The sequence below is a fragment of the Cricetulus griseus genome, chromosome 3 (assembly GCF_003668045.3).
Source record: "Cricetulus griseus strain 17A/GY chromosome 3, alternate assembly CriGri-PICRH-1.0, whole genome shotgun sequence".
Classification (NCBI taxonomy): Eukaryota; Metazoa; Chordata; class Mammalia; order Rodentia; family Cricetidae; genus Cricetulus; species Cricetulus griseus.
The window spans coordinates 24,402,574-24,546,752 of record NC_048596.1 but is presented as its reverse complement, the minus strand read 5'-3'; the positions used below and the strand labels follow the sequence as shown (position 1 = coordinate 24,546,752).

Here is a 144,179-nt window from a genome sequence, read left to right as displayed (position 1 = left end):
TTGCATCATCAGAAACCAAGGCAGGCTGTGTTTGGGTAGGGATTGCTGAGAGCTGGGATGGCAGACTCCTGAGCTGGCTGAAGAGTTTAGACCAGAACTAGGAGAAATCCCAGGGTGAAAACAAGAAACCACTCTAGTAGCAGGCAGGTCTAGCCAGTCTTGGTCCTGTCAGAGTTTTCAATACTCTGTACAAATTCCACTTATAGGAGGAAAATGCAATAGCCAAGTGCCTGAGAAAGGAAACTCAGCCTGGCAGCCCTGGACGTGTTAGAGTTGCTGAACCTTGAGCCCCACCCTGGACTTACTGAGTTGAGAACTGTGCACATTATCATCTCAAAACACATGGGCACCACACCCCTGGCCATCTTCCCCATGGGGAGAAGCTAACGATCCATACATGTGGTTTTCACAGAGGAAGCAAATGGACTCTGAGGGCACAGGCCAGTCTTTGCTAGGCTTCCTCCCATATTCACCCTTATTCCTGCAGGCTCTGGAGTAACCCCACCCCCACTCCCAGTCTGCTGGATTTTTTTTCCCAGGGGCTGCTGACATCTGAAAGCCCTGGGAGAAGCTTTGCTGTAAAATCCTTGATCCTTTTTAACTGCTAAAGGAAAAAAACACTTTTTTTTTTTTTTTTTTTGCTCTCTTATGTAACGTTTTGGACAATGGTGGCATGTTAGATCCAGCAGCTGCTTTTTGTCCTTTTTCTCAGTGTGCCTCTCTCACAGGGACAAGCTATAGATTTCTTGCTATATTAAAGGGATGATAAAGATGAAAGTTTTGTATCTTGAATCCAGGTGCCTGGTATGAAGGAAGAACCTGGCTTTGACAGTATAATGGCTCTAAAATGGAAAGCCACACAAACTCAGGAGGGACCAAGACTGGCAACTCCTCCTTTGTCACCTGCTCTTGCTTTTACCAGGGCCTTGCACAGGAAGGCCTATTGGGGAAATTCCCTGACCCTCTGCCACACAGACTAGCAGAGGATGTTTCCTGGTGAGGCTGGCAGGTTGCTATCCTTGGTCCTGAACCATCTCTATTCGTTCATTTTCTCACTGAAAATGGTAAGCCCCACAGAGGCATGATAAAAGTACTCATTGAAAAACTTGGCCCCCAGACAGTCTGCCTTGGGGAGTCACTGAATTTCTTAACATGCAAGAGCCCAAGCCTGAGGGTTTGGGTCAGTTGATAAAGGGTTTCTGGGCAAGTACAAGGACCTGAGTTTGGATCCGAAGAATCCATGTGGAAATCAAGGCATAGAGGTGTATGCCCTTGTAATTCCAGTGCTGGAGATATGGTGACAAGAGAGTCCCTAGAGATGGGTGGCCAGACAGTCTAGCCAAATCTGTGAGCTTCAATTTCAATCTCAAAAAAAGAAGTCACTGACATCAACCTCTGGCCTCCAGATACATGATACACACACCTGTGTACATACACAAACACATGCATGCAGACACCACACACAGACACACACACAACAATTCTCAGAAGAAAAAGAAGGAAGAGGAGGAGGAGAAAAAAGAAGAACAAGAACAAGAAGCAGCTGGGTGGTGGTGGCACACACCTTTAATCCCAGCATTCGGAAGGCAGAGGCAGGTGGATCTCTGAGTTCAAGGCCAGCCTGGTCTGCTGAGTGAGTTTCAGGATAGCCAGGGCAACACAGAGAAGCCTTCTCAAGTAAAGTAAAATTAAAAATTCATTAATTAACTTGAGAAACAAAAAGCAAGAGCTCAGAGGTGTCTGACCACCAGCCCATGGCTCAGCCTGGCCATGGCAAGCTTTCTGTTTGTAGCTCCATGCAGTGGACATCTGCTGCTCTCCTTTCATTGATCTGTTTTTTGCTCCTGTTAGCATTCATCTCATTGTTGTGGAACATTATTTTAACTATGTAAAGATGTGTTACATTTGTTTATGCTCTGGAATATATTACTTTATGTAAAGATAGCCGGGCATTGGTGGCACATCCTTTAATCCCAACACTCAGGAGGCAGAGGCAGTGCACAGATCTCTGTGAGTTCGAGGCCAGCCTGGTCTACAGAGCAAGTTCCAGGACAGGCTCCAAGGCTACACAGAGAAACCCTGTCTCAAAGAAAAAAAAAAACAAAAACAAACAAAAAACCCAAAACTATGTGAAGATGTGTTGCATGTGTTTCTGCTGCTTTTGTTTAACTATGTAAAGATGTGTTGCATCTGTTTCGCCTTGCCTGCCTAGGGCACCCGATTAGTCTAATCAAAAGCTGAATGGCCAATAGCTAAGCAGGGGAGGGTTAGGCAGGGCTGGTGGGCAGAGAGAATATATAGGAGGATAAATCTAGGCTGGAGAAGAAAGAGAAGAAGGAGAGGAGAATGAGGGAGGAAGAGAACACTCTTGGGGCCAGCAACCAAGCAGTCACCAGCCAGATACTGGAGGAAGCAGAAGAGTAAGGCATACATGAAGAAAGGTAAAAGCCCTGAGACAAAAGGTAGACGAAGAGAAATAGGATAATTTAAGTAAAAAGAGCTAGCCAGAAAGAAACATAAGCTAGGCTGAGCATTCATAACTATTAAGTCTCTGTGTCACTATTGGGAGCTGATTGGTGGCCCAAGAGAAAAGGCCTGGTACATTCCATGACCATCTAAAATGCCCTCTGGTTCTTAGGGAAGTTGCCCCTTTATACTCTCAGATTCAAGCAAGAAGTTAGCAGGGAGAAAAAAGTCATTGTATGTGGGTAGGGAGGTATATGCCAATAATCCAAGCACTAGGTCAGCTGAGACAGGAGGATCTCAAGTTCAGGTTAGCCTGGGATACATTGTGAGGCCCTGTTTCAAACAATAACAATGTAGAGTAATTCTAATTGGGGTTATTTTCAAGTGATCTGTTGCCAAGGATAAAACTTAACCAACCTTGGCCTAAAACCCACTGAAGGCAAATAGCAGTTTGACTGGGCCTAGGATGGCAAGCATGGACAGGGTCAGCACCCCGCATACAGAGGTGCCCAAGATTGTCACTGAACTGTTCTCAGATTTGCCTCATTTTGTTTACCAGTGAAAATGTTGCACTGTGCTCCCAAATGCTTTCATTTCTACAATGGGTTCGATCTTACTGAAGCTTTGTTTTAGGTATTCACAGTGTCTGTGCTCTCTGAGGAGTTGGGGTACTTCCACCTCTGCACCAATCAGTGCACTGAGCTCAAAGCGGCACACTTCTGTGGCCAGAGTCCCTACATATATGATACCGGCATTCCCAGGAGTATTGGAGCCATGACCACAACAGTGAAGGATCAGTTTTTAGGACTGAAGGGAATAGCTCCTGTAATGTAATTCCAGACCATCTCTGAGCAGGAGGTACCACTGGGAGTAGGGAAGCATAAGAAATACTTGCAGCCCCATCCATTTGCTTTGGAGAGAATATTTCAATGTGGTAGGGGAAAAGTTATTAGTGGGCATTGAATTGGGTCAATGGTGGCACTAAAAGGAGAAGTATATGGCAGAGGTTTCAGAACAGAATTAATTAGACAGAAAAGCTGGAGCTCTAGTGAGAGACCACTGGGAGATTTGAAAAGCCAGGAGAAAACATGAGAGGAAGCTATTTTTAAAGATGTAAGATTGGATTGCCATGCAAGATCTAGGTATCTGAAAATGGTCATCCGTGTGAAGTAGTGTACACCTGTAATCCCAGCTCCCCTGAGGCAGGAAGACGGTTTTGCATTTGAGGCCAGCCTGGACTACAAAGCAAGTTCCAGACCTGCAGGGCTGACAAGACACTGCCAAACAAACAAATCACCCATGAAACAAACGAAGAAGAAGGGAAGAAAAGGAAAGAATGTGCCTGAAAGAGAAAATGTATTAGGCAGAAGCATAATGTGATGTGCAATTTGGCCATATGTGGTGACATACACCTGTAATCTCAGTACTTTGGAGGTACAGGAGATAGTCCCTGACCTACATGCAAGCCCTTGGAAGGGATCTCTCAACCACACCTACCCCAAGATAGTGTCTCCCTAACTTACTCAAGGCTGTCCAAAGAATGATATTTCTGTGTCCCGAATAGTGGAAGTACAGGTCCTCACCTCTATTCATGGCAGATCTGCATCTTATTAGACTACGATCACTATCAAATGTGGTAAGGCCATTAGTCCATGAGCATCCCATTCTAATCATATCCTAAAACATCCTAGCTGAGAGTCGGGGGTGGGGGGGAGTGGTCTCTGTATCAATGGGATGATCTTTTGTTTGTTTTTGGAGTCAGGGTTTCTGTGTCTGTGTGTGTAGCCCTGGCTGTCCTGGGACTCGATATGTAGACCAGGCTGGCCTCCATCTGAGAAATTCACCTGCCTCAGCCTGCCTCGCACTGGGATTAAAGGTGTGCACCACTACCACCCGGCTATGGTTTGATGCTTATCCTGAAAAAAACGACCACAAGAGAGCTTACCTTGAGTCATTTGTTAAACTACACATTGATACCATTTGGAATCTTCAATATATTTCACAGGGAATTTGTGCTTAAAACAACAACAACAACAACAACAACAACAAAACAGCCAAATGGCAACACAAGGATGTGCGTTAGACTTCCCAGAGTGACTAGAGATGGTTTGGCAGGCATTGGCTCATTTAATACTGTAAATCTGTTGCAAGGATGGGAAGCAAGTTTAAGCTTTGGAAGTCCGATCTGGGATCTGCAATTTACTAATTTGTCTCTTAGAGAAACTCCTTCCCTCTTTGACCTCAACTTTTATCATCAACGAAGTGGGTGTCAATAATGCTGTTGGAGAATGTTACAATCTAGTCACAACCTTCCTGGGATGACTGATTCATTGGCCAACCTCAACCCAAGACGGGGGAGATGTTCACCATCAGAACCTTTTCTCTTGGTGTGGAAGGTAGGAAATGGCTGGGAGTGTCTGGGGCTCCTGGCTTCCTGGGGGATTATTGTTGTTTGTGGGGTGGGGGTTGCTTTGTACTGCCGTGGGGGGCGTGGGGTGTAGAATGGTTATGCCTTTGTACTTTATGCTGTTGCTTAATCCAGGGAGGAAGTTGGGATGGATCACTTGGTGCTCATGACATGCCCTGGGGAGGAGGACCAGCATGGGGTTGGGGGCTTGTCAGTCTAGGGATCCACTTGGTTTAGGACGTGCACATGTCCCTCCAATAATGCATTTGGCAGCTTGAGATTGTCACCACATGTACCCGGCACATTCTTAGGATAATGCATATAGCAACCTGTTCACAGCCTGAGACCACCCCCACACCCCTACCACCTGCATCAGGCTCCACATTCATTGCTTTAAACAATGGAAATGGTTACTTCCCTTAACTATCCCCCCAATAATGGCTTGTTTCTACTCAAGCACATCCTGAAACACATTGAGGATCTGTGGGACTCATCCAGCCTACACTCACTTTAGGCACATGTACTGTGAGGAAAAAATAACCTGCGCTATGACCCATACAAACCAGGCTCCTGTTGAACCACATGAAAGGAAGTCCCAAACAATAATTGGAGCAGCACATCTTTACACAGGCAAACAAATATTCTGCAACATAAACAAGTGCAACACATCTTTACATAGTTAAGCAAATATTCTATTCCGCAACACTTGAGCACTTTCCCACTGTGTTTCCTGTTATGTTGACTGGGCATTTCTTGCTGATCTGTACTGAGGTTTCACTTGTGAATAAGGTTTCCTCGTCACTTTTGCAAATCAGTGTAATCCTTTATTTTAATTCCTTGGATGAGAAGCAAGAATCTGGAAACACCTGGCCCAGACCCTAATGTCCAGTAACACTTGGTCAGTGGCTCAACTTCTGTTACACCAGCATCAGGGCTAGCAGGCAGCACCAAGTCCCTTTAGCTCAACACTTTGATACTCTGTAGGCAAAAAGCTTTGGTGTTTCTAGCCAACAGGGTATTTACATGGACTTAAAGTACCTTCACAAGATACTTATTAGTTGCACAGTGGTGGTGTACACCTTTAATCCCAGCCCTTGGGAGGCAGAGGCAGGCAGATCTCTGTGAGTTCGAGACCAGCCTGGTCTACAAGAGCTAGTTCCAGGACAGCCTCCAAAGCCACAGAGAAACCCTGTCTCAGAAAAAAAAAAAAAAGATTTCTTTATGTTTATATGTATGTGTATGCATGTATGTGTGTTGGGGGGTTATCCAAGAAAGACAGAAGAGGGCGTAGGATCCCTAGAACTGGAGTTACAGGTGGTTGTGAGCTGTTAAGATGTCAGTACTGGGAACCAAATTCAGGTCCTCTAAAATACTTTCAATCGCAGAGCCATCTCTCCAACTTCCTGTGGCTTTTTTGGTAAATGTACAACCTGAATTTAACCATGAGGGAATGTCACACAAAACCAAACTGAGAGACACTCTGTAAATTACAGGGTAGTATTCATTAAAAGTGTCAAGGTCAAAATGACCAAGGGGAAAAAACAAACCCAAAGAACTCTCCTAGACCATAGAACATTAAGGGGGCATAAAAACTAAATGCAGCCTATGGTATGATGTTGGATTTGATCTTGAGCCAAAAGAACAGCCTTAGTGAGTTAATCGGAAGCATTTAAGCAAGATCAATAGATCACTTAATAGCATTGTGTCAACACTACCTTCCTGTTTGTGGTATTCTGTGGCTCTGTCTTGTTAGCATGTGAGGAAGCTACAAAAAGGGCACACAGGAGTCATTGGTGCTATTTGTATAGTGTGTTATTTGGTTGGTTGGTTGGTCGGTTGGTTTTGGTTTTTCGAGACAGGGTTTCTCTATGCAGCTCTGGCTGTCCTGGAACTGGCTCTGTAGACCAGGCTGGCCTTGAACTCATAGAGATCTGCCTGCTTCTGCCTCCCGAGTGCTGGGATTAAGGGAGTGCTCCATCACTGCCCAATTGTATACGGTTATTTTTAAGCCTGATATTATTTCAAAATTCAAACTTACCAAGCTTAAAAGTAAAACAAAATTTATGGGTACTAAATGACCTAATTCCTGGAGGTGGTGGTGCATGCCTTTAATCCCTGCACTGTTGTGGAATATTTGTTTACACTATAAAGATGTATCTCTGCCTAAGGCAACTTCTGATTGGTTTAACAAATGGCCAATAGCTAGGCAGGAGAGAATAGGCGGAACTTCCAGGCAGAGAGAGAGACAGAGAGAGAGACAGAGAGAGAGAGAAACTGGTAGAAGGAACCTAGGCACACCATTTTGTCAGCAGACTCAGAGCAATTTGGATGTGCCATACTGAAGAAAGGTAAAAGCCATATAACAAAATGTAGATTAATAGAAGCAAGTTAGTTTGAGTTATGAGTATAAGCTAAAGGCCAAGCTTTTCATAATTAATAATAAGACTCCATGCATTATCTGGGGGCTGGCAATCCAAAGATAGTCCAACAAGAAAGATTGCCACACTGCACCTTGGAGACAAAGGCAGTGGGATCTCTGGGTTCGAGGCCAGCCTGATCCACCCAGTGACACAGTCCCAGGACAGCCAGGACTACACAGAGAAACCCTGTCTCAAAACTTAAATAACAACAACAAAAATTTCTAGAATGATATAATACAATATTTGAATAAGACAATGGAAAAGTTACACGTACTATATTACCTTTTGTGTAAGGTGGTACACAGTCAAACTCTGGACTTGAATTTACATAGGATACATTTTTGAAGACATGCAAGTAATTGAAGTGATTATGTTGGGAACAGGCAAAAAAAAAAATCACCTTAAGTCTTCATTTTACCTGTAGAATAAAACAAAGTTGGGTTCCCAGGCCCTAGGAGAGCTGGGAATCTTCCAGCAGCTGACCTGCCTTCTCCTAAATCACAGAAATAGTTGTTAAGGATCTTTAGTTCTTTAGAAACATGGCTGTCCCTCACCTCAGAAGGAAAAAATGGATCTGATTGGTTGGACTGAAAGGCTTGCATTGTATATTGGTTGACAATGATGAAACATTCAAGGAAGCCTCTAATCTCTAAATCCTGGTTGGTGAAAATTATAACTATAACTTGGCAACAAATATTTATGAATTTTATGATTAAATACTTGCTTCAACTGACATTCAGGGGTGGCAGTTCAGCTCCCAAGTCTGTTCTGGGGCCCTTACAGATCAGCCCCCTCCCCTTCTCTGGTCTTTTGTGCTGCCCTGTGTTAAATCTTGCCTTGCAACAACCTCTCTTGTCTGCTTGGGTTTATTTGGAGCCTTGAACCATGATAATTATACCAGGAAAAGGCACTGACAACTAAACAGTTGGGATAGTTACACAACAACCAACCAACCAAACCCCATATAAATGAAAAGCAAACAATATAAATATCGCAATCAATAAGCTACTCAAATCTGTCTTTTAAAATCTGGCTCCATCCACCAGAGCTCCCAAAAACCACAGGGGCCCATACCAAGCCACCCTCTCCTCAACCTCAGAATACCAGCCTCTGTGGTTAGATTTCTTCCCAAAGACTTATTTCCATGGGAAATGAAGAACAAGAGACAGAGAAAGAGGGATGAGCAGTTCGGTGGTTAAAAGTGCTTGTCTCCTCAAGTCTGACAACCTGAATTCAAACCCTAAAACCCATGGCAGGAAGAGGGACTCTATTCCTGACGGTGGTCCTCTGACTGCCACTCATACAGCCTTCATATGCAAATGCACAATAATGACAATAATAAATAAATTTGAACATTTTTTAAAAAGAAAGACTACCAAAGAGAAGTACAAAGGCCAAAATATTGACTGATGATTAATTTGATTTTTTTTTTTAAAAAGGACTCTACTCCTCATACTGGGTCACCTTGTCCAGCCTTAATACAAGAGGAGGTGCTTAGACTTACTGCAACTTGATATGGCATGTTTTATTGATACTCACAGGAGACCTGCCCTTTCCTGACTGGAGACAGAAGAAGAGGGAGATTGGGGGTGTGAGAGATGGAATGGGGGAGAGGAACTCGGAGAAGAGGATGGTGGGATATTGCGGCCAGGATGTAAAATAAAAAGTTGAATTAAAAAAAAGATTTAAAAAAAATTATGGGGCTGGAGAGATGGCTCAGTGGTTAAGAGAACTGGCTGCTCTCCCAGAGGTCCTGAGTTCAATTCCCAGCAACCACATGGTGGCTCACAACCATCCGTAGTGAGATCTGGTGCCCTCTTCTGGTGTGCAGCCATGCATGCAGGCAGAATGCTATATACATAATAAATAAATAAATTAATGTGTGTGTGTGTTTTGACTGAATGTTATGTCTATGTACCATGTGTGTGCAATGCCCATGGAGACCAGTAGGAGACATCAGATTCCCCTGGAATTGGAGTTATAGATGGGTTCTGGGAACCAAACCTGGTTCCTCTGGAAGAGCAACCTGTGCCCTTAACTGTTGAGCCATCACTCCAGCCTCTAATTCAATTCTTTAAGTCACTGCCTGATTTCTACATAAATTCCATAAATACTTTGAAAAAAATACAATGAAAAAGGTATTTGTTTATTAAGACTGAGTCTGGCTATGTAGCCCTGGCTGGCCTGGAACTGGGTATGTCATGTAGACCAGGTTGTCCTGGGACTCCCTGCAATCTACCTACCTTTGTCATGCGCCACCACACCTGGTACTATTTTTTATTTTTAGAGTAGGTCCTCTCTAGTTGCTGGGCAATGCGCCAGGTGGGTGACACTTTGTTTCCTTTCAGTTCCTGCATCTACCTGGCCAATCCTTAGCCTATCACACTCTCCTCACTCAACAGGATCTTACTCTGTACCCCAGGCTGGCCTGGAGCTTACTGTGTGCCCCAGGCTGGTCTTAAATTCACAGCAATCTTCTTGCATCAGGCCTCGAGGGCTGGGAGAATATGACTTCTGCTCCCTGACCTATGGGTTTGCTCTCCTGTGATTATGCCACTTTTCTTTATCATGTGGATCTGGCCCCATGCTGTCTCCTGCTCAGCTGAGTCCACTGAAAATGCTTTCCACTTTGACTTTCTTCTTCTCTTTTTCAAATTCTCACTTTTTGGGTTTTCGAGACAGGGTTTCTCTCTGTGTAGCTTTGGAGCCTAGTCAGTGCTCTTAACCTCTGAGCCATCTCTCCAGCCCTTTTTTTTGTTTGTTTGTTTTCCTTTGAGACAGGGTTTCTCTGTATTCCTTTGGAGGCTGTCCTGGAATTTGCTGTCGATCAGGCTGGCCTGGAACTCACAGATATCTGCCTGCCTCTGCCTCTGCCTCTGCCTCTGCCTCTGCCTCTGCCTCTGCCTCTGCCTCTGCCTCTGCCTCTGCCTCTGCCTCTGCTGGGATTAAAGGCGTGCACTGCCAACACCTGTCGTCACATTCTCACTTTCTTGTGGAATTTCTCTCCCATGTTATGAGTGAAAGAATATATACTAAATGGGAAAAACAAAGAATCTCATCTAAAATATGTGTACATGTATATATTTTATGTAGATGTGTTGCATGGTTTTTACTTGTTTTTGTTTTGTTTTTAGACAGGGTTTCTCTGTGTAGTCCTGGCTGTCCTGGAACTCGCTCTGTAGAACAGGCTGACTTCGAACTCACAGAGATCCATCTGGCTCTGCCTCCAGAGTGCTGGGATTAAAGGTGTGTGCCACCACCACCTGGTTGCATTTCAAACGTTTGTGTGTGTGCTCAGGTGTGAGCATGATACAGGGTTCTGTGGTGTGGAGGTCAGAGATCAGCAGGGGTGGGAATGTGTCAGTCCTCACCTTCCACCTTGTTTGAGGCAGAGTCTCTCTGGTGTTGCTAGTGCTGCTGTTGCATACACCAGGCTAGCTAGCTGAAAGTATCTGTTTTGGCCTGCCATCTCCCTGTAAGGGTACTGGGGCTACTTATAGAACATGAGTAACTCAAAAATATCTGCATCCCACACAAAAAAAAAAAATCCACCACATCATGGGTGACAACCTACACAGGCCTCTGTCCTAGGGTCTCACCTTCAATTAGCTTTGCACATCCCACATAGCCCAGAACCTCCCAAGACCAGCACAGCTGGGAGATATGATTTGAGAGAGTCTTGCAATGTAACCTAGGCAGGCCTGGAACTGGCAACAATCCTCCTACCTCAGTCTATTGAGTGCTGGGATTACAAGTGTGCAGTACCATGCCTGACTTATTTTAAAGCTTAACCTGACTTCCTAAGGGACACAATTGTGTCTTCTTAGCCTAGTGGTTTACCATTGATTTGGGCAGGGCTTGTGTTCAAACATGACTTCACCCACTGCTGGCTGGATAGGGTAGGCATGGTTCTCACATAAAGTTCAGGAAGCTTCAGAGTCAGCCTTGGCTTTTACCTTCTCCTGAGCCAGCCCCAGCCTCCTGCACCAGCATTTCACTTCCTATTCACCCAGAAACACATGCAAAGATGATCTAGACGTCTTATTCTAGCGCTGCCTCTGCTTTCCTGTTTCGTCTCTAGCTAAATAGTCCCCTTCTCACTGGAGCTACAGCCTGGGGACAGCACAGCTGTGCGTTTCTACCTTTGTTTCCTATTTAGCTTGCTGCTTTCACAGGCTGCTAACAACCCCAGACTTCCCACTCTCCATTCCAAATCACATGCTCCCTCTTGCCACTAAGCTGGCTTTTGCATCGTGCCCCAGTAGAAGGATGACACACTGTCAGGCTGAATAAAGTAGACATCTGCTCTTCTCACTCAAACCGTCAGCTCTTCCCTTTGAATAAACACCACTTACTTTGTGATTTATCTTTGGTTCATCTTCAGAGCCTTTAACTGGTTGTTTTTTTGTTTTTGTTTTTGTTTTAAGATTTTATTATGTATACAACATTATTCTGTTTCCATGTATATCTCCACACCCTAAGAGGGCACCAGATCTCATTACGGATGGTTGCGAGCCACCATGTGGTTGCTGGGAATTGAACTCAGGACCTCTGGAAGAACAACTGGTGCTCTTAACCTCTGAGCCATCTCTCCAGCCCCCTAACTGGTTGTTTTTGATACTCTAAATGAATCAGAATTTAAGAACTGAGTGGAGAACCAGGCGGTGATGGCGCAGGCCTTTAATCCCAGCACTTGGGGGGCAGAGGCAGGCGGATCCGTGAGTTCGAGGCCAGCCTGGTCTACAGAGCAAGTTCCAGGACAGCCAGGGCCACACAGGAAAACCCTGTCTCAAAAAAAAAACAAACAAAAAAAGAGTTCCAGGACAGATTCCAAAGCTATACAAAGAAACCCTGTTCTCAGAAAAGAAAAAAACAAAAACAAAAACAAACAAAAAACCCAAGTGGAGGAGGCTGAAGGAAGAGTCAGCTCAGTGGTTAAGAGTGTTTGCTGCTCACTCGTGAGGACTGGAGATGGAATTCCAGCACCCATGGTAGCAGCTCACAAATACCCTGTAGCTTCAGCTCCAAGGAACCTGTTTCCTCTTGCTGACCTACAAGAGCACCTGTGCATACACAAGTGCATACATTCACAGACGTACATGCAAACACGCACGCACACACACACACACACACACACACACACACACTCGAAATAAAATTAATGAAAATGAAATAAAGAATTCTGGTCCCACGTATAATGAGTTTGGAAATCATCCTAACCTCGTGTAAAAACTGGGCAAATGAGAATATCAAAGACTTATGACAACAGATACAAGTAACCCTAGCACTTGGGAAGTGGTGGCTGAAAGATCAGGAGTTTGACCTTAAACTACATCCTTGGGTATACAGCAAATCTGAGACCAACCTAGGCTACATGAGACCCTTCTTAAAAGAGAGAGAGAGAGAGAGGAGAAAAAGAAACAACTTATCACAGACCTGTGCAGAGAAATGAAGCCATAGTGTAGACCATTGTGTACAGAATTGGAGATAGAGAAGCATGATTTAGGGACGTAATGGAGCTTCAGGAACCAGTGCCGGGTCACCACGATCCTTCACATCTCCCAAATTCTTGTTGTTGTTGATACAGGATCTTTCTACATAGCCCTGACTGTACTGGAACTCACCACAGAGACCAGGTTGGCCTCAAACTCACAGATCTGCCTGCCTCAGCCTCCCAAGTGCTGGAATTAAAGGTGTGAGCCATCATTGCCCGGCTTCCAAATTCTTAAGTGGAAACCCTAACTCTCAATGGGATGGGTGCCCTTGATGGAGATGCTGGCTGTGCTGTCTGACAAGGACACATGAACAGAAGACAGCTGCAAAGAGGAAGTGGGTCCCTCATCAAATGCTGGATCTCTGCATCTCTTGAACCCCTTCACTTCCAGAACTGAAAGTAAGGGTTTGTCAGTCAATCCACAAATTCTGTGATATTTTTGTTACCACAAACTCAATAGACTAAAATATCTACAGAAGGTCAGGTCTGAGTAGGTGAGAAAAATCCCACAACACAATTCTTTTTCTCCTGGACTCTCTAAAAAATTGACTTATCACACACACACACACACACACACACACACACACACACACAGAGAGAGAGAGAGAGAGAGAGAGAGAGAGAGAGAGAGAGAGAGAGAGCCACCTGAGGGGTTCAGGAGCTCTGCATTCCATAGAAACTCATTTATTTTTTTCCCCCAAAAATGCTAAATGTGACAGAAAAGAATGAAATCTCACATTTAATTTCATGTTCCAATTTGCAATTCATAATATTATTCCATTAGGGGTCATCATTCAAAATGTCTCCAGTCTAAGAATGAATTATTTAACTACATGCTCAAGCTATACTTCAGAAGGTCTCATTCATAATGTATCACAATATTCGCAGAATGAGAATGTGGGTCATCACGGTGTTCCTTGGTCTTGCTTTTTGCTGTAGCTCTCACAGCCGGTATACTAAGAGTGGGCACTAAGCGTTCCTAGACAGGAAAGAATCACGAGCCTACCTACCCCAGGCACATTTATAGTGTTGGAACACAGAGCTCTTTCCTCCCATAGCCTTGATTTCCAGATGAAGAGATGGCCGTGACAGCAAGACATCGTGGCACACACCCTTAAACTTAGCACCTGGAAGGCCTAGGCAGGTTGATCTCCAGGAGTTTGAAGTCAGCCTGGTCTACATCATGAGACCCTGCTTCAAGTGAAACAAAACAAAGCTACTGTTACTTTTGTGCTTGGAAAAGGTGGTGGGTTGAAAGAAAATGGCCCCTAAAAGGAATGGCACTATTAAGAGGTGAGGCCTTGTTGGAGTGGGTGTGGCCTTGTTGAAGGAAGTGTGTCACTCTTGGGGTGGACTTTGAGCTCTATGCTCAAACTACTCCTAGTGTCCCAGGCCTCTCTCTCTCTGTTGCCTTCATAAAGATGTAGCCAGCACCATGTCTGCTTACACTACACGCTGCCATGCTCCTCTCCATGTTGATAATGGACTGAACCTCAGAAACTGTAAGCCGCCACCCCAATTCAGTGTTTTCCTTGTAAGAGTTGCCGTGGTCATAGTGACTCTTCATAGCAACAGGAGCCCTAAGAAGGTATTCATCCCTCCTGCCAGCACCATCAGTTGAAGCCCTGATCCTGGGAGAGGAAAAAAAGAAGTTGAGGTAATGTTATGGTCACTCTACCATTGGCTTGCCACAGGAATTATTTAGCCATATCAGCATCCTTCCACTGAGGCAGCAATTGTGACTTTCTGGCAAAGCCCTCCTATCCTCACGTTGAGTGTGGGGCCCTTCTTTGTCTCTCATTCCAATTCTCTGTAAATGAGTACTCTATGGCTCTGCCTGGTCCTGGACAGTAAGTGCCATGAAGTGTGTTCCTTGTGTAGATTCCAGTTTTACTTGGGTGGCTGGGCTCAGTCATTTCTAATGTAGGGAGTGAAGGGACCAGCTCCCATTTCGGCAGCCGTAACAGCTGAACACGTGTTTGTCTGACCTTGTCTTAGTCACTAAGAGGTCAGACGCCTGCCTCGTGGAAAGGAACCAATCAGAAGTTAGCTGGTGGCGCTATGCTTTACGGCTCTGGGTGTGCTTTATGGATAAGTGCACAGCAATGACGCGCAGAACATAGCAACCACCCTGGCCATAACAACCAGTTGGCCAATCAACACAGGGCAAGCCCTCCAAGCCTGGAGGCACACCAATCTGCCTGGTGATTGGGATGACCTCGGTCCTGGGCTGAGACCCTGGAGGCCTAAGTTTTCCAGGGGTCTAACAGGAGTGGCCATCATCTCCTGCCTCACAATCATGTTGTGGTTAACAATAAGCTCCAACAGCATGTATTCCTGGGTACCATGACGTCAGAACCCTGCTTAATGACTTGCATAGAAAATCCACCGTGTAACAGCAGCCCCTTCAAATGCCTCTACATTGACAGTTTCTCAACACCATTGTGCCACCGCAGCTGAATTTCCATGTATCTAATAAGTCCCCTTTCTGCCCTTTTTCTGTCTTGGTGAGTTCTTTTACTGCTAGCATTACCAGCTACTCACCATGGCTCCTGATAACACCTAAGTCTAAAATGACTCAGTGGTCATATGATGCCATAGTTTCTGTTCTGGTCCCTCTACAATAGTTGGTGCATTTATAGCTACAACTTAGCACACAAAAGGCTAGCTCAATGTGTCCATTCATGTCAGAAACCATCTGTAGCATCCAGAGGCTGCTGGCGTCAGCCTGACTTGCCAGCTGTGGGCACATTCTTAAGAAATCTGTCCCAGAGCATCCTCTGTCCTATCTGAAGACAGAACAGTTTTTTGATTGTTCGTGGGGTTTGTGTGTGTGTGTGTGTGTGTGTGGATTTTGTTTGTTGTGAGAGACAGGGTTTCTCTGTGTAGCCAAGACTATCCTGGAACCCACCCTGCAGACCAGGCTGGCCTTGAACTCAGATTCACCTGCCTCTGCTTCCCAAGTGCTGAGATTAAAGGCGTGCGCCACTACTGCCCAGCCTCAGAACAGCATTTGTTATCATCTTGTACCTCATAGGCATCTCCAGTCAATATAGGTGTAGATTCCTATGCCTTCTGATGCATGACATCAGGTAGGGGAAGCGGTTCCCAGTCAGATAGTTACAACTAGTACCGGGAAGTAGACACCATCACTCCTGTCAATCTTCTTCAAACCACTACTTTTCATTCAAAATTTTGCCTTTGTCTATCAACCCTATATATCTATATTCTCCCAGGCTAAGTGCATCTCTTCTTAGGGCTTTGAATGCAGAAGCACAGTGCTGGGAAAGTTATATAGCAAGGAATCCCAGAAATGCATTTGGGGCCATTCTACCAGTATGAATATTTCAGGCCAAAAGATGCAGGTCCTCTTTCCATTCTTTTTTCTTTTAAATTTTTTAATTTAAATTAGAAACAAGATTGATTTACATGTCAATCCCTGTTCCTTCTCCCTCCCCTCCTCCCCTGACCCCACTAACACCCTACCTATCCAATACCATTTCTGCTCCCCAGGGAGGTCTTCCATGGGGGGGGGGGATCATCAGAGTCTGTCGTATCCTTTGGATAGGGCCTAGGCCCTCCCTCCATGTATCTAGGCTAAGGGGGTATCCCTCTGCATGGAATGGGATCCCAAAGTCCATTACTACATTAGGGATAAGTACTGATCTACTACAAGAGGCCCCATAGATTTCCGAGGTCTCCTCAATGACACCCACATTCATGGGGTCTGGATCAGTTCCATGCTGGTTTCCCAGTGATCAATCTGGGGGCCAAGAGCTCCCCCTTGTTCAAGTCAGCTGTTTCTGTGGGTTTCACTGGCAAGGTTTTTTTTTTTTTTTTTTGAGACAGGGTTTCTCTATGAAACAGTCCTACATGTTCTGGAACTCACCGAGATCTGCCTGCCTCTGCCTCCCGAGTGCTGGGATTAAAGCTGTGTACCACATTCTTTTATATTAATGTTTATGTGTTTGTGTGTGTGTGTGTGTGCATCTGTGTGTGAAAGTCAGAAAACTTGTGAGAGTTTTCTCCTGTTGTGTGGGTCTGAGACCATCAGATTTGGCAGCAGTGCCTTAACCCAGATGAGCCACCCTGACAGTCCTGTTTTGTTTCATTTGGTTTTATATGACAGTCTCTTCCTATGTAGCCCAGGCAGGACTGGAGCTTGTGGCAATCCTCCTGTTTCGGTCTGCCGAGTGCTGGATTACAGGTGCATGCCACCATGGCCAGCAGTTACCATTCTTCATCTGGAGGAGGCAAAGGCCTGTCACCTCTGGTGACAGTGATCAGTGATGGTCTCCAACTGAGGGTGCTGTTAGGAAGGCTTAGGTGGTGTGGCATTGCTGGAGGAAGTGTGTCACTGGAGGCCAACTTTGAGAGTTTAAAAATTCCCGCTGTTTCAGATTCAATCTCTGCTTTCAGGGGCTGTTCCAGCCACCACACCTGCCTACTGCCATGCTTCCCCTATGCCAATGGTGCTGGCTTCTTTACCCCTCTGGAACCACAAGCCCAAATAAGCCCTTCTTTCTACAAGTTGCCCTAGTAATGGTGTTTTATCACAGCAATAGAAAAGTAACCAATATCCCATCCTTATCTTTTTTTTGTTTTTTGTTTTTTGTTTTTGTTTTTTGAGACAGGGTTTCTCTGTGGCTTTGGAGCCTGTCCTGGCACTTGCTCTTGTAGACCAGGCTGGTCTTAGAGATCACCTGCCTCTGCCTCCCGAGTGCTGGGATTAAAGGCGTGTGGCACCACCACCCAGCCACCATCCTGATCTTACATTTCCCAATGTCTTCCAAACTGGGTGAAAAGGTAAATTGTTTTAGAGTCTTTGCTAGGGTCTCCTATCAATTCACCCAGCTTCTTAGAGTGCTACATTAAGGGTTTTATCTTCACTGATTTCCATTCTAGCTCATATTTTTTGTCTTTTTAAACAAGTTTTATTTATTTTTCTGCCACTGAGCTACCTCTCCAGTTCTGGACTACCTCACTTCTGACCAAATTACAAATATAAAGGGGTTTCTAAAAACACCTTCGGAGGCCATAACTCACTAAAAGCAATCACAGGGCTCTTTGAAAGCTGTTACGTGCAATAATGTTTTATTTCAAGCCGAGTGTACAGATCAAAATTAGCCAAAGCAAGAGCAATGAGACTGTGCAAGGGTCCAGGCTTTTACTGTGTAAAGCTTTTACTGTCCTCAGAGCAACATGTCTTCCCAATACAGATGACAACAGTGTGCTTGGAGCAATTGTCAACCAGAGAATGTCAACTGAGCATCACCTTTCAGTTTCTTTTTTAGAGTAGGGACAGATTCAAACTCAGGTCCTCATGCTTGCACAGCAAGCACTTCACCACTGTGCTCTCTCTCTCTCTCTGAGACAGGGTTTCTCTGTATCTTTGGGGGTTGTTCTGGAACTCTCTCTGTAGACCAGGCTGACCTCAAACCCACAGAGATCCACCTGCCTCTGCCTCCCGAGTGCTGGGATTAAAGGCGTGAACCACCAATGCCCAGCCCTTTCAGAGTTTCCTGTTGGAGTTTCAAGACTTAGTCTTTGAATGATAGGCTGAGCCCATGTCATTCTTCAGCCCCAACCCCACCCCTTGAAAGATGGTTGATGTCACCAGGCTTACAAGCCTACAATAAATCACTATCAGCATAAACGCCAGGGCTGAGGAAATAAAGAACAAAGCCATGAAGGCTGGATGAGGTAGAACGTGCCTATAATCCCAGCATTTGAGAGAGGCAGAGGCAGGAAGATTGGGGATTTAAGAACAGTTTTTAAAGTGAGTTTTTAAAGCTGTCCTCGGCTATATGAGAGGGGCAGAAGAGAAGGAAAAGGAGGAGACGCAGAAGACCCACCACTATCAAAAAAAGGAAGGAAAATCCAAGGTCCAAATTCTTTACTACATACCTCTTATCTGCTGATGCCTTATAAAGACAGTTAAAATAGTGGCTGGACTGAGAGTGTAGGGAGGGAGTAAAACATACACATATTCTAATTCTTAAAATAACCATGCAAAGTTGAATATGTCTTGGTACAAGTTACATTTTTTTTTTTTTTTTTTTTTTTTTTAGAAAAAAAACGATGGGAGTGAGGCATGTTGACACACACACCTACAATTTATTGGGGCAGAAGGGTCAGGACATCAGGGCTAGCATGTGCTACATGAGACCCTGTCTCAAAATAAAGTGATAGAGCTGGGCATGGTGGCTCCTGCCTAGGATTCTAGGACTCAAGAAGTCGAAGGAGGGTGACGCAAGTTTGAGACCAGCCTTAGTTACAGAGTAAGATCCTGTCTCCAAAAGATAAAAGAACTGATGGACAGGGATGGTAGATAAGATATGCCAGGAGCTCCTTGAGGACATATGATCTGGGAGCTAAGACCTGTGAGATAGGGGGGAGAACTATGTGGATATCTGAGAAGGTCTGTCCCCGCCAGTAACAGGAGCCAGTATAGAATTCAAGATGGGAAAGTGCCTGTCATCTTCAAGTGGCAAGAAGTCCACTATATGGGAAGGGATGATTTGTGGGAACTAGCAGGCAGCAGCAGATTAACAGCAGACTGCAGAGAAGAGAGGAAATGCATGCAGGGCCATATCCAACAAAGAATTCACAGCCAACAGATTCAGGGTAAGGTGGGGGACACAGGGAAGAAACGGAGTCCCTCACCCCCGTTTGCTGGGACTCTCACAAACAAGAGTGGGACCACGACCCCAGTCCAACAGCACCCTACTTCCTTGTCACCTATGTGTACTATGTATAGTAAGGGTTCTTTGGATGCTTTTGTTGGCACAGAGCTTCATGTAGACAAGGGTAGCTCTCACTTGATACGCAGCTGAGGATGACCTTGAACTCCGCATCCCCCTGCCTCTGCCTGAGACTACAGGTATGAGTGCTGCCATGCCCAACTTGACCTGTGGTTGATCAGCCTGTAAACCTGCATAGTGCACTGTGAAGTAATTTTCCCAGAAAAAAACAAAACAAAACAAAAAAAAAAACAAAAAAAAAACAAAGCTCATTGTAAACCTAATTTCTAAAAGAAAACTCTTTATCAGTGGTTTTCAACCTTCCTAATGCTGAGACCCTTTAATACAGTTCCTCATGTGGTGATGACCCCCAGCCAGAAAATGATTCTTGCCAGGACTTTATAACTATAATTTTGCTACTGTTAAGAATTGCAATGTGAACATTTTGGGGGAGATATTGGTTTGCCAGAGGGATTGTGACCCACACAAGAACCACTGGCTTAGATGAAAGTATATGAACACATTCCCACCTAATCTTTAAAACTCTTTGGCCAATGAAACTTAGGCCACCAAGGTGACACACACACACACACACACACACACACACACACACACTAGTTACACATGACTTTTTAAAAGTCCGAACCCACTCCAGGGCATGTTCTACTGTCCTTTTCTTCTATGTTTCTTCTTCCCTCTCTCTCTTACTGTCCATACTGACATCTATATTAAAACGCTTCAGCTTGGGTTCATATTAGCTTATCCTGAAGCTCGTTTCTGGGGTGTAAGTCAACAACCTGGCTTTTGTCTCACAGGAATGGTGGCCTCCGCTGCTTGGGAGGCTGAGATAGGGGACGTGCAAACTCAAGGCCTGCCTGGACTGTAAAGAATTCTCATTCCACCTGAGTAGAATGTGGCTAAAGCATACTAAACACTCCTTGGCTCGTCTGAAGAAGCCGGGAGGTAGCCTTGTGTCTCCTGATCATGATATAACATATACAAAGGATGAAGTAGAAGTCAACATGAAAAATGAAAGCCACTTGGCTGAGAAATGAGTGCCAGGTATGAACTGGTGCTTCTCAAAAGAGGGGATGGCCAACAGGCCCCTGAAAAGCTGTTCTTCATGAACACTAGGCAACAGAGAAATGCAAGCCACAAGGCTAAGCGCTGCTGCGGCACTGCAGAAAGGTGAAGGCTTTAAACACCATCAGAGCTTTAAAAACCATCACAGAGGCCCCAGGACGCAGATGGTTGTGCCACTTAGCACAAACCACTTTCATTTGTACTGAGACTAAAGTGTCCATACCTCATACCTCATACCTCTTCCTAAATTTGCATATTCAGCAGGACAGGTTTGCCCCCCCAAATTTGCATAAGAATGTTTAGAGCTATGTTTAACATTTACAAACTGAGAATGATTCAAGTGGCCAACAAACAGACTTATGGTCACACAATTGGTGTTTAGAATAATAAACAATATGTAGACCTCACCAAATACTGAACAAATGAGCACACAAGATTCAATTTGTGAGCCTATGTGCCTACTGATGAAAGCGGGCTAACCTAACCAATGCTGTGGGAAGAGAGAACCCACTGCAGAGAGAGTGACTGGAAAAAGAGATCTTGGAACACCATATTGTAGTGTCACACTTGACCCAGATGCTAGTTAAATAGGTGAGTCCAATTTAGGAGTAGTCACCAAACTCTGTACTGACAGTTGGCACTTCCCTGTATCAGTATTATACTACGATAAAAAATGTCTGTGAAGGTAACCAAGGGATCCCTGGGGATGGGACCAGTGCTTGGATGCTCTGTTCCACACTGAGCTGAGTGAGAGACACTTGGAACAAAACACACTGTGGAGTCGAAGAAAGACTATTTCTATTCACGGATGCTGCTTCTACTGACTGTTAGACACAGGGTCTTACCATGTTGCAGAGACCAGTCGAGAGCTCTGGGGCCCAAGAGATCCTCCTGCTTCAGCGTCTGAGTAGCTGGGGCAACAGGCCTACTCCTTTGTACCTAGCTTCATTTCAAGATGCTGAGACTAACCCAGGGGGTTCTAAAGCTCTCGGGAAGGAATCTACTCCAAAGAAAACTGGGATTGCTACTGTGTCACTTTGTTGCAACACTAGTTAAGTTGTGGCATCACTTTGAAACCCATCCTTTTAAGTGCAGCTGCTCTGAAGTTCAGGAAAAGCCAAGCACCCTGACACCGCTGCAAGCTTGGAATGAGGACATTGACGAGTCCTACAGGTTGTCACGTCTAATAAGATAAACATAGGTAATCAGAACCCACATAAATACAGAAGCTCTTTCAGACTATAGATACTTTTCTTGAGAGAAAAATGGCTATTTGAGAACTCTACTACTGATCGGTGTCACTTTTCCTGTGACCTTGAAAGAAGCCATCATTTTATAATCCCAAGTACCTGTGAATCCCTGGCTGGGACTAGTTTATTGGTCCACTTAGCTCTTTCTAGTTTTCTTCTTTTTAATTTTTCTTTTAATCACTTTTTCCTTTGAAAACTATTCTTTACTTTTCATCCAGCACTGTGCTTTATTTCCACTCTAAAGATAAATCATCAGGAAAAAACTTAAGGTTTTTTCCAGGGGTGACTTGAAACAGGTGCATACTTTTCTCAAATCTAAGCTGGCTCTAGGGTGCCTTGGCCCTGAGGCCCAGCAGGAAGTCTGACAAGCTGCAGAGCCCATGGGTCATATCTGCTGAAGAGAGACCACATGGGCAGCTATGCTTCTGAAGATCCTCAGCGAAGACAACCCGACTGAGGTAAAGTCAACACTGTGAGTACATCTATCCTCCAGGCCAGGAACACCTCACCGTTCCGAGAACACCCGGTGAAGTAAGGATGCATGAAGACTCCAATAATCCCAACAGAGTGGAATATCTGAAGTGACAGACATTGGAAAAACAGCCTAGTTATGAAACCTGCTAGCGGAATGGAAGTATTTGGATACCTGGTGCCTCATAGCAGTGGGAGAGAAAACAGAGGCCTGAAGCAAATTCCAACAAAATAGTGTCTCGTGCGCATGCTGCCACCAGAAGTGCATTGTCCTTACAGACTTAAAGGGAGACAAACCCCCTGATGCTGGCATGAACATCAAGATTGCAAACTGTGGCTTCAGCAGCCAATCTGTCTTTTTACAACAAGCTGGGTGCTTTCTGGGGCAGTTTGGCATTCTCCTAAAGCAGCTGCACTGAGCCGGGGACCTCCATGCTCTGGTAGGTGTGCTCCTGCCTTGTGACCTACAGAGGTTCAGGGAACTGCCAGAGAGGTGCAGAACAGGAGATATTCATCCTATGTGGCTACGGTGAGAAGAATACATTCAAAGACCAACTCATTCATTCTCAGCCCCAGGGAGGAGAACACTGTGATGGACCCATTGATAAATGTGAGCCACCAAGATGAGGAACTTAAGCAGTATGTGGGGGGCTCGTCCTGTCTTCAAGGTTATGGACAGGACTTCTTAATGGGCTGGAAATTCAACAAGACAATGGCCTCCTATGTCTTCTCCTGTGCTCTTTTTAACTCTGAGCTCCACAGCTACCTTGGCACCTGAAGACGTGGCCCTCGGGTGATATGACCAACAACAGCACACCTCCCCCAAGCCAGCCAGGTACAACTTCAGCTGCCGGCTAACCTCAAGGGGTGTGGTTCCAGCAGCCTGCCATCCATCTTTCATCGTTCCTCTTAGAATCCTCGGGGGAGCAGCACAGGTCCCGAGGACAAGGAGATGGAATGGAGGACCACAGTGCAACGCTGTGCTCACCAGCTCCAAGCCAGCCTGACAGAAAGAAGACATCCCTCCCCTTCATCGTCTCCCACCATCTCCCCTATGAACATGTTATAACAGGAATCCCCTTCTTGTGGGACAGCCAGGCTTGATGAAACATCCATTCAGGTTAGCAGGGCCTGGATTGCTCCACGGAGCATAGCTGTGGGGTCTCCCTGCCCGGCACAGCTACAGCCAGCCATCCCTGTGGTCTCTCCCTCCACCCATATGGTAGCCCAAGTGTCAGAGCTCCAGACAAACTAGCTTCAAGATATGTCCAAAAGGAAATCCATCCCCATCGGGCAGCACACACCTGTGCTGGCTAGTGGATCTGCCCAAGGACCCGGCTCCAGCCTTATCTCTAAGAACCGGCCAAGACCACCAGGGGCCCAATCTTATCTTCTTTAGGCAGTTCAGGTTCAACTGCATAGGAAGAAATCGTTGCTTCAAGGTTTCCAAGAGAAATCTTAATGACTTTGAAGACCAACACGAAGTGAAGATTGGCTTGCTTGGAGAAGTCAGGTGCCCCTTGTAGCTTGGGTAGAGAGGACACCGAGCTCCAGTGTCCAGCGAGGTTCTTTGTTTTGGCGCCTGCAGCTGGCTGGTGCTGAGAGCCCCTGCATTGAAAGCGCCAAGCGGTCTAACCTATGGGTCTCTGGAATCTTTCAGTCTGAATCTCCATGGCCTGGAGGAGTGAACATCTCCTGGCCATGCACCCTGCCACGTTGGAGCCTTCCCTCCCCTGCTGGGCTCAGGTTTCCATCGGCCTCTGTGGGAAAGAGAGGAGATGCTGTAAAATCAGAAAACCATCAGGAGAGAGCAAGACAGGAGCAAACAGCAAGATGGGGGTTTGGGTCTTGCCAGGAGCTGCAGTACCAGTTGCCTGGCAGGGACCGAGGTGGGCAAGAAGCAGGAAGGTCTGCTGGAGGGCCCTTCTGGGTGCTCTGAGCAGCTGAAGGCCGATGCCACCTTTCTTCTCATGTGCTCTTTGGGGAGTGGAGACAGTATGTGCAGCCTCTCTTGGGCCAGGGTTGCTCAGCTTTTTGAATTCAAGGACAGCCAGGGTTGGAAGCACTTGCTGCCCATTTACTTTTCCATTAGCCATGCACCAGCAAGTCCTGGGAATGTCTTGCCCCCCCCCCCCGCTCCCCCACCCCCCATATCTCTGTATTCTTTGCCTTCTCTTCCTGATACTGTCAAGCCTCCTGCATGCAGATTTTTTTAGGGACCAAATGCATAATATTTGGGAGGCCAGCAAACACATGGATTTCCCCCTTTGAAATTGGGATCAGAAGCCATGTGATGGTGGTTCATGCCTTTAATCCCAGCACTTGGGAGGCAGAGGCAGGTGGATCTCTGTGAGTTCAAAACCAACCTGGTCTACAAGAGCTAGTTTCAGGAAATCTCCAAAGCCACAGAGAAACCCTGTCTTGAAAAACCAAAAGAAAAAAAAAAAGAAAGAAAGAAAGAAAGAAAGAAAAAGAAAAGAAATTGGGATCAGTGAATGACTTATGATTATAAACTATCAGATATTTACTTCTGTAGCTCTCATTAACACTATTAGACTTTCCAGGAAAAAAAGATCTACCTTCCTGAAAGAATTACCTTAAATAACATTCATTTGGAGTTTTGGTTAAATATTATTGTCAACTAATAATATTTTCTTGTGCTGTTTTTTTTTTTTTGTTTTTTGTTTTTTGTTTTTTTTTTTTTTGAAACAGGGTCTTGTAGTATATATATACCCCTGGCTGTCCCAGAACTAACTGTGCAGATCACGCTGGTTTCAAGTTCTTGGAAATCTACTGGCCTCTGCCTCCGAGTGCTGGGATTAACCGGTGTGACCCAGCCAAATAATTTATTTTTTGAGACAAGGGTCTTATGTAACCCAGTCTGGGCCGAAGCTCACTATGTAGCTGAAGCTAGTTTTGAATTCCTGTCCCTCCTCCCTTTACTTCTCAAGTGCTGGAATTATAGGTGTGCACTGGCTATAATTTTTATGAGTCAATGTTTGAGGTATGAGGAGGTAGGTATGGGAGGGGTATGAAGAGGAGAAGAACACTCAGATCATAACAGCACACTCAGATAACCTTCTTGGTCTAGCAGAGAAACCCTGTCTCAAAAAAACAAAAGAAAATAAAACAAAAAATTTAAAAAAATTAATTGAAAAAAAAAAGAGACTAAAGCTGGCACTTACAGAGGCAAGAGACATGACATGAAGGGCTGTCTTTATGGCTATGTTCTTACTAAGGAGTCATAGGCCAGCCTGGGCTACATAGCAAGACCTTGTCTCAGAAACAAACAAAATCCAAGGCTGGGAATGAGGAGAGCTGGGGATGGCTCAGCCAGTAAAACGCTTGTTTCAGTGGCATGAGGGCCTGAGTTTGGATCCCTGACAACCAAGAAAGAAGCCAAGTGTGTCTGTGAACGCTGAGGCAGGAGGATCCCAGACTAGCCAGATTGCTCCAGTGAGATGGTCCAATCTTCAAAGGTAAGGTGGAAAGCAGTTACAGAAGATACCATATATGGACCTCTGACCTTCACATATATGTGCACATGTTCACGTGAACAAATAAATGCAACAGGATACTGGGGCTGGACACCGGCCTTAACTTTTATTGACTGTGCTTGTTTGGGCTGGAAATGTAAGTTATATGAGAAAGATATGTGAAACAAGAGTAGAAAAGGAAGGGCCCAGGACCAGCACAGGAAGACTTGGTGGACTTTGCAGAGCCCCCGTTGAGGGACCTACCCTGCCTGGGGAGTGGTGGGTGGATGGGGTGGGGGGGGCTGGGGGTGGGGGAGGAGGGATGAGAGTGAGGAGAGGGAGAGGGAGAAGGGACTTACATGTGAAATAAGCTTGTTCCCTAACTAGAACTAATAAATAAATTTAAAAAAGAAAAAGAAAAAAAATGAAGGGAAATACAAGCAAATAAAAACAAACTTTCCTTTCTCTAAAAAAACAAACAAAAAAGAGTAGAAAAGGCTATATGTAGATTCATTTTCATAAGCCTTCATTTGTGAGTGCGCCAATGAATTATATATTCTTCATGCTTTCTTTCTTAGCTTTTAAGGTTTGGTTTTCCCTAATGTGTGTAAAACACAAATGTATTTAACGAAAATATAAGAGAGAGTTAAGATCTCACTGTATTTGACACAGATTTAATGCCACTGTGTGAAAGACACTGTGCTTTGCGATTTATAAAGTGTGTGAGAGAGGTTGGATTTGTGATAGACATAGTAACATCGTAAAATGAAGGGCCACCTGAATGTGGGAGCCCAGTGCTGACGCCCTCTTACCTTCAGTTCACAAGTGACAAAACTCAGCATTGGCTTAAGGGCACCAGGACAGCAGATTAAACAGTGAATCAGATGTGCCTAAGAGCTTTGAGATGTTTCCCTGTGTCATCAGAAAAACGAATGTGGCCATGTACCTCCACTCCCCAGCTAAGTCTCACTAACAACAGTACGGAGATTAATTTTAAAGGTCAAGCTCAAAATCAATAGGCCCTGCAAGAAGAAATGGCAGTGCAGTATTGGAAGCAAGAACCTGATGTGCATTGACTTTCCAGAAAACATGCGGAAACCCAAAGCAGTGAGCAGCCTTGGTGCCTCATCCTGTAATCCTACCATGGTGGAGCCCGGGGCAAGACACTGCAGAGAAGGGCAGTGACATGGCTCAGGCTTAAGGAAGTTTGTTGCTTTTCTGGACCAGAGTTTGACTCCTAGCACCCACATTGAGAAGCTCATAACTGCCTGTAACTATAGCTCAAGGGAATCTTGAGCTATACACACACACACACACACACACACACACACACACACACACACACACACTCACACTCATACACACACTCATAAACACATACTCACATACATACACATTCATACACACATACATACTCTCATACACACTCATACACACATACACACTTACTCATGCAATTATTTATGAACTTGAAAGATAGAGACAGAACGACTAAGCAAGATGTAAGGGCATCTTGTTCACTTGCTGAGTTCTTAAAAGCTCTGAACAGCAGGAAAGAGTTCAGTCAGCAAATTGAGGACTTGAGTTTGACGCCCAGAATGTACATAAAAAGTCAGGCCTGGTAACACACGCTTGTAACCGCCAGTGCTGGAGAGGCAGAGGCAGGACAATCCCCAGAGTTTGGTGGCCTGTCTGTCTATCCTTATTGGTGATTTCCAGGCCCCTATGGGAGACTGCCTCAACAAGATAGATAACTCCCAAGAAACAACGCTCAAGGATGACCTCTGGCCCCCACACACATGCAGGCATACACACGAGTCCCGGGGTGAACATGTCAGGGGAAGAACAAGGACTTACTGCAGGTGTGTTTCACACTGCTCCTGGCCGACCGTTGGAGGTTTATTCTCCGAAGTGGCGACTCAGCAAAGCTCTGGACTTAGGGTCTCAGTCACCCCTGCAGGCAGCGAGGCCGTCCTGAAAATAAGGGAATCAGAGAGTGTCTAGGTGGGAGGAGCCAGCTCCCCCCTGACCGATGTCGACTTGGCATCCTGGATTGTAAACCGGTAATTTGGGTGTGGCTTTTAGGCCACTTTACCTTGTTCTGATTTCTGGGAGAAGTTCAAATTGCAGTTCCTGTCTGGGTGGCGGTTTGGTAACGAATCAGAATCCTTAACCGTGGTGGTTGGGGCGCGAGGATCCCGGCTTCGTGGCTGCCCCGGGGTTCTCTGAAGTCAGCTCTAGCTCCAGGGGTACTCTGGGTCGACCCAGAGTTTGCCGGAGCTGCAGGAGATGTTAGATCAGAGGAAATGTTTGTGCAAAGACAAAGTCTATTGAAAATAGAAAAAAGATATTAGATGCTACAGCCAAGGTGCAAGTGCTGTTGCCGAGTATGAAGACTTTAATGGAACAGCAAACGACGGTTTTGCGAGGTTCATGACTAAACTGTGAAGAAGAGCAAAAGTGATGGAAGACATTATTTCAGATTGGATACACGACCCTTCGTGGCTAGTCCCTGGCTGCTGTTCTGTGGACCCAGAACCTCATGTCCGGCATCCTCGGCCGAAGATAGCCATCTGCCTCCCAGAGAATGGGAGACTTGAGGGCTTAAATGGAGCAAGATCCCAGTTTCCTGCTGCAGAGCCCACTGGTGCAACGAAAACAATCAGGGGCCAAGAGGAGCAAAACAACTGTAGTCTATTCTCCAAAAAGACCTAACAGTCATTAATACGATCAAGCTGAACAGCAGAGAGTCAAAATATCTGAGAGAACAGAAATCCATTTAACAGAAACACAAAAAGGATGAGTCCATTAGAGTTGCATACTCTAGCCCCTGCCTAACAGCGATTGACGATCAAACAGAAAATGCAGGAGGCCAAGAGCAGCCCAGTCAGCAGCCTCAGTCATCTCCAACTGTTGACATTTGCAGAGCACCCATCTGACAAACGAGGGGGAACATTATTCTCAAACTCAGGCAAAACCTTCACTGAAGTCACACTCTAGATGGAAAAACACCCTTTAACAAGCTTAAAAAGAAAAGTTCTACAAAATAGGCCTCAGCTGCTGGCATGGTGGCATATGCCTCTCATCCCAGCACTCAAGAGGCAGAAACACCAGGATGGTGAGCTGGAAGCCAGCTTGGGCTATTAGAAAGACTCTATCTGAAAGCCAACAAACACACTCTCAGACTGCAGTGAAATGAAACCAGGAATAACACAAACCTAACTGGGAATCCTCCAAATAGTTGACAGTTGCACACTACACTTCTAAGCCTCTAGACCCAGCTACTTGCAAGCAGAGGCAAGAGGATGTTTTTGAGTCCATCCTAGGTTCACCATCTCAAAATTGCAAACACACACACACACACAAAACAAAAAACAAAAAACAAGAATAAAAAGCCCAATATATTAATTACTAAATAGCACATTGATCAAAGAAGTCTCAAAAGAAACCTTTTAATATTTTAAACTGAATGAAAATATTGTTTATTATAAAACAAAACGGGGGGGTGGAAAAGATCTGCCATGCTGAATAGCACATGTAAGAAAACGACGGTACCAGGGCCTGCAGTCCTAGCATGTTCTTGGGAAGGAAAGGAGGTAGGAGAGTATGGAGGGGGCGGGTGGAGGGGTACAGGAGAGACTGCTGCTGATGTAATCCTTGCTAAGTATGCACAGAGCCACCAGGGGTTTCATCCCCACTATGAGACAAACTGGACATGCTGGCACAGTTTATCTCAGCACTTGGGAGACAAAATTCATAACTCATCTGCATAGCATGTTAGACAGCAGCCCAGGCTACATAAATCCTTTCTACAAAGAACAACAAAACCAACCAACCAGAATATAAGCCCAAAGCAAGCAAAAGAAAACACACACACACACACACACACACACACACACACACACACACACACACACACACAGAGTAAAATGCAGTGACACTGAAAACGGGAAAGTGATGGAGAAATTTGGGTCCTCTGAAAAGATAGAGCAACCCTCTCTCCTGGTTAACCAAGAAAATGAGAAAAGATGCAAGCTTCTGTTACCAGAAACGGAAGAGAGTCCATCAGTCCTAACCACAGGATGTTTTCCTTAGCATGCATGGCGTTGTCTGTGTGTGTCTATGTCTGTGTGTGGTACATGTGTACCATGGTTGCACATGCAGGTCAGAGGGCAACATGTAGGAATCAGTTCTTTCCTTCTATCATGTGGTTCTGAGGATCAAACTCAGGTCACCAGGCCCTGATAAATATACGAGGAGTATCACAAACAGTTCTGCACTTTCAACCTCAGTGTAGAGGAAATGGGCTTTGGCCAGGAGTGGTACCTCACATCAGTTATCTCGAGAGAGTGAGGAAGGATTAGAGTGAGCTTAGAGTCAGCCTGGGACACATGAGTTCTAGGCCAGCCTAGGCTATAGAGTAGGATCCTATCACAGACAAAGGAAGAGCAAAAGGAGAGAATGGAGGGAGCAACCAGTTCCTTGAAAGATAGCATCTACCAAACGTCACTGAAAGAGAAATCAATGGGTAGTCACATGATTATTTTGAAAATCACACAACCAATAGCCTTCCAAAAAGGAAGGCATCAAGTCCAAGTAGTTTTATGGGTAAAGTCTAACAGATAAGCGAGGAAGAAATAGTCCCACTTGTCAGAAGTTGGAATAGACTTATTCTGTGAGCTGGCATTGTTGGTGAGCTCTGACTTTGGGGTGTTTGTGTTAATCCCCAATCCTCACACGATTGCAGAGTTGATTAGGATGTAAGGATCCTACCTTTTGTCTGGAATTAGATCTTTAAAAATAGGCTGGGAATGTGGCTGTGTTGGTAGAGTGCTTGCCTAGCATGCATGAAGCCACGGATTCAATCCCCAGCTCTACATAAATCAGACAAGATAGCAAGTACCAGAAACTCCACCGGGAAGGTCAGAAGTTCAAGGTCATCCTTGGCTATAAAGTGAGCTCTAGGTCAGCTACCCTGCATGAGACCCTACCTCAAAAAAGGGATTTCACAGCACTATGAAAATCAATGGAGGTATAACTGGAATTCTAATTGGTCTTAATAATAAAAACCCAGAGTCAGATATAGGGGTAAATGCTGAAAGATCAGAGAGACCAAGGAGCAAGCTACAGTCACTTCTTAACTAGCCAACTCCTCAGCCTGAAAAGGGGGTGAGTTTCTGTCTCACCTGCCTTATATTCCTCTCTCCACCCAGCCACATTACTTCCTGTTCCCTCCTCCCTACTGCTGGGATCAAAGGCATGAGATCCCAAGTATTGGGATTAAAGGTGTAATCCCTGTTTGGCCTCTATGGTTAACTAGTAGCTAGCTCCACACTCTGATCTCCAGGCAATCTTTATTTGTTAGAGCACAAACCAAACAAAATATTACCACATGAAGGTTTTTCAAAAAAACTAAACAGATTAGTGTATAAGAAAAATTTGGTAGGTATGCACAAGGGATTTTTACTTAATTATAAAGAAAAATTAAGCTATAAAATTTGCAGGGAAATAGATGGAGCTAGAAAATATTAATTTACTCGTTTTGGGAGGTGCACATGTGGAGGTCAGAGGACAACTTTTGGGAGTCAGTTCTCTCCTTCCACCATGTGGGTCTTGGACATCAGGCTCATGGGGATCAAACTTTGTTGTCAGGCTTGTCAGCCAAGCGTTTTTACCCACTGACAGACAAATACTGCATGTTTCATTCATATGTGTATCCTTTTTATTTTGTTTTTTTTTAGAGACAGGGTTTCTACATGGCCCTGACTGTTCTGGAACTCCTCTGTAGACCTGGAGATCTGCCTGCCGCTGCCTCCCAAGTGCTGAGACTGAAGGTGTGCGCCACCACTCACTGCCTGGCTCATGTGTGTGTCCTGACTTCTAATTTGTGTGTTTGTGTATTTATATGGAAGTGAGTGTGAGTGCAACTTGGAAAAGGGCCCATGAGAGGAGAAAAGCAGGGAGGGAGGAGGGTAATAGATCTGTGATGGGAAAGTGGGAGCTGGGATACTAGGCATGGGAGGAGGAAAATGCCAGTACTGGAGGTGAGCTGGGGAACGTAGCTCAGTGGGAGAGCAAGTGCTTACCACACGAGTCCCTGTGCTCAAGACCAAGCACCAAGTGAATAATAGAGGGACCACACTGATACAACGGGGCTTCTCTCCTTTCCAATGGAGGGGAGTGGAGAAATTTGGAGTTCTCCTTTCTGCTCAGTTTTGCTGCAAACCTAAAACTGTCCTCTCCAAATGTGATTCATTAGTTAAAAAAATGGGATTGGGAATGGAGAGATGGCTCAACGGTTAGGAGCACTTACAGCTCCTAACGGGGGACCTGGGTTTGGTTTCCAGCATCTACATGGTGTCTCAGGACCATCTGTAATCCAGTCCCAGAGATCTGCCACCATGCATGTGGTGCACATATATACGGCAGGCAAACGCTCATACACATGTAATACATCTTTAAAAGGTGTTAATTAGGGTTGACTCATTAACGTAAAACGAGAAACTCCTACACAATCTATAGGCAAAAAAAAAAAAAAAAAACCCGCCCTATTTGTGAGTTAGGCATGGTATCACAGCATGTGAGAGGTAGATGCAGGAGGATCAGTAGTTCAAGGCTAGTCTCAGTCATGTGGTGGATTCCAGGAAAGCTTCAGCTAGATGAGACAATGGGGGTTGGAGGAGCCACGGGGTCAGCTAGCTGGAGGTTTTAGATAATGTCTGGTGGCAGCATGGAGAGTCAGGGGAGGTGTGCCGATGTTGGCATCAAAGAGTAATGCTGGGCTCGATCGGAAGATGCTGACAGCCAGGAGGAGAGAGGGGGGAAGTTGAAACACCCTTAGGATACCAAGTAGGGGAGATGGGAAAGGGATTGGAAGCAGTGGCCTGAGGATTCTCAGTTTTCTAGTTAGTGTCTGGGAGGACACTGCTGGGGGTGACACCTTCGTCACTACACACATGTAGTGTATCACAACACACATACAGACCACAATACACTGCTCTCGGCTGTTTGTCTCTGTCTGCTGTCTGTGCATTTGCTCACAGAAATGGTCTGTGAGACTTGATCTGGTTCCTACCCAGAAGAAGTCACAGGCTGTGACAGGTATAATAAGGTAGAATAAGGGAACAGCCTAGGGTTTGTTTTTGTTTTTAAATTTTATTTATTTTGAATAGTTCTGCTTAAAAAGAAATTCACTCACTAATCAATGGGATACATCAAACTATGCTTCTGTCCCTGGAATCTACACAGTGGAAAGAGAACCTGTTGCTGGAGTTTCTTGCCCTGGCAGGTCCTGTTGTCCTTCAGCCCCAAATAAACACACAGATGCTATATTAATTACTAAACTGTTGGCCAATGGCTAGGGCTTCTTATTGGCTAGCTTGGTCTTAATTATTAACCCATTTCTATTAATTATTTCCACATGGTCTTGGCTTACTGGAGAATGCTCTACGTGTCCTCTCTTCCTGGGCTCTTATCTTAGCAGAGAAGGGTCTGAACCCGTTACTCTTTCCTCGGCTGCACGGTGTCTCTCTCTGCCTCTCCCCAGCCGCCTTCTCATCTACTAGCCCCACCTCTTTTCCCACCTCCATTGGCCAAACAGTGCTTTATTCATCAACCAATAAGAGAAACAGATATCCAGAAGGTCATCCCATACCATCTCCTCTTTTCCGTCTAAATAAAAAGGGTTTTAATTTTAACATAGTAAAATTTTATATAACGAATCAGTGATCAAGTAAGAACTATAGTTAACAATATTTAGTTCATTAACATTTGGCAAAATTTATAGAAAATACCCTGTCTTTGTGAGTCTACAGTTTTATGTGTAACTTATCTGTTATCATAACTAAGGAAAACCATAACCATAACTGTCTTCAACTTCATCAAAGACCTCAGAAGGATAATATATTAACTCTAGAATTGACAGAGACATCTCACTGCCTGGACAGTCACCCAAAGTTTCTCTGTAATGTTGGGGAATCCATCTTCAGTGTACAGGCCTATTGTGGCAGACTTCTCAGTGAAGCAGGAAATTTGAAACTGTCCACCTGCATTGGCAGTTAGTCATTTTTCTCTGTGTCCTGCAGAATGTCTGGCAAACTTTTCCATGAAGCAGGAACCCCGAAGGACTGTCTCATTTTGTTTTGGAAAATTTAGCAGTCACTTTCCTGTGTGTTCTGTATGTCCAGTTTGGACAGCATACATTCAAACAGTCCAGGCAAGAGCAGTTTCTTGTTTAAACTGCTAGTCTCGCCATATTGAAATCAACTCCAGATCGAGTTTCTTCAATGTCTATCCTCCTTTTTGATGTAATTGGTGTTGCCAGGAGCAGTTGTGTCTCATTGTCATGAAAAACCCTAAACCATTTTAAATGCCATATTCTGTAGGTCTTTAAAAGGTTTGAAGACTATACATCTCAGATATATATCTGTATATCTAGAAAACCTAACTTACGTAAGTTTTTACTATTATGGGTGACAGTAATCTGTATTTAATTATACATTATTACATTTTTAAATGAGCTGTACAAGTACAATACCTAAACAAGAAGAGAAATATACATATAACAAAATGGATCTTAAATTTGTATCAATAAATCAAAATCCATACCAATGAAAAATATTCATTTCTATATCATATTCCCTTTTTTTACTTTAGAGATTGACTGTGATCATTAACCATTTATAACCAATTCAATTTAAATGAAAAAGTTATAATATTTGGGAATTTGGGCATCATTCTCTCCAAACTTCTTCCTGCTGTTTGGGGGCACTGTCAATACCATGGTGATCCTTAGAAAACCCAGAAACCTGGTCAAATACTGACTGTAGTAGTCTGCAAGGCTGCATTGTCCCAGCTGTTTGGATGTGGATCACCTGGGCTACTGCTTCAGGGGGTCTTGCTTGATCAAACCATATTTTAAAACATATTGTAAACCCTTTAGAGGTTTTTTCTTCATCTGAATCTGTCTTTACTGTATATCACTATCTTTTTCTGGCCATGAATCTTTTATTTGCTAAACAGCATGGCTAATTTTTTTTTTTTGGTCTATGGAGGCTTTTTATTTATGTTTTACATCTCTAGAAAAAGAATCCCAGGATTTTCCCTCCTGTTTTCATCTTGCTTCTTCATGGTCCATGATGGCCAGCTGAGGTTGTCAGTACAATGAAGCCAAACTGACAAGACAGGAGCAGATTGTTCTGCCATTTTTCTAGGTCTCTGAGCTGCACATCAAATCTAGGGCTGGTCACTCCACACTTGTTCAACCTGCCTGTGAGGTTCACGACAATTTTCCCAGCTCTGTGGTCATCGATGATTTCAAATTCACCAATGTAACCGTGCTTCATCATCACAGTTAGGAACCAAAGGATGACTTTGGAGCAGGGCCTGATGAGGACATGGCGTTTGCCTCCTTCTCAGCATTGTTGATGCTCTTCAGAGCATCGGCCAGAATATTCATGAGCACCATGGTGACTGCGCAGAAAGATGGCGGAAAGTCAGCACAGCTAAATTTTTATTTATTCTAGTTAGGGAACAGGCTTGTTTCACATGTAAGTCCCTTCTCTCTCTCCCTCTCCCTCCCCTCACCCCCATCCCTCCTCCCCCACACCCAACCTACCCCTCACCCCATCCACCCACCACTCCCCAGGCAGGGTAGGGCCCTCAACAGGGGCTCTGCAAAGTCCACCAAATCTTCCTGTACTGGTCCTGGGCCCTTCTCCATGTGTCTAGGGCCAGAGTGTATCCCTTCACGTGGGATGGGCTCTCAAAGTCCCTTCTTGCACCAGGGAAAAATACTAATCCACCACCAGAGGCTCCCTGGAGTGCAGAGGCCTCCTTATTGACATCCATGTTCAGGGGTCTGGATCAGTCTTGTACTGGCCTCCCCGACAGCATCTGGGGTCAATGTGCTCCCCTTGTTCAGGCCAACTGTTCCTGTGGGTTTCTCCAACCTGGTACAGACCCCTTCACTCTTCATTTCTCCCTCTCTTCAACTAAATTCCCGATTTCAGCTCAGTGTATATCTGTGGATGTCTGTCTCTGCTTCCATCAGCCACTGGATGAGGGCTCTAGGATGGCATAAACAGAAATCATCAATCTCATTTTAGGGGAAGGGCTTTTAGGTTATCCTCTCCACCTTTGCCTGGATTGTCAGATTGTGTCATCCTTGTAGGTCTCTGGAGATCTCCCTGGTTCCAGATCTCTTCTTGGACCTATAGTGGCTCCCTCTGATATGGTATCTCTCATCCTGCTCTCCTCTATTCTTCCCCCAACTCAATATTTCTGCTCCTCCATTTCCTCTCCTCTACTCTTCTTCTCTTGCTCTTATTGTAGCAGCTCCCTCCCCCCTACCCTCATGCTCCCAATTAGCTCAGGAGTTCATGCCACTTCCCATTCCTGGGGACCATTTATCCCTTAGAGTCCTTCATGTTTCCTAGTTTCTTTGGTGAAGAGGATTATAGGCTGGTAATCCTTTGCTCTATGTCTAAAATTCATATATGAGTGAGTACATACCATGTTTGTCTTTTTGTGACTGGGTTACCTCACTCAGGATGGTTTCTTCTAGTTCCATCCATTTGCCTGCGAATTTCAAGATTCCATTGCTTTTTTCTGCTGAGTAGTACTCCATTGTATAAATGTACCACATTTTCTCAATCCATTCTTCAGTTGAGGGGCATCTAGGTTGCTTCCAGGTTCTGGCTATTACAAACAATGCTGCTATGAACATGGTTGAACATATGTCCTTGTTGTATGAACATGCACTATTTGGGTATATACCCAAGAGAGGAATGGCTGGATCTTGAGGTAGACTGATTCCCATTTTTCTGAGCAACCGCCATACTGATTTCCAGAGTGGTCTTACAAGTTCGAACTCCCACCAGCAATGGAGGAGTGTTCCTTTTTCTCCACATCCTCTCCAGCATAGATTGTCATTGGTATTTTTGATTTTAGCCATTCTGACAGGTGTGAGGTGGTATCTCAGAGTTGTTTTGAGTTGCATTTCTCTGATGGCCAAGGATTTTGAGCACTTTCTTAAGTGTCTTTCAGCCATTTCAGATTCCTCTGTTGAGAATTCTCTATTTAGTTCTGCACCCCACTTTTTAATTTCATTGTTTGGTGTTTTGGTGGCTAGCTTCTTGAGCTCCTTATATATTTTGGAAATCAGTCCTGTGTCAGATGTGGGATTGATGAAGATCTTTTCCCATTCTGTGGGTGGTCGTTTTGTCCTACTGACTGTTTCCTTTGCCTTGTAGAAGCTTCTCAGTTTCAGGCGGTCCCATTTATTAATTGCAGACCTCAATGTCTGTGCTACTGGTGTAATGTTCAGGAATCGGTCTCCTGTGCCAATTTGTTTAAGGGCAATTCCCACTTTCTCTTCTATAAGATTCAGTGTGGCTGGATTTATGCTGAGATCTTTGATCCATTTGCACTTAAGTTTTGTGCATGGTGACAACAGGTATGGATCTATCTGCAATTTTCTGCATGTCTGAATCCAATTGTACCAGCACCATTTGTTGAAGATGCTATCTTTTTTCCAATGTATAGATTTAGCACCTTTGTCAAAAATAAGGTATTCATAGGTGCGTGGGTCAATATCAGGGTTTTCAATTCGATTCCATCGGTCTGTCTATTTTTGTGCCAATACCAAGCTGTTTTCAGAACTATGGCTCTATCGTAGAGCTTGAAGTCGGGGATGGTGATGCCTCCAGAAGATCCTTTATTGTAAAGAGTTGTTTTGGCTATCCTGGGTTTTTTATTTTTCCATATAAAGTTGAGTATTGTTCTTTCAATGTCTGTGAAAAACTGTGTTGGGATTTTGATGGGGATTGCATTGAATCTGTAGATTGCTTTTGGCAGGATTGCCATTTTTACTATGTTAATTCTACCTATCCAAGAGCATGGGAGATCTTTCCATTTTCTGGTATCTTTAATTTCTTTCTTTAAAGTCTCAAAGTTCTTATTGTACAGGTCTTTCACTTTTTTGGTTAGTGTTACCCCAAGATATTTTATGTTGCTTGTGGATATTGTGAAAGGTGATGTTTCCTTTATTTCTTTCTCATTAGATTTATCATCTGTATATAGTAGGGCTACTGATTTTTTTTTTATTTAATTTTGTATCCTGCCACTTTGCTGAAGGTGTTTATCAGCCGTAGGAGTTCCCTGGTAGAGTTTTTCAGGTCACTAATGTAGACTATCATGTCATCTGCAAATAGTGAAAGTTTGACTTCTTCCTTTCCAATTTGTATCCTTTTGGTCCCCTTTTCTTGTCTTATTGCTCTAGCCAGAACTTCAAGTACAATATTGAAGAGATATGGAGAGAGTGGACAGCCTTGTCTTGTTCCTGATTTTAGAGGAAACGCTTCAGCATGGCTAAATTTAAAGCAGATGTTTTAGCTGCTGGCTTTCCAACATGGTGGGGTATGTTTACCACAAGCACCTGGGAGGCAAAGGCAGGAAGATTGCTGTGTGTTCAAGGCCAGCCTGGTCTATATACAGAGTTCCAGGTCAGCCAGGGCTGCACAATGAGACCCTGTCTCAAAATAAATGGATATTCTTGCACTTACCCAACACAAATTTCTATCCTAAAGCTAACCCACCAGTTGTAATGTTAATATTTGACAATATACTTAATTGGAAATCAAGATCCAAAGGTCAGAAACTCAACTCCCACTCCCCGCACAAAAAAAAAAAAAACAAAAAAAAAACAGAATAAAAGAAGCCACCTGAGGTTGGCAGCAAATTTTAATTAAGTAAACACATAGGAGGAGGAGGCAGGGAGGTGCCGGAGGAGCAGAGGTACCGGACACTTGCTGGTAGAGGTCTACACAGTGTGATGGGCTTCAGGAAAACCTACGCATGTGTCTGGAGACACCAGAACTCGGGGGCAAACAGCAGCACAGAGCCAGTGAGAAGGCCATCTGTCATTCCAGGTTTAGAAGTTTCATGTGGTTCATGATTGGGTGATACTAGGTGGTTGTATATGTGTGTGCGTGTATGTTTGTGTGCGCACGTGTGTGTGTGTGTGTGTGTGTGTGAGTGTGCGTGTGTGTGTGTGGTGTGTATAATGTGTGGTGTATATTTGTGTGGTGTATATTTGCATGTGTGTGTGTCTGTCCCACCCTCTGGGCCATTCTTCCCCAGTCCTGGACACCTCCTGGTTGGCCTACCATTAACTTAGAAGGTTTGGATTCCCGGGATGGGCGTGGGGTGGGGTGCAATGTACCATGCAGGCCCAGCTGCGTCTGAAAGGCACGCCCCTCTCTTGGACCTGTGCTGTGAGGCATGCACAGCTCAGACCCTTGATGGCTCTGCCTCTTGCTTCCCTGGTCCCAGATCGGCACTCCACAACATACTCCCCACTCTGCATGCATGCTCTACACGGAAGCCCAACCCAACATACATCATGATGGATCAAGTAATAATTTTATCCTCAAACTGTAGCCTGTCCAACAGTGGCTCTCATGCCTCAAAACCAAGTTCATACCTCCATAATCCCCACAGACAGTCACTGCTCAGAGTGGTCACCAAGAAGGGACCCCTGAGCCTCTCTGCCATCCTCAGTGGCGGCCTTTGTCCTCACACTTGTCATCTCAGGGACAGTGATGGCTCCTGCACCTCAGGAGGATGGGGTAAATAGAGGGCAGGAGGGGGCGGTATGGGAACAAAAGTTCTTGAGGCTTTGGAGTGGCTTCACCTACATCTCTTTGGCCATCTCCACTTATCTAACAAGGGGACAAAGGGTCAGAAAGGGATTGGTACCTTAATAAGGCATGTAGGTAAAATGGGAGCATGAGCTCAGCCTACAACATGAGCAAGACCCTGGGTTCAGGAGGGAAGGGGGGAGGGGACGAGAGGTGACACACAGGATCCCAATTTTTTAAAAAAATATTTATTACATATATAGTGTTTTGCAAAAAGAAGACACTAGATCTCATTACAGATGGTTTGTGAACCACCATATGGTTGCTGGAAACTGAACTCAGGACCTCTAGAAGAGCAGTCAGTGTTCTTAACCACTGAGCCATTTCTCCAGAGCCAGGGTCAGTTTTTTGACAGCTGAACATTGGAGCAGGTTTTGCTATGTAGTTCCAGCTAGACTAAAACTTGCAATCCTCCTGCCTCAACCTCCTAAATTCTGGGATTATGGGTATGCATGCCCGGTTATTGCTACATTTTTGACCTGATTGGTATAACATAAATTGGAATAGGCATTGAAATCAGGTTTTGTGTGGAGCACTTTTCACGGAAGTGTTTTGTCTCCATCTGGTGGACAGTGCTGGTTTTGCGCTGCCAGCCCCACTCTTCCCCAGACAAGTTCAATCAGAAAGGCTATATAATGGGATCCAAGATCAACATCTAAAAAACAACACATAAAGAGGGAAGCATGGTGGTACAAACCTTTAATCCCAGCACTTGGGAGGCAGAGGCAGGCAAATCTCTGTGAGTTCGAGACCAGCTTAGGATAAAAAGTGAAACCTCAAAGAAATAAATAAGTAAAAAATAATAAAAGTCTTGCTGTTGTCCAAGGACCTGTGATCATTCCCTGGGACTCACATAACCACTCTTGGGTTATGTCTGACCTCCACATTGGTGGTGTAGCCCCTCACACACACAATAAAAAATATTTTTTTTAAAAAAAGGTAGGTATGATGGGGCTTGCTGGTCAGACAGCATGACTTAACCTGGGAGTCCCAAGACAAAAGATATTTTTAAAAACAAGGTGGACAGCACCTGAGGAATGACACCAGACCTCTGAGACACACACACTCACACAATTACGTTAAAATATTAAAAAGTTAAAAATAATTAACACTTCATAACTGATCACAGAGTCCCGAGAGATGAACAAGAACTGATGGATTCACTATTGGTGAAGACAAGGAAGTCTCTCTCTCCCCAGCCTCCGTGAAGCAGTGTGTTATGTATCCGTATGCACTCACTTGTGCCACAAAACTTCAGAGTAGATTCCTTGTGTTTTCGTTTGCTTTAAAAACATTTTTAATTTAGTTTATGTCCATTGGTGTTTTGCCTGCATGAATATCTGTGTGAGGATGTTGGGTTCCCTAGAAGGGGAATTACAGTTTTAAGTCACCATGTGGGTACTGGAAATTAAACCCAGGTCCTTTGGAAGAGCAGTCAGTGCCCTTAACTGCTGAGCCATCTCTCCAGCCCCTTGTTTGCTTTCTTAAAGATTCTTCCTACACAGTCAGGGCTACCTTTAGCTGTCATGTCCCCCATTTCCCAATTGCTGGGATTAGAGGCACACACAGCCAGACCCAGCTGGGGACAAACTCCAGGATTTGTTGCTTACCTCAAATGTGGACCAGCATCACATCCATGTGAGCCTTAGAAAAACTGGCCATGCTCATCTTTGTGTATGCCACCCATTAAGGACCCTACAATAAAGGAACCCTCAACTCCCCTTTGAGAACATACTTGTTAGCCACACGGTAGCCCTGGCCTGTAATCTAAACACTAGAGGTAGGAGTGTCAAAGGATTGAGGTCAGTCTGAATTCCAGGTCAGCCCTCATAGAACACTATCTCATTTTGTTCTTACCTCCACCCTCTTGGAAACAGGATCTCAATGTGTAGTCCTGGCTAGTTTTGAATTCATTACATAGACCAGGCTGGCCTCAAACTCAAGAGATCTGCCTGCCTCTAACTCTGTTGGGCCTAAGCCACCACACCAACTCCATTTGTATTTTATTTGAGACAGGGTCTTGCCATGAGGTCTAAGAATAAATTCTCCACACTCCCCTTCTTTGAAAACTTCCTGTAATCTCCATGCTCTGCCTGCCTGCACAGTCATGACCTGGTTGAGCACCCACTGCAGCTGGTTAGTTTTAATATGTAAGTTTCCATGTTCTGGTAACTTTACTCTTAAATTCTTCATACTTTGAGATACTGAAATATTTCAATCCCACTGGCGGTATATATGCACAGTTGGTTTGTTTGTGGGGCTGTCTTTGCCATCTTTTCTTATCACCATATCTTGTTAATAGCAGCTCTGAGGATTCCTCATGATTTTGTGCTTGTGACCATGTTGCCCAGTTGTATATTTCCCAGTGCTGATACCTTGTTGCACTGCCTAGGACCTCAGACACAAATCTAGAAGAGGTGTTCTCATGAGGGCCTCAGCAGAAGCGTCTGCACTCCTTCACTAAACGCCCGCTGTATCTACTTCATAAAGTTCCCTAGTGGGGTGAAGGCAGGCTCTTCATTTGCTGACACTTTCATCATTAGCTTCCTAAAATACTCTTATTAATCTACTGAAATGATCACATGCTGTTTTGCTCTCCATTTTGTTACTATGATAATACCAATAGAGAAGGGTTGCCTTCTAGATCTCCTAGAATATTAACCTAAAATGGTGTAATTTCCTGCTGTTAATTGACTGTGTGCCCTGGGGAGAAGGGCTTGAACTATGTACTCACTCTTTGATAATGGACAATCAAACCTTCCATTTCTTTTCATCTGTCTGGGTGACTTCCTTTTGTGTCAGTGACAGGGCTCAACAAGAGTTTGGTCTCCCACACCAAGGCTCCTATTTTACAAAAGTTATCTATAAAAGTCTGAAACTGAGCTACTTTAGCAAACAAGATACCAACATTTATGCACATAAATGTGTACGTGCACAAATATACACTAATCCACTGCTTTCTGCAACAGAGTAACAGAAGCCAGGAATCTTGTCAGATCGTGATGCTGAGGGGAAGCTGAGGGCGGGCACTATTCCACACCAACTATAAAATAATCCCACACAGAGAGTTTCGGTTCAGGAGATTTATTGTAAACAGGGTAACCCCAGGACCTCACCATACTGGCAGTGTCACATGCTCTTACACATCAACTGATTAAAAAGACTTTTTTTTAAGTCTCTGGTAACTCGTGACTTTTTCGCAAATCTCGCTTGCTAAGCTTGAGTACACGGCAGTCTCTGGGTAGTCTGTTCTTGTTCATGGACCACAACCTGGACCCGCTGAGATGAACCGGTCAGGATGTCAGGTGACACACAGGAGCTCTAGAGCACACTGAACACCATGGGCAGGTTCACAGAAGCAACATGGAATTGTTTTCCAGTCTCTTCAAGTGCCTCTTCTCATACAAAAGACATGCTTTTAACTGTACCCATCTTTTAAAAATGAGCTAAGTTACTCAACGGCATGTAATCATTTACAGAAAAGGTAGCAGACTGCTATCTGCTTTTACACTGATGGATTCAAATACTCAGAACTAATTTTAGATTTGTCTTGTATATATTTTGCAGTTCGATGAAAAGCTGCATAGTCACGCTGGGCGGGGTGACGCACGCCTAATCCCGGCACTTGAGAAGTGGAGGCAGGAGGATCAGGAGTTCAAAGTCAGCCTTGGCTGCTTGGCCAATTGCTTAGACGAGAAGGAAATGATGACTCACACCTTCTGATGGGACAGACAAGAACAGGTTTCTCACCGGGAGACTCTAAAACACGTGGATAGAAGACATCGCAGCACCACGGGGAGAGCGGCCTCCACAGCCGCCCAAGTTCACGTTGTTTGGAAAATGGCAAATATGAAAACTTAAGCTGTGAATAGCCAAGACTCTTTAGCAGAAAATCCTGGCAAATCAAGTCATACGGGGCAGTCAAATGTCACTTGGAAACGCCATTCTGCACTTTGCCTGAGTTGGTGGACAAACAGGAGCACTTTCTATTACTATTGCCTGTGTGTAGAAACATAGCCACGCTTGTTCTTGAAGCAAGTTTTAATAATAGCAAATATTTTAAAACAGCTGTTAAATCTACAGTAACATTTTCACCTAAAATAGTATTCTTGTGAGAAAAATATTCTTTAAAAGTCCACCCCAGTCATCATCTGTATGTTTATATTCATATATTCAAAAAAATAACACTTAAGGCAAGATGAGACTGGAAGCAGCAAGGGAATTTAGAGTCTTTCGGAGACTGCTATGTAAGAATGTAACCGTTTTATATCTCCAAAGAGGTGGCTTTGTATTTGCTGCCTTTTAAGTCCCTTAAAGGGGCAAATGATTTAGTTCACAGACTGATCGAAAATTCACCCTAGGAGTTCTGGGGGTCACAACAGGTGACGTTAGCACAGCATGTCTCACACGCTACACAGCAGCAAACATCTGCTGATGGAACACCAAAAACCAACTACGAAAACCAGAAACGTCAACAGAATTCAACGAGAGAAGAACCCACAGGAATCCTGAGAAATCCGAGCTTGATGGAAGGCTGACCTGTGTTTCTAGCACTGTAAATCGGGTGTGCTCGAGGGCTTTCCAGCATTTGACTAAGAAGATTAAAAAACATACCCAAATTTTATAAAAACATTAAAACCATGCCTTAGATAATCAGCAATTTCACTAATAAACGAAAATGACATTGCTTTGTGCATTATCTGCCAAATGTAATGTTTTCTGTCGGTTTACAGGAAACTATCAAATACAAAGCAGATTTGAGGATCAGTTCTTAAAAAGGTAATCCTTTCTAAATGTTTTGAAGCCTTTTAGAAAAAAGCTCTTATTTTCTTCAGACAAGTGACTATTTTACAGAATAAGGAAAAAAGATTCTATTAGGATACCCTTCTGCAGATTAAACAGTTGATATAAGGGAATTTCTCTTAGGACTAAAAAGGAAAAAAATTAGGATATTTAAGAGGCATGTATTTTAAAAATATTCTACATCTATAAGATTTTATAATTTTATTACTTTGGGTTTTTAACATTTCTACATAATAACGTCTGATAACTCTTTTCTGTTTGTCTCTCTAATAGCAAGCCAGAAACTACTCAAGTGGTTAAGACTGCTCCCCCAGCCCTGAAAGATACAGGAACGTATCCACTCTCTTCAGAGCTTTGCAGCCATGAAATTAATATGTGGCTTCACAAGGGGAAACAGTGGCAGGCCACGCTTGAACTCTGTCATGTTATGAACCACTTCAGGCTGAAAAGGAAAAAAAAGTTTTCTTTAGTGTTTCATTTAAAAATTATACTGAACAGCATATCAACTTTTGGTGGGAGGCTGGGGTGTTGGGGAGGAGGCGGTGTTTACAATACTGCACCCAGGCCGGAGGGTCATGGGTGAGTCTGCAGAGACTCAGTGCATGGGGCCCTGGGCCAGAAGACAACTAACTCTTGGCTTTCGCCTGGGCAGATACAGGCTGACTCGACCACCCAGCAGAAGTCTGATGACTTTGCCCATTTTCTCACCCTTCAAGTAAATGCTAGTCTTTCAAGATTATTAAATACGGAGACACTATAGGAAGGGCCACACACTCTCACTCCAGTAGTCAAATCTGGGAAAGCTAGGCTGGAGATGGCTTCGTGCAGAGTGACACAGTCCAGGCCAGAGGCAAAGACAGAAGTAGAGGAGCAACCCTGCATTCCTAGTATTTGTGAGGTCGAGGTAGGGGGATTAGGAGTTCAAACCAGCTTCAGCTACACTGAGTTTCAGGCCAGCCTGCGCTACATGACCCCCAAACAAAAGAAAACAGAGGCAAAGGCAGACAAGGGCAAAGGCTGAGTGATGGAACATTCGAGAAGACCTGAAGTAGCTTCAATACTAGTGACCTGAACCTCTAGGTTTTCACGTGTTCTGGTGAATGAGCTCTTTCTAAGTAGGAAGAACTCCGACAATGCCTGATGTTTCTTACCTGTGGCAAGGCTGGCGCTTCTGACAAGTTTATATCATTCTGAGGGGGGAACTCTCCAACAACAGGACCTGGAAGGAAACCAAAACTTACTATTTACTCCATACTTGCAACAAGATCAATTTTAAAAAAATCCAAGATAGACTTAGGTCATTTAAAAAATAAACCATACCAGGCCTTTAACACACTTTTCAGATCCTGCCAAGCACCCGCTCCATGTTGGTGCCTCTGAGGCCATATAACCTTGGCCTCGCATTTCTAGAGCCCAGGTCTGACCTGATTAGACTCTGAGGCACTGACCTTCTGGGAAAGCAAGAGAGGAGGACGGGGCAGGTGAGCCGCACCTGCAGGCCTTCCCCACAGCCACTTCTGGAGATGACTTCTTTATCACTCCGTCCCCCCTCCCCCTGAACTTCTGCTTGTCTTGTTTATGTGTCTTCACTTTCTGGTGCTTTGTAAGGCGAGTTACTATGGTAAGGGACAGCCATCATATGGCTCAATATCAGATTAAAAATGGAATTTTTAAAACGTCAGTAGCCAATACTTACAAGAATCCATTTCCCTGGCAAGAACATGGACGGATACTTTATGTCTCCTTGGTGCATCCACGGCCAACATTTCCTAAGCACAAAGAAAACCAAGGTCACCTTCTTATGCTGTTAAGAAACTTAGAACAAAGTTCTCTCTGAGGCCCTCTTTTCTTTCCTCTCGTGTGATTTTACTCTAAAAGATTCAAGGAGGCAGGCAAGACTTAATTTTCTTTTTTTGAGGTGGTTGGAATTGAACCCAGAACCTCACTCATGCCAGGCAGATGCTCTATCACTGGGCTATACCTACCCCTAGCACTGCCAAGAGTCATTCCCATTTTTATAGATGAGGAACCAAGCCCAAGGGAATTAAGTGATTTGCTCAACTCATAGTTAATATATGCCTGAGTCTACACAACTACTTCAGTATTTACTAGTGGTCGTTTTTTCAGATAGGGTCTCACTACATAGCCCTGACTGGCCTAGAACTCAATATGTAGACCAGCCTGGCCTGGACAACTCACAGAGATCAGCCCACTTCTGCCTCCCAAATCCTGTAATTATAGGCATGTGCCACCATGCCTGGCTGATCTTTTCTTACATTTATTATCTGTGGAGATGGGCACAGTGTGGAAGTTAGAGGACAACTATCTGAAGTCTACCCTCTCCATCTACCTTTTGGGGTCAGGCTTTATGGTGGGTGCCTTTATCTGCTGAGCCACCTCATGTCTGGGCCACCTAGTGATCGTAAACAATTCTTTATCCCTACCTTTTCTTTCTTTCTTTTTTAAAAGACGGAGTATTACTATGCAGCCCAGGTAGGCCTTAAACTTGCAATCCTCCTGCCTCAGCCTACCCAGTGCTGGCTCCTCTAGCAATCTTCACTCAGATCACTGTCCTTGTTTCTCTAAGAACTGTCAAATTCTGCACCAAGGGTCTGCTGGTAAGCTGTGGCTCCTCATTTATCACAGGGACAGGAAACGAATACTGGGTAAGTCGTGCCTTGTATATGGCAGTCTCCTGCATTATTCTCAGTAAGCTGTCACGATGCTGCTCATGCTAATGATTGGGCTCAATGACAACTGCGGTGCTTGAGTCAACAGCTTGCAAGCATCTCTAGGTTCTTTTGAAGGATTCCCTTTGCTTACAGCCTCAAATGACAGCAGAGCTAGGAGAGATTCTCCAGACCTTTCCCTAAGGCTGGAACATTACTACGATTGCCAAAGGGGTGATCATTGTGACGAAGCTTCTTCTGAAGCCTTAGCCAATGAAACATGTTGTCTTCTCAGAGGGGAAAGATCATGAGACAAACCAAATCCACTCTACAGCTGTGAGTAGACAATTATCATAAAACTGCTTCTGGGTATCTAAAGGAAGCCTTGCTGCTGTAGTGTAGCAAGTCGGACCCCAGCTTCCCCAGTTCCTGACAGAGCGTGGACTAGATTTCTAAGGCTGCTCTGACCTCTTCTTTTAGAAGCTCAAGGACCTGTATCCAGCACCATGGAATACCTTGTCTGAGAACTTCTTACTCTAGTAAAAAGTTTACTTCCTAAAACAAACAAAACAACAACCACAGGGTCTTAGCCCTGTGAATGGTGCACACCTTTGATCCCAGCACTCAGGAGGAAGGCAGGTGGATCTCGTGAGTTGAGGCCAGTCTGGTCCACAGAGTAGTTCAAGAACAGCCAGAGCTACATAGTGAGACCTTCTCTCTACCCCCCCCAACACACACTGCCCCCTGCCATAAAAGACAGGGTCTCACTGTGTAGCCTTGGCTGGCCTGGAACTCTCTAAGTAAAGCAGGCTAGCCTTCAAGTCAGAGATTCATCCATATGCCACTTTTACTAAAGGCATGTGCCATCATACGCGACATAAAAAAAAAATCTATTCTTGACCCCTCTTACTTCAACAGAAGTAATGAGTTTGGCCATCCATTTCTACCCCCTAAATGGCTCAGATATCATCACTCAAAAACATGTATTCTAAACAGATGTATACATGGCTATTATCCCACAGCCCCAAAGAGGCAGAGGCAGAGGCAGAGGCAGAGGCAGAGGCAGGAATGTTTTGAGTTCAAGGCCAGCATAGACTATAGAATGAGTTCCTGCCATAAAAAGCAAAACAAGGGCTTGAGAAATGACTCAGTGTTTTAAGATGAACTCAGAGCAACTGAGTTGCTCTAAGTACCAATGTCAGGCTGCTCACAACTGCCTATAACCCCAGTTCCAGAGGATCCAATGATCCCTTCTGGCCTCCGAGAACACCTTCACTCATGAGCAAATATCCCCTCAACACAATAAAAAAGAAATCTTGTTTGTTTTGAGACATAGTCTCCTTTTGTGTGTGGGGGGCTCAGGCATGCTTACTACATGGGTCCTGGGGCCTGAACTCAGGTCCTCTTGCTTATACAGTAATCACTTTACCACTGAGTTCCCTTTCTAGCTCTATATTCCCCCTTCTGTATTGTCAGGGTGATGTGACTTCACTAATACCTTTTTGCACACCCAGAAAACAGCAGCTTTGTGGTTTTACACACGAGGGGAAAGAGGCATTGGTGACTGTGGACAGTATAAACTAATCAGTTTTGTCTATGAAACTTCCAAGTCAGGGCTGTTTTCTTTCCTTTTCTGGTTTCTCGAGACAGAGCTTCTCTGTGTAGCCTTGGAACCTGTCCTAGAACTAGTTCTGGAGACCAAGCTGGTCTCGAAAGCATAGAGATCCCCCTGCCTCTGCCTCCTGAGCCCTGCGATTAAGGTTGTGCGCCACCACTGTCCAGCCCTGTTTTCTTTTCTTGACTCTCCTCCTGCCACAGCTCCACTGGTGATGGACTGAAGGGGTGTGGAAAGCCCTAGATGTAACTAGGTAGTCCTCACTCTCCATACACCCATCCTTAAGAGAACTGCAAGCGCCTCCACGACAAAGCACTGGAAAACGACACTACAGATATCTCTCCCTGAAAGATTTGAGCATAGCAGCACATAGTTCCTGATCAGACAGCTCATAATCACAAATATAATCCAGGCTAAGTGGCTAGAACTTGGGTGGCAGTTCCCTGGTGCTAAGGTAATTGCAGACTATAATTTTTTCTTTATCCTAAATCAAGCATAAAAGTACTTTATGTAAATTAGAGGTTCTAACAAATCACAAAGAACAAGCAACACTTCAAGTAAGTACAACTCTACTGTGGCATAAATTTTGAAATTCATTTGACATGTTGTACTGCCTAGTTTTATGTCAACTTGACACAAGCTGTAGTCATCTTGAGAGGAAACCTCGACTGAGAAAATGCCCCATAAGATCCAACTGTACGAAAGCCTGAAGAGCATTTCCTCAATTGGTGATTCATTGGTGAAGGCCGAGCCCAGGGTGGGTGCCATCCCTGGGCTGCTGGTCCTGCGTTCTGTAAGAAAGCAGGCTGACCAAGCCATGGGGAGCAAAACAGAAACAGCGCCCCTCCATGGCCTCTGCAACAGCTCCTGCCTCCTGCTTCCTGCCCTGTTTGAATTCCTGTCCTGACTTCTTCCAATGATGAACTGCAATGTGGGAGCGTAAGCCTAATAAACCCTTTCCTCTTCAGGTTGCTTTGGCTATGGTGTTTCATCACAGCTATTGCTAACCCTAACTAGGACATGTACTCATTTTATACACTACTCTTACGTCATTAGGGAGGTAGAGACTTAGATAGAACAATGATTCTCTTAAAGCTGTGCCGGAAGACCCTAATGGCAGCGCCTCTCCTTTCTCTGTAGCCTTCGCAGGAAGCACAGACACTGGAAACTTGGGAGCACTGCTCACTATCAGTATGAAAAACAAGCTGACCAGTGTCTTGTTTCCTTTGCTCTCCTTGCCCACTGAAAAGCTTGGCAATGTTATATATTTAAACAGCATGGCAGAAGACAGCAAAAGAGCCTGGAAATGGGAGCTTGGAAACTGGAAGAGCCAGCCATTATAGTCTCCAAAATGCAGAGGGGACTGGATCTAACAGAAATAGGTCAAAGTGTCAAATCCTAAATTCTATAAAACGCTTTCATAAATCCAGTCTGAACGAGTTCAAATACACAGTACAGCAAGTAGTTCATTACCAACCAAAACTTAGGAGTCAATGAGATGGCTCAAGTGGGAAAAGGTGCTTGCTTCCAAGCCTGACAACCTGGGCCCCACATGGTAGAGAGAAACTACTTTTACAAGCTGCCTTGACTTTGACATGCATGAACCGCACACGTATACACATACACATTAAACATATAAATACTAATTAGAAAATAAGATAAAAATCTAGATAACAAAGCCACCAACCTTGTAGAATTTGATGATATCATCCTTGGTAAGTGTCTTTAAATATGCAACTTCTATGTTATCTGAAAAGGTAACCAACCAAGCAGTAATTAATATTTTTTACATTGAACAGTCTAAAATACTGCACTGAAAGACAATACATTTCACTCTACGCCTGTTGAGTATCCATGATTTTAAAGACTTATTTTCATTTGTGTGTCTGTGTAAAGGTCACAGCACGGCTTTTGGCTGGGTGTCTCCTTCCACCTAAGGGTTCCAGGGATTAAGCTCAGGCTAAGACACCTGTCACTCTTCTCTCCAGCCCAGCCTAGGTTTTCTCTGTGTAGCCTTGGTTGTCCTGGAACTCACTCAGTAGACCAGGCTGGCCTCAAACTCACATATATCCACCCACCCTGCCTCCCAAGTGCTGATATTAAAGGTGTGTGTCACCCCTGCCTGGCCAGATATCCACATTTTAAAGCCACCATCTGCTAAGTAAGCAGGGGATAGATTCCAAGAAAAGTAATTTACTGTGCTACAGTAGTTAAGACTTGGCTTGGGAACTGGGTTCAATTGACCCCCGTGAGATGCTAGATCTGGAACCAGTCACTTTGAGTTTTCTACACCTTGGTTGCCTTATCTTGAGACTGAAGGTAACAACCACTTAGTAAGGTTATAATGACAACCAAGAAGGTGACGTGACAAATGATACCAGGCACAAGGTAAATGTTCAAACAAGGTAGCCATCATTAGTAGTAGATCCAACTGCTAGAAAAACCACAGATAAAGGTCAGGTACAGTATTGCATGCTTTTAGTCCCAATACTTGAAATGCTAATGCAGGCAGAATTAGGATCTCTATGAGTTTGAGGGTAGCCCAGTCTGCACAGCAAACTCCAGACCAGCCAAAGGTATGTAGTGAGACCTTGTCTCAGTAAAATAAAACAAAACAAAACAACAACAAAACACAGGTAAGGAAAGTAAGGCAACAACAGCAACGGGTCAAGGCAGTCAGCTTGGTGGTGCCAGGACAAAACTGTCTCTGATATCGAATGTGTTTCAGCTTCATTGCTTAACCTCTTCTGTAATGAAATGGGAATGGAATCGGCCACTCGGGACCCTCCAATGCATAGCTCTTTTACATCTGAGAATGGAGAGCTTTGGAGATTCCTGAACTCTGCAGGGGTAGCACTTGCTCTGTGGACATTTAATCTGCATTTCCCCCCAGTCACATATGGGAAATAGATATTCTTGTGTCAGTGTTGAGTCAGGCTACACTAATAGAAAATAGTGAAATTAATGTGAAACATAGAGACCAGCTTTAGTTTTGGAGAAGGTGGTTTCCAGCAGGAAATTGTTGTTACATTAAATAAATAATAATTTTTAAAAAACACATTTTTAAAAGAAGTGCAGACCTACCCTGCTGCTAAATCAATACTGAAACACCCACAAAACAAATGCCATATAGAATGGCTTTGATGCTCTCATGCTCTCAAATTTTATACCCACATGCCATAATGGAGCTCTTTTGACGTTACCTCTGTCATAATTGTACTGCTGTGAGATGATCTCCCCCCAGTATTTAGCACACTCTGCAGAGAGTTTCTTTGGTTTGTCGAGTCGACGAATGGCTAGTGCTTGAATGTGTTTCTGGAAGGCCTCCTCTGTCATGTCCTCTATGGCCTTCTCCATGGTAAGTAAGAAGGCTTCCACTCTGCTTTCCAGGTAGTGAGGTGGTTTTTCTGACTGGATGATGAATCGCAAGCCCTGGATGCCATTGGCTCGGCGAGGTCCACTGAAGACAATATAGCCTGAAGTATACACACACACACACAGTCAGGATCTTGGCACTAGACTCACACCACTTTTAGTCTTCCAGAGAAAAGAAAATCTACTTTAGCTTGTTCACATCTGAAGAAATACGACCATTTAAGACATGGTCTTCTTCCTTAGGACCGAGCTGAGGGGCTCAGCTGAGGCTTGAGGCTGACCCTGTCCATCTTTCAAACTCACATTCTGTGACTTTTCTCTGTCGACTGTCTAAACTTGTTATCCTTATCCCTGCAAACTGCTGGGCTCACTTCATGCCCCAGCCAAATCCTAACTCTGCTGCTTTAACATCTGAGTTCCTCACATGACCCTGGCTCTACAATGCATTTACTTGATCTATTCCTGGACCAGCTCTGGGTTACCCGACTCTCTAGGACAGGGCAAACCAATGGTCACAGATCTATCAACAGCTTGTGTGCTTATACACACCCCTCCCCAATTCATTTTTTTTACCCCTCACCTCCCAACTTTTGAAGACTGACATTATTTTATTTTGTTCTTTCTAGTTCAAAGTCACTCTAGGTCCATCTTCCTGCTCAAATTCAGTAGTGAAGCATGCAATATAAAAATCACCACGGAAAAGTTCTAAATGTAGACAAGGTTTTGACAGCCAGAAGAAAAGTCCATGTAGATTTCTTTTCTCTTAAACTATCAGAGGTGGGCGATACCTCATAGGGAACCACACTGGGGTCCTGAACACCTGTATATGGCAGGGTCTAGAGGAGCTACCCATATGAAGCAAACAGTGTTCACAATTGGGGCACAGGCTTTCAGTTACAGTGGTTGGTGTCCAAGGCACCTGTGGGTCTGTGGCAACCAGTCACACCATATTTTCTACGGAACAGGGAGGACTGCTGGTGAGGTTTGTGGGGAAGAGGCCTTCATCTCTGAGTGGGACAGTCACAGACTTTCCACTGGATGACTGCAATGCGATGCAGCAGTCATCTTCACGTGATGCCAAAGGAGCATCAGGCCTCCTAGGTGCACAGCAAAGTGCATTCCCTGGTGGCTTTTAGCATCCAACTCTTGCCACTGTGCATGCAGCAGGTGCACTCAAAGTGTCTTAGTCAGTCTCTTCATTGTGAGTAGTCAACAGTTTCGTGTTCTGGCACATGGACAAGCTCCTCTAGTTGGTACCTGAAGCAAACCTGGGTACAGCTGTTTCAGGATAAAGGTCTTCTCCTTGCCCACCTTGGTGGTCTTTCCTGTCTCATGTATATCACTGGGCCTAGATGAGGCCAGGTAATAATAGCCTTTGCAGTCATAGAAAGCCGCCTTGCCAGAATGGAATTCCAGTGTATAACTGGTAGCAGGCTCAGCACATGCAACTAGGCACCCACTGTGGCCCAGAAGCAACAATCGTAGTCTGTGGCTGTGACACCAGACCAGGAGAACATGCTAAGCACTTCAAACCATGTACAGGTCTGGGGCAGGCACGGCACTTAGGTAGTCAGGCTGTAGATACAGGCCTGAGAGAGCTTGGAGATGCAGAGGCTCCACTCCTTAGCTACGGACAGTGTGTGAGACACGATGGAGACGTGGAGTTCCCAACAGTGTGTGAAGCACAACAGGCAGTCACAGACAGCGAGCAGCCCCTATGCACACCAGACTGCAGCAACCAATGGGTTCGTATCATCGTGTGAGGACACAGCAGTCCTCATAGGGCACCAGTCACCTTGCCCTCACAGTTAACACCCCCAACCCTTTTCTCCATTTAGTTCTTGGCTTTTTCCTTCAGCAGCTCTGCACAGATCTCCCACCAAAGACAGTCTGGGACCTGGGGCCTCTGGGGATGTTGCTCTCTTCAGAAGCTTTGGTGTTTGAACACTGAAACATAATCATGCCTCTATAGGTCAGCCATTTTGAGCTCCTTAAAAGGCAGGACTATCCACAATGTGTCCATTTACCATGTTCAGCACAACGCTAGGGTATGTGGAGAGAGATAGCCATATCCTTTCAAAATGTTTCTTCCAGGCTATTATGGGGGTTTCTTTGAACTTCCCTTTGTTCTAGCTGTTTGGCTTTTTGATTGGGTCTCATGTTTCTTTTCAGAATGGCCTAGAACTGTCTAAGAAGCAGAGGACGACACTTTACCTTCCTTCACCTTCCAAGTGTGAACGCTTTCCTCATCAATCAAACCTGTCAGCATCTCCAAGACTTTTAACCGTGTCTAAAACCGCAAGCACTTAGTTCCTCCTGAGCCTGGGATACAGGATGAGGAAGAGATAACACCTGCCCTCAGAAACTCAAAGTGTGGCAAAGCTAAGCGAAATTCCCCTGTAGGACTGGCTTCCCGCCTCCCTACCTAGAAGCCTGCTCTTCGCACTCTTCCTTCCCTCCCTATAGCTAAGATGTCCTCTTTATGGCAGCCAATGGAAGTCTGGCATCACTGCATTAAGAATCACTTCAACACTAGGGCTAAGGACATGCCTAGCACCTGAAGAGCAGACTGTATTCAATCTCCTCACCATGAAAAAGAAAGGAAGAGGAGGGGTATAAAGAAGAAAAAGAGTAACAGTTCCTGTATCTGCAAGATATCAACTGTTCATCTTTTAGAAGCAGCTCCCTATAAACAAGGTTTTCACAAGTATCTCTAGATACAGCAGGCTTGATACACCATGCCATGTGACTCTCCAAGTGGGAAATGTCTGCTGAGAATAAAAGCTGTTCATTGCAGTCTCCAGTACCCTGCGATCCCCATTGCCTTCTCACCCAGCTGCTCCTTGGTGCGCAGGGTGTTGAAGCAAGGCTCAGAGATAATCTGACAGAAAAGCTCCAGGAACATGTTCTCCGAGGTGCTCTGCATGTCTGTCTGGTAGTAGATCTCAATGCCACAGTTATTGTGAACTTCATTCCTCTGCTGGTAAACAAACCATCCTCCTAAGAAGTTTCAAAAAGAAAAGAAATATTTGTGATTTAATAAAGCTAATGGTATATTTACCAGTTTTTGTTTTTCTGTCTTAGTATTTTTTGAGACAAAGCCTCACCAGATAGCTAAGGCTGGTCTTGAACTTGCTCTTATATAACCCATGTGCTAGTTAGTTTTCATCAATTGGATATAAATCTAGACATACTTGGGAAGAAGGAATCTCACTTGAGGAACTGACTCCATCAGACTGATCTGAGGACATCTGTGGAGCATTTTCTTGACGGGTAATTTACAGGGGAGAGTACAGCTCAACCTGGTACACTGTAGCCCACTGTGGGAGGAGCCACACTTGGGTAGGTAGTCCTGGGCTGTATAAGAAGAGTAGCCAAGCCAGGTGTGATGGTACATGACTGTAATTCCAGCACTTGGGAGGCAGAGGCAGACTGACCTTTATGAGTCTGAGGCCAGTTTGGTTTACCTAGTGAGTTCCAGACCAGCCAAGGTCATTGTTAAAAAACAAACAAATAAAAAAAACACCAGAAAGGTGGCTGAGTAAGCCATGAGAAGTAAGCCAGGAAACAGGGAACTTCCTCCACAGTTCTACTTCAAGCACCTGCCCCAAGCTCTTGCCTTGGCTTCCCTGGTTGATTAACTGTAACCTGTAATCCGAGGTTGGTTTTGGTCAGTGTTTTATTACAGTGACAGAAAGCAAATTCATACAGCCAGGCTGGCCTTGGAACCCTTCTGCCTTTGCCTCATGAGTGCTGAGATTACATGTGTGCTCCACCACACCCTCTCTAAATTTTCTTTCCTTAAAAAAAAAGGTTTTTTTTTTTTTGAGATAGTGTCTCACATAGCCCAGCCAGGTCTTCAATTTGCTATGTGGTTGAAGCTGGCTTTGGCTACCTGCTACAACCCAGTGCTAGGATTTCAGGCATGTGCCAGATGTGCTTGGCTTTATAAACTATTTCCTGATGTAAATTGGCAATGACATTCCTCCTCAGAAGAGGGGAGGACTCGTGGGCTCAAGGAGCCGTCTTTCCTTCTTCTTCACACATATCTCAAATATTTCCTTTCATGGCGCAGAAGACGCTGCTTTCTAACTGTAGGCGCCTCCCAGGTGCATCAGGTGAGGGTACTTAAACATGACATCTGCAGTTGGCTAAATCAAAGGGATCTGCTAACACCTTCATTTTGAGAATGAGATGTAAACTCTACTATTTCTGAGCTTGAGGGAATTTGACAGAGCAATCAGGAGGCAAAAGACAGGGTCCTAAAAGAGGAAAGGAAGGAAGGAGCATGAAAAACTCCATTTTGAAATTCTGTTCTAGACTGGATCACTCACTTTGAGTAGAGGTAAATGCTGCAGTTTCTTTTTCCTTTTGGTTTGAGGCTTGAACCCAGGACCACCCCACCCGCCATTAAATATGTGCTCAACCTCAGAGCTCCATGCTCAGCCCAATGGGATGGCTCTGACTCAGCAGTTACTAAATCTTCCTCTTTGCCATGTGTGCCCTGACTGAGGAACACACTAAAAGCAGCAACCAATAACCATCACCTGCTTTTTGATGACCGGCCAGTCAGGACAGCAGAACTAGCTGTGCTCAACAAAGGTGGCGTGAAGTAATAACATATTTGAATCATTCAGTAGCTACTCAAGGCAGAAACCCTGGCTTTAAAGGAATGTATAATCTCATAAACTGGTGTTGCCCTTTAATCCACATGAAAGAGTAAAAGTGCTGAGAGCTTCAAAGAGTTCAGAGAAATTCACAGGTAGTTATTCCAGCTGAGGATGTCAGAGAAAGTGTAGTGGCGGTTATGGTTTGGCCCAAGTCACCTTACACATGCTGGACAGATGCCCTAACGCTGCATCCCAGCCTACAGCGTGGTGCCCAGCCTTAGATGCTACTGGAAGGTGGTAAATGCTTTTTTATTTGGTGGGACCTAGTGGAAAGGACACTGGCCTCCCCTTCCCTTTATCTCCTGGCTGCCATGAGGCGAGGAACTCCTTCACCATGTCCTCCTACCATGATATGCTGCTTTGTCATAGGTACAAAAGCAAATGGCCAACTACCCATGACCCGGAACTTTGAAAACTGTGATTCAAAACAAACTGTTTCCTTATTGTAGATTGGGTATTTTGTCATAGTTATGCAAAAACGACTAAAATAGAGGAGTATGACAGGCCAGGGAAGAGGACCAGAATCTAGACACAGGTCCCTGAGAATCAGGGGGAGGGGCGAAGGGACACCATTTTAGGAGGTAAAAGAGCTCTGAGCAGGAAACATAGACAATGCAAGCACATGGAACACCAACAATGAAGTGTGGCCAAAGAGCACCAATGCCCTCACTCCTGGTCTAGTATGTTAAGAGTTTTCCACAATGAAACAATGTTCATTAAGTTTTTATATCAAAAGAAGCCACTGTTAATGTACTATAATCTGACATTTTAAGTCCCAACATATAAATAAAAGTACTTTCTAATGTTATCCCCTTAGAAAAATATACATATTAGGAATATGTTGTTTTCTGTACTTGTGATTATTCTAAAACTACTGCCAACAATTCCAACAGACTTCAATGGGTGCCATGATTTCAGCTGCTTCTTAGTTTTCCTCAATTTTTATTTCTGACCCAGCGTCTCATTTACCCCAGGCTGGTTTCTAACACTGTCTTGATTTCTCACTCTCCTGCTTCCACTTCCCAAGTGCTGAGATTACAAATGCACCACCCATGCTCACTTTTATCCTATGCCAGGGTCAAATCAAAGGCTTTGTGTGTGCTGGGCAAGCACTCTACCAGCTAAACCACATCCAGCCAGCTTTCTTTTACACAAGATTCTTACTAGGTAGCCCTGGCTAGCCTGAAAGTCTTCTGTTTCCCAAGATTGATTGATTGATTGATTGATTGAGTGTGTGTGTGTGTGTGTGTGTGTGTGTGTGTGTGTGTGTGTATCTGTGAATGTGAGTGTGTGTGTGTGTGAGTGTGTGTGTGTGTGTATCTGTGAATGTGAGTGTGTGTGTGTGTGTGTGTGTGTGTGTGTGTGTGTGTGTGTGTATCTGTGAATGTGAGTGCAGGTACCTGTGGAGGCCAGAGAGCATCAGATTCCCTGGAACTGGAATCACAGGAAATTTTAAGCACAACCCCCGCCCCAACATGGGTGTTGGGAACCAAAGTCAGGTTCTTTGCAGGAACAGTGCCTGACCGGACCCGATGAGCCACCTCTCCAGTGTTCACAGTTCATATCTCATCGGCTGTTTTCTTGTGTAACAGTTCTGGCTGTCCTGGAACTCTCTTTGTACCACACACTGCCCTCAAACTCACAGAGATCTGCCTGCTTCTGCCTTCTGAGTGTGCCACACCACCTGACACACAGTTTTATTCTCTAACTCCTCTATATTCAAGTACTAGTGAGTTCCAGTATCCATCTCCTCAAAATCATCAACTGCCTCCAATTTCATGTACATGGCTCACCAATCAGAGAATTCTCTAGCAAACCTATCTACTTGTAATCCTATTTCTATAAATTATAGAGGTTTACTATAGATCTCTGACATGAAAGCATATATTATTTTCCAAGTGTACTCAACTCACTCAACTCAACAAGCACCTTACTACACAAGAGCAGTCCATTTTCAAAGTTTTAACATCTCACTTACTGTCAGGGAGCTGAACTTCTCTGTAGCGAACTAGCTGACTTGGAAGGAGAGGCTTGGTGTGAGCATGCTCAACAAGGGTGTCCTCTACCATCTGCATAATTCCTAATGCAGCCTGAAGGAGAAGAAACATCACAGCATATTATAAAAAAATCCGAGTATAACCTGTCTGTGAAAATCAAAACAGAATACCGGATAGCCCATTATAATAATGAAAACATACTTATAAAGTACCTTAGATGACCATATAAATAGATTTTTAACTATTAAATTCATCTCATCCTATGGAAATGGATAAAAATTGAGTTTATCTACCAATACGGTAGTAGTGAAAAGAAACAGAAATCCAAGCAATCATCTACATAGTACCGGTGGCAGGGAATAAAGGCATTTCTAAAGACAGAAGTACTGGTAAGGAAAAGTTAGTGCCATGTCAGGAATCTTGAGCATAGAAGCCAAACAAAAGAGATAAACATAGGAGTATATTGTGAGTTATTAAACTAAGCTGAACAAGCATCTGCCCCTGGGCATACTGTTTTGGAGGCCATATAGAGTGGTAGGGAGTAAAGGCTCTTGAGACAGACTGCCATGGGGATCTTCTAGTGTTTTCCATGTGCTATTCAAATCTTTGTAACCCATGCTGTAGGTGTTGCTACCACTCTGACTTGCAGAGTGGAGGTGAGGCCTTTTCGTGAGATTACAGATCTAGTGTGTGGCAGTGTCAGGACTTGTATGCAGGCTGCCTGACTTCTACATTATGTGAGTCTATACACAGTAGGGACAATTATTTCCATTCCTTCTTTGACTGCACAGGACAGGCAGCAGCAGTAAAGATAGCTATGAGCCTCACTTAGCTACCCTACTTCTATTTCTTGCAGGTCCTTCCTACCTTCTTCCACAGAGAAAGCTGATTAATTCTTGTGTGCCTAGCATTGTGCTGGCTATGTCTTGAGACAGAATAGAAGAAATAATCTCTTACAGTGATCCACAAAAGACTGCTAAAACTTCACCTCGCACCTGCTTTGTTATGTTTCCATGGAGAAGGGCTTCAATGTGCAGCCGTGACAGTAGCTGAGGTATGAAGGCCTTAAGTCGGGGGAGGGTAACATCTGTAAATATGAAAGAAATAGTAAGATCTGCATACAAATCTTAAAACAAAACTTTGTATTAGAAATAATTTCAGACTTATATAAGGTTTGCAAAAGTACTAGAGTATTTCACCCTTCAGTCAGTTTTATCTAATGTTATCATCTTTCAATAACCACAATATTGATTATCAAATCCTAAGCAATCAATTCTGATATACACTGTGTTTTTTGCAAGGTCCTATACATCAATCCCAAGGCTTTGCACATGCTAGGCAAGCACTCTACCCACCTAATACAATAATACTGTTAACCCAAGTACTGGCTTTAATTGGATTTCAATCTGAAGTTTTTGTTGTTGTTTGTTTTTTGAAACATGGTCTTACTGTGTAGCCCTGGCTGGTCTAGAATTTGCTAAGTAGATAGACCAGGCTGGCCTTGAACTCACCAGGATCTACCTGTCTCTGCACCAAAGTGCTAGGATTAAGGTGTTCCCCATCAATCCTGGTCTTGGATTTCAGTTTTTATATCAATGTCCCTTTTCTCTCTAGGATCTAACCTATAATCCTATATTGAAATTAGCTGCTGCATAGTCTTATTGTTCTCTCACTGGAGACAGTTCCTCAGAACTCCTTTATTTATCTAGTGTCTTCTCAAGATCAAACTACATTTATGTACTAGCTTGAAGGAAGCATGCATCCAGAGGCAGCGTGCATCCAGCTGCTGAGGTGGGGATGTCATGGTGCTGGGTAAGGTGGTGTCAGCGGGTGTTTTAAGTAAATGTACTATTTTATTCTTTAGGTAATAATGGAGTGACTCATGTTTGTTCAACAAGCAATTTGAAAGTGCCTACTTCCAAAGCCTATCAAAGCCAAACCAAATTTTTCCATTAGAATTAATCTGTTTGAAGAAAGTTTGAGACAGCTTTCCCTCAAAAATTTTTTTTAAATTAAGAGTTGTCTTACACTATTTATTTATTTATTTATTTATTTATTTAGTTGTTTATTATGTGCGGTGGTCTGGGGTGGAGAGTAGCAACTCATGTAAGTGGTGGTGGTGCTGAAAATAGGGGTCAGAGGACAACACAGAGGAGTCAGTTCTGTCTTCCCACCACATAGGTACTGGGGAATTCAACTCAAGTCATCAGGCATGGTGGCGAACCCCTTACCCACTGAGCAATCTCACTCGCTGGATTTCCCTCAAATTTTTACTAATTTTAGCATTTGCAGGTGGACACTGCCTGTGGCAATTGTTATACAGTGTCCCAGTAGTAATGTTCCTACTTCTCACATTCCTTTTACACGTGCTGGTTCTTCTTTAGGAACTAATTAAGTTAATTAGTTAAATACCCATGATGGGTCAGGTATTTTTACAGATGTTATTTTCAATACAAAAGTATGAATACTATCTTAATTTTACAACACACACACACACACACACACACACACACACACACACACACACACACACCTGAAGCTGTTTCTTATCTAACGTCACTGAGCTGGAGCACCCACTCCACTCCCACTGTGCTGCCTTGGGAACCCCTCCTCTAGCCTCCTAGCATAACACTCTCCTATCTCATCTTCATCCAAATGATCTCTCTGCTCATGCTTCCCAACCCTAGTCCCCGACCCTTCTAATTGATGGCTGTTTAACCCATGGGCAGGGCTGCGTGTGGAGGCAGTTGGTAAGTGTCACTGAACCATATGAAGTTCTGAGGCTCTTGCTACCTAGCCCGTAGACAAAGGAATGACTAGAATCATGGTATGAAATAATGAAGAAGGAATCTCACCGTCCAGGGCTTCTTTTAACTCATCTTTAGTCCAGGCCACTTCAGTCATCAGCAGGCGGAGGTAATACATGGCATGCTGGTGAGGTTGCTCAGCCCGGAAATTATTAAGAGATCGCATATACTAGGGAAGGGAAGCATGGGTTCAAAGTCAATTAAAAAATCAGCTGCAATCCAACTTCTACATAAATTATGTGTAACTGGAATGCAAGGATATTTACTTCTTTCTCTTCTATATAATCAGGAACAGTAACTACCCTTCTCTGGTTCTTAAACTAACGGGCACACATTTTCATTGTCCAGGCAGCGTCTTAACCTCTGGCATCTGACGTGTATCTAAATGCCTTCACTATGGGATATCTTGCATGCCTTAGAAAGTAATTCCCAGGGATCCTTGCATACAGCACATCTCCAAGGTCTCCATAAGCAAATAACATGGGTAGTAGCTACTGGATGCCCAACTGAAAACTGACAGTTTATTATGGCATATAAATGAAGGTCTTGGCTGAAAGTACCTATCCATTCTGTACTTCCATTAATCATGACATGGATTTCAGTGGAAGACACATCAACCCTAAAGGGTGCCCTACAAAGTAAGAAAGCTCTTCTGGTAGGCAGACCTCTGTCTTCCCAAGCATGTGTTTGTCTGAAATGAAGGTTGGGGTGAAAACTAAAAAGTCTCACTGCCACTGGAGCTCCGGCAGAGTTAGCTCTGCAACCCTAGTAGGTTTTGAAGCTGACAGTCAGGTGTCTACTAGTGGGCTCAGCTTTCTAAGCTGAATATAGCAAAGACGATAACTCAGGACTATAAATGCTTTTCCCCCAATCCTCTCTCCATTATTAGCAATTTTTGTAACAATGCAACTGTATTAATAAAAATTATAGAAAAAAGTTATAGGACTCACCGCCTCTTTGATAATTTCAAATCTCTTTTTATCAATCTCAAAAGTAGCCATTTTTTCAGTAATCTTCTTCAGCAAAATTGGCTGTTTGTCATTGTAACCCTTCACTGAGAGCTACAGAAAGAGATGAAGGAATTCAAACTTTACAAAACATCCAACAACTTCATCTTAAGCTTGATTTTAAAAACACTTTCAAAATCCCAATACTAGGTATATTAAGTATTATAAGCTCAATTTAACACTAGTCACCTTCATATTAAACAACACCCTTTTCCAAGTAAAGTCAACAGTAGGTAAACTCACCTGATACCAAGAGAGAGTGGCACCTGCCACACCACAACATTCATATGTTCTCACTGCCTCAAATTTAATTACAGAAGGTGTTTTAAATTTTATCTTTTCTTTTTTGTGTTAGAGACAGAACTCCAGGGCCATGCTAAGTATACACTCCTCTATGGAGTGAAACCCAAAACTCCTAAATTTTCTCTTAAGAAAGACTCTCTGATGACAGTACAATACTTTTATGAATGTAGTAAGAAGGCAGAAATCACAGGGGACACATCCCCGAACTGTTTAGAAATATTTAAATAATCAGCTCTGGCTGGATGTAACTAGGAGTCAGGCAACTCCATGTCTGAGGTCAGTTTGGTTTACTCAGCCAGTTTCAGACTAGTCAGGAACACACAGCAAGACCCTGTCTCAACTACCTGCCTCCTCTAAGGGAAAAAAACATCTTGAGAAAAAAAAAAAAAAATCAGGCAGCCCTAATTTTATATTTCATAGCCTGATGCTGCTCTTATTTAGTGTTATCTGTTAAGGAACCACAATCTTAATTACTTGCTTATTTTATTATATGTTCTAGATGCCAATAGAAACAAATTTGTCAGGAAAATACAGTGTATATACCATGAGGATTTCGCCTTAGAATCTCTGCAAGGCAGGGAAAGGCTATGATTACATATCTGTGTGCAGCACCCAGAGCAACACAGGATATACGGTAAGAACCTCCCTCTAAGGAATGGCAGTCAAGATCCACAGCTAGAGTGGAAGGCCTTGGCCACAGAACTATAACAACCATCAGAAAGCCTGCTTTATCAGAAATAAATGCTAATAGCTGCTAAAAGCCACTATCGAGAAACAAAATCGACTGCCACTTTAATATTTGTTGGTAGTTTTGATCTCTAAGTTTCAATCTGTAGAATCTGAAGATGGTTAGACTATACTTATTCTTATACATTAAACAACTACCTGAAAAATAATGTTGATAAAAAGAAAAGGAACGCTACTGAAAAATAAATGAAAATTTAAGTTTTGGAATATGTGCTCATCTCAGTTTTGACTAAATGCATGCTTTCAAGACCAGTGAGAATGAATGTGTGCCATTAAACAGATGTTAATTTGAAACTGAGATATCATCCAGGGTAGGATGTAGGAATAACACACGTAAAGCAGTTAGTGAAACATGCCACACAATAAACTGCCAGGTGGATCTGAACACAGAACTTTCTACTACTGTCTATAGAAACAAAAGATGCTTATGTAATTCAAGCACCACAGTAATGACAAATAGCTTTTACTTATGAATGGAAAAAGACTCAAATACACTGGGAGAAAAACATGCTTTTAGGATTAGTATGTTAAGCATCTCAAACAGAACATGCACATACACGTAGCACACATACATGTTCACACGATGCACTAAGGTCTCCCAGTCACTTATTAGTGGGCTAAAATTAATTTGAATCTTACAGTCACTGAAAAGGTGCAGGAAGAAAACCATCAGCCTTCGTGTTTAAAGATGCAGGCGTTAATAGTTTCCCAAGCTCAACAGAAAGCTCTAACAGGGTGGTGCCTTTTCTTCAGTTTGCATTTTACTTACAAGTATTGCATTCATTCCTGATGCAATGGCATAGCTCAAACCTGACAGGCGTGCTGCATATGTATACTCTTTTAAATCATCCTTCAATAACCTGATAAACAGGTATGTCATGTTGCAATGGAGAGGATCAGCATAAATGTAGCGACTAACAAAAAGAAAAACAAAAGAAACTCTTTGACGCCTCACACGGTGGCATGACAATGAGGAAACGTGACCGGAGAGTATGGATATGCAGCCTCACGCTCTGCCTTCTGAGGAGACAGGGCAGGCCAACCTCGCATTTTACAAAGACATGACTTCATTTTGTTTTCTGAAACTCAAGATCTCAGGTACAGAATGGGTGAGAGCTAAACCTAGATCGGGCACAATTTTGTTTGAGGAGAAAAATATGACATTCTGATGAAAGATGTTAAAAAAAAAAAAAACAACTCTGCATACTATGAGCGGTACACAGTGGAATGTTAGAATAAAAGCTAATGTAAAAATTAAGAGAAAATATGATAAGCCATGAAGGTGTTTAAAAGAAATTAAACTCATACCCACTATGAAAAGTGCTTCCATCAAATCAATATAAAAATGTTGCTGAGTGGAAGGCTGAGACATGGGTACTTACATACATCCCATAGATGGTATTTTGGAGGTCATAGCTCAGGCCCGCTAGCTCTGCTGCATATGCATACTCGTTGAGTGAGTCTTTGAGAAGCTCAAGGTACAAATAGGCCATGTTACAGTGCAAGGGGTCCACATAAGCAAATGGGCTGGAAGAAAATGTCGACAGTGAAAGGCTGATGTACTACTTCCCAATGGACCACGGCCTTTTGAGACAGGCGGAGAAACTGAATGTTAGCTTATGCACTTTCCTGAAGACATGGTTGAATTCTTGAATCTGTTTCTTTTTGTCATGAGGAGAAAAAGGTCTAAGAAGGAAGATGTCAGAAATACGCTACATGTGTGCATTGGTGGCAGTGAAGAAAGAAGTGATTACCTCAGATGGCATAGGCCAAGTGGCCTTCAACCTTCCCGATACTGTGACCCTTTAGATAGTTCCTTATCCTGTGGAGACCCCAACCATAAATATGTATCATTGCTATTTCACAACTGTAGGTTTACTACGGTTATGAATGGTGATATAAATATCTAATATGCAGAATATCTGGTATCTGACCCCTGTGAAAGGCCCACAACCTACAGGTTGAGAGCCACTGGCATGGAGAAGTGACCAGCTAGAAAGGAAAGGCAGGTGAGAAAAGGAAAAGGTTAAAGTGCTTGGCCGTCCTTCAGCGGCTGGGAGGAGGCATAACTGAGTGAGTTGATCCAACATCGGCATGTCTTCTCTCTCCAAGCAAGCTACTCTCTTAAAGTACAGAAAGATGTGACTGAGAAGCCTGTGTGCTTTAACTGTACAGCCTTAAAACAGAAAGATTTAACAGAATTGTGAAAATATTAGCTTACCCCTAATCAACAGAAGTACAGAACTACCAGAACAAACATTAATAAAGTAGCTAGGATTAAAAAAAATTACAGTATGAAAATATCTATGTGAGAGTGTATGAAAGGAGAAGCAATTGTAGCATATAACAGGTGAATAGAACTAGATATCAACTTTTATCTCTCAGACAGGAAGCTGTTTTCCCCGGGGCACCTGGGTTGGCAGCACCAAGGTTTAGGATTCAAACATAAGTTAGGCTGCTTAGTTGACTATACAACACCGCTTACCTTTATCAACACCAAGGAAAGCGCCATGCACTCAACAGTATGCGTCACTACACACTTACTACAGTGCTCTCTAGGCACTCAGAGCAGATGAGGACTGCTCAGGGTTTATAGCTTAACTGGAAGAGACAAGCAATAAGCTCAAGTCTGATATACCAGGTGGTGACAGGGTTATGGAAAAAAAGCAATGAATAAAGTTCAAGAGAAAAAAATATCTAAATGGATATTGCCATTTAATTCTCTCTTTTAAAAAATAAATTCATCTATCTGTGTACACATCTATTATCTATTATATGGCACATATAAAATTCAGAAGTCAACTGAATTTTGGTAGCTATTTCTCTTCTGCCATATGAGTCCTAGGACCAAACTCAGATTATCAGGCTTAGTGGCAATACCTTTACCTGCTAAGTTATCTCTCTGACCTTGTTTTAATTCTCTTACAGTATTGCATACAATGACATGTTCTTTAAGCAATGAGGAGCTTTAAACTTAAGGCATTATACACCCCCCACACACACACACAGTGGATTTCGGGGTGGGGTGGGGGTGAGAATGCCAACCCATCAAAACAAAGTAAGGCCATGATGTCAGGTGGGGTTGAAAGTCAGTAGTGCCTCAGAAAAGAATTACAAATGTCCTAAAATACCAAGTTATACAACTGTGTGTGCAGGGCACTGGAATAGGCCAAAAGTTTAACTTTTAAGAGACATGATTCCACTGAAATATGTAAATTCTGGCTCAAATATATAACAATCAGATATTATACAAGTACATATTGTTCACCAGGTCTTAAAAACTGTAATTTTTAAGTATACACAATTTAATGTATAAAGTATACATAATTTAATCCTAATTTTGAAAAGATAAAAAGGACACACACAACACACACACATACAATCTTCCTTTCCTTCTTCTACTTATTCAAGACAAGGTTTCTCTGTGTAACCCTGGCTACACTGAAATTTGTTCTACAGGCCTCACACTCAAAGAGATCAGTCTGCATCTGCCTCCTGAGTACTAGGATAAAAGATGTGTGCCACCACTGCCCAGTGATAAATTCATTTTTAGAGAACATTTCTTTTAGAAATGTAAAATTACAGTATGAGTCAGGTTTGGCAGTATACGTCTGTAATCCCAACACTAAGGCTAAAGCAAGAGAATAGCTAGACCGTGTTAGTTTACATTATTCTAAGGCATTCTAAGACTTAGCAGTTTAAAACAACTAACATTTAGCCATGAGATGCACATATGTCTGAGGATTGGGGAATGTGAAAACTGCAGTTTAGTGACCCTAGTTCAAGGTGTGTAATGAGGTGAGAGTCAAGGCATTCTCTGGCCTTTGCTCCTTTGAAGGGTATACTAGAAAGTGAAGGTCAACTCTGCAATTGTTAGAAGGATTCATTCATGGACCTCTCTAAAACACAAACATTGTTACATGAGGTATGTTTTTGAGATTATCTCAAAAAATAAAAATCCATCTCCCTTCTCTTTGTGTGTGTGTGTGTGTGTGTGTGTGTGTGTGTGTGTGTGTGTGTGTGTGTGTGTGTGCGCGCGTGTGTGTGTGCGTGTGTAAACACATTCATGTGTACATTTACTCACACAAACAGGTGTATTTATTCACACATGCATGTATGTGCATGTGTGTGCACCCATACACACCTATTTATTTGAACACATACATCCTTGGGCAAGTTTCAGGAACTGAAAAAAATGAACCAACAAAAACATTCCAATTATTAACTCTTTCCTTAACGAACCTTCTCCATAAATCTATAGCTTGTCCAGATTCCCAAATCCCAAAGGCTAAGAATAAGAAGACCCTCCTAATAAGAGCTACCATAAATCAACTCAGCTGAAGGGAACACTCATTAATGCAAGGAATAATTAACTTTGACTCTAAGCACTTCATAGCAGCCTTTTCTTGTCTAGGAGAAATCTAATCATTATTTCAAGAATGGATGCTTAAGAAGACAAAACTCAAGGAAAATATAATTACTGATATCCTAAATTGGAGTCAAATACATACCTGAAAAACTCAAAGTTGAGACAAGCTTTCGGCAAGAAAAATTTATCATCTTGCTTGAACCACAGTTTACTCATGGCTGTATCCTGTGACAGAGAAAGAGTTTGTTAGGGAAACAGAGGTACACTTCACAAAAGTATCTGCTCAGTGCACCCATCAAAGGACATTCATTATTCTGAAGGTTGCTGCTGCCCCACAACCTTGATTTTTTTTTTTTTTTTTTTGATTTTTAGAGACGGGGTTTCTCTGTGGCTTTGAAGGCTGTCCTGGAACTAGCTCTTGTAGACCAGACTGGTCTGAAACTCACAGAGATCCGCCTGCCTCTGCACCACCACCGCCTGGTGCCCCACAACCTTGAAGCACCAGGTTAACAAGCAGAACAGAGAGAAGATTGACAGCCCATGGCAGAGAGCAGCTAGCCCTCTACGTTCCATTAATGGGGTGATGAGAGCACGGTGGAAGAGACAGATGGGGAGACATTGATACCAACTGTTCTGGCAGCATCTTTTTGCACACTTGGAGCCCGAGAAACCCAGGACATCTTTTGGATAGATGTGTCAGCCAGCCTCTAGGGTGATCTACAACCCTGCTGGCTGGGATTCACCCTTGTATAGTTCTGCTCTAATCAGAATTAGTCTGCCTAACTGACAGAAAAACGACAGACTCAATGGTACTCTATCCCCAAGATTCAACTGTAAGACTCTGGCTCCCAACTTGGTCACTACTTTCTCTTTTTCAGTCAATCATCTGGGGAAAGCCAGCTGCCATATCAAACAACTCTACAGAGTTGAGAAGTTTATATGCTGACGACCTAAAGCCTATTAACAACCACAAAACTGAACCTGGGAGAGAATTCTCCAGCCCTAGTTTAGCCTTCCAAAGAGCAAAGCCTCAGACAGCACCTTAACCATAACCTCATTACAGAACTTGAACCAGAACTACCAACCCATGTCACTTTCAGATCCCTGATCCTCAGAAAGTCTATCTTGTGGTTTTATCTGACTTTTTTTTTAAGGATTTATTATGTATACAGCTTTATGTCTGCATGTATTCTTCCACACCAGAAGAGGGCACCAGATCTCATAACGGATGGTTGTAAGCCACCATGTGGTTGCTGGGAATTGAACTCAGGACCTCTGGAAGAGCAGTTGGTGCTCTTATCCTTTGAGCCATCTCTCCAGCATCCCCGTATCCCCCAGACTTCCTTCCTGGCTTCATATTTAACCTTGCATGAAGTGGCACAAACCTACTTCTTTATCATATCTTTAGTGGACATGAAGAGGGACCTCTGAACAGACTTACAGTCCATTAGAACCCTGACTTTTTTCTGCAACAAAGCAGTCCTCTAGATTCTATTGTTTGGTAGTTTTGTTTGCTGTTGCATTTTTAACTTCATAGTATTTCTTGTATTCTTTTACTACATTTCTGTCATTTCATAGGATGTGACAAATCCTAAATCAACAAAGTACCAAATAGAAGAAATTACCTCTCTCTATTTCTCAATGTAATAGGTCTGACCTTTACATTTAAAACCACTGATTCTGTTTATGTGTACATGCCGATAGCACAAGAAATTCGGGGGCTAAGGCAAGAGGATCACTTGGCTCCTTGAGAGTTGGGTAACATAAGAAGAAACGCCCATCATAAACAAACAAACAATCAGACCACAGATTCAACACATTACCTTAATGAGAGCAGGGTATGACGTTGCATCTTTTTCTAAAGACAAAATCTCAAAATTCGTAGGAATAAATTCATTCTTTGTTGGAAGTTTGAATTTCCCATTCAGTTCAGCATTTTGCCATTTCTGGATGAATAATAAAATACACACACACAAAAGCAATTATGAACAGAACTTAAGAGTTAAAACCACTGTCTTTGGGATGATGCTATACTCTGTTTTGGTCTACAACAATAAGCATGTGGTTCACTCTGTAATCTGAGTCCTTGGGAAGCAGAGGTAGAAGGATCCCCAGCAAGACACCAGTCTGGGTGACTTCTCTAGAGCTAAACAATGAGACACCAACTACAAACAACAAAAAAATAGTATCTTTGCTCAATGTGAGCAAACAGAAAGGAGCATTCTCCCGTCATATATGAAGGGGCTACAACTAGATCAGTAGAGTCTGATGGATTTTTCTTGTAACTTGAGTTTATCTTTCTAGTACTAAGAAAGACTTTACATTCATCTATAAATCTCTCCCCTCCCCCCCACTTCTAATCAGCTGTTTAAAGAAAAATCTGAGTCTGTGGAACACAGAGAAACTGATGGCATCATATCTGCTCTAGCTCTTTAAAAAATAACCATCTACACAGGGATATTTAATCCATACTCCATTTACAGCCTGAAGGCCAGACTAATGGGGCTTCTTCCACTTACTTATTTTGTATTCAGCTGCAGACACACCACAGTGCCTATGTGGAGGTCAGAGTACAACCTATAGGAATCAATTATCTCCTTCCAAGTACTGTGTGGATTCTGGGGATTGAACTTGAGTCGTCAGCCTTGACAGCAAGTGCTTTTACACCCTGAGCACTCTCACCACTTCAGTGCTTCGTAAGGCCTAAGCCACATTTAGTCCAGAAGACATGCAAAGTATTAGGTGAGCCCATAATTCAAGACAAGGTTAAGCTGGGTGGTGGTGGCACACTCCTTTAATCCCAGCACTCGGGAGGCAGAGGCAGGCGGATCTCTGTGAGTTTGAGGCCACCCTGGTCTACAGATTGAGTTCCAGGACAGCCTCCAAAACTATACAGAGAAACCCTGTCTCGAAATAAAACAAAATAAAAAGACAAGGGTAAAACAATGACAAGATTTAAGTCGAGACAGACACATGAACTGGTTCCAACTGGTTCCAGCAGGACAGATGACAGGCCACTGAGAGTTGATCCCTAATTTACAACACATTATTGGGTGGAGAGATGGCTCAGCTATGAAAAGCTCAGGCTCACAACTAAAGGGCTTTGCATTATTGAAAACTCAAAGGGGCAAACAAGTGCCAATAGTTCTGGATCCAGTCACTTGTTACCTACTGATACGTCACAGCTTTGTAGACACTGAAGTTTAATTTTGGTGTCAACACATACGTCTTTTGGCATGGGGAGAGCAGTGATGTTGAGCAAGACTTTTAAGTGGCAGCTTGGCTCCAGAAACGCTGAGTGGAGGGTAGGAAACACACGGCAAGCCATCCCACTGCCAAACTTCCAGATAAGCTTAAAAAAATTCTCTAGCACAAGGCTGTGAACAGTCAGAATTTGGTAAGCAGAAGGCTCTCTTTGTTCTCAGTTTATTACAGCCCCAGCACCGACTGAAAAAAAAGATGAGCTTCCTCCCATTTAGGAATATGTATTTAGTCACATCCTGGAGGGCATCAAAATATCAGAGCTCCCTGAAGCATCAGTGATTTTTTTTCTTACATTATTGCTTTTTTTTTAGACCAGAGAGATGGCTCATCAGGTACACTGGGCACACCAACCTGGATACCTGAGCTCCATCCCTGGAACCCATGTGGAGCTAGAAGGAGAGAGCTGGCCCTACAAAGTTATCCTCTGACTTCCACATATATATCGTGCATACACAGTAAATAAAACTTTAAAAAATATTTCTTTTCTTGTATCATCACTGGAAAAAAAAGTTTACTACTTAATAAGCTTTTCTGGTACTTTTGAGTAACAGACCCAAACTCAAGGGTCCACAGTCAGCAAGGCAAGAGAGAAAAAGATTCTGTGTAGCTAAGCAAAGCCTTGAAAAACTGACCAATGTAGTAGGATGCAATGCAAGCACAACTGTTTGGAAATAAATCACAATTCTCTTATGTTGATAAAAAGAGTAATCAGACCATGAGGGAAAATACAATGCTACCAAAAGGTAACGACAGTGTGTGAGTACCAGCCGGAACTGGAACAGCAGCAACAGCTGTCGCCTGCCTTCCATGTCTCCTGCTTCCTCATCTCTTGTCTTCCTGGTGCTGTGCAACTCTGTGTTCACCACACTTCAGGGCTTAGATGCATGAAGCTGCAAGACTATTACAGCCTTGTGCTTTGATAAACACATGGGAAAATGCCAGAGCACATTTCTTCATGTAAAACCTTACCCTCCAGCTCTCTAGTTCCTCTTTCACTCTTCCCAGGACAGTAGGGACAACAGTGGCCACCACTCTCCATACTCTGGAACCCACGTGGAGGATCGAGGGGCATTCATATTCTCCTGGTTCCCCACATCTCAGGCTTATTCACAGGTGACTGAGGCCTACCTGAATGACTTCCTCTGGTATAGCTTCTTGCTTGTACTGGGTTCCATACCATTGCTCTGTGCGGTCAGTTTTCCCTTCAAATGATTTGGAAACTATTGCCACCCTAGAGACAGATGGAAAAACAAACAAACAAGTCTGTAAAGTTACGATACATATATATGCAAACTCTGACTCATGAAAATGTAAATTATGTCCAAGAATGTGTTGGGCCTTATCCTAGCTTGCTTTCCGTTGTGGTGATAAACCTTGGACGCTGGGGAAGAAAGGGTTTATTTCATCTTATAGGTCACAGTCCTCCATTGAGGGATGTCAGGGCAGGAACCTGGGGGCAGGAATGGAAGAACCATGGAGGAACACTGCTTACAAGCATGCTCCCCATGGCTATCTCAGCTTGCCTTTTATTTATTTATTTATTTTTTTTTGGTTTTTCGAGACAGGGTTTCTCTGTGTAGCTTTGGAGCCTATCCTGGCACTCGCACTGTAGACCAGGCTGGCCTCAAACTCACAGAGATCCCCCTGCCTCTGCCTCCCGAGTGCTGAGATTAAAGGCGTGCGCCACCAACGCCTGGCTCTCAGCTTGCTTTTTAAACACAACTCAGAAACACTGCCTAGTGGGCTGGACACTCCCCCACCAATATGAACATGAGTCCGGAAAATGGCCCATCAACTTGAGTGTAAGCCAATGCTTCTCAATTGAGGTTCCCTTTTCTCAGATGATCCTAGCTTGTGTCAAGCTGACAAAAAAACAACCACCTCAGGCCTCTTAAAACCCAAAGAACAGGCAACATTGTACAGGCTTCTGAGACAGCCCATTACCTTTGAATACAGCCCTTTTTTTTTTTTTTTTTTAATGTGAAAAGATTGCTACAGGGGAGTCTTCTAGGTATGCTACTGCCTGCTTTAAAAGAACAGCTAGGGCAAAAATAGAAGAAGGAACAGGGATGTGGTACCTCTTTGAGGTGGGAGTGTCATGAGCTGGAGGCCAGCCTGAGCTACATAGTTAGACTCTGTCTCAAGAAAAATAGCAGCAATAAAACCAAAGTAATTAAGAAATTGTCAGCCGGGAGGTGGTGGCGCAGGCCTTTAGTCCCAGCACTTGAGAGGCAGGTGGATCTCTGTGAGTTCTAGACCAGCCAGGTCTACAATAGCTAGTTCCAGGACAGCCTCCAAAGCCACAGAGAAACCCTGTCTCAAAAAAAAAAAAAAAAAAAAAAAAAAAAAAAAAGAAAGAAAGAAAGAAAACAAAAAACAAAACAAAACAAAACAAAAAAAAAGAAAGAAATAGTCTTTATAGCTAGCTGGGTGGTGGGGATAAATGCCTTTAATCCCAGCACTCAGGAGGCAGCGATAGGTAGATCTCTAAGTTTGAGATCAGCCTGTTGTACAGAGTGATTTTCAGGACAGCCAGGGCTACACAGAGAAACCCTGTCTTGAAACAAAAACAAAAAACTCATGTCATTTCTAGTTTGCGCTCTCTGCTCCACAGGAGCAAGATGTGACCTCTCAGCTTCTTGCTGCTGCTGCCATGCCTGCCACTTGCTGCCACAGTTGCCTGTCATGATAGTGTCTTATGCCTCTGGAACCACAAGCCATATAAACTCTTCCTTTAATAAGCTGCCTTGGCCATGGCATTTCAGCACTGCAATAGAAAAGTGACTAATGCAAGAAGGGACAGTAGAGGTAAAATGACCAAGGGCAAAGAATATTAAGAGTCGCTGGGCTGAAGATGTAGGTCAGCAGTAGAGCATGCAGTGAGTTAGACCTCAAGCACCATGAGGAATAAAGAGAGAGGAAAATGAAAACCTTTTATCAATAAAATTCTGTAAGCTTTTCCTGGAGAGCAATGTCAGAGACACTTCTCTCTTAGTTGTCTAAACTGAATCGGTCCATTTCCACCAGCATAGTCAACCTCTAACTGGGACAAAGCCTAATTTGAACCTGTTGAATTGAGGAATTCTAGCCAATTAGCTTGTCTGGATTGGCACGAAGTCAGTTGGATCTGTTTCTCCCTTATGATCCAACTCAAATAACTAGGTCTATGTTAGCATTTATTTGCTTCCATCTGTCCTCAGGCATTTGGTTGGAGCTTCTGCGTGCTGCCCTCACAGTTGAATGCCTAGTGTTGTCATCAAAACAGCCCTCTGCTCAATACCAGTCACTTTCAGAATCTCCCTTTCTTTTTCTGTTTGCATGTATCATGTATGGGTTGTACATGGTGGGGGGTGGGGGGGGATGCATGTGGCAGTCTGAGGCTGATGCTATAAATCGTCCTCAATGCTCTTCCACTTTGTTCACAGTCTCATTCAAACCCAGAGCTCACCAGTACTGTTAGTCTCCCTAGTTACACTGCCTGGGAATTTGCTGCCTCTGCTTCCCAAGGCTGGAACTCTCTCTCTCTCTCTCTCTCTCTCTCTCTCTCTCTCTCTCTCTCTCTCTCTCTCTCTCTCTCTCTCTTTAAGGTTTTATTCATTATGTATACAACATTCTGTTTCCATGTATATCTGCACACCGGAAGAGGGCACCAGATCTCATAACAGAAGGTTGTGAGCCACCATGTGGTTGCTGGGAATTGAACTCAGGACCTCTGAAAGAGCAGTGGGCGCTCTTAACCTCTGAGCCATCTCTCCAGCCAAGGCTGGAACTCTTAAGTGGTCCAGCATGGCTACCTGTCACTTAACTGGGTTCTAGCAAGCACTTTAACCACTAAACCATTTTTCCAGATGCAGAATCATGATCTCTATTCCAAACAACTTGTTAGACTTCCCATACAGCAATGGCTAGCTGTCTGAATTACCTTCTATCCCTTATTCATTCTACAGAACAAGTGTATTTGGTCTTATCAACCTGCTTTGAGACAGATACATTAACCGGTTTAATTCACCTATCTGCCAAGCTGGACTGATCTTTCTGTCACTACCAGTTCTGGAAAACAAGTTAAATAAGAAGAAACATATTCCACAAAAGCACAAGAGAAGAATCAGAGCTTAAGAGATCAAAGAGTTCTGTCAGGAGTCCACAAGGAAATGATGTATGCTGACAAGTCAAGAACCTCCCCAGGGGCCTGCAAGGAGCTCAGCAGATAGAGGCATGTGCTGCACAAGCACGACTGATTTGATCCCTGGCACGCACAATGATGGTGGTACACACCTTTAATCCCAGCACTCGGGAGGCAGAGGCAGGAGGATCTATGAGTTCGAGGCCAGCCTGGTCTACAGAGTTCTATAATAGACAAAGACAGCTCAGGAAAAAGAAAAAGAACAAGAACAAGAAAAAAAAAAAAAAAGTAGGAGAACTGACTCCACCAAGTTGTCATCTGACTTCCATAAAGACACCATGGAAAGCACACGCCCACCCCCAATGATGGATGTGAGAATGGGAGGACCAGGTAGGAAGGCGGAGAGGAAATGGGATCAGGGGAGAGAATGAGGAGAAAGACAGAATTCAAGAGCATTTGAGGGGGCAGTATAGGAACTTCCTGTAATATATGAAGGTGATTCCAATGAAATCTACAATAATAAGGGAGATGGAACCCCTCCTAGTCATCTTTTGTCACTGAAAAAAAAAAGCTTTCAGTCCCGAGACTGGGTGTCATCCAATTGAGGTGTCTGAAAGGGTCCCATGGAAATCCCCAAACAATCGAGGTTATTGCCAAGACAATAGGTTACTCTCCACAAACTGACAGCTGGGACCCACTGCTAAAGACAACACCCACACAACTCATTGAACATGAAGAGACAGAGATAGTGCCTACATGGAAAGTTACTCTGCAGGCTACAAAAAAAAAAAAAAAAAAAAAAAAAAAAAAAAAAAAAAAAAAAAAAAAAAAAAAAAAAAGAAAAAGAAATGTAAACACCAAACCAACCATAAAACCACTGATCTACAATTTGTCCTGCCTGCAAAATATGCTCGGGCCATGGTGGTACAAACTTTGTGGTAGTAACCAACTGATGTCTGATTTGACTTAAGGCCCAATCCGTAAGATAGAACCCATACCTGACACTGCTTGGCTGACCAAGAACCAGAGTCAGGACAGCCCAGAGACCTAGAGAAAAAGCAACCACTATTGGTCTTGAAATAATGATAGTAATAATAACGACAACAATTCTGCTATACTCAATAGATTCATTGTCAGAGAGGCTTCCTCCTGCAGCAGATGAGAACAAATACAGAGAACCACAGCCAGACTCCTGTGTGTGTAAACAAGGCGGTCTCTGATTCTAGTGCCTTCTCTTGGGGCTCTTTTACTTGTCTGTTGGCTTGTCTTATCGAACTTCAATACAATGGTTTTCATTTTATCTTATTATATTTTATATTGTTATGTTTGGCTGTTACCTCATAGAAGCCTGTTCTTTTCTAATGAGAGACAGGGAAGGAGTGGATCTGGATGGGAGAGGAGGTGAGAAGAAACTGGGAGGAGTAGACGGACGGGAAACTGTATTCAGATTATACTGTATGAGAAAAGAACCCAGGATAAATAAAGGGGGTTGCTAGACTGCAGGCCGACTGGTGACTTCACGTTAGGGAAAACATGTTCAACAATGCAGGAGTTGGATGGGGCCCACCTGGAAACAAAGGGTTCCTCACTACAGATATTAAAACAGTATGGTTTCCAGGGAACGACTTCTCATGAGACTTTTGCAAAGAGTGCCTGAGAGAAAAAAAGACAATAGCTGAAGGGTGAAAAGAGGTGTCACAGGTAATCTGGATGGATTTAGTTACTCCAAGGGCACACACAAGGCCGGCAAGTAGGAACCTGGCTGTGGTAGATACTCTGACTCACGTCCTTTGAGATCTTGCCAAAATGTCTATGAAGACCTAAATTAGCCAGTCATTTAGCTCTCTGGGCTTCAGTTTCATAATGTTTTTCAAAGGAGATTCAAATTAGATTAACTTTATTCCTTCACTAGTAGAATCCTACAGCTTCCTAATGAATTAGATTTTTGTTTGTTTCAGATGCTGGGATCAAACCCAGAACCTTGCACATTTACCACCACTAAGTTACACCCTCAACCCCTCAAATTAGCTTTTTTACAGATAAACACAAAAGAAAAAAGTGGAAAACAAGCAAACCAAAATTCTATTGATAAAACAAAATCAAAGTGCTGAGGAAAACCTGACTTATGAAAAATGCTGAATCATGTGTGTGCATGTGTGTGTGTCTACCATTGTGTGCATGTGTGTGTGTTGTGTATCTTCTTAATCACTGAGCCCTCAATCCAGCTGCTATATGTTATTTATGAAACTAAGGAGGAATTACTTAAACTAAGTAAGGAAGAAGAAAAAAGAGGCTAAAATGTGGTGATATATTGTTTATGATCTAATAAAGCTTGCCTGGAGATCAGAGTGCAAAGATAGCCACAGCTCTAGAAGATGGGCGGTGGTGGCCCCACCTTTAATCTCAGTACTGCAGGAGACAGAGGCAGAAGGGTCCCTGTTAGCTCAAGGCCACCCTGTACTACATGAGAGTGAGTCAGTCTAAAAGAGAAACAGAGCTCACACCTTTAATCCCAGCACTAGAGAGAATATAAGGAGCTCAGTGCAGTCTCAGGAGCAGTGTGAGATTTGGTGAGGAGCAGTGCAGTCTGGAGATGCAGTCTGAGGATTGGTGGATCACCCCGTCTGTCTGAGCATTGGTAGAGGTGAGAGCTCTCTGGTGGCTTTACTGATTTGCTTTTCTGATCTCCAGGCAAGATTTATTAGATCATAACAATAAATATCACCCAAAGTGTCTCTAGGTTTATATTATTTGTGTTACCCTAAAAGTTTAAGAACATTCAGTCAACTTTTCTTGAGCCCTTACTACACCAGCTTGAGTTCTGAAAATATAAACCTAGAGGAAACTCATACTCAATAGAACACATGGCTTAAAGCAAATTGTGCTAAGCTAACTCATGTTAAAAGACACGATGCCACTCTTACTAAATTATCTTTGGAAAACACCACAGATCTTTACATTGTGCAGGTAAAATAAACACAGAAAAAGCTGAAGCTCAGGATAAGTGGCCATAAGCCAGCAGATTAAGCACAGACTACTGAGAGAATTCTACAGCCAATGGGTAAGACTATGAAAGAGACCAGAAGACAGGCCCCAAGTGGATTCATCATTAATATCAACTCTCAAATTAACAGGGTCACTTATTAGTTAAGCTAGGCACATTAAGGGGTATGATAAACACATCAAAGGCATAAGGAGGAGAGTTATGATGATGATGTAGAAACAAGTAATACCCATGGACCAGCAAATACTATCAATACTGAAAAGAAATTTCTCTACCTCAATACTTAATGAGTTCCCAGCATTAGAGGAATTTAGACTGAGGCTGGTAGTTACTTAAGTGATACACGGTAAGCTAGCAGACTGGTGGGCTGCAGCCAATGACCTCTCATGTTCTTTTCATTCTGAGGATTTCCTTCCCTTGAGCAATACAGTTCCCGCCTAGCAGCTGGTGAGATTATCCCAGGCTGTTCAGCACTTCCTTAGTGACCTGCCACAGCTATGATGACAGCAATCAAAGGGTCTAAGCCTCTACAGGAAAAACACTTTTCTTTAAAATGATGGGAAGGGGAAAAGGAGAAGTCTAATTGCATAAGACATCAAATTTAGAAACATGTGATTTAATCAAAAGTAAAGCACAGGCTCCAGCACGCTCACTATTTAAAGCATGATTTTCCTAGGGTGAGTGTGTGTGCGCAAGAAAGTGAATACCATGGATGGGGTAAAGAATGATTTTCCTAGGGTGAGTGTGTGTGCGCAAGAAAGAGAATGCCATGTATGTGGGTAAAGCATGATTTTCCTAGGGTGAGTGTGTGTGCGCAAGAAAGAGAATGCCATGTATGTGGGTACACATGCTATGTTATGCATACATGGTCAGAGAACAACTTTGTGAAGTCAGTTTTTTCTTCTACCTTGGGATCAAATTCAGGTCACCAAGCTTGCATAGTAAGCATGCATTCTGGCTGATACATTTGGGGTCCTGTATATTCTTTTTGTTTGTTTTTTTTGTGACAGGGCCTTGCCCACGCTGGATTCAAACTTGCCATCACACCCAGAGGTTTTGTAGTTTCTGTGTGGAGATCTTGTTTACTTTTGGTTAAACTCCTAAGTATTTCACAGGTTTGTTTTGATTGCTCCCCCTACCACCCAGGGTTTCTCTCTGCAGCCCTGGTTGTCCTGGAACTTGTTCTGTAGACCTACCTGCCTCTGGAATTGAAGTGCTGGTATTAAAGAAGTGCACCACCACTGCACAGGTGGCTTTGTTTTTAATAAATATTTTAACTTCCTCATTTTCTATGTATATACAGAAATGAGTTCAGGAGACTGACCTTAGAGCCAGCCCTTGTGTTGTATCACTTTATAGCATCTGAATCATACCGACTCTATTGCAGCCCCATTTAGGAATAAGGATGTTTACATCTGAATTGTCAACTTTCTCTATTATTCACTGACAAAAAAGGAAAAAGTTCTGGACTTTTCTATTCTTGAAGTTAATTACCTTATGCTGAAGGCACCACTGCCAAAGGAGAGTGACAGGCCACAGATCTTTGCTTCTATTAACAACTAGTTTTTGAGTAAGATTTTTCCTATTATAATCCGATATCGAGTAATCAAGGGTTAGACAATAACTATGGCAAAAGACTGACTGGGAGTCAGGCCAGGTGGTGCACGACTGTAATCACGAATCTGGGAGTTGACGGCAGGAGGCTTAGGAGTTCAGGCTTATCAACAGCTACACTAGTGAGATTGTCTTAAAAAAACAAAGACTGATGTGGTTGTGAACTCCTATAATTGCAGCTTTTGGGAGGCAGGGTTGGGAGAATCCATGCAGCTTTGAAGCCAGCCAGGGCTATAAAGTGAGACCGCCCCTTTCAAACATCAATATGGGGGCTGGAGAGATGGTCCAATGGTTAAGAGCACTTGCAGCTCTTCTAGAGGACCTAAATTCAGTTCCCGGCACCCACACTGGTGACTCACAACAACCTGTAATTCCAGCTCCAGGGGATCCAATGCCCTCCAACTTTAAAGAGCACCCACACATATGTGGCATATACCACACAAAAGACACATATAAATTAAATCAAAATAAATCTTTAAAACAAACAAGCTAGGCAGTTGTGACACATGTCTTTAATCCCAATACTCGGGAGTCAGAGGCAGGCAGATGGATCTCTTTGAGTTCGACACCAGCCTGGTCTATAAGAGCTAGTTCCAGAACAGACTCCAAAGCCACAGAGAAACCCTGTCTGGGGGGGCGGGGGGTGGGGGGAACGACTCAGAAACCAAACAAAACATAAGACATAATGTAATTTGTTGTGATTGGATATATGAAAACAGATTAATCTCTATATGATCTCATAACTTATTTTCATTAAGAAAGATTTCTAAACTTTGACTCAATTTATTTTTTTTAAACTAAAAACTATCATTTCCATACCATACCATTTCTCATACCATTCCCCTGGTATGAGAAGTTAGAGTATAGGAAAAACTAAGTTTAATTTGTTTTGTTTTTTTTTCTTTTATGTCATTTCTATCAATGGACTTGAAGGAGGATGAACGAAGAGAGGTGGTTGGTATTGGTTCATCAGACTAGTCTATACTTCTGCAGTCAATTTTATGTTGTATTTTGAGACCAAGTTTCAACTTGGCCTCAAACTCACTATGTAACTGGGGCTGGCTTTGAATGCTTGCTTCCCAAGCACTGGCATTATGGGTTAGCACCATCATAACAGGCTTGTAATCAGACCTGATGGGAAAACGTTCAAAGGCTTGCTGGTGCACACCGTTAGTCACAGAACCTGAAAACAGGCAGGCAGATTTCTGTGAGCTTGAGGCAAGCCTGGTCTATATGGTGTGCTCCCAGCCACCCAAGGATACATACTGAGAGCCTGTCTCAAAACTAAATAAATAGAAATAAAAGTGTTTTATTCACAACCATGAGAAAAGTTTAATATGTAATAGTAAAATCTGGAGATGACTCACCGGACATTTTCTGGTCTGAGCTTATCAAGAACCATGTCTATCAAGTCGGGTCTAAATTCTTCCAGCAAATACTCAGCTGTAAGCACTCCATTTAGGGGATAATACTGTGAAGAGGGAAAATATAAATAGTTGACATGTGAAGGCTACCACAGCATTCATTAATGTAAGCAGATTTCTAATAAATTAAGTTTATTGTTGTATAGGTCCCTTTCCTTCTGTTTGTTTCGTTCCATTAGCAAGCACTCTGTGCTCCTGCATGTCACTCTGTCCCCTGCCACATCTTCATCTTCTCCAGTGCTGGAGACTAAACCAGGGCCTGTGCAAACACAGCAGACCCTTCCTCAGCTATTCCTGGCCCAACCTGACACATCCTTAAGTCTTGTAATGTGATGATTCTGCCAAGTACAAGGTAAGCTTTCATATACTTATATTACTGATACCAAAAATCACAGATTTTTTTGGGGGGTGGGGTGGGGTGGGGAAGTAGGATCTTATCCTGTAGCCCAGGCTAGCCTGGAACTCAACATCCTACCTCAGCCCCCTACAAACATGAGCTCTCATATTTGTTTTGAGGAAAAATATATTTCTGGTTAAAAACTGAGATAACATGGACTGGTTGGCAACCATTGCTTCGTACAAAGTTCCAGCATTTCTGCATTGCAGACCACACTTCTCCAGCACGGTTTACTTTCATTTGTAATGATTCTCACTACTAATGCCTTTCCTTTTGGGAAATTGTGTGTGGGCTTTGGTAAAGGATGGAAATGTATCTTCTCTAAATAAAATAATTCTTTGGAAAAAAATCCCCGCTAGTGTGGAACCAGGAATTCTAGTGTACACTCCTAATTACACTAAGAACAGTAAAGTTAGAGATTCACTAGACACAACTGATCCCAAGGATGAAATGCCTACAATTCAGATCCAGAGCCTGAAGCCATTCAAGGTAAGAGTTTGGTTAATAAGTACCGAGCAATCAGAATGGTATGGTATAATGAGAAAGAGTAAGACATTAGGAACTTCCCTTTTAGGAGCGTTGAGGGGAACAGGCCCATGTAGTAAGACTATGTGTAATAGTGTCTGCTCCCCAGAAGTCCTTTTCCAAGGTCAGGCATTTAGATAAAGGTCTCCATTCCCTTGGGGGTTTGAGGAAAGTTCCTACTTGATATCATTCTTATCTCTAGCAAGAGAAACTGGTGACCCTTCATTAACAAATGACTGGTGCCTACTGTCAAGGTCAATGCTGTATCCCTCAACCCTTGATCTTAAATTATACCCAGCTCACATGCCCTTGCCTCTTGTTTAATCCTATGTGCAACTATATGTTGAGTGTAAGTGTAATCTCTTCTCAATTAAAGGCTGCTGGCAGCCTTCCTAATTCACCCTCAGATCATGTGTATCTCTTCCCCCAAAACCCCAAGCAGGTCTCTGGCACTCAGACAAACTGATTCATCAAGAAAAATTATTTTTGGTTTTTTTTTTTTTTTTGAGGCAGGGTTTCTCTGTAGCTTTGGAGCATGTCCTGGAACTCACTCTGTAGACCAGGCAGGTCTCAAACTCACAGAGATCTGCCTGCCTCTTCCTCCCAACTGGGAGGGCTGGGACTAAAGGCGTGCAACACCACTGCCTGGCTCAACATAAAAATTTTATTGAATACCTTTCCTGTGCTAGCTACTATTTCAGATACTGAGGGCATAAGGGTAGAATGACACATGAAAGGTACTGTGAAGAAGGGGGTGGAGGCAGAGGCATCATTTGGGAGGCCAGGGAAGGTCTTACTAAACACCATCTACGACAAGGAAATGCAAGCCCCGGATGGAAGCACTCCATGTACAGACAATAGCAAGTTCAAAGGTCCTTTTAAAAAAAACCCAACCAACCAAAGAACAGCCAGGCCTGATGGTGCAGCACTGTGAGACAGCCACTAAGGAGGCTGAGCAGGAAGATTGCAGTTCTAGGCCTGCCAGAGCTAGTTACAGTAACTTATCGACAGTGTTTCAAAATGACAAAACATAAGTGCAAAGAAAGAGGCCTGGGGGTGCAGCTCAGTGTGCAGAGCCCACCTCGCCTGTGAGAGGCCATGGATTCAATCTCCAATGCCATAAGAGGGAAAGGGTACAATTAATGTGTGAAAATGAGAAAGCTGGAACAAAACAGGACTGGAAAGGGAGGCTAGAGACTGGCTAGGAATGTAGACAAAGAGCATGGCACCTCTCAGATCACCTCATAGGCCAAGGATGGTCTGAGTTTTATGATAACTCTAGGGGAAAACTGTGGGCGAATTTTAAACATTGGGATAAAACAATCTGCAATTAGTTTTCAAAACCCACTGCAGGGTTTTGGAAACAGAGTTCAGTTTTACAGTGCTTACCTGGCATGTGTGTGGCCTTGTATGTGACCCTAACACCACAAAATAAATAAATTTTTAAGATGTATGCCTTAAAAACATCAGTGAACCTAGAAAACTACTGTGGAGAACGAAATGGAAAACTGAGATAAGAGACCATGCAAGGAGCACAAGTAAGAAATGACAGTAGCCCAGTAACACGGGAAATAGGGAAAGTTGACAACATAAAAGGTTCAGAGGGGAGCACCTGACATATGCTGCAGAACTGAAAAGATGCAGCTGATAAGCAAAATGCCCACATAAAGAAAATACTATAGAGGGAAAGTGCCAGGAAAAGAAGCAGTAATAATCTAAATATATCTTGTCATCAAAGGTTGCTCTGTGCTAAACTGTCTGGTTTTATGAGTCCAAATGGCATCATTTGTGTAGAACTGTAGTAACATACGGAGGACTTAAATGATCCTGCACACCACTGTAAACAGGAAAATCAACTTACATGCAATTTTCCTGCAATCTTGGATGTATAGCCTCGTGGTCTCTCTTTATCTTTAAACCTAAAAGCAACAGCATTCAAGTCCTAAAACAGAAAGTTAATCAATTAGACATAAGCCGGTTATTATTCAGAAATACATTTCTAGTGTTTTGTTTGAATTATAGTCTTTGTACCCACAATTTTATCATCATTACACTTATGAAAAACTGGTAGTATTTGACTTAGGAATGTATAAGACATGGAAAAAATAACTTGAAAATTATCAACATAGGCATAAATAAAAATAAATAAACAATTCTAAATGAAGGTAACCTGAGAAGAGCCACACCCAGGCATGACAGCACAGTTTTAGAATCCTAGCACTTTAGGAGGCTGAAACAGGAGGATCAGAAGTTCAAGGCTGGCCTAGATGGCACAGCAATAAGATAATGTCTTAAAAAAAAGGGGGGGGAGGGGTCTACAGCTTAAATCACTGAACCAACTAGTCAAGGTATCAGAGATCTGTGTACAACCTATGAAATCCAAAAATTCCAGATGATGATTTGAAGACTTGTTCAGACAAAATGCTACACGTTAGAAATTATTGTCATAATTTCCACAAGCAATAATTATAAATTTTTGCCAAGTGTAACAGGATATAGCTCGGTGGTAGGGTGCTTGTCTAACCCACACAAGGATAGTACTTGATCCTCAGCACCAGTGGGGAAAAGTTACCCAATCCAAAATTCATTTTTAGAATTATGATAGGTCTTTATATATAAAGTATTTTTTTAATCCTCTTTAAAAGAAGTCCTTGAAAATTTGAAAGACAGCTGAGTGGTGGTGGTTTAGTTCCTGCACTCAGGAGGCAGAGGCAGGGGATCTCTGAGTTCAAGGGTAGCCTGATCTATAGAGAAAGTTTCATAGCCAGGGCTATGCAGAGAAACCCTGTCTCAGAAAATAATAATAATAATGATAAGATAAATTTAAAAATTGAAAGACAAACACTCTCTGCTTTATACATTAAAAAAAAAAAAAAAGAAAGAAAAAGGCCAGATATGGTGGTGCACACTTTTAGTCCCAGCACTTGAGAGGAAGAGGCACAGGTAGAGAGTTTTGTGGGTTCGAAGCAGCCTGGTTTACATAGTGAGACCCTGTCTAAAAAGGGGGCTGTGAGGGAATGGATGTTTTTCTACACATATGATAAATCATTTTAAAGAATACAATTATTACACATGAAACAATTTATTGTTTCTTTTAGTGTTCACTGTAGAGCTTTATCACCAGATCTAAAAACCCATTTCACGAAGCTTTGGGCAGGAAGTAACACAAACACTGAAAAATGCTAGTTCTCCTCCTACAGAGGCTACGTGATACCTCAACCCCTAAACAAGGCCCCAATTAACAAATTAGATTGCTATAGCTAAGCTTTAACTAATACAACTATGCATTGCAACATTTTAGACTTTAATTAGGGAAAAAAAAAACAAAAGTTCAAATGGGCCTTAAAGTTAAATTAGTTCACATATATTTGTTTTTGAAAAATAGATTTCTTAAGAAAAATTTTGGTGAAACAAAAGTACCTTGCACTCTTGGAAAACCCATTCTTGAGGTCCTTCTGCACGTAGCTTCTGAATGTATTGAAACATGTGCAAAATTATATCTTCAACATGTACTGGAAAAAAGGGGCACACTTAAAAACCATTCAGTCCTTGAATCCTTCAAGCATGGATCACTCCTAAGGGAAGTCAGGCAAGTGGAGATGGTCCCTTTCAGAAAATGGAGTCCTCGCCTCCCTGAGTCTGAGTTTATACTTCCATCCCACACGCAACCCTCTGGACTCACGGATATGTGACACAATAGACAAGAGTACATTCTACTAATATAACATAGGATCAATTGTTAAGGGGTAGGGATTATCACAAACAAAGGCCAAGTTACACACAGAAAATACAATGGAGAAAGCATATGAACTAAAGTGTTCACACAGCTTTTCAACATGAAACAGACCTACGGCATGAGAAATTAAAAAATAAATCCAATCAATACTTACATAACCCTTCTTCAGTTAAGTCCACATTAATGATGAAAAACATAAAACCCCGGGCTCCTTCCTTCTGTCCACCAACCAGAGTATTAACCCAGCCTGCAATATTCAAAGAAAAAGGCAATTGAGTTAAATGTGCGACTTTTCTTTTAAAAAAATGATATTATTATGTGTGCATGTTCTATGCCAGAACGTGATGTGGAGGTCAGGTCTTCCCCCTCCACATGAGATACAGGGGTCAAACTCAGGTCGTCTGGCTTGTGCAGCCAGTGCCTCCTGTGAGGGGACATTATGCCAGCCCTGGCTTCTTTCCTAACAAGGCATTTCTAAAATGTTCATTCTAGAGCTAGGGATATAGCTCGATGGTAGAGTGCTTGCTTCACATATATGACACCTTGTTTGCAATCTTGAACACCATACATGCACACACAGAATCCCTATTTTTTTATTCAACATTTCAAAAATATTTTTTACTTACATGTGTGTGTGTGTGCATGTGCACATGTGTGTGAGTAAAGCTGAGCTGTCTATGAGCCGCCTGGTGAGAGCCAGGATAAGAGTTCTGATTCTCTGACACAGGCGTAAGCTCTTAACCTCTAAGCCAATGGTTCTCCTCCTTCCTAAGGCTGCACACAATCTTTTAATACAGTCCCTCGTGTTGTGGATACCCCTAACCATGAAACTCTCTTCCTTGCTACATCATAACTGTAATTTTGCTACTGTTATGAATTGTAATATAAACATGTTTTCTGATGGTCTTAGGCGACCCCTGTGAAAGGGTCATTCGACTCCCAGAGGGTCGGGACCCACAGGATAAGATCCATTGCTCTAAGCCATCTGTCCAGCCCCAACATTAAAAAAATTTAATTTTATTCTGTGTATGTGTGGGTACACATATGTGCTACAGTGTATAAGAGGTCAGAGGGCAACTTTTGTAAACTGATTCTCTCTTCCCACCATGTGGGTTCCAGGATGGGACTTTAGGTCATCAGGCATGGTAGCAAGCACCATTATGGGCTGAACCATCTCACTAGGCCCTGGGGACATATAGACACAGGTTTTGCTTTCTCCATGGTTATTTTTTTCCCATGTATGCTAATGCATGTTTGCATGTGTTTATGCACACATATGTGGGTACAAGTACATGAAGGGGCCACAGCTGCAGTGCAATGGTCCTAGATCACCTTATTTCATTGAGGTAGTGTGCCGCAATCAAACCTAGAGCTCACTGATATAACTAGTCTCCCTAGCCAGTTTGTTCTGGGGATCCCCTGACTCCATCTTCTGAAGGTGGAGTTACAAGCTGAAAAGTGGGTTCTGGGGAATCTGAACCTCAGTCCTCATGCTTGTATGGCAAGAGCTTTAACTACTGTGCCACCTTCCCCAACCTCAGTCTTTTAATTACATGTTATTTTTCTCTTGTTCTGTATGTATGCATGTGTGTGTTGTATGTGTGCTGTTTGTACCTCAGTGTGCTTGTGGAGATCAAAAAAACGGCCTGAGAGAATCGGTTTTCTCCTTCCACTTTGTGGGTCTTGTGGACTGAATTTACATTGTCAGGCTTGGCAGCAAGCCATCTCACCAACCCTGTTTTTTGGTATTTCTGAGACAGAGTATAGCTATGTAGTTTAGGCTAGCCTAGAACTCCTTATGTAGTTTAGATTGGCCTTGGACTTGCTGGACTTCAGGTGTGCACCAACCACTACTACTACCATATAATTGAAGAAATTAAAGTGGACCCTGCAAGGAAAAACTTCCCCCACCAGCAATTAGACATGCGCTTAAATGTATACTGTAGCAGCAGTAAGTCCTGAAAGGGCTTTGCAGACCACCTTCTTTCCAGATCCTACACCTTTCTGATCTGATTGAGCAAAGCAGGTAAGTAAGCAGTATGCACACATATGGTTGGGTGGGGGGTGATTCGTCACAGGCTTTTCATCGAGTTTTGAGACAGCTGGCCTCCAGTCAATGACCTTCCTGCCTCGGCCTCCTGACAGGTAGGGCTACAGGGATGTGCCATTACACTCAGCTGCGCTTTGACTTTCTTAACCTCTTCATCACTTAAAGCATAGTTGAATATATGACTCGGGGGTAGAGCATTTGCCTAGCAGGTACAAAGGTCTGGGTTTAGTGCCAACATGCATGATGATAACTTATGAAATAGTTCACCTTCACTCATCAATAAATACTCAGGGATAAAACAGGTTTGTGAAAAGGAGCCCCAAACAAAAAGCAAAGGCACAGTAACGATGACCACTTTACTTAGGACCATGAACAGTGTCATCTAAAACCCTTCCTAGGTGACAATGAGGGACTGTGTGAAAGAGGGGACACTACATTCAGAGTACTGCCCAATGACACTTACCCTTTGACTTGAGTTCTGACAACAGGCTTCCAGGACCTTCATGCCCAATTAGATGACCAAGATAATGACCAGGGTTAGATTTGTAGTACTGCTGAAGGTCTGGTATGGGAAACGTTACATAAAGATTCCTAATATCCTTAATGGGTACTATTTTATAAAGTTGCTGGGGAGGGAAAAAAAAAAAACAGACAAATCACAAAGTATTTGCTATATACAACTTCTATAGAGTGAAATACTTACTAATAATGAAGAATACTGATGTTGGTTAATTAGCTGCCAGACTGCAAAGAAGTGACCACAAAGAACTAAATGAATCTGGTTCTTTTAGTACATTTTTATTACATGGGCTAAGTGATCCAGGCTTGGTGCCCTAGATCCTGAGACAGCTTTGGATACTTGCCTTCTGGCACAGACAACATTTTTAATAGCCTGTCAAGGTCACAGCTACACAAACTACTCTTAGCATGCAAAGATCAAAACATACAGGTACAATCTTTATTGATTCATATTCCTACCACACATAAAACTGATTTTGACAATTACATCCACAAATGATAAATAACAGAATTTTGTGCACGTACTTTAAGATGTTCTTCTTGGAAAGGGTGCTCAGGAAATTCAGGCAAAGGGACATTTTTATTCTCTACCTCAGAAAATAACTTCACCACCAGATTAGTCAGATCATCTAAAGATTCTATAAGAAACGAAGAGAAAAAAGAATTTAACCAATCAGAACTTGAAGCACAGATAGGATTTCAGGCCTTAGGACTTCTGAAATGTCTCATAGTTTTAAAAGAAAAACCTGGAAAAAAAAAATTAGAAGTCCCTGAAACTGATCAAGATGAAGCGGTCAGACCCACCACCTACACTGCATCAAAAGCTTCTGCAGACACTGACAGCTGTGTCTCTCACAGCCACTTCTTCCGTGCAGATGCAAATGTCCAGACATTCTTCATAACAGATTAGCTTGCACATATATTGTCCATATATATTGCCTTGCAACAAACGCAAAACAAATATCAAAGACAACAGAGTACTTAGCTGTGTTCCTGGATGGCTTGGAATTTACTTTGTAGACCAAGCTGGCCTGGAATTCACAGAGATCCACCTGCCTTCTAAGTGCGGGTACTAAACGTATACACTTCCACAAACAACTACTTAGCTATATTTAGGAAAATATGCAGTCTGACAAAAGGCAGACCAGGATTTTTTTTTGTTGTTTTGTTTTTCGAGACAGGGTTTCTCTGTGGCTTTGGAGGCTGTCCTGGAACTCAATCTTGTAGACCAGGGTGGTCTTGAACTCACAGAGATCCGCCTGCCTCTGCCTCCTGAGTGAAGGGATTAAAGGTGTGTGCCATCATTGCCCGCAGACCAGGTATTAATTGTTATATGATAAGTGAACTTGAGAATGGATGGAATATACTTGATTCAAGAGCTGTCAAATGGCCAGGCATAGAGGCATACATCTATCATTCCAACTGAAGGCCAACTTTGGAGGTTTTTGAGTTCCAGACTAGTCTGAGCTACTTATTTTAAGTGTTGAAGAAAAAAAAAGTCAGGGGACATCTTTAAGCACTGATAAAACTTGAGGCATGGTGGGCTTCTAATTGTTTGTCAACATCAAGTATTAATGAAGTCCTCTGAACAAGTTCTACCAGATATGATGCAACTCTCGGTATTTTTTGTGTTTCTTGTATTTCTTTGTGCTTCTTAAAACACAAAACCACAAAGGAGCTTAAAAACAAACAAACAAACATTTATTTATTTATTTTATGAGTGTTTTGCCTGCATGTGTGCATATATGTGCACAACATGCAAACCTGTGGTCTATGGAAGTCAGTAAAGCATGTCAAGATCCCCTGGAATTGGATCTACAGATGGTTGTAAGTCATCCATGTGAGGGCTGGGAACCAAACTCGGGTTCCCTTCAAGAAAAACAAGCACTGAGCCATCTCTCCAGCACCCACAATGGAACTCTTTAAAGGCAAGGCATCTGAGTAACACTGCACAGTCTGGCTTTCCCACTAAGCTGAGAGCACCAGAGCCCAGGGAACTGAGCCTCTTAACTGTGATATCAGGGCTTGGTAACTACGCTGTCTATACTTGATCATTACTTATTTGCCAAATGTTTGGACAGTTAGTGCTGCTACAACTAGAAAAACAGCTACAACAAAGACAATGTTTTTAACCTTTTGTGACAGAGACCCTTCCACGGCTAGTCTTCCTCTTGTCCCCAAAGAAAAAGTGTATCATCTATTGATCTAGTAAAGGACAATGTTTCTTTCTCACATCTCTGCAATGTAAGGACACATCACCCAGAACCCTCAACTCTATTGAGCTCAGGGCAGAAGCCAGTTAGGTTGGAAGTGATGTGTACTGACCAGGAAAATGAAACATCTGACTCTATCACTTCCATTAAATCAAAAATACTGAGGGCAGAGCTCAAGTTTAATTCAGCTAGTGCCCTTAGCTGTTGGGGGATATTCCATCACACTGTGAACCCTCAGTTTGTATTTGCATTAATTAAATAAAATTAACCTGGGTCAGGAGGCTGAGTTAGCCACTAGTTGACAAAAAGTAATAATAGAGCCTCAGAGGGTGTCTGGGAGAGATAGAGAGACACAGGAAGTAGAGTGGGGTTTGGAGTGGCACAGTTTTTTTTCTGGATTGGCTAAGTGGGGAAGCATGGACCTTTGGAGAGAGAGGTCAGAAAGGAAGAAAGGTTAGCTAATTGAGACCCAGACTCTCTGAGCTAACAGGTTTTCACCCCAGCCTATGAATCTTGAGTCTTATTTATAAATAGAACAATAGAGATTTAGTTAAAGCTACCTTCAGAGGCAGCGACAGAGCCAGTGCCTGTGGGAACAGAATTCCCGCCAGGCGCCAGGCCGCTAGCAGGGCAACTGAGGAGTTGAAATCGCTGGCTGAGATTAAGCAGAAGATTAAGGTGCAGCCACTGTGCCCAAGTTAAAACAACAATTAGTATTTATCCCACATATATTGACAGAAATCATACTTTTTTTTATCTGCGAAACAACATAGCTTTTAGGTACTCATTTTCCAGGGTTCTACATACCCAGTAATACTGAATATTCTAGGCTATATATCTTTAGTAAGCAGTATGATAAAGTTTCTTTTAGTTACATTTACTTACATGTGTGCATGCATGCACATAGGTCAGAAGACAGCCTCTCCAGCCCCTATCTCCATTTCACAAATGTCAAGTCAGATATTTAGAAAAGTTCACTAACTTCTTAGTTCACAACCACAAAGTTAAGTAGGCAGTATATTTGGCCTTCAAAGACAGGGTATTGACACTATAGAGTGTGAGTTCTAACAGCTATACCACATTCATACATTTTTAGCATTCTCTTTTTCCATTATGTCTTGTATCCAACCCAAATATAACTATTTTAATTTTGGGTCAGGCTCCCATGTATAATCTCAATGCTTAGGAGGCAGGAGCAGGAAGACTACCACAAATTCAAAGCCAGCCTGGTCTACACAGTGAGATCCAGCCTCAAATAACCATAAAAAGAAACTGCCCTTCAGAAAGACTAGGGCATCTGAAAGTCCCATTTACCAGCAGCAATACAGAACAGCAGCCACAACCAAACCCAGCATTACTTAAAACAACGCAAAACCAAAACACAAGTTTGACAGGGAAACAACATATTATCAATAATTCCCACCTTAAAAATAAACCTTTGGGTGGTGGTGGCACATGCCTTTAATCCCAGCACTCAGGAGGCAGAAGCAGGCAGGTCTCTGTGAGTTCAAGACCACCCTGGTCTACAAAAACTAGGTCCAGGACAGCCTCCAAAGCCACAGAGAAACCCTATCTCAAAAAACAAAAACAAAACAACAACAACAACCTTTGTTGCTTACAAATACCTCCATCTATTGTCTTTTACATTTTCATTTCATTTGCAAATGTTTTAGCTATTATAAGATCAAATCTGTCACTCTTCCACCATGTATCCTATCCTATCATAGTTAGAAAACCTACCAGTAATTCACATATTCTTTTTGGAAGACAGGGAGCTTTAGTAAAGCTCCCATCTGCAGATCATTTCCAAAAGACTATGAGCAACCTATACCTCATACCCTTCTAATACTTTGTAAAAAGTCATAATGAACAAAAAACAAAAACCACTCCACCGATTGTCTGAAAATTTTGAAGAGTTCTTACCTCGACCTAAAACACAAATAGCCATCAGATTGGACGAATAATATGTAGAATGAAATTTCAGGAGTTCTTGTCTTACATCGATGCCTTCTTGGTTAGGTCGAGTCTCTAGAGTGTATTTGTTTCCTAAAAATGGATGAAAAGTATTACTTAGAAAAGACAAACTCTGGGACCTTAACAGTTGCATTATTACTGATACTTAAACTGTAAGAAGAATGTAAGAAACTAACACATGCTATGTTTGAACATAAAGTGAATAAACAGGAGCAGGGCAATACAATAAAATTATTAATTTTATGTATTTGTTTGTTTGAGGCAGGGTCTCTTTGTAGCCCAGGCTCATTTGATACATTAGAACAAGCTGACTTTGAACTCAGAGGTCTGCTTGCCTTTGCCTCTAAGTGCTGGGGTCAAAACCATATCTGGCTAACTAGTAATATTTTCAACTAGCATTTCCCAGTAGGAACTATAAATGCAATATGAAAGCTATGCTTTTTAGGCTAGGCATGGTGGCATATGCTTATAATCCTATCAGTTAGAAAGCTGAGGCAGAAGGACTGCAGGCCCAGGTCAGCCTGCTACATACTGAGTTTGAGGTCAGCCTCAGTTAAAAAGTAAGACTTTGTCTCAAACAACAGCAAATGAATGAAAAACTTGCTAAAATCTTCAGGAGTTAGGCATAATGACCATTTTTAGATCAGATGAGACCCACTGGCTTCCACTCACACTTGCTTTAGTTTTCAATTCCCTGTGCATCCTATAATTAATTGAACAGACTCACTGGGGGAATCTTTTTGGAATTTACCAAGTTACTTGTGGAAAGAAAAGAACAAATTTACTATTTTGAGAAGAAGCATTAAATTTGTGATGTGAATTCTCATGGGTTTCATCTAAACTGGGGAAGAACAGGGCGCGATGTCATTTTGTAGCTCTCGGGTGATGCACACAGTGTGCCAGTGTAAGCTCTCTTATGAGAATTCGGGTAAAACTGCATGTCAGAAATTAGTGACCTTCTGTAATAAAGACCTTGTAAATTAGGGAATGCTGCTTAGTGAAGTGTAGGAAGGAATCCTGGCTTATGTATATATCACACAAAAAGATGCACGTATTTCAAATGGGAAAAAGTAAGCACTACAGCTAGAAAAGTAGAGAAGAAAGCTGAATCAACGGTCCCGATGACAGTTTCCTACCCAAGATCCCATATGTAGGGAACAAGGAGAATACAGCTGAGATAACAACGAGCAGACACACACTGCCCTAAATTAGTGCTAATTCGGCTGGGTCATTTGTACCAAATTAAAATGCTGCTACTTGGATCAGAAATCCTACCTGGCTCTGTCAATATTAAAGCAAGCCCTAGCTCTGGACCAAGGACATCCGGATGCTGACTGTGACCCTTTCTCCCAGGGTCTGCTGGGAGAAATCCTGCCAATGTACTTTGCTTCTGAATAAAATGTTTGACTGCTCTGGGGGGAAAAAAGGAAGGAGGCAAAGGGGAACAAAGCAAACACAAAGCCCATGGGAAAAGCTTAGAGAATAGTAACGATTAGGTCAGTTAAATATATCAAGTATTTCTATATCCACAAGTGGGTTGTGATACTCAAAACATCAATTAGTTACCTCTGAAGGATGGCAGGGAACCAACACATTATCTTGAAAACTGGTAAATGAATGCATTTATCCTGTGCAATAATTGTACCACTAGCCCAACAAATAGTAGAAAGGGGGATTTTTCTAGTCATTGTAATGAACTTAGAAATGAACAGCTAATGAACAAGAATGAGTAACAGAATGAAGAGAATCAGAATTAGGGAGGGAAGGCACTGAGATCAATACTCACTACTTCACAGACAGACAAATACCGTACGCCCAATGGAAGAACACTACTATCTATTACAAAATTGTCATGTGGTGATATATTGCTTATGATTTATTAAAGCTTGCCTGAGGATTCCGAAAGCAAAGTCAGCCACAAGCAATGATGGTCAGGCAATGGAGCTACACACCTTTAATCCCAGTAGCCATTGAGCTAGGAAGTGGTGGTACACACCTTTAATCTCAGGACTCAGGATTAAGAGGTAGATGGATCTCTGTTACTTCAAGGCCACACTAAGCTACACAGAATTGATATAATCCTAAAGAGAAAGAGCTCACACAAAGATGATCTCAGCAGTTGGGATCACACGCATCTAATCCCAGGACTTATGAGGGGTATAAAAGACAGGAGCAAGGACTCAGATGAGGCATTCATTCTCCAGCCACATTGAGGATAGGAAGACATTCAGTCTTAGGATTCTTCAGCCACACCGAGGAGAGGCAGCAGCATCAGCTCATTCAGCCTGAGGTAGTGGTGAAAGCTGATGGCCGGCTATTTTGCTTTTCTGACCTTCAGCTTGAAGTTTGAGCCCCAATATCAGTCTCAGGGTCTTTTAGTTTTCATGTTACATTGTCATGTCAAAAAGTCAAGGGCAAGAAGCCATCACTAACCCAGAGTGGGCTCTGCTTGCCTCTGATTGGCCCAGCTGGTAGGAGCTGATGCTGTCGCAGTCTGCTTTAGGATGCAGATCACTGCTAGCATGTCACTGAATGCTTCCATTGAATTTTGTAAGGAATTCAGATCAAGCACTGAGTGTCCACTGAAGGAAAGAGCTAATCCTACGGATCACACATATTCCACCCACCACGGCAGAGCAGTACCCGACCTTTGTTTGTTTGTGATAGGGTACCATGTGGCCCAGGTTGGCCTTAAACTCACTATGTAGCTGAGGATGACCTTGAACTCCTGATCTTCTGGCCTCCACCTCCCAAATGCAGCAATTACAAGGTACACCACCACCATATGTTTTATAAATGATTCTCAGAATGCTTCCTTGCTACAAGCCTGTATTGATAGGATATTTTATTATAAGCAGCTTTTGGAAAGTGGCTTTGACCCAAATATCTGTGACAGCAGGGACAGGACAGACCTTCAGCTCACAGAAGCCTGAGGGAATGTGGGCATCTGCCAGCTAGGGCATAAATCTGGTACTGAGTATCTGCTGGTCACATATTATGAAAGAAACACAGCTCCCTACCTCTGTGGACACCAGTGGACTCAAAACTAATATTTGCAGTCATGCAGAAGAGTAAATAAAAATGTCATTTATCTGCTGGAATATCCAAATGGACAGAAGGTACAAGGAATTAGCAGGAACCCTCTCATTAGAGATCCTGCAGCCTGCTCGTGGTGAAAGTGAATGGAAATTCACCTTTTCTCCTCCAACTCAACCTACATCGAGTGAAGAAGTCCTTTCCAGTTTGGGGACAGTAAGGCAAGGATTGTCAGAGGACCTGGGCTCCTGGGGAGTCTTGTGCTGTCTGTCATTGTTTTGTTGCCTCTAGACATGAACTACTCTGTGACTAAAACATAGCCTGAACGGGTACATTAAAGGAATACAGGAGAAATGAGACAAATGCCTGTTCCTGGCTCTTCATAATTTCTCTCAGTATGGGGCAGCGAGGACTGTACATTTTCTTTGGGCATGTTTACTTGTATTGACCCTTTTAGAAGAATGTTGTGTTCATTGACTAAACCGAAAAACCCTAGTGGTAGAGCTACTGGTTTTGGTTTATAGTACAAAGGCATTGAAGCTACTGCTAACTGGATTGTTGCTAAAATTAGACATCAGAGAGTAGAACTAGTGTGCCCATGGTTAGGAATCAGTAGAATCAGCAAGTCTGTGACTGATAGTCTCTCTCCACTTTGTATATAACTGGCATTGAAGCTTTTTTCTCTCATTGGTTTTTATTCTATACTGAAGAGCTGTTATAAAAATCCTACTTATCTGTGTGGTTAATTAAAAACAAAATTGATTATGCTTGGTCCAAGAACAGCAAAGTAACAGCTGATTTTGCTTATGTGTTTTACTGAGTGCCGGTTATGTGGGTGTGCATGTGGTCCGAGGTCAATGTGCAGGAGTTATTTCTCTTCTACCTTGTGGTCCCAGAGAGCAAGCTCAGATCAGGCTCGGCAGGAAGTGGCTTGATGGGCTAAACCATCTTGCTGGCCCAACAGCCAGTTTAAGAATGGAATACACTAGACTCCAGTTCTAACTATATTCAGAATGAAAGCTCTAGAACTAGTTTTAGATTTCTTTGTGAATCTAATGACATTTGGGGCTGAAGAAATGGCCAGCAGTTAAGACATATACAGCTCTTGCAGAGAACTCAAGTTCTGTTTCCAACACCCACATCAGGTGACTCACAAGTGCCTATAATTCCAGTTCCAGAGACCTGACACCCTCTTCTGGTTTCCACAAACACTCACACACACATGGCATACATAGAACAAACAGACATACACATAAATGATGATCAAAATGATCCATCCACCTAAATGCTATACTTAAAATCAATTATTCCACTGAGCATGGTGACATACACCTTTACTCCCAGCATTTGTGAGGCAGAGCCAAGTAGATCTCTTTGAGTTTAAGGCCAGCCTGGTGTACATAATGAGTTCTAAGACAGCCAGGACTGTGTAGAGAAACTCCGTGTCAAAAAAACAAAACAAAAAATTAAAAAAGTGTATTGATTCCTTTAAACTATTGATTTCTTTGTATTCTACTCTCTGTACTAATAATCCAGTAATACCACCAATAAATACATCTGTAAATCCTTTAAAAAAATGAATCTGATTCAACACCTGCCATTTTGTGTGAACACAAAAGAAGAGACAGGATCAAAACAGATACAGACCTAACAAAAGACTTCTAGAAAACAACAGAGGAAAAACTTACTATTGGCCATGCCAATGACTTTTTTGATATCATTTCATAAATTCAAGTTACATAAATGAAACTACATCAATCTAATGAACCTTTGCACAGAAGAGCAAAAAGAAACCAACAAAATGTAAAGACAACCTATGGACTGGTAAAAAAATATCTGCATATAACAGATGTGATAATCCAAAATTTACAAAGATCCCTCACAACTCCATGGCAGAAAAACAAATAGTCTGATCAAATTATGGGCAAAGGAAGCCAGATGTAGTGGTGCACACCTGTAACCACAGCACTCCAAAGGCCAGCCTGGACTGCACAGTGTGGGCTACATGAACAACACACAAAACTGTAATCACAGCCCTCAGGAGGCTGGTGAAGGCATGGACCACCCAGGAGACCCTGTTTCAAAACACTAAACAAAAACAAACCAATAAATAAACACTCTAGGTAAAGAAAGTGCTTGTTAGCACAGCACTCAATAAAACCAACAATGTGGGAAAGGGACAATGATCTTGAGAAATCATGCCTGATTTGACTCCTGGGAAACCCAGGGTTGGCTTTGCCTCCCCACCTGTTGACCCTGCTAGTGTAGACAATACCCTTTACATTCTGGAAAACAACAACAACAAAAAATAAGTTGACAACTGACAAAGTAAACATGGCCCGATTTATAATATTGGAACTTGTTATGTAAGATTTTGTAACAATTTAACATACACACAATTAAGAAAGTGTCACCCACAGCAGAAACACAGCCCCACCCAAAAGTCCTCCCACTTCTGGTCCACCTATGGGTCGAGCAGGGCCACCCCCTCTTTCCCTTCCTCGTTCATTTCCTTCCCCGATGACCACACCCAGTTGCTCTCAGTGTCTACGGGGGTTATGACTGGAAAAACAGATCACTCGAGAATAACCACAACTACATTTTTTCCTTTCCTGTTCCAAGACTGCTTGTGAAAATACTCAACAGCTCCCATTGACAGGGAAACAAGAAGCCGCAATCAAATACCAAAACCAAACATGGAAGAACAAAAGCTTCTAATTTATTAAAATCTATTGAACTAAAACCAAAGGTACATATAAGAGAGAGGGGGGAGGGGGAGAGAGAGAGAGAGAGGAAAAGCCATGTGGATACCAACCAGGGATTCAGATTTAAAATGAAATAATGGAGTGTTCAGGCTCTAATCCCAACTCTTGGGAGATCAAGAGCTCAAGATAACCCATCCTCCTCCACATAGAGTGATAAAACCAGCCTACGATACAAAAGACCATCTAAAAAAAGAGAGAGAGAAAGAAAGAAGGAAGGAAAGAACAGAGGGAGAGAGGGAGGGATGGAGGGAGGAGGAAAGGAGGGAGGCAGGGAGATTTCTGTAACAGTACAATTAGGAAGCCACTATGCCTACCTTTCCAATTAACTTCTACAAAGACCTAATTCTGTAGTTATGTCAATTTCTCTGGAAGTTATTGTTATGTCTAAGAAATAGTATCTAAATTTAAAGAAATTAATTTCTAAAATAAACATAAATTTATAAATGTACTAAATAATATATTATCATTGTTTTAAATTTTAAAATAACTAAAGCATTTTTAAAAGCACAGTAACCTTGATGGGTAATTCCTCATAATTCTAGCAGTAACAAAGTTACCATAGGAGCTACAACCCCCCCCAAAAAAAGTAGGGGTGTGGCTTAATTTGGAATGACTGCCTAGCATGCTCAAAGCCCTGGTTGACTGTTCTGCTCCTGAAATACGTAGTCTCCTACTTGAATGGGATTCAAAATGAAATGAGAAATTATAGAATTCCTGTGCAGGGAAACCCATGAGACTCAGCGAGACCCAGGAGTACAGCAGCTGATGCATGACAGTGACAAACCTGTCCCAAATTTGCTGAAGGGGTGATTGGGATTCCCAGTAGCTTTTTCTAACTGGAAGAGTCTCCAGGCGTCGTTCATCACATTCTTCTCGTGTTCTGAATCCACTGCATTCACCTCTCTGTCTTTACAACTTGCATCAAACAAGGGACACAGGAAAAACTGGGCAAACCTAAGGGTGTAAGGCAGAATTACCAACTTGAGAACTATGATTTTGAAAGAACAGCTTTTAAAATATTTCTGAAACTGTTAGATAGTTAATATGAACTGCATAAGACCAGAAGAAATTGGGGTTGAAGACACAGCTCAGTTAACAGAATGCTTGCCTAGAATACACAAGACCAAGGGGGAAAAAAAAAAAAAAAAAAAAAAAAAAAAACCAGGGCCAGCCCTGGTGGCACACACCTTTAACCCCAGAACTCAGGAGGCAGTGGCAGGCTGATCTCTGGCCAATCTGGTCTACAGACTGAGTTCCAGGACAGCCAGGGACATAGTGAGACCTTGTCTCATTTTGGGGGTTGGGGGGAGAGAAAAGTACCATTGCTCTAAGAAAAAGGAATATAAAAGAAGTTCTAAGTAATAAAAGAAAAATACACTACTGGACATATGTAAAGTCAGAGGTGTTGATCTTCAGAGATGCTAAAATTAGTGAAAATATAAGTATATTAACATTAAAAGGTCGCCGGGCACACAGGAGGCAGAGGCAGGCGGATCTCTGAGAGTTCAAGGCTAGCCTGGTCTCCAGAGCGAGTGCCAGGATAGGCTCCAAAGCTACACAGAAAAACCCTGTCTCGAGGAAAAAAAAAAAAAAAAAAAAAAAAAAAATTAAAAGGTCAAAACTGACTTTAAGAGATAGCTGTAGTCTACTTAAGATTTCCAGTTTGGCTGGGCGGTGGTGGCACACACCTTTGATCCCAGCACTCTGGAGGCAGAGGCAGGTGGATCTCCGTGAGTTCAAGACCAGTCTGGTCTACAAGAGCTAGTTCCAGGACAGCCACCAAAGCCACAGAGAATCCCTGTCTCAAAAAACAAAAACAAAAGTCAAAAATATATTTGTAGTTTGACATCTCTATGAAACTAAAGTTTCCTCCAAAGGGGGAAAAGCAGTTGATAACCCTGTCAAACCTTAAATGTATAGCCAATGAAATGTCTCAGCAAATAAAAATGCTTGCTATGCAAGCCTGACAATCTACGTTTGGTCTCAGGAATCCACAGTAGCAAGAAAAATCAGATTCCCTCTGACCCCATGTGTGCATCAAGGCATGTGGACAAACTCTACCCCCTAAGAAACACACACACTACATAAGTCATCAACACATCATGCTTTATCACACACATGCACATACATGCACACTCATACACACATTACAGTCACAAACACATCACAGGCACACATATATACACACATCTCACAAGCACGCACACTCAAATGAACACACACACATACACACTTACCCATAATTTTTTAAATGTCTTAAAAATCTTAAATGTACAGCCTGCAGTATGAATCTCATTAAAACTCAAGCACCTCAGGACAAACAAAGTGAGTGACTGAATTTTAAAAGGTGTGATTCAAATTTAGAAAAACTTTAGTAGAAAAAAATAGTGCAATGAAAAAAACCTCAAGTATGTCACAACCGTCTAAGTCATGATTACAAGCTTTTGTAAAATAGTAAATAACCTATGAATTTTTAATAAGCATCAATTCAACAAATAACATGGTATGTAACTCTAACACAAGCAACCGATATACCTTTCTTGAGTACCTAGGACTACTCTTCTAGAAGTCCTCAGTTCAATTCCCAGCACCCAGACGGTGGCTCACAACTATCTGTAACTATAGTCCCATAGGATCTGATGCCCTCTTTTGTAGTACACACAGAAAAAAAAATCACCCATAAACATAAAATACATACATAAATAAATGTGAAAAAGAATGTATTTACTTAAGAAAAAAAGTTAAATTAGGGGCCAGCAAGATGGAGATGGCTCAACAAGCAAAGTTGTCTGCCACTAAAATTGATGACCTGAGTTCAATCCCCAGGATCCATACAGTGAAGGGAGGTAAGGAACTCTGAAGAGCTGTCCTCTGACTTCAACATGTATCCCATGACATGAGCATAACTGCACATACACACAAAGCAAATAAAAAAGTTATTTTTATTTTTGGTTTTTCAAGACAGGGTTTCTCTGTTTAACAGTCCTAGACCAGGCTGGCCTCGAACTCAGAGATTCCCCCTGCCTCAGCCTCCCAAATGCTGGGACTAAAGGTGTGCACAACCACACCTGGCTAATTTAAAATGTTTTAAATAAAAGAAATTACACTGTCCTAATGGAGCCTGCTCCATAAAATACTCTCAAGACATCCTCCAGGTTGAAATAGCAGGTTGGATAGACTGTTTCTGAGCTAAGGAGATGGCTCAGTGAGCAAAGCCCTTTGCAGTACAAGGCTGAAGACTTGAATTTGAAGCCGGGCACAGTACCGACTCTGTAATCCAGTACTCCTCAGGGGAGCTGACAAGCAGACAGCTAGCCTGGTGGTATCTGTGGTAGCAAATGACAAGAGATTACTTCAAATGGTGCAAGGCAAGGACTGACGTGCAAGGCTGTCTAACCTTCACATGCACTCTGTGGCATCTGCATGCCTGCACAGGAAGACGTAACACAAAACCATGGCATGCACACACGCATGCACAGGGTTTTGCTTTGTTTTGTTTATAACTCTATATCTACTAAGTAGGTATCACTGGGAAGTGTGACACTGGCAAAAGAGACTATCTAAGACATAACATTCTGGAACAGTAAGTGGGTTTTAAAAGAGATCTATGAGGGACTGGAGAGATGGCTCAGGGGTTAAGAGCACTGACTGTTCTTCCAGAGGTTCTGAGTTCAATTCCCAGCAACCACATGGTGGCTCACAACCATCTATAATGTGATCTGGTGCCATCTTCTGGCACACACTGTATACATAATAAATTAAATAAATAAATAAATCTTAAAAAAAAAAAAGATCTGCGACACTGTCACAAATTAGTCTTTTATTTTTAAATTTTTTTTTCTTTTAGTATTTTTGAGTGGTTTCCCTGTATGTATATATGTGCACCGTGTGTGTTTGGGGGCAGGAGAAGAGGAGGAGAAGGCAACAGATCCCCTGTAATTAGAGTTATAGGTGGCTATGAGCCACCAAGTAGTGCTGGGACAAACCCAGATGTTCTAGAAGAGCAACAAGTATTCTTATTTCTGAGCCATCTCTCCAGGCCCTGTCACAGGTCATTCTTTACCATCTGTCACAGATGAGAGTCCAGTTAGAATGAGAAGGGCTAGTAAGAATTTTATAAGTCAATATAATATTTTATAGTCCTAAAGGCCAGTTTATAGTTGTGTCATTATTTTCTTCTACCATGAAGTAAATATGTGACATCTCATTAATTTTTCTGCCTTATAAACACAGTTTTTGTTTGTTTTCTAAACACAGGATCTCACTATGTAGCCCTGGCTGGCCTGGATCTCACACCACCTATCTCTGCCTTGGAGTGGGAGCAGAGGTATTTGCCACTATACCAGGCTACAAAATATCTTTAAAAAAAAATACTTCATTTAGCTATCTTGGGCAGGGAGGAGGAGAGGAATGCATGTGGAGGTCAGAGGATGACTTCCGTCTCCTTCCATCATGTGGATCCTGTATCAAACTCAGGGCAACACCCAATGGCCACCTCATCGGCCCTACAGTATCTCTGTTAAACTATAAAAAGGTGATGTCACCTTTGAAAAACAGTAATTACTATTTTTATTAATGTGAGTAACTACAAAATTCAATATTTTGCAAGGCATTAAGTGTTACCTGTCCAGGGCTCCTTCTAAGTGTTCATGGGAAACATCGAAGTAGTAATTGGTATGCTCTCCACTAGTAAAGGCATTTGAACTCCCAGCATGTTCACTGAGAAACTGGCTGTATTCATTTTCTTTAGGATACTTCTTTGTTCCCAAAAACAGCATATGTTCACAAAAATGACTTAAGCCAGCAATATTTGGAGGGTCTGACAATGAACCTGGAAGAGAAAATACATATGAAATTAATGAAAACATATATGTAATCAATCACTTTTTATTGGTAACTGCTAGTAAACAGAAATTCTCAATGTAACACACCAAGAGAGGTAAGTGCGGCTGCTCTGAAATGGCATTACTTAGAAAGTAAACAAGAAGTCCCAGGCTTAGCTGGGCAGTGGTGGCACATGCCTTTAATCCCAGCACTTGGGAGGCAGAGACAGGCGGCTGGCTCTCTATGAATTCGAGGCTAGCCTGATCTACAGAGTGAATTCCAGGACAGCCAGGGCTGTTACACAGAGAAACCCTGTCTCACAAAACAAAACAAACAAAAAGATCCAGGTCTGGCCATCACTTAGAGAGCAACACTGGGTCAACTGTGTGATGTCCCTGGGGAGCCTGGTTGGAGGAGCAGCAACTCCACAATTACAGAACTTTCTTAGTTCTAATTCTCTGTTCACTGCTGTTTTGAAATAAAGTCTCTCTATGTACCCCACACAGGTCTCAAACTTACAGTAATCCCTCTGCCCCCACCCCCCCACTTGCTAGTGTTAAAAGTGTGAGCCACCATACTCAGCATAGCTGTGAAATTTTAAGCAGAATACTTTACTTCTCTTGCTTCAGTGATGTCTTTTATATACTCCTATTTTAGCCCTCTGAATACAAATTAAGTATCAGCAGCCTGGTCTACATGGTGAGTTCCAGGACAGCCAGGGCTACATAAGAGAGACTCTGTGTGTGTGTGTGTGGGGGGGGGGAGGTTTAAAAAAAAGAAAAGAAACAAAATTAGAATTTGCAAAGCACTGCATTAAGGTAAGTAGTAATTATTTGTTTAATATTACCTTATTCCCCAATTCTAAAATGTTACTGAATTAAAGCTTTTATTAAAGAAGAAACCCACAATTAAAAACAACTATTTTCCCATTAAACATATATATGAGTTGCAGATAATAGGACTAAAGTAACATTACATATAGAGGAAATGTATACATAAGAACCTATGAAATATCAAGTTCAATATACCAGAGAAAAAAAGAACTGGCTTAAAGAATGGAATGAATTTCTTTGCTGCTACATTAACTGAGCTGGAAACATAAAAGGACTCCATTAAATGTGTTCGAGGACAACCTGAGCTAATGGTGAGACCATGTCTCAAAGCACCACAAATAGGCTTGGTGGCTTATGTCTGTAACTTGAGAGGCAGGATCATGTCAAATTAGTAAGATCCTGTCTCAAAAACAAAACCAAACCAAACAAAAATATACTAAAAATATAAGGAAAACAACATAAATGTGGCCGGGTGTTGGTGGCACACACCTTTAATCCCAGCACTCGGAAGGCAGAGGCAGGTGGATCTCTGTGAGTTTGAGACCAGCCTGGTCTCCAGAGCGAGTGCCAGGACAGTCTCCAAAGCCACAGAGAAACCCTGTCTCGAAAATCAAAAAAAAAAAAAAAAAAAAAAAAAAAAAAAGTGATATCTACTGAGTCCTTATGCACGTGGCACCTTCTACAAACCCTGTTGCCACTGGATCATCCACAAGACTAAACCGTACCTATGTGCACATCGAGGGCCGCTGATGACTTGTCTGTGGTGGGGTCACTGATGAGAAGCACTTTGATGCCATTGGCCAGCTCCAGTCCACGATATTCTCGTTTGTCTTCAGGAGACTTGACAATCTGGTCTTCTATTCTCTGGATAGCAGGATTATTCATTTTGCTGTAAGTCTTTTTTTGGAAACTGGAAAGAAAAGGATATTTGTTGTATAGTGACTGCTCTTTAAAAAAAGAAAGAACATCAAACAAATTCATATAACAAACCAAAACCCCTGGCTGCAGCTTCTGATGTTGCAGCTTCTGCTGCTGAGGGCTGAACTGATTCACACTCAGGGCGAAGCTTGCTTTCCCACTGAGCCCTGAAGGAAATGCTTTACAGGCTACATAGAGGGTATAGCCATCCCTCCTCTCCACCTCAGCCCTCGCTCTCCAGAGAGGCGCTAACAGTGTTTTCTCTGGAACCACTTCTGTATGCAGGTAAGCACTCCAATGGGGACTTAACAGGCTGGCTGGACCATGAGCTGGTCAGTGTGCTATTACAATTGGCTTTCAATCACCAATAACTAAGTTCACACACACTGCAAAGATATCGGCTAGAGAGTGAGGTGAGAGACTGTATAAGAATCTATATTGAATCAGCCAAATTGCTCAGCCTGATGGAGTCTAATATAAGGCTGCAACATCGCCTGAGTCTCACAGAGCATATGGAATAGCCTCCATGAGGAACAGAGCCTCCATGAGGAACAATGCTGTGAAATACTGGAAAATAAGACTAACAAGCTGCCCGTGGCAGCAACAAAAGCCAGGCATGAAACAAATGAAAAGTCAGGAAGCTCCCAAGTGATTTTTGTAACCTGCTGAAGAGCTGACTGAAGAGCCATGCAGAAGCAGTCTTATCTTTCAAGGGTTTCCTCGGGCTGGGGCCATAGCTCCATGGCAGAGTGCTTGCCTAACATGTGTGAGGCCCTAGGTTCAATCTCCAGCACTGTCCAAACAAGCAAAGGGCTTTCTCTCGCAGGTCTTCCCTTTCTTCTCCAGGGAGGCCAGAGACAGTGATAGATAATGAACCACCAGCTAATAGGATTCCATAGGGTGTTTGTTGGGGTTGGTACAATGAAGGGATTCCACAGTACGGGGTATACATAATTTGGTTTTGTTTTTTTTAAAGTAGTGGTACTTTTGTCTAACTAGGAACTGCTTAACAGACAAAACATTAAACCTCAAATATTAGTTCATACAGGAATCAGGTAAAGCCGAAAACACATGTGAAATTACAAAGACATGAACCTGGTACCCTGGCTTCTTAGAAGACAAAGGTAGACCTTTGAAGATTGATGATAGCCAGGGCTGCTGACATAGCTCAGAGATAGAACACTGGTCTAGTATGCATAAGGCCCTGAGCTATGTCATCCATATTATGACAATAAAAAACAAACAAATGGCCAATAGCCAGACCTAAAGATAAACCACAGGGAGCATAAATAGGCATGAAATTATTTGGATAAAATATTGTGCTAAAACCTCAAGACATAGTTTTGTGAGATGACTCAGTGGCTAAGCATTGGCTACATAAATAAGCATGAGGACATGAGTTCAGAGCCTCTGAACCCACGTTAATGTCAGGAGGGTGAGGTGGCTCACTTGTAATTTCAGCCTCTGAAGGTGGAGATTGGAGATCCCCAGATCAAACTGGTTAGCAAGACTAGTCACATGGGAAACTGAGTTGATAAAGAGACCTCCCCACTCCAATTAAAATGCAAGAATAATCAAGGCAGATTCCCAACATCAAACTTGGGCTTCCATGCACCCCCCATACACACACACATGTGCCCACACATCTGCGAAGCATGCATACACACATGCACACTACACATATATGTGAGAATGAGGAGGGAACTTTAAGGCATTAGGAGAAAAGTCTAGCCTGATTTTTAACAGAATGCCTTCCTCTGTGAAATTATATATATTATGTATGTAATCAGAGTAAAAGCTGGTAAACTAAAGAGATTTACTATTAACACAGTCTCATACACATATTTTTTCAGAAATGATATTGATTTTGTTTGGCTGGGTTTTGCTTTGTTTTTTTTTTTTGTTTGTTTGTTTGTTTTGTTTTAAGATGGGTTCTCTTTACACAACCCAAGTTATCCTCAAATTCACTATCCTCTTGCCTCTGTCCCCCAAGAACTATGATTATAGGTGTGCACCACCATGCTCGACTGATATTTGGAATTTTAAAGATCAATACTATAAACAATACTAAACGTATAATACTGCTTTTAAAATTCACACAACACAGGTCTGGAGAGACAGTTCAGTGGTTAAGAGAACTTGCTGGTCTTGCAAAAGACCCAGGTTGGGTTCCCAGAAGCCAGCTGGTGGCTCACAACCATCTGTAACTCCAGTTTCAGATGATAAGCCCTCTTCTGGCTTCCATAGGCACCAGGCACAAGTGTACAAGTGGTACACAAAAAACATGCAGACAAAGCATACATATAAAACAAAAAATTTTAAGCCATATCATGACTTATACAGGAAGGGATAATAATGACTTTGCCTTTCTTAAAAACCAAAGTAGGGACTGGAGAGATGGCTCAGAGGTTAAGAGCACTGGTTGATCTTCCAGAGGACCTAAGGGTTCAATTTCCAGCACCCACATGGCAACTCACAACAGGCTATTAGAATTCTAGTTCCAGGGGATCCAATGACCTCTTCTGGACTCTTCAAGGAACCAGCTATGTATGTGGTACACAGATGTGTATGTACATAGACAAAGCACAGACAGACAGACACACAGACAGATTAAAACTAAAATTTCTTTAAGAAACATAAAATACAAAACTGGATCTAGGAAAAGGTCTTAAGCCTATAAAATGCCTACTACACAAGCATGAGGAACCGAGCTCACATCCTGGCACCAATATAAAAGCTGGATGCTGCAGCTCACTTTCACCCTAGCACTGTGGGCACAGAGACAGGCGGACACCTAGAACTCCATGACCAGCAACTATTATTCTGGATAAAACACTGTGTTAACACCTCAAGACAAGGGTGTAGAAGATGGCTGTGATCAAACACCTGCTGCCTAAGTATGAGGACCCTTACTGAAATGCAGGTGGGTGAGGTAATACTCCTACAATCCCAGGCTCTAAGGTAGAATCAGAGGCTCTCAGAGCAAGCTGGCTAACAAGACTAGTCATAGTGGGTTTGACCTAGAGACCTAGTCTCAGTGAATAAGCTTGGGTGGGAGCTGGATAGATGGTTCAGCAGTTAAGGGTGCTGGCCACCAAACCAACCTAAACCCAATCCCCGGAATCTCTGCAAGTTGTCCTCTTGGACTCTATACACGGGCCAAAGCATATGCTTAGCCTCTCACATACACACAAATGAATAAAATAAGGTAGAAATGACTAAAGAATATATTCGACATCAGCCTCTAGCTTACACACACACACACACACACACACACACACACACACACACACACACATATTTTGGGACATTTTAGGGAAAATTGGGGGCAGTAATTTGAAAGTGAGATGCCTGTTTTGGGAATGGAGGGTTTTTTTTGTTTGTTTGTTTGTTTTTTTTGTGTATGTGTGTGAGAGAGAGAGAGAGTGTGTGTGTGTGTGTGTGTGTGTGTGTGAGTGTGTGTGAGTGTGTGTGTGTGTGTGTGTGTGTGTGTATGTGTGTGTGTGTGTGTGTGTGTGTGTTTAACAGGCTGGCCTCAAACTAGAAGATGTAGCTGATGATGACACTGAATTCCTGATCTGCTGGTCTTTACTTCCAAGTGCTGGAATTTCAAGCAGGTACCAGCATGCTCCACCATGTCCCAGTGAAATGCCATCACTAACAACTATTTCCTATGTCGGTAGCCATAAAGTAATCTTATTGTTAGAGAAAGATAAAAATCCCTCGACCCCTCCCACTTACCACTCAATCTCAGAAAGGCCTAAACAAACAAAAAGAATTCAAGGGTTAGGGGTGTGGCTAGGTCATAGGTGCCTTCCCTATCGTGCAATGCCCAGCACTAGGGATGCGGGTTGGAGAGAACTGAATTTCAACTTAGTGGCAGCATAATGTTAAATTAGTTACAAGGCAGGTAGTCTCTCAATACTTGAGAGGGTGAGGCAGGAGGATACCGAGTTTGAGGCTATCCTTGATTACATAGCAAGTCCCAGGTCAGCCTGGGCTACATAGCAAGACTGTGTATCAAAAAAGGAGAAAGGCATATAATAAGGGAGACAATGCTCTAACTAGACATCACACGCTATCAAATAACCACCCCAAGGAAAAAGGAAGGGGGTGATGGGAGGGGTAAAGGAGACATGCATGGTCATGCATTCCTTTAATCCTGGTGCTTGGGAAGCACAGACATGCAGACCTCTGTGGCTTTGAGGCTAGCCTGGTCTACATATTAAGGCACTGTCACAAAACAAACAAACAAATAAATGTGGTAATAAGGAGCACACAATGCACCTCAGCCTGCCCAGCAAGGCTCCACTACAGGGAGAGTCCATGCTTCTGATGAAGCTTTTCCTTAGGTGGGAGCTAAGCAAGCCTACGGGGTCTTTACTTACACTCCCATCCTGTACACGAAAGTTTCTGCTAGTGAGCTTGCCCCAGGAAGTTCGCTGGCTTTAGGAGACCCAAAGATTACAAATGATTTGAAATGTGACGATGATGACTCACAAGCTTCCCCAATGCATGCACACCAGTTGTGAGAAGGTGAGATTTAGCCCCCTTTGACAGTACAAACTGTGTAATCCTCTGGGGGGTTAAAACTGTTAGAAGCCAGGTAAGGAAACCTTTATGCCTGTAAACCCAGCCTCTGGGAAGAGGCCACAGGAAGAACAGGAGTTGGAGGTCATTCTCGAGACACATAAGGAATCCTGCTGTTTGGAATCTAACACCAACCTGCATTAAGTATCCTATTTCTAAAAAAGTAAAAATAAAAACAAAACCCACCTCATTATATAAAAATGGCCAATTCAACTATGAACAATATATACTGTACTTCTTGAAGGTTTCCAACTTCTAGTGTCCAGATTTAAACTTTGTAGAAAAAAGTGTTAAACTTGTGCCAGGCACTTGTAATCCCAATAACCAGGAGACCAAAAAGCAGGATGAACAAGAGTTAGAAGCCAGCCAGAGTTATGTAGCAAACACAGTAAACAGAAAGTAGGAAGCCCAGACACAGACTACCAGGGCCAACAGCTACAGGTCCAGAAAACACTATTTCTCAATGACTGGAGTCCATCACAGACATGGCTGTAAACATATGGACACTGAAATTGTACCTGATTCATATCCCTGTGTAGCTGAGAGGAGACAAACTTACTAAGTTACACATAAAAACCAATGCAACTACTTTTAGACATTTGTACATAGAATCAAGAATAGCTAAAAACTTCCCAAGTAGCAATGCTGCATATCAAATACCACGGCATTTGCGAGGAAATAAAAAAGAAAAAAAGGAAACATAGGCAACATTCTGAAAAGGACTCCTTTCCAGACAGTGTACCAACCCTCTCCACAGAGAGTTGATTCTTACCTTCTGGAGAACTGGGAACGCCTCTGATGATGATGGAGTCATCAACAGCTTGCCTGTCTGTGGACTTATATTTATACTCAGGAGATCACATGTCTCTCTATCTCGGCTTCCTCATTAGCATAAGGCTTGTCTTCAAAAAGCAAGCATCCAGTGTTTCAGATGAGGGGCAAATGCTCACTCACATCCTTTCCCAGACATTTATTTGGTATTTTTAACTTGTCAAAGTCAAAATTGTAGGAGCAATAAAACTGATGTCAACTTTAGGGACATTACCATATGTTGGAAACTTCCTAAGGTTCAGAACTGTCATTACCCAGCATTCTGATAAACAGGCATGTTTAGAAATGACTTCACAAAAGCCAACCAAACTACCCAATCCTTTGTAATTGGAGAACAGGTGGTGCTGGCTCCTCCTGGGAGCTTGGTGAGATGTAAAATATCAGAACCCACCACAGACCTACTCAACTACATTCTGCATTTTAACAGATCCCCAGAAGTGGAAGCTCAGGGATGGTAAATCATTACCCAAAATAATTCCACAACAACTTACCATCACAACTTACACCCTGCTGGAATGGGCCTCAGCCCAACCCCCATATCCAACAATCATTTCAGGAGGCCCACGAGAGCCCAGGCCCAGGCACCACATGGATATACATCTATCCACTACAAAGATAAGGACGCCAGAGCCCTCACTCTGCAGGACACCGACCAGCACCAGGCGGGCAGGTGCTTGTTGGTGACAAGCTTGTCTGGCGGCACAATGAAGGAAAGAGCAGTACCTAACCCAGTTTAGGAGAAGAGAGAGACAGGGACAATCAGAGTAGAAGGGAAGAAGGAAACCAGGCCTCTTAACAGAAAAAAAGCAAGCGACCACGGCAGAAACCCCGGAAGCCTGATGCTCTTCAAACTGCAATGCAACCAGAACCTCCACCTGAAAGTCACAGGCTAGGGATGGAGTTCAGAAGTTGGTTAGGAGCTCAGCATGTGCCAGGCTCTGGTTCCATCCCCAGCACTGAAAAGCCAAGACCAAACACAAGCAAAATTACAGCCAGGTGGTGGTGGCAGTGCACACCTTTAATCCCAGCACTTAGGAGGCAGAGGCAGGCCTCTGTGAGTTGTAGGACAGCCAGAGTTATACACAAAAACCCTGTCTCGAAAAACAAGCAAACAAAAAATTATGAAGTAAAGCATGTGAAGGCCTAGATTTCATATTCTCCAAAACAAATCTGCATAACAGAAAGGCATTTCCAAATCCCTTTACCAAGGTTTTAAGAATTTAGATGTTTTTAAGAATTTTAATTTTTTATAACATTTTTATTTATTTGTTTGTGTGTGTGTATGTGTGTGTGGAAGTCAGAAGACAGCTTGAGGGAGTCAGCTCAGGTCCTTGGGACTGGCAGTGAGCCCCTTTACCAGCTAAGTCATCTTGCTGGCCCCCAGAGGTATGGGGTTTGGGGAGTGGATCGGGGAGTGGACTGGGGTGTTCCACAGAAGGAATGGTGTGATTTACAATGCTGGAAACTGACAGATTTATGCCTTATGAAGTTTCTAACATCTCGTAAACTGAATGTGATTTTACTGCTTCTAAAACCTCACTATGTAAATAGCCTTTTATTCAGGTAACCTTTTACAGAATTGCTCGTGTGTGGTTAAGTGTTCCACAGTCTGTTTAATAACAGATTGGGAAAGTTTACTTTGCTACTGGCTTTCTTCTCAACCCAGTTGTACTCCACAAGATTTGAGTTAAAACCAATTTAGAAATAAAGACCTGTAAACCTGGACAGGTAAGTGATCATGCTAATAGTGACGTTTATAAATCAAAACCTCCCTCTGTGGAATCCACCCATCCACTCCCCAACCGTAAATGGAAACCAGATCTTACAACACCCCTGCATGTGGAGGAAGGGCACAGAGGTAGCACCTGATCAGAAACACAGGCAAAAACCCTGCTCTCCACTGGAAGCAGAGCAGAGAGTTCCTGGTAGTATGGGGAAGCCTACGATGCCTCAACATACTAACTGAGGTTATGAGCACAGTTATCAAGTAAGTGTTACTGGATCTAAAACAGTGGCAGCATGTCTCAGGGTACCATCTATCCATGGCTCTTCTGTCTTAGGGGTGGGTTCTCTTCAGTTCATAAAGAAGCTCGCTCATGAAAAAGGGCACAGACTAAGATCCTGTGGCCTAACTCACATCTTTCCACAGTTGGAAACTGCCCTTGTTCTAGGCAGAAGACCTGGCCCTCTGGAAAAGAGTGTACGATCAACAACTAAAACCTTAAATGAATTAGGGTAGCTGAATTTTTATTTATTTATTTATTTATTTTGGTTTTTCAAGAGAGAGTTTCTCTGTAGCTATGGAGCCTGTCCTGGAACTAGCTCTTGTATAGACCAGGCTGGTGTCGAACTCACAGAGACCCACCTACATGCCTCTACCTCCCAAGTGCTGGGACTTAAAGGCGTGTGCCACCACCGCCTGGCTTAGGGTGGCTGAATTTAAATGAACCATATAGCAACAGCACTTTAAACATCAGTTCTTTACTGAATGTGTAGTTCAGGTGCCTGCTTTTAAGAGCTGTTCATTCCCAATGTGAGATGTCAACAGGGATGCGATGCCTCCTCAAGCAAATGAACCAAACTTCCTCTTTAAGCCTCCTGCAGTTACAGCTCTTAGCACAGGCGTTGTTAACAGGGGCAGGTACAGGTGGGGGCAAGCGTCTTCATCACGAGAACCCTGTGCACAAGTACCCTGTGCATAGTCTGTCTGTGGGTTATTACAAAGTGTAAGATAGCATTGTACAAACCTAATCCTAATGATTACTCCCATTTTTGTTAAAGTTATTATTTTGTAAATGGCTCATTTAATCCTCTCGTTCTCCTTATACAGTGGTTCACAGCTGCTGGGATGGTCACCTTCCTCAACCCCAAGAAGAAACAAAACCTGGTGATTAAGTACCTCGCCCAACTGCAGTCAGTCAGGTAGTTGACTTGTGGCAAAGCAGGAACTACAGACAAAGAGGAAGCGTGGGAAGGGGCAGGGTGGTGGCAGGTGGTACCTAGAGCAATCATATATGACTTTCCTTGACTCCAGCTACCTTGACCCCATTATCCTTCCTTATGATACCAAATAATAAAATAAGGTGAGTCAAAACAACTGCTCCAAGGAAAGTTTTCAGAATTCTTCTCCTCTATATAAAACAAAGGCATGCAGTGGAAGGATCCTAGAAGAACATTCTGAATCTGCCCATGGAGTGCCTGAGATGAAACTCGTCCTCACAACACATGCCCCATAAAGAGGAAAACAGGGGCTGGGATGTAGCCCGTTGGTAGGACGCTTGCCTATGAGGCATGAAGCCCTGGGTTCCGTCCTCAGCACCAATAGCCAGGCGTGCCGCTGCCTGTAATCCCAGCATTCATGACGGTCACAAGTTCAAAGTCATCATCTGATACACATGGAGTTCCAAGAAACCTGGGACACATGAGTCACAAAGAAATCATAAAGCTATTCTTTTTTCCTAGTTTCAATTCCAGCATAGTTTTCTTTTATTTCCATGGTAGATCTGTGAATTCAGTTTGTGTGTACTGAAGCATTAAGAACCATTTCTGCATTCCAAAAGAATTCAACTCGTGTTACTGCTTTGATACAGTGATTGTCAAAGTTGGGCTCTCTTTCTTATTAGTGCAACAGGAAGGAATTAGGTATGAGTAGCCACTGAGTACCTTACATTGACCCACTTAGGAAAAATTATTATTATATTATTATTATTATTTGTTTTATTTGAGACAGGGTTTCTCTGTGTAGCTTTTGAGCCTCTCCTGGCACTTGCTCTGTAGACCAGGCTATCCTCAAACTCACCGAAATCCGCCTGCCTCTGCCTCCCAAGTGCTGGGATTAAAGGTGTGTGCCACCATTGCCTGGCAAAAAAATTATTATTTTAAAATTCACTTTTGGGATAAGGATTTTTTAAGATTTATTTACTTATTTATTATGTATACATTATTCTGTCTGCACGTATGCCTGCAGGCCAGAAAAGGGCACCATATCTCATTGCAGATGGTTGTGAGCCACCATATTATGGTTGCTGGGGATTGAATTCAGGCCCTTTGGAACAGCAGCTGGTGCTCTTAACCACCGAGCCATTTCTGGGGCCCGGGATAAGGTTTATTTAACTTGAAATTTTTCCTTTATCTTCTGTTTAATACTACTTAAAATTATTCTATTATAGTTGTTTAATATGCAAATTGTATTGCTATATATAAAAGGAACTATACAGCAGAGGCATTGCAAAGACTTATATGAAAACAATTACATAACCAGTTTACATGTGACTTGTTTTTCAAAAGTATACATGAAACCACACAATCAGAAAAAAGAAGAGTCATAATCATGTTGGCAAATAAGGAGTAATTATTTAACTATATGAAACCAATAATGACTTTTTTCTTTTTTTTTTTTTTTTCGTTTTTGGCTTTTCAAGACAGGGATTCTCTGTGTAGCCCTGGCTGCCCTGAACTCACTCTGTAGACCAGGCTGACCTTGAACTCACAGACCTCCACCTGATTCTGCCTTCCCAAGTGCTGGGATTAAAGGCGTGCACCACCACTGCCAGGCCCAATAACAAAGGGAAGTCAGCAAGGGCTGGAGAGCTGGCTCAGCAGTTGAGAGGCCATACTGCTCTTACAGAGGACATGAGTTTGGGTCCCAGTATTGATGTCAGATAAATACTAACCACCCGTACTCACTCAGATACACACATATTCATAATAAAAGTTTTTTTTTTAATTCCTTCATCTAAAAAAGCACTTTACAAAAAACACAAGTAATGATCTCTCACAATGCTGAAATAATACAGTACCCTCAGCCCCAGAACCAGGTACCATCACTGTTCATCCCTGTCCTGGTAGTTCTAAACAGTCCAAGAAAGCAAGAAAAAGAAACAAAACACATAGTAGGGGAGAAAAATTACCATGGAACAGGACTGTGCTCAACTACCAAGAATCTAATGGTAACTCCCACCCCTGCAGAGGACACGGTGGGTCATGACAAACTGACACAGCTTCAACTAGAAAAAGACAATAAGTAACAAAATCACATTTCTACATTTGTTGAAGGGTTGTGGAAGCACTAGAGACCAAAACTGGAATTCCAGAGAGGCACGATTACACCGGACTGAGTTGACCATTTCCAGACATCGTCTCTGGGAGTGTTTGCTGACTGTGAGTGCAGATTATGCTTGTTCCAACAGGGTGCCCTATTGCATAAAGAAATGGGTCACAGTAAGGCTCTGGTGACGGTATGGGGTTGATGTGGCAGACTAATGCTACAAGGAGCTCCAAATTTTTAGCTAATTCTTCCCACAGACTCTCTAATATTCCGCTGCATAGCTACCAGAATGGATAGAAGAAAATGATGGCAAATATCAAGTATCAGAGAAGCTACATAGGCACCTAACTCATACACTGGCACAGGAACACAAATCTACACAGTCATCTTCAAAAACTGTTCCTACAAGCATGGTGGCTCACCCTTATAATCTCAGCCCTCCAGAGTATGGGACAGGACAATTACCACATATTAAGACTGGCTTGGACTCCAGAGTGAGACCCTGGCTAAAAAAGAAAAAGAAAAACAACCATAAACAGTCACTATGTAATAATGTTGACACTATGAACTAACAATTCTAGTATCAGATATATATTCAAAGTAAATGTATTTTACTTCCATAGCATAGCAACACTATAATAATCCAAACTAAATATGACATGCCCAGTGACAATAAGGAGATATACTGTGGCTGGGGGTGATGGCAACCACCTTTAATCTCAGCACTCTGGAGGCAGAGGCAGGTGGATCTCTGTGAGTTCAAGGCCAGCCTGGTCTACAGAGTGAGTTCCAGGACAGTCAGGGCAACACAAAGAAACCCTGTCTCAAAAAGAGAGTCAGAGACAGAGACACTGTGGTTCAATCACACAAATGAGTTAACATATACCAATGAGAAAACAAAACAGAACAGAGAAAGAATGGGCCTCACTAATAGGAGTTCGAGTGAAAGAGGCTGGATACAAGAATAAATGCTATATACTTGCATATATATCAAGCATAAAAACAAATCAAGCTATATGTTCATCTGGAAAGCCATGACCTTGGGGAGGCACAGTTATTAAAAGGATTATAAGGAAGTCTTCCTGGTCATGTGCTGGTTATACAGGTTATGTTCAGTTTGTGAAACCACATCATACTAAACACCTATTATATTACAATCAAAACTCCTTTCATAAAACATAGTAAAATAAAAATCAATTACTAACATAAATATCAATCATCAAAAGTCATCCTGAAAATCTTAACAATATTCTAATCCAAACAGGCTAAGAAATAATAGCCCAATTCCTGTGACATTTATCAGTCTAACCCTTTCTGCTGTGTCCTGTGACAACTACTTCTGTTGAAGCTATCTTGAACACAAGAAACAGGAAACCCAACTGAGCTTGGTGTGGTGACACAGGCCTGTAACCCCAGCATTTGGGAGGCTAATACAGGAGGATCATGAGTTTATGGCCAGCCCAGGACACAGAGCAGGATCCTGAGGAGAAAGATGGGGGGCTGGGAAGCACAACAAGGGGACTAGGCATCGGGGTGCATTACTTTTAGTTCAGGCACTCACTCAGGACGCAGAGGCATCGGGTGCATTACTTTTAGTTCAGGCACTCACTCAGGACGCAGAGGCATCAGGGTGCATTACTTTTAGTTCAGGCACTCACTCAGGATGCAGAGGCATCGGAGTGCATTACTTTTAGTTCAGGCACTCACTCAGGATGCAGAGGCATCGGAGTGCATTACTTTTAGTTCAGGCACTCACTCAGGATGCAGAGGCATCGGGTGCATTACTTTTAGTCCAGGCACTCACTCAGGACGCAGAGGCATCAGGTGCATTACTTTTAGTTCAGGCACTCACTCAGAACGCAGAGGCATCGGAGTGCATTACTTTTAGTTCAGGCACTCACTCAGGATGCAGAGGCATCAGGTGCATTACTTTTAGTTCAGGCACTCACTCAGGACGCAGAGGCATCAGGTGCATTACTTTTAGTTCAGGCACTCACTCAGGATGCAGAGGCATCGGAGTGCATTACTTTTAGTTCAGGCACTCACTCAGGATGCAGAGGCATCAGGGTGCATTACTTTTAGTTCAGGCACTCACTCAGGATGCAGAGGCATCGGGTGCATTACTTTTAGTCCAGGCACTCACTCAGAACGCAGAGGCATCAGGTGCATTACTTTTAGTTCAGGCACTCACTCAGGACGCAGAGGCATCAGGGTGCATTACTTTTAGTTCAGGCACTCACTCAGGATGCATAGGCATCGGGTGCATTACTTTTAGTCCAGGCACTCACTCAGGACGCAGAGGCAGGTGAGTTGATGCCAGCCTGGTCTACAGAGCAAGTTCCAAGACAGCTAGATTTACACAGAGAAACCCTGGCTCAAAAAATTATGCAGATTCTTTATTTTTAAGAGAATATCATCTAGTTATATTTCTTTAAATTCACACTTCACATGTATACATGGAGTACCTTTCTTACAGATGTTTCATGAACCCAAAATAGCAAAGGCAGCTTAAAGATAGATCCAAATCAGTTAGTGGCCTGTATCTAACTCTGTCAAAACAGCCCTCCAAGGAAGGCAAATCATAAATGCTCATATTCTGTACAGAGGATGTTGCTCAAGAGCTACGACCACCCTGGTTTGGACACAAGACAATCTTCTCACCTCAGATAATGCTGGTTAGGAAAAACCCACTGACCACGGCTTAGTAGTCATATTTTGTCATTAACAAATGGTCTCTTTGTTCCTCTGATCTGAGTTCCTACTGGACTCTCTTGGAATTGGACTTTCTCATCTCAAGAGTCAAAATGTTCACTCCGGTTATTAAATGAACCGAGACATGCTGCATCAGACTTGGGCAGATTTCACAGGTTTTCTCCAGTAAAATCTGTTTAACTAAACTTCATTAGGGCACTGCCCAGCACATATGAACAATCAACAAATGGCAGCCTTATTATTAGAATCATCTTTGTTATTGTGGTCCTGTAAGGGTGAGATGCAAACAGGCTGCCTCAGTAATCACTCTGTTATTACTGGCATTCTTACTACAGGCTCGTGAAATTCCGATTGTATACCATCATCTCCAGAGACCAAAACATCATCGGAAAGACTATCAAGAAAGCAGGTAACTAAGTATTCTTGTATAATTGCTATTAGGGAGGCAATATTTATTTATAGCCAGTAGTTTTCGGCAGTTGACAATTTCACCCCCACTCCCAGACATTTTTGACTGTCACAAATGAAGAGTACTGAGGCCAGGGGTGCTGCAAGCATCCTGCAGTGCACATGACAGCTCCACAGTAAAGGGCCACCAGGCTCACAATGTCAACAACGCTGAGGATGGAAGACTCCTTTACAGTTCTGCTTTATTATCCCCAAAACAATGAATGAGAATTATTACATCCAATTCTATACACTTACAACCAGGAGACAGCTTCATCAAAATGCATAAACTATCATAAACTCCATTCTACCTACCTATATCTGAACCAGAAAAGGCTTAAAAGAAAAGGAAGAAAACTGACTTTGAAGGTTAGAGGAAAAAAGATCTATAGGAACCTTGTCCTGGAATGAGCAATCTGGGGCACAAATACAGAGGTGAACCTTAAAAAGATGCACTGTGCCCTTAGAAGCATGTACTGTTCAGTCAGGATCTTGTACAGCACACACGCTTTTTAAAGGACATACATCCAATGAACCAATTGGATAGAGCCTGGGAAATGAGACCTCAGGGAAGTTACTTGGCTAAAGGCTTTAGACAGAAGCACTGGGAATCAAATCCAAATCTTTAGACATCAAGTCGCTTATCTAACTTACCAATAAACTATACAGTCCTAGGATGGGTACCTGTGGGTAACGGGATAGCAGGTCATCTTTACTGTGTACTTTTCCTTATAGAACACAATCTTTCAAAAGCCAGGCTTACTGTACTTGAAGGCACTATTCTCTGCTCCCTGAATTTATACAGCCCCAAATGAACTTGTTTTTGCTAACTAGGACTGTCCATATCACAGCAAGGTTAATAAACAGAAGGGGGAAAAAAAGCAAGATACTAATACTAATGTTTCAAGGATACCCATCTTTCTTCAGTCTGCACCCTGAATTATACAGACAGCATGCAGAGTTAGGACTTATCCTGAACTCTATTTTCAACTTCCTTCCTTCCTTCCTTCCTTCCTTCCTTCCTTCCTTCCTTCCTTCCTTCCTTCCTCCCTCCCTCCCTCCCTCTTTCCCTCCCTCCTCCTCCCTTCCTCCCTCCCTCCCTCCCCCCTCCCTCCTTCCTTTCTTCATTCCCTGTTGATTTTTCAAGACAGGGTTTCTCTGTGTAGACCCTGGCTGTCCTGGAACTTGCACTGTAGACCAGGCTGGCCTCAAACTCACAGGTATACACCAGCTTCTGCCTTCTGAGTTCTTGGGTTAAAGGCATGTGCCACCACTGCCTGGGAAGAGTGTTTAAAATAAGGAACTGGAGCCTTATAATAGCTGCGTCCCTGGGCAGAACAAGGGCAGCACCCCCATCTTTGCAGCCCAACAGGAGACAAAACTTGAGTCAGGTGCAGAGGTGTATCCAAGGAGAACTTGCAACAACAGCTGCAAATGTCTGCCAAAGCTCAATGGTTATGAATAAACAGGGCAATCCTTCACTGGCGGTGTGGAGTGACAAGAGCCGGAGGAGCAACTTCACAGGCAAGGATGTGTCAGCAGGGATGAGATAGGTGTTGGTCACACTGAGGCGGGGTACAGTAAATGAGGGTTATGTAGGTCAATGAGAACCAGGGTCCTCACAGCAGGGAAAAGAGTTACAAATATGCAAAGAATAAAAGCCCAAATTATCCTTGTAATTCACTGGGGCTGTCTATGTGATCTTGCAGCTTTCAATATACAGGCAGATACAGAAATAAAAACAGATGTAAACATGTCTGTATGTGTATGTTTCTATTTATACACTTAAATACATATACATGTACATAAATAAACACATACAGGCACATTTATGTATCCACATATAAGATAAGATACCTATTTATTTGTATACATAAACCTCCTACCTTCGTCCTGTCCACTAAGAGGACTGGGGCCCTGGTTCTTCCCTTCCTAAGTAGCAAAGAGTGCACACAGCACCACAAACTTGCCTTCTAACTTTGGCTTCTCCACTAAAAACAGCCGTGACTCCTTGGAGAAATGGTCAATTCCATGACTAGAATATCAAAGTAACAAATAAACCTGAAAATCTTAGGGACCAAAAAATAATAACGTGATAACAGAATGATCAGACATTCAATGGATAGAAGCAAGCATTCAGACTCCCAGTGCCCGAATTTAAAACAGTAAAATTACATTAAATAGTAACAGTAATGAATTAAAGCTAACCAGGCATGGTGACTCAGAAGGCAGAGACTCGAGGATAAGCCCCTGTTTCAGAAAACAACAAGGCTTAGACAGAAACCTCTATGTGCATCTGGAGAGACATCTCATTTGATAAAATGTTTGCTTGCAAGCATGAGGGGCTGAGTTTAGATCCCAAGCATCCACATGACAAAACTGGGCATGGAGGCATGTACCTAGAATCCTAGTATTGGAGAGGCAGGAGGGTCCCTGGAGCTTACAGCCCAGCCACTCTTGGGAAGCAAGTGTATGCTCCTCAGATTCAATGAGATATCACATCTCAAAAGGTAAGTTGACGAGCAATGGAGGAATACATCTTATGTTGACCTCCAGCCTCCACACTATACACGCGCACGTCCACAACTTATGTACACACGCACGCGCACACACACGCGAACATTCGAACACACACACACAAGCAAACCACTGTGCAAAGCAGCATATCATAAATCTACACTGAAAGATGAACAAGAGGAACAAAGTAGAGCATGGATGGCACATTCCTACAATAGTAGCACTCGGAAGGCTGAGACGGGAGGATCATAAATCAAGACCAAGGCTGAGAAGAAGGTTTAGTAGGTAAAGTGCCTGCTGTGTAAGCACAAGGACACCCACATAAAAGCCAGGCATGGCAGATTCCTAGAGCTCTCTGCCTAGACAGTCAAGCTGAATCAGAAATCTCCACATTAAGTGAGACCCTGTCTCAAAAAAAAAAAAAAAAAAAAAGTTGAGAACAATTAAGGACAATGTTCAACATCAACTTTTGGCCTCCACACAGGCACTCAAGTGGACACACACACATACCACATACACACACACACACAGAGCCAGCCTGAGCTACAAAAAACAAACAAATAAAAGTAACAGTTTGGTTTTAAAAATGTATTTAGTAAGTTTTAAGTAGGTCCCCAAAACATAACAAATGGAAAAAATAACTTTATAAACAAATAAGGCTAGCTAGGATGAACTGTTAAATTGATAAAAGTAAGCGAGGCAGTAGTAGCACACTTTTAATACCAGCCCTAGGGAGGCAAGGCGGGCAGGTTTCTGAGTTCAAGGTTGGTCTGGTCTATAGACAGCCAGGGTTATACAGAGAAACCCTGTCTCGGAGTAAAATAACAAACCTAATAAAAGTATCAGTAAAGAGACCAATGAACTCCAGATACCATTTGCCAGCACACAATGAGAGCACTGATATCAGCCCTGTGGTAGTCTCTGGGAGCTGGAAAACCTATACTTAAAACACAGGAGAAGTATGTAAACTCGAAATAGAGACATTCTACAAGGCGTGTAAACCCCAGAGTCAAGGTCGAAAAAGGTAAGCAAAGACTATGGAACTATTCCTGTCAAAGACTAAAAAGAGCCACAACAAAAGAGCTGAATGTCAGTCGGGCGTTGGTGGCACACGCCTTTAATCCCAGCACTTGGGAGGCAGAAGCAGGTGGATCTCTGTGAGTTCGAGACCAGCCTGGTCTACAAGAGCTACTTCCAGGACAGCCTCCAAAGCCACAGAGGAAACCCTGTCTCCAAAAACCAAAAACCAAACAAACAACAACAACAAAAAAGAGCTGAATGTCTTCTTTTAGGATCTCTGGAGCTACTGATTAATCTGAAAGGCCTGAGGTTTGCGTGGCAGTAGTGTACCAATGTTAATTTTCTCCTTCCTTCCCTCTCTTTCTTTATTTGTTCCTCTAGGTACAATGTGGTATTTTCACATATGCATACACAGTGGAATGATTAAATTAATATGTTACCTCACATATTTATTATTTTGAGGTAAAAACATTTGAATTTTACTTTCTCAGCAATTTTGAAACATACACTACATTATTAACTATAGTCACCATTCTGAAAAACAGAACTGATGGGGGAAGTGCTTCTGTGTATGTGTTTGTCTTACTGGATGATAAATAAAATACTGTTTGGCCAATGAGGCAGCAAGTTAGGCAGGACTAGGAGTCAAAGAGGATTCTGGGAAATGTAGTAGAGACGTGGTGATCCAGACAGGAAATGACATAGCAAGGAGACTCATATTTAAGCGAAGGAGAAACAGGAAGTGTCCCCTTTTCCCCTTCGCATCCTCCAGCAGCACCATGTGAGCCACAGGCAAGAGAGGGCGCCAGCGTAAGGCATCCTCTATAAGTCTTATAAAATATTAGATTTATGATAATTAACACTGAGCTAGCAGATGAGAAATCCTAGTCACTGGCCAAGCAGCATTTGTACCTAATATAAGTCTCTGTATTATTTTGTCCATCCACGCGGTGGGCAGAACTCAGGCGGCTTGCGGAGACCGCCCACAAGGCAGTAGGGCTCGGGTGGGTTTGGTGGAAAGATTTATAGTAACACAGAACTGAGAAACTCATTTCTCAGCTGGGGACGTAGCTTGGTGACACAGTACTTGACCATGGGTTCACTCTTTAGCACTCCACAGCGGAAAAACTAGTCTTTCAAAACCTTGGCCTATCTTACAGTCCACCTCTTATTTCTCCTTTTTCCTATTCAACAACATGAATATAGGTCCAGCTTTTCCCCAAAGACTCTGTGCCTGAGGCATCACATTCTGGGGACTGACTACTAAACCCAAACTTTACAAGCCGACACAAATTGCACAACCTTGTAAATGTCAGCTGGTGCCTCTCTTCCTCCTTCCTCTACGGAAGATGCTCATTTACAATGGCATCGGATTCTTCCACAGGCCCCAAAGAAAAACTACCTGCCTCTGCAAGCAGCACCGTGACGAAGATAATGACCAGCTCGAGAGCCAAGAGCCCTCAGACCCAAACTGTGTGCTCAGTGACGTCAGGGACTAAATAATGTAGCATCCCACAGACTCATTTCCAACATCCTGAACCTTCACCACAAGCAAGTCAGGAGGAGGCTCTAAGGGCCAGATAAAATTGAGGTAGCAGGAAAGCAGCTGCCAATGAGAGGCAACTGTGTGGCTGAGGAGCCAGCACCGATAGGTGAACCAAGAGCCCAGTGAGAACACTCCTGGAAATTTTCCAATACAAGCTACGTGTGGAGGCTCACACTTAGGATCCCTAGACTGGGAAGGCTGAGGCAGGAAGACTTCAGGATTGAAAGTCAGCCTGGGCTACATAGAAAATACAAAGCCAGGCAGAACTACATAAGAACTCTCTCTGACTTACTAAAACTAATTAAATGAATGAATGAATGAATGAATGAATGAATGAATGGGACTCTTCTAATTCAGAACACCCAGAACTGGAACAACCCAGCATGGGACAAGTAAGGACTCTAGACAGACACATTACAAATCCTTAATAGCCACCTACAGGTGAGATACACTAGAGGTGAGCCTTGTCCCTTTGGAGCTAGTCCCCAAACCAGATATGCTACAAGGCTGAGCTGAGTAAGCATCAGGCTCACAGCAGGAGCCAGGACTGGTAGCATTCCATAAAACACACTGGCTGCTGGAATACAGGGCAGCATGAGAAAAATGGCAGAACTTAGAAAGCCCTGGCTATCTATCCCTCCCTCTTCCCCCGCTCTAGTTTGAGACATGAGACATGGTCTCACATAGGCCAGGCTGGTCTCCACTCAAACTCCTTCTTCCTCCACCTCCTAATTGCTGGGATTACAGGCTTGAGTCACCACACCCTGCAACCGTTTCTCATTATTATTTGAATATAATGCTAACTTTTTTTTTTAACTTCTACCCTCCTATCCCCTCTCCCTCTTCTCCCATTCTTTTTCCTAGGCTTTTATTCTCCACTAGCTTCTTCCTTTAAGCCACTTACAGATACCTTTACTCTCCTTGTTTTTGCTTGGGCCTGCTTTTTCCCCATATGTCTGATTTTTCCAAACTTAATACCTCATTTTTTGCTTTTCAGAATAATTGTGTTGGACCCTAAGAAACTTGGCTTCTATCCTTTACTGTTTGTAGACGGCCAACAAAATGCTCTTTTTTTTTTTTTTTAAAGATTTATTTACTATGTAGACAGTGTTCTGCCTGCACACCAGAAGAGGGCACCAGATCTCATAGATGGTTTTTAGCCACCATGTGGTTGCTGGGAATTGAACTCAGGACCTCTAGGAAGAGCAGCCACTGCTCTTAACCTCTGAGCCATCTCTCCAGCCCCCAAAATGGTCTTTTATCTTTTCTCAATATCACATTTCTGCTCACAACCTTTTTGACTAAGCACATCCAACCATTCAACTTCTGATACCACCTTGTGTTCTTTGAACTCCCAAGCTCTCCAAATGTATTTCCTCTGCATCTCTAAATGTCAGCATCTCACCAGGTCATGTACCATCTACATCTCTACATATATAGTTTCTGTATAACCACGCATGTCCACTCTCTGAACTCTTTATCCAATCTAAGAAAACACCTGGGCATTGGTGGTGCACGCCTTTAATCCCAGCACTCGGGAGGCAGAGGCAGGCGGATCTCTGTGAGTTTCAGGACAGCCTGGTCTCCAGAGCGAGTGCCAGGATAGGCTCCAAAGTTACACAGAGAAAGAAACCCTGTCTCGAAAAACCAAAAAAACAAAGAAACAAAAAACAGTTTAGACATTCTAAACCAAAGTCCAGTCACACTTCAAAGGGTTCCAGCAAGTCTCCCCTTGACTATCAATTGCTTTAGACTCAACACCACTTTGCATATGCTTTCCGAAACTACCTCCCTTACTGGCTTCCCCATCTCCACTAAAGATGCCAGGCTATCTTCAAGGAAGTTATGCAATAACAGCTAATCCCTAAGGTTCCTGAATGAGCCCAACTGAATTCATTTCTGGCCAAGCCACTTACTGTGTATCACTGAACAATTTAACCCCATTGAGCATCAATCTCCTCATACAGAAAAGGAAGATTAATAGCACTACTCTGTTGCAGAACTCCTATGGCCACTAAACATATGGAAATGCATAGTGTATAAAAGGCACTCAATAAATATTGACCGCTAAGCCTTTCTGGTTAACATTACCTGGGCTGTGGTGGCGCACGCCTTTAATCCCAGCATTTGGGAGGCAGAGGCAGATGCATCTCTGAGTTCGAGGCCAGCCTGATCTATAATCTATTGCATGAGTTCTGGAACAGCTAGAGCTATACAGAGAAACAGTGGAGAAAAACAAAAACATTTCTAAAAACAGCAAGAGCCTAACAGCTGGATCTATTTCACTTACATCTGAGGTCAGTCTTATTTAGGGTTTTCTAATCCATTTCTGAACCTTGAGCAGAAGGAATTTAAGAAACCATAGCAGGGCTGGAGAGATGGATCAGAGGTTAAAAGCACTGCCTGCTCTTCCAGAAGTTCTGAGTTCAATTCCCAGCAACCACATGGTGGCTCACAGCTATCTATGAGATTTGGTGCCCTCCTCTGGCCTGCAGAGATATATACAAGCAAATATTGTATACATAATAAATAAATAAGTAAATAAATAAATAAATAAAATATTTAAAAACAAAAAGAAAAGGAACCATAGCAGTAGCTCAGAACTCACCAACCTAACTTTGACCTTTTAACTGAACCCTTCCCCTACTACGCATGTATGAACTAGACCTTCATTTTATTTCCCCTCCTATGTGATCAAGGACTGTTCAGTCCCATCCACTATCCTAAGAAGCCCTGAGTCATCCAACTTCCTGACAGCAAAAGGCAGCTCTGAAGTGCCTACAAGACTGCCACTGTGCTCCACTGCTGTACCTGACCAACCTGTTCCCTTGGCATGCCTTGGGGAAACCAGCCACCTGCCAGACAGGACCAACATCTCACCTGAATGGCCTTCTTCCCACAGTTTGCAGCTCAGTCCCTCATGTCTGCTCTGCTCTAATTCCCTCCTAGTCTAGCTCACGCAGCACTCATTTTAAAGTCATTAATTCTAAGACTTTGGGCTCCACCCCTACATGCTCAAACAGCCTGGAGCTGTTAGAGGCTCCTGGATCTTCTTTCACAAATCATCTAATGAGTCTCCTTATCCCTGTCATTTACACTTCCAAGTGACTATGTAGCCCACCCCAGCCTAGAATTCCTGAACTCAAGTATCCTCATACCTCACCCATCAAAGTAGCTGGGACTACAGGTGGGTGCCACTGCACCTAGCTCCATTCATATTCATCCATCCCTAACTCCACCCCACCCAGTACCAGGATCAAACCAGGACCTCAAGCATGATAAGCAAGCCCTCCACCAACTAGGGTACACTAGGCCCTATTTGTACTACTTTGATGTCTACTTGAATTTCAAATTGTGTTTCTAAAAACCAAAGAGATTAGTTTCCATATATCATGTCATCACTGAAAGTGATGTATTTTTACTTCCTATGGGATAAAAATATTCTGTCTCTCAATGATATGAGTTTTCCTATTTCTTTTAGCCTTTGCTAATCCCATGTCTTCTATGTATAAGTCTATTTATTAACTATACCCCATTTGTCCAAATTTTATACTTTGTTCACACCCTGTGTTCTCAAAGAAACCCTTCCAGATCTCCATCAGCAGGGGATAAAGAGTGCAAATGACATCCACATTCCCAAGAGGTGGGTTGGATAGCTTTTGATCATTCAATGGGTTATAGATGTTTGTCATCATTTAGAAGAGTTGATTACAACTTGCTATTAGTTATGGTCAGTAAAAAAGCTAAACAAAGGAGTTAGATTCAAGGGTCTTCTTTCTGAAGAAAAAAGGGGGTTATTGTATAGAAATGCTAAGATAAAGGGTGGATTTTTGAGCCTACTTTGGGAGGGGGTTGGGGGGGGGAGTTGAGACAGGGTGTCCCTGTGTAGCCCTGGCTGTCCTGGAACACACTCTGCCTTTGCCTCCCGAATGCTGGGATTAAAGGTATGTACCACCACCGCCCAGCTGTTGAGCCTACGTTTAAACAACTGCTAGTCTCAAATATTTTACAATGGTATGGATTTTTGTATACTGATACAAATTTAAGGTTATTTTTGTTATACTGTACATATGTTTCTATTCTTGTTTAAGGTATTGTACCTATGCAGCTTATTTTAAAAAGGTTATGTAAAGTTTTAGTTTTTGAAAGCTATTTAAGATAATAAGTACAGATTAACAGTCATCTATAGCTATCAAACTTATAGTCATGTTAGATATGTTTTCAAGACCATACATAGATATTTTTAAATAGATAGAAGATGGTCTTCAAACACTTCAAAGACCTATAGACTATGTCATTTAAAATGATAATGAGGCATGTCTGCTCATGGCAACACCAATCTATTTCAGATAAGATGATGGCCATTGAAGAAAGTCCATATGGAGTTTGTTTTCTTTGTAGCAAGTTAGCCACTGGGCAAGAAACTGTCCTTGCCTCAACTGCTGATAGTATGCTGTCCAAACTGGACAAGCAGGACACAAAAGAAAGCAACTACCAAATTTTGCCAAGACAAGGTAGGATAGTCCTTCAAAATTCCTGCTTCACAGAAAAGTCTATCAAATATTCTAGGCTTGTAAGCTGAAGATGGATGCCCCAACGTCGCAGAGGAGTCTTGAGTAACTGTCTAGGCAGCCAGATGTTTGTCATTTCTGTAGTTTCAGAAGTTGTTTGTTGTACACTTCCTGTTTACTCAGGTACTATTATATCCTTCTCAGATCTTTGATAGGGTTGAAGACTAGATATAGTTTGACAGTTTTCCTTGTTACCACCTCAGAAAAAAAATCTTACATATGAGATATAAAGTTTATAAGGTTGAGAAACATAAGAGCTTAAGTTGTTTAAGATGTTTTAAAGTCTAAAAATATACTGTTTAGAATGGTAATATAAGTTATGATAGAAAGTGGTTTCAATATAAAACCTTAAACTAAGATAGGCTTAATAATATAGTACTTTCTCTGAGTTTACCAAACACAAGTGGACTGGATATTATGAATGTAATTCTACCTGATAATTATTCTTATTGCATATAGTTTTACTATGTTAGAGTTAAGACCTTTCCTTTTTATTTAGACAAAAAGGGGGAAATGTTGTGGAATAATCTTTTATACATTGTGAAGAAGTGTCACTATGTTTGGTTTAATATAAAACTGAACAGCCAATAGCTAGGCAGGATTTCCAGGCACAGAGGACCCTGGAAAAAGTAGGACAGCAGGATGGACAATATGCAAATGAGGTAAACAAGTCTGGGGGCAACACAAACATGAAGAAAAATTCAGGGTTAACTTAAGTTACAAGAAGTTGTTAGAAGCAAGCCTAAGCCATAGGCTGAGCTTTCATAATTTCATAAGAAGCCTCCCTGTGGTTATTTGGGAGCTGGCAGGCAGGACAGAAAAAGCCACGTACAAGACTGAGCTTCACAGTAAGCTCTAGGCCAGACTAAGGTAGAATTAGACAATTTCTCAAAAAGAAAGGAAGAAAGAAAGAAAGAAAGAAAGAAAGAAAGAAAGAAAGAAAGAAAGAAAGAAAGCCATTGTCTTTGTGTGTAAAAAAAAAAATTTAATGCAGATACACTTTCAATAGACAAAGAAGAGAAGTCTTGGAAATGAGTAAAGTTCTAATTTAATTTTATTTATTTATTTGGATAAAAGGTATCACTTGTATCTCAGGCTACCCTCAGACTCCCCATTCTCTGCCCTCTGCCTCTGAAGTACTGAGATTAGAGACATGCCACCAGAACACAGTGGCTCACAACCACCTATAACTCCAGCTCCAAGGGGACCCAACATCCTTTTTGGCTTCCAAAGACACTGTGCTCACATGTACATACACACATATGTACATACAATTAAAAATAAAAATACTGGGCATGGTGGAAGCACTTGGGAGCCAGGAGCAGGAGGACCTCTGTAAATTCAAGGCCAGCCTCGCCAACATAGTGAGGTACAGGACAGCCAGAACTACACAGTGAGACCCTGTCTCAAAAAATTTTTTTAAACAAAGAATTTTGTGGCATCAGTCACACGGCTCAGAGCCTGAGGACCTGAGTTCAATTACTGGACTCCCCATATAAAGGTGGAAGGAGAGATAAACTCCACATATTTGTCCTCTGACTTCCACACATACAAACAAAACCACATATACATAAAAATTTTTAAAGAATTTTGTGAATTCTACTTTGAAAGGAAGAAAACAGATGCAATCTTTTTTGTTGTAGTTTTTAATGATTTACTTATTTATAATATATGGGTACTTAGCATGTACACCTGCACACCACAAGAGGATACTGCCATACAACCAGCCATTAAAGCTGGTTGTAGTTGCTGGGAATTGCACTTGGGACCTCTGGAAGAGCAGCCATTGCTCTTAACCACTGAACCATCTCTCCAAAGCCCCAGATGCAATCTTTTTTAAATGATTTATTTATTTTTATTTTATATGCATTGGTGTTTGTAATGCATGTATGTCTGTGAGGGTGTTAGATCCCCTGGAACTGGAGTTACAGACAGTTGTGAGCTGCCATGCGGGTATTGGGACTTAAACCCAGGTCCTCTAGAAGATCAGCCAGTACTCTTAACTGTTGAGCCATCTCTCCAAGCCCCAGACACGTGAATTTAAGAAATGAAAAAAAAATTAAATATTTTAAAATTAATTGGAAGAAGCCACAAAGCATAAAAGTAGAGATGTTTAATAAAATAACAGAAGCAAAGAAAGGAATATAATTATCCATTATTTATGACTGAAAGCTCCTGGGGGACAGGATTTATGACGAATTATCTCTGCAACCCTTACAATACTGAGCACAGTGGACAATCAAACAATATAGATACTCAATTAATGAGCACAAATAATGGCCAAACAAGCAGAAAACAATAAGGGCAGACAAAAGGCAAGCCAACTGAAGGCCCTAGTGAAGGTTCCAGAGTCCTAGGAGACCTACCACTATAGAAAGAAAGTGTCCTAGCCTTAGTAGCCTGGCTGGAAGATAGGCCGGTTCTCTGGGTGTGTGCCTAAGAAAGCTAAAATACAAGCAGTAAAACAGAAAGAGAAGCAATTTTCATGAAACTTATACAAAGAATTCCCACTCTTACCCCACACTCTGCTGAGATTGCAATGTGCCCTGACTTTTAGGGCAGATGGGCAGAACACAACTTTTTATTTTGCAGGCTGATGTTGAGGATACTCAAGGATAATCTGTCTTTCTAAACTATTAACAGGCATTTGTCTGGTTAAAAATGATTTAAAAGCCTGAATCATGCTGGTGGGTGGTGCACACCTTTAATCCCAGCACTCAGGAGACAGAGGCAGGCTGATCTCTGTGAGTTGGAGACCAGCCTGGTCTACAAGAGCTACTCCAGGACAGCCTTCGAAGCCACAGAAAAAAACCAAAACAAACAAACAAAAAAGCCTGAATTGTTTCCCAAGGCTTTGTGTGTTACAGGCAAGCACTTTACCACTGACAGAGCTATACCCCATCCCCAAGCCCTAAAAGGTCTGAACAGCTTAACAGTCAGTCAATCCAGAGTGGTACACAACTGTTTCCTAAGCATGTGGAATAGAGAATCACAGAGAAGAGCCAACAGCAAGGTTGACTGATGCCATGTCTCAAGTGATTGCCGAGGATAGAGTATTACTTCTAGGTCCCCAGTAGTTAAAATAATTCCACAGTCCCAATATCCACTACAGCTATTCAGAAAACTGATTTTTATTTACTCATTCTTTATTTGTTTAAAAACCTTAAGAAGCTTACATCATTTATTTTGTGTGCAGATATATTCATGTATGTATGTACCAAGCACTTGTGTCGAAGTCAGAGGAGAGCTCACAGGAGAGAGTTCTAACCTTCTACCATGTGGGTGCTGGAGATCAAACTCAGGTCATCAGGCTTGGCAACTGGCACCTTTACCCACTACGCCATCTCACTGGACTTCTTTTTTAAATGAATTATCTTACACATCTCTTTGTTGAGAGGTTAGACCACAAAACAAATGCTCAAACACTGGCAAGGGCTTATAACCTGACTGGTTGTAACAGGCTCTCACCTGTTCTTCCAAGTGACTAACTCTGTTAAGCATTCTTCTTGCTATGTACAGTAAAACTAACTTCCCTAAGATCTGAATGTAGAGCTCAAGGGTTAAAAGCACTGGCTGCTCTTCCCAAGGACCCAATTCCCAGCACCCACATGGTAGCTCACAATCAGCCCTAACTCCAGTTCCAGGGGATCTGACACCCTCTTCTGACCCCAGTACCAGGCATGCAGGCAAAAAACTCATAAATATGCAGTAACGTTTTTAAATAAAATAAAGATTGGAACATATGGTAGCTTCAGACATCAATACTTCCCTTCCTAAAACTATGCTCCAATTAGTTTGATTAGATCTGACCTTTCCATAGCCTCAGTCACTCATTTTTATGTATAGCTTTTCTAGATAGTTGACTTCATTAAGTTCTGAGCCTTCTGAATTTGCCTTCTCTGAGATCCTTAACAAGAATCTCTGATTTATCAATGCCCTGGACTTCATCAATGAAAGACACAGCAGCAGTATTACAAGTAAAATACACAAAGGCTGGACACAGTGGTGCATGCCCTATCATTAATCTCCCACTTGGGAGGAAGAGGCAGGAAAAACAGCCTGGCCTACAAGAGGCCCTGTCTCAAAAATAAATAAACCAAGGGCTGACAAGATGGCTTATTGGTTAAGAGCACTTGCCACTATTCCAAAGGACCTGAGATCAGTGTCTGGTGGCTCACAAACTGCCTGCCTATAACTCTAGCTCTAGGGGATGTGATCCCCTCTTCTGGCACAAACACACACACACACACACACACACACACACACACACACACACACACACACACACACACACACACGGACTGGAAAGAAGGCTCTGCAGTTAGGAATACTTGCTGCTCTTACAGAGGACCTGAGTGTTTCCCAGCACTCACACAGCAGCTTACAACCATCGTAACTCCAGTTCCGTGAGATCTGGTGCCCTCTTCTGGCCTCTGTGGGCATACACACAGTGCACTTGTCATACAGGTAAAAAATAAAAATGTTTGCCGGGCATTGGTGGCTCTCGCCTTTAATCCCAGCACTCGGGAGGCAAAGGCAGGTGGAGTTCGAGACCAGCCTGGTCTACAAGAGCTAGTTCCAAAGGACAACCTCCAAAGCCACAGAGAAACCCTGTCTCAAAAAACAAACAAAAAATGTTTAAAAATAATTAGGGCTGGCATAATGGTGCACATTATATTTAATTTTTATTCAATTTATTCATTTTATTGTGTGTGTGCTTTGCCTGTATATATGTGTACCATCTGGGCGCATGATGATTTTAAAGGCCCAAAGAGAGCATCAGATCCCCTGGAAAAGGAGTTATGGATGGTTGTGAGGTGGTGGGGTAGTTTGAATGTAACTGGTCCTCATAAGCTCATAGGGAGTGGCACTATTAAGAGGGGTGGCTTTGTTGGAATAGGTACCACCTTGTTGGAGGAAGTGTGTCACTGTGGGGGTGGGCTTTGAGCTCTCATATGCCCAAGCCCTCCCAGTACCCCAGTCCACTTCCTGTTGCCTTCTAACCAAGATGTAGCCAGCACCACATCTGCCTGCACACTGCCATGCCCCCATGCTCCCCATCATGACAGTGAAATGAACCTCTGAACTGTAAGCTGCCACCTCAATTAAATGTTTCCTTTATAAGAGTTGCTGTGGTCATGGGGCCTATTCACAGCAACAGACACCCTAACTAAGACACACTATGGGTGTCTCACACCAGGTGCTGAAAACCAAACCTGGGTCCTGTGCAAGAGCAACAAGTGTTCTTAAATCTCTGAGCCACCTCTCCAGCCTCAGGGAAGATCTCTGTGTTTCAAAATAACAACAAAACAATACTTAACTAATTAATTGCAGGAGGAGTAGGTAGAATATACAAACCATCTATAACTTAAAATGAACCAGACAATTGTGGCACACACCTTTAATCCCAGCACGAGAGAGGCAGAGAGGCAGGTCGATCTCTGAGTTTGAGGATAGCCTGTTCCAGGTCAACCAGGGCTACACAAGAAACCCTGTCTTGAAAAACTGAAAATAGGGCTGGAGGGGTGGCGCAGAGGCTAAGGGCACTGTCTGCTCTTCCAGAGGTTCCAAGCTCAATTCCCAGCAACCACATGGTGGCTCACAACCATCTGTAATGAGATCTGATGCCCTCTTCTAGTGTGCATTAAGATAGAGCAATCATGTACATAAAATACATTAATAAATAAATCTTTAAAAAAAACTGAAAATAGATACATTGATAAATAAATAGATAAATAAAACTTAAAATAGATGCTCCCTTTAAAACCACAAATTTTAGCTCAGCATGGGTGAGCGAGCATGCCTATAACCCCAGAAGCACAAAGATCACCACAAATTTGAGGCAAGCCCAGGTTATGTAAAAGTTCCAAGTTCCACACCAATCAGGGCTATGTAGTAAGACCTTGTCTCACAAATACAAGCAAGGCTGGGAAGGAACTTGTTTGGTAAAACCCAACTAGCCCAGGTTCCTTTACTCCTAGCACTGCATAAACCAGGTATGGCAGTACTTACAGATAATTCCAGAACCTGGAGATAGAGGTAGGAGTTCATCCTTGGCTAGGTAAGGAGTTCAGGGCTAACCTGGACATGAGGTCCTGTCTTTATTTAAAAAAAAAAATAAAAAAAACTTAAAGTTGTCTATAATCGCAGCACTCAAGAGGTTGAGACAAGAGGATTCCAAAAACACCAGTATGAAAAATGTGTGTGTGTGTGTGTGTATCCACATATATACACACATATATATTTAATAACAATTTGTCTTAATTTTTTTCAATTCTAGAAGCCATGTACAGTAGTAGTACATGCCCATAATTCCAGAACTTGGGAAGCTAAAGGAGGTACCAAACTCATGCTTACCACACCCATTTCTCTCTCCCAGGGATTTTTTTTTCCCACACTGTAATGGACTTTATAGTGCAGCGGGAAATAAAGGGAGGGAAAACAAGTTCCATAAATTCCTCATTGTCTCTCCTAATAACCCTGCTACCTTCATAGTCCAAGCAGCAAAGACTAGGCCCGGCAGGCACGGTTCTCTGCCTTCGGTCTCTACTCCCTTACATCCTACAGAAATCTTTACACCCATCAAATCTCCTAAACTCCCAGTTCCATTAGATCACTGCCCCCCCCCCCGTTAACTTTTGGGGGGAAGGAAAAAAGAGTACTGGGGATTGAACCGAGGGCCCCATGCACAAGTAAGACATGCAAGAGATTTGTCACTAAGCTATATCCCCAGCCCTGTTTTATTTTTTTATTTTTAAAGAGCATCTCCTGGGTTGCCCAGGCTGACCTGGAACTCCCTCTGCAGGCCTTGAATTACAATCCTCTTGCCTCAGTCTCCAAGTAACTGGGATTACACACCTATGCAACACCATCTAATTCGAAACTCTTAATGAGACCCTAATTTTCACTATTAATCAAAGATTCCGGGAGCAAGGGGATCCCAACTACAATTCAAGGCCCAGGGTAGCATTATACAGCATCTGTGCCTTTTTAATTGCCCCAGGGAAATTTCCCAAAGCGCCAACTAATCTGTTCACTATCCCCAACAAACTACCAGTACACCTGGCCTGGATTACATCCACACAGGCCCAGATTCCATGACTTCAAAGAGCAGTCCAGATCCCCTAACCCATCACTGTGTTCCTGACTGTCCACTGTCAAGCTCAGCGCTTGTCAAATGGTTCCAGCCAAATCCTAGTTGACTGAAAGGCAGGTCACATATGAGCACAAAGCCCATCATCATAGGGCGCTGCATTCGGCAGGTCCTAACTATCAGTAAAATCAGGAGGGTTTCAAATAATGATCTATGTAGAGCAAGATAATACTGCCTATCTCTCTTGACTCACGGTTAAAAAGCACCTTACACCTTTACGAGACTGAAAATTTGTAGTATACAAAGAGAGGGGTAAAGTGGAGGGAGTACGCCACTAACTGGGGAAAAAACAAAAACAAAAAAAACCAAAACAAACAAAAAGTGCATCCTTGCCATAATCTCTGCAATCTCTGTAAGAGAAACCACTAAAATCTCTCTGAACCTGTGCTGTTTTAGGCGTGAAACCGGGCAGATGCTATGCAGGATCCCAAGGTATCTTTGGGCTCCCAAATCCCCCTGTCCAGTCCCAATGAGGCAGGCAAACTTTTACAGTACCCAACGCTCATTGCCCTAGTCCGGGAAACTCGGCCCCCTCGGGGGGGGACAGCGCTGCAGGATGAGGAGCGGTCTCCCACGGCTCACCGGATCCCCTCACCTCGTGGCACCGGGGCCCGGCTCAGGTGGCCGGCCGCTCTCGGAGGGCAGCCGGAGTGCGCGGCTCCCGTTGCGGCCGGGCAGCCTAAGACGGCCCCGGGGCCCCTCTACACTTGTGGCGTCCGCCCAACGATCCCAGGGCACCGTCCGGGTCCTCCCTCCCCGCCAGGCCCGACCCTTCCCGGTCCCCGGGGACGGCCTCGGCGCGGGCGTCCACGCACCCGGCGGGCCGGACTGGCAGCGTGAGGGGCGGCGGCGGCGGCGCTAAGTGCTGAATCACCACTTTGCAGCAGCACACAGCACCGCCGCGGTGACCCGCGGGCCGCGAGGGCCCCGGCGCTCGGGGTGCTTACCCACACTGTCGCTTCGCGGCGGGCGGCGGGCGGGCGCCGAGGATGGAGCGCAAGGTGCTGGTGAGCGCGGGGTGCAGCAGCCACGCGAGCCCGTTCCGCATACCCCGGCGCAGCCGCTGCGATCTCGGCGAACGCTTCCTTTTGGCGCTGGGAGCCGGCCCTGCGCATTGCGCATGCCCAGTCGGCCGCGCCGCGCCGCCTCTAGGGAGCCGGGGACCGGCCTCCGCTCCGGGTTTTACGCGGAGCCGGGCGGGAGGGGGACGGCGGCAGGCCGGGCCGAGGCTGGCTGGCAGGTGGGTCGCGGTTCTGGCCCCGAACCTCAGAGCGCCAGCACCTAACCCTTGGTAGGCCCTCAGGGTCCCAGCCCGGCTCCACCCCGGCCCGGCGCGCCGCTGAGGCCGAGGGTTGCCTGGCTAGGTCTTGGGGAGGGCGCACACGGCGGTATGTCCCCAGGCAGGACCGCGGCCCAGCAGGTGCTGGAGCGAAGTCCTCCCAGGCGGCTACCCCTCCGAAACGTATCCGCTGCCGAAGCTGGGCCCGCGGGCTCCCTCTAGAGCGCGGAAGGAACGCGGACTGCGGAAGCAGGGATGCTTGGAGACCTGTCGGGTTAGGGAGTGAGGACAATTCAGATCTCTGGGGGTCCTACGAGCCAGGGCAGGGCTCAGCAAAACAAGGCATCTGTAGACTTCCAAATCCAAAGAGGAAACCTAGGGACTCATGACTGCAGGCAGGCGTCTAGTTTACTGTGTGACTGAGGATGATGACCTTGAGCTGCCGTCCTCCCAAGAGCTGGGATTATCGGTGTGCTCCACGTACCAGCCCAGAGGGGGAAACCACTGCTAGCTAACGCTGCTACTTAGACTGCCAGTGGACTTAGGGTATTCCTTTTTCTTTTCTCCTGAGTCCGGCTCTCACTACGCAGCCCTAGCTGGTCTGGAACTTGCTATGTAAACCAGTCTGGCCTCAAAAGGTCATTACTCTTTAAAGCCATGGCTTTTCTCCCTGGTGACTGACTTCTTGGTACTTTGCATCCAAAGATAGCCTTATAGTGTTTATGAATAGGAATTTTAACACAGCTCAGAATCGGTGCGCGGCAGCGGCTGTATATCCCCAGCTTAACTACTTTTAGGTGTCTGATATAGCGGATAAAACATTGTAGCCAAACACAGGGTTCTGACTCCTATTATTGCTAAAAATAAAAATACAATGGAAGTAGGTGCTCTCTGAGATATAGTGTGCGTTGGAAGCCCGTGTGTGAAGGGCTGGAGATACAGATGGGCAAAAAAGATTTACCAAGATCATAAAAGTAAGCAAGCAGAATATTTACTGAAATACATTGCAAGCTGGGCAGTGGAAAAAGAGGAAAAAGAGGAAAAAGAGGCAGAGGGGATCTCTGTGATTTCCAGACCAGCCTGGTCAACAGAAAGTTCCAGGACAGACTCCAAAGCTACACAGAGAAACCCCGACTCGAAGAAGAAGAAGAAAGAAAAAAAGAAGAAGAAGAAGAAAAAGAAGATATTGCAGAGGCTGGGGACATAGCTTAGTCGATATAGCATTTCCCTAGCATTCGCGAAGCCCTGGGTTGGATCCCTAACACTGCAATAAAGCCTTGTGTGGTGGTACATGCATATCATCCAATCCAAGCAGAAATGAGAGGATCAGAAATTCAAGATAACCTTTGGCAACTTACTGAGTTTGAGCCCAGTACACATGAGACCCTGGGAGAGAGGGTGTACTACAAGGGCCAGCAAGGTGGCTCTGTGGGTAAAGGTGCTTGCTGTGCCAGCCTGCTGACCTGAGTTCAATCCCTGGGACCCATATAAAGGTAAAAGCAGATAACTGATTTACACAAAGTTGTCCTCTGACCTCACACAATATTTTTTTTTTTTTTATGGAAAGGAAATACACTGGAAAGACCCAGCGCTCCCAGAGACATTATGGATTTGGACTTCATTTCTGCTAGGAAATTGAGGCTTCATTGTGCCTCTAAAGCGACTACGGGTGCCTTCTAGATGGTCAGATAAGAGATAATTTTAATATCCATCTCTACAGTTGAAATTCTAATTTTCCAAAAAGTCTTCTTAGAATAGAGCAGGAAAATCTGAGTATTGGCCAGAGTTATCAATTAGTTCTCTGTTCTAAAACTCGATAGTTTGTGGCTAGTGATCCAAATTGTGAATTGTGGAATAGGTTGTAGGAATTTAGCAAGAGTCACTTTATCTGGGGTAGACATTAGAATGAACAGCTGTTTTTTTTGTTTGTTTGTTTGTTTGTTTGCTTTTTTTTTCTTTAGAAGTACTTTGACCTTGAAGAGTCCTTGTGGCAAACCCTGATTATTTTCTGTGATTTGTAGAATTGTTTAGCTGAAGAGGCATTGCAGCCATCCCATCGCTTTGGTCACAAGACACTGAGGTGCACCTGAAGCTCTTGCATTATTGTGTATTGGGAATGACACATAATAAAGGACTAGAGTCCTGAGGGCTCTCCTTTAGTAAGACATGAAAATTAGATTAGGGACATTGGTATGAGGAAATACTTTGGGTAACAATAAATACTGTATGGCTGTTGGGGGGGGGGGGATTCCGTCCATCAGAGAGGCTGGACCTTCCTGCTGCCACACAGGCCCTAAAATTTCATCTTGGGGTGCCTTCTTTAAATTAACCTGCACTACATGGTGCACCCCGACAGGAATATCAGGCATTTGGGACTTGATTTTTGCTACATTTTGGAGCAAGGGTGTGAAGGCAAGAGTGCCTTTTTCAGAAAGGAACTTAGGTTGTAAAATGGCAGCCAGCATTTGTATAGCAGTAACCCCACTCAGTGGAGAGGACTAGCACTAATTGGTTCTGAGTAGAAAATAGTAGTCCACCTCCTTAAGGCTTACTCCAGTGGCTGGCCACAGGACCTAGCCATGTCAGCAGCTGATGACAATGGAAGGATCCCAGAGGCCCCAATGAAATCTTTTGGCCTGGCACCAACCAGAGAAGTAGTCATCAATACAGATTTCTGGGTAGGAGATCAATTATGAGGTGCCTGACAGTCCAGGTTCCCAAAAATCAAGATAAAAGTGGTTATAGATGAAACTACAGTTAGTTGTTTTTTGTTTTTTTTTTAAGATTTCCCCTCGCCCCACCCCGTGTGTGTGTGTGTGTGTGTGTGTGTGTGTGTGTGTGTGTGTGTGTGTGATGTCTTCCCTAAAGTAAACATGGAGAAGTCAGAAGAGAATTCCAGGGAGTCAGGTCCCACCTGGCAGGTCCTGGGAATCAAACCCAGACCATCAGTTTGGAGGGAACAACCCCACCTGGAGAGCCATGTCAGGGGCCCATGTTACATTTATCAGAATGTCAGTGGTCTCGCCTACTGTTAAATATTTATCTTTGATAGTATTAAAAGGCCAAAAAGAATCATTAAGAAGTTTAGTTATATGATGGGCGTTGGTGGCTCACACCTTTAATCCCAGCACTCGGGAGGCTGAGGCAGGTGGATCTGTCAGTTCCAGGCCAGCCTGGTCTACAGAGCAAGTACCAGATCAGTCTCCAAAGCCACACAGAGAAAGCCTATCTTGAAAAAAACAAAACAAAAAAGTTTAGTTATGTTTAGCATTGTTGTCTCAGCATAAGTTGACAGAAGCAGTATAGGAAATATCAATATACTGTTTATCATATGGCTTCCATCCAGAAACACCAATATTGGAGCCCCATTGTTGTGCCCAAATTCTGAAACCCCAAAATCACCAGAAGACCCATTTCTATGCAAAAGCAAAGAGTCTTTTATTGTTGTTGTTTAGCAAGCTAACCCCATTAGCTAGGGCTCTTCATCTGTTCATCCAGCTGATGCTTGGAGAAGGACCTCGAGAAACCACAAGGGGGCAGATTATATTGGGTAGAGCAAGGGGAGTGTCTAGAGGGTACACAACAGTCTCAGGATTGGTGCACTTCCAGGCTTGGACCACCTGTCTTGAGTTGATTGGTCAACTGGTTGTTATGGCCCATAGGCCCTCCCAGGGCAGTTTCTATGCTCTGAACATTACTGTTGTGTGTTTGTACTGCGAAGCACACCCAGAGCCATAAATCACAGCCCTGTCAGCTAACTTCTCATTGGTTCCTTGCCACAGGGAGGGTATCTGACCTCCTAGTGACTGGGGCAGGCCCAGCAAGGTCAGGCGAGCACATATTGAGTCTTTCCTGTAGCCTGTCATGACTGCTAAAGCAGGGGGCTGGTCACTTCACCATAAAAAAAAAAAATTTGATTGCATAAAGTATATAGGACTGACAAAACAGTCCATTCCTGATAAAGGATGTCAAAAGATTGCCATTTATTTTATTTTATTTTTTTTAAATATTTTATTATGTATACAACATTCTGCTTCCATATATATCTGCACACCAGAAGAGGGCACCAGATCTCATAATGGATGGTTGTGAGCCATCATGTGGTTGCTGGGAATTGAACTCAGGACCTCTGGAAGAGCAGCCAGTGCTCTTAACCACTGAGCCATCTCTCCAGCCCCCAAGATTGCCATTTATAATCAAGCAAAATCCATGTACAAATATCACAAGACAAAATGGGGAATCTGACCCGAGTCACCAGCCTCTACTTGCCTACACCATAGCTGTTCTCCTTTGAAAGGACCAGTGCATTCCTCGGCCCTGACTTTTCTTTCAGTCATGTCCATTCCCAATGAAAACCCTGCCTCTGGACCAAAAATGCTCCTTTCATTTGGCTAACAGAGCAGTGACAGAATACCCATAACATTAACCCCCTTTTGTCTAATTAAGAAGGAAAGGTTCTAACATAATAAAACTATATACAATAAGAATTATTATCGGGCTGAAGAGATGGCTCAGAGGTTAAGAGCACTGACTGCTCTTCCAAAGGTCCTGAGTTCAATTCCCAGCAACCACATGGTGGCTCACAACCATCCGTTATGAGATCTGGTGCCATCTTCTGGTGTGCACATGTTAGACCCCCGAAAACTCAAGTATCCGGGGTCTCAGGCCAGGTTCGAGGTCACCCCAATCATCAGGCGGATTCGAGAGCTTGCTGCAAACTGCACGAGGCTTTATTGTAATTTAACGAGCTAACCCTATGTTAGCTCGGGTCTTTCACCCACCTGCCATGGCGGACGGCTAGAAAAGACGGCTCCTTGGGTCTCCCAAAAGATCTTATAGGGCAGCGTAAGGGGAGTGTCTAGGGGTACGCACAGGCTCAGGATTGGTGTGCCTCCAGGCTTGGAGGGCTTGCCCTGTGTTGATTGGTCAACTGGTTGTTATGGCCCATAGGCCCTCCCAGGGTGGTTGCTATGCTCTCTACGTCATTGCTGTGCGCTTGTCCGTAAAGCACACCCAGGGTCGTAAAGCATAGCGCCACCAGCTAACTTCCGATTGGCTCCTTGTCACGAGACAGGCATCTGACTTTCTAGTGACTAACTTCTGATGGGTTCCTTGTCAAGAGACAGGCATCTGACCTCTACGTGACCAAGGCAGGTTTATGGCAAGCACGTGTTCGGCTGTTATGGCTGCCAAAAGGGAAGCCGGTTCCTTCACACATATACCTGGAAGCAGAATGTTGTATACATAATGAAGGGACCAGCTTCCCTTTCGGCAGCCATAACGGCCGAACACGTGCTTCTATGACCTTGTCCCAGACACTAGAAAGTCAGATGCCTGCCTCGTGACAAGGAACTAATCAGAAGTTAGCTGGTGGCGCTATGCTTTACGACCCTGGGTGTGCTTTACGGACAAGCGCACAGCAATGACGTAAGAGCATAGCAACCACCCTAGGAGGGCCTATGGGCCATAACAACCAGTTGACCAATCAACACAGGGAAAGCCCTCCAAGCCTGGAGGCACACCAATCCTGAGTCTGTGCGTACCCCTAGACACTTCCCCTTACACTGTCCTATAAGATCTCTTGGGAGACCCTAAGAGCCGTCTTTTGCTAGCCATCCGCCATGGCGGGTGGGTGAAAAACCCGAGCTAACATGGGGTTAGCTCGTTAAATTACAATAAAGCCTCGTGCAGTTTGCAGCAAGCTCTCGAATCCGCCTGGTGATTGGGGTGACCTCAAACCTGGCCTGGGACCCCGGATACTTGAGTTTTCAGGGGTCTAACAATAATAAATAAAATCTTTAAAAAAAAATTATTATCAAGTGTTGTCCAGATAGAAAGGAAAGGTAATAACCTCAACAAAAAATGAAATTACATATAACAAAAACAATTATTAAGTAAGAAATATATTCTAAATGTCATATTCATGGGTAATTGGCAAAATTATAGAGATTACTCCAAAGGCTGTCCTCTTCTGAAGAGTCCAAAGTTTTGTACCTAATATGTCCTTTGCCAAGATTCGGGGGAATTATAACTGTCTAGTCTTCAACCCCATCAAAGACCTGAAAAGGAAAATAATATTACCTGAGTAAGCAGGAAGTGTAAACAAGTTGTTAGACCCCCGAAAACTCAAGTATCCGGGGTCTCAGGCCAGGTTCGAGGTCACCCCAATCACCAGGCGGATTCGAGAGCTTGCTGCAAACTGCACGAGGCTTTATTGTAATTTAACGAACTAACCCCATGTTAGCTCGGGTCTTTCACCCACCCACCATGGCGGACGGCTAGGAAAGACCGCTCCTTGGGTCTCCCAAAAGATCTTATAGGGCAGCGTAAGGGGAGTGTCTAGGGGTATGCACAGGCTTACGCACAGGCTCATGATTGGTGTGCCTCCAGGCTTGGAGGACTTGCCCTGTGTTGATTGGTCAACTGGTTGTTATGGCTCATAGGCCCTCCCAGGGTGGTTGCTATGCTCTCTACGTCATTGTCGTGCACTTGTCCGTAAAGCACACCCAGGGTCGTAAAGCATAGCGCCACCAGCTAACTTCTGATTAGTTCCTTGTCACAAGACAGGCATCTGACCTCTACGTGACCAAGGCAGGTTTATGGCAAGCACGTGTTCGGCTGTTATGGCTGCCAAAAGGAAGCTGGTTCCTTCAAAGTGACTTCCAAAAAAAATGTAAGAAATAACAGAAGCAGCTGGCTGCCTGGACAGTCCCCCAAGGTTCCTCCTCTGCAATGTTGATGCATCCATCTTTGGCCTACAGGCCTGGAATATCTAACAGACCTTTTTTAGAAGTAGAATTTTTTGAAGAACTGCCCTAACCTATCTTGGCAAAGTTCAGCAGTCACCTTTCTTTGTGTCCTGCTTGTCCAGTGTGGACAGTGTACGTCAGTAGTTGAGAACAAAGGCAATTTCTTGCCCTAAAGGCCAGCTTTTGCTACAAAGAAAGCAAACTCCATATGGAGTATCTTCAATGCCCATCATCATCTTTAGAAGCAGATTGGTGCTGCCAGGAACAGACAGCCTCATGTAAAGAAAAGACTAAGTCATTAAAACATTTTATTTTTTTAAAGATTTATTTATTTATTATGATTTATTATGTGTACAGTGTTCTGTCTGCATGTTGCCTGCGGGCCAGGAGAGGGCACCAGATCTCATTACAGATGGTTGTGAGCCACCTTGTGGTTGCTGGGAATTGAACGCAGGACCTTTGGAAGAACAAGCAGTGAGTGCTTTTAACCACTGAGCCATCTCTCCAGCCCCATTAAAACATTTTAAATGCCATATTCTATTGTCTTTGAAGTGTTTGAAGATTTACCTATGTATTTGAAACATATCTCTATATATATAGAAAACCTAACTAACATGACTTTAAGT

General features: G+C 43.2%; 1 protein-coding gene and 1 pseudogene across 2 annotated transcripts; both read right to left on the bottom strand.

Annotated features, from left to right (window-relative positions):
- Nucleotides 1-34,887: 34,887 nt before the first annotated feature.
- LOC100767076 lies at nt 34,888-35,276 on the bottom strand (annotated as a pseudogene).
- Nucleotides 35,277-42,578: 7,302 nt separating this feature from the next.
- Nucleotides 42,579-136,720, bottom strand: Ide (insulin degrading enzyme). Of its 2 annotated transcripts, none has more exons than XM_027406320.2 (25): nt 136,473-136,720; nt 104,899-105,083; nt 103,140-103,347; nt 99,301-99,470; nt 92,665-92,787; nt 89,054-89,166; nt 88,473-88,635; nt 86,114-86,206; nt 85,644-85,735; nt 84,085-84,165; nt 81,245-81,348; nt 72,265-72,367; nt 69,696-69,818; nt 68,015-68,097; nt 64,273-64,417; nt 62,397-62,507; nt 61,495-61,615; nt 59,635-59,726; nt 58,621-58,732; nt 54,805-54,972; nt 51,801-52,073; nt 50,285-50,346; nt 46,010-46,082; nt 45,465-45,532; nt 42,579-44,755 (listed from the first exon to the last, which is right to left on the bottom strand). In XM_027406320.2, exons 1-25 carry the CDS (start codon nt 136,571-136,573, stop codon nt 44,660-44,662), a joined length of 3,063 nt encoding a protein of 1,020 aa, XP_027262121.1. In that variant the 5' UTR covers nt 136,574-136,720; the 3' UTR covers nt 42,579-44,659. The 2 variants fall into 2 exon arrangements, with proteins under 2 accessions (XP_027262121.1, XP_027262120.1); XM_027406319.2 differs by lacking the exon at nt 64,273-64,417 and adding an exon at nt 64,886-65,030 and having other exon boundaries at nt 136,473-136,699.
- Nucleotides 136,721-144,179: the final 7,459 nt, after the last annotated feature.

Bases quoted from the DNA above. Each gene is read 5' to 3' on its own strand.
- Ide (XM_027406320.2), bottom strand. From the start codon at position 136,573: ATGCGGAACGGGCTCGCGTGGCTGCTGCACCCCGCGCTCACCAGCACC. The intron at 86,207-88,472 runs GTAAGTGTCATT...TGAATATTGCAG, and splicing joins GTCAGAACTCAAGTCAAAGG to GCTGGGTTAATACTCTGGTT. The intron at 68,098-69,695 runs GTAATGTGTTGA...TCTCTGTCACAG, and splicing joins CATACCCTGCTCTCATTAAG to GATACAGCCATGAGTAAACT.